Consider the following 144,179-nt stretch of genomic DNA (forward strand, 5'->3'; position numbering starts at 1 on the left):
AACCACCATGGCACATGTATACCCATGTAACAAACCTGCACATTCTACATATATATCCCAGAACTTAAAATAAAATTTTTTAAAAAAGAAATGGAATATCTGGATTATATGGCAATTCTTGCATTTTTTGAGGAATTACCACACTGTTTTCCATAGCCAGTGCACAATGGTTTTACATTCCTACCAGCAATGCGCAAGGGTTCCAATTTCTCCACATTCTTTTCAACACTTATTTTCTGTTTTTTAAAATAATAGCCATCCTGGTGGAAGTGAAGTGGTATTTTACTGTGGTTTTGATTTGCATTTCCCTGGTGAGTAGTGCTATTGAGCATCTTTTTGTGTGCTTATTGACCATTTGTGTAATTTCTTTGGCAAAATGTCTATTCACATCTTTGGGAGCAACAACATTTTAACTCATGCTTACTCTTAAGCTCTACAACTTTTCACACCAGCACCCTGTGTGTTAATGTTCATACAGACTTAGATTGCCTTTTAGAAAATTTTGGTATAATAGAGAAGTTTCTCTAGCTCCGCATCCTTGATTATTATCATCTTATTCTAGGCTAAGAACAAATGTAACAAGAAATTGTCTGTGCCCACACAAGGACTCAAGTGCAACGGAAACTTTGTGGGGCTGATTGTTCTTCAGTTCAGGGAGTTCTTCCAGACCAGGCCCACCTACAACCAGTCTCAACTTGCTGGATTCCTAGCTCCCCTGGCATCCTTATATGCTTGACCTTGAAGCTTACCTTCCACCTTTTGTTTGACCCATTAAGATTTACTAATCTGACTCCACATATTTTCCGCATTTTCACAGAAGTAGAAACTGTCAGATCCAGTTAGTGGGAAGTATTCTTGGGCTCTAAATATCACACTGCAACCAGGAGTTGTTGAACTCCCGTGTCCAGCATGGGGCCCTGGAAGGCTACTTGCACAGTTAAAGTGTGATTAAAATGGTTGGAGTGGTGGGTGCTGGATGGGATAGATTACTTAGACAGGGTCGCTGTAGACTTTTCTGTGGACTCTTATTTCATTTGGGAAGAAAGATTGCGCAGAAATGTCGCATCTACTCAGACTACTCAACTACCCAGCATTTGTGGCTCAATGTTCTTTCTCTTGCCATATCTGTTCTTATTACAGCATTATGCTCAAATATTAAAGGTATTTCCAAAGCATCTCCAAATTTCTTTTAATAAATTACTCGATTTTCTAAGTGCTTTTGTAACGTTGTGCTATTTTTAGCAAATATATCCTCTTGGGTTTTTTCATACATGTTGACAATATGCTTAAAAGAAAGATAAAAATTCCTTGCTTAATGAGCATTACATTTGTTTTTCCAGGATTGCCTCTTGGAAGAATTTTTACCCATATTTGCAATTTTCTTCAATAATAGAGAAACAGTACTTGAACTCAGTTCATCTTAATATGGGTACACTTTCTAAAAAAAAATATTGATGGTGCCCAGCATAAGCCATTGGATGTTTCCTTTCACTTTGTGAAAGCTTGTATGGCAGTCATTTAGCTTTTCTGGCTAATAGACCCAGCTGGGGTCCCTGCCTGCAAAGCCAGCATCAACTCCCAGACATGAGAAAGAGCCAGCTTTCTTGTGATTCCACTCCCAGCTTTTAGGCCACCCAGGTGATGACCTGAGGCAGAATTGAGGTGTTTCCACTAAACCTAGCCTTAACTGGAGATTTATGAGCTAAATAGTGATTGTTGTTGTTTTAAGCCACTAAATTCTGGGTACTTGGCTACACTATAATAAACAACCAATGAAGTGGCACATATGACTTCCGCTCGCTGTTCATTGCCTGTGACTAGTCACATTGTCCTGCCTAATTGCAGGAGTCTGACAAGTACATATTTCTTAGTGCTTAGGGAGGAGAGGACAACCTGACTTTGGTGAGCATTAGTAATGTGTGCAACAATGACTTTGTTTTCAATTGTTTAGAACATGTTTTTCTGATTATAAAGACAATACGTGGTCACAATGGAAAATTTGGAAAATATAAAATGGTGTAAAGAACAAAGTGTAAATCACCCAAATGCCGCCACTATCTAGAATTGATGATCACTGCTTCCTGTCATTTTCCTCTGTTTACATTTAAAAAACAAAATTGGAATCATTCACTTTTAAATTTTGACTTTTTTACATTAAAAGCACTTCCATGTTCCTGACATTAAACATTTATTTTGTGGTAAAATATGTATAATATAGCCAGGTGCAGTGGTGCATGCCTGTAGTCTCAGTTATTCAGGAGGCTGAGATGAGACAATCACTTGAGCCCAAGAGTTCAAGGCCAGCCTGGGCAACATAGTGAGGCCAATTTGTTTCTCTTTCTTTCTCTCTCTCTTTTTTTTTTTTTCTGAGACAGGGTCTTATCTGTCACCCAGGCTGGAGTGCAGTGGCACAATTATAGCTCGTTGCAACCTTAGGCTCCTGGGCTCAAGTGATCCTTCCTCTTCTGCCTCCCCAGTAACTGGAATCACAGGTACACACCACCACACCTGGCTAATTTTTAAAAATTTTTAGTAGAGACGAAGTTTTGCTGTGTTGCCCAGGCTGGCCATCTCTTTAAAAATAAATAAATAAATAAATTTAAATGTACAACATAAGATTCACCATTTTAAAGTGTACAATTCAAAGCCATCTAACACACTCATAATGTTATACAACCATCATCACTATCTACTTCCAAAACATTTTCATCACCCCTAAAGGAAATTCTGTGCCCATAAAACCTTATTCCCCAGTTTCCCCCCTTTTCTCTAGCAACCACAAAACTGATTTATGTCTCTATGGATTTGCCTGTGGGAGACATTTCCTATGAATGAATCACACAATGCATGGCCTTTTCGTGACTGGATTATTTCACTTAGCATAATGTTTTCAAGGGTTATCTATGTTGTAGCCTATATCAGTACTTCATGCCATTTTAAGGCTGAATAATATTCCATTGTATGGTTGTACTACATTTTGTTTATCCATTCATTATTTGATGGACATTTGGTTTGTTTCTACCTTTTGACTATTGGGGATACTGCTGCTGTGAACATTTATGTGTAAGTTATTGCCTGAACATCTGTTTTCAATTTTTTTAGGTATATGGCTAGGAGCAGAATTGCTGAATCATCTGGTAATTCTATGTTTAACTTTGAACATCTGCTTTCAATTCTTTTAGGTATATGGTTAGGAGCAAAACTGCTGAATCATCTGGTAATTCTATGTTTAACTTATTGAAGAACTGCCAAATTGTTTCTACAGTGACTCCATCATTTTACATTTCCACTAGCAATGTGTGAGTGTTCCAATTTCTCCACCTCCTTTCCAACACTTGTTATTGTCTATTTTTTTGAATATAGTTATCTTGGTAGAGATGAAATGATAACTCTTTGTGGTTTTATTTTGCATTTTCCTAACCACTAATGACATTGAATGTCTTTCCACGTGTTCGTTGGCCATTTGTATATCTTCTTTAGAGAAATGTCTATTCAAGTCTTTTACCTTTTTAAAAATTGGGTGGTTTTGTTGTTGTTGTTGAGTTATATAAATTATTTACATATTCTGGATATTAAACCCTTATCAGATATATGATTTATGAATATTTTCTCCTGTTCTATGGGTTGTCTTTTCACTCTCTTGACAGTGTTCTTTGATACACAAAAGTTTTTAATTTTATGAAGCTCAACTTATCTATTTTTTCTTTTGTTGCTTATCAGTTGGTCTCATATCTAATAAATCATTGCCAAATCTAAGGTATGGAGATGTGCAACTAAGTTTTCTTCTAAGAGTTTTATAGTTTTAACTGTTATATTTAGCTCTTTGATCCGTTTGCAGTTGATTTTTGTATATGGCATGAGGTGAGCCCAAATCCATTCCTTTGCATGTGGCAATCCCGTTGTCCCTGCATCATTTGTTGAATAATGTTAAGTGCTTTTTGAAAACACGTTTTGGGTGACTGCATATGTTACATAGTGCATCACCATTTGCTTACTTATTCCTCCTTTGTCTTGTGATGTTCTAGAAATGCAGATAATTTACTCCTTGACCACATCTTTCTTTAGAGAACGTGTTCAGCTCACAGCTTCAGAAAAGACAACCCCTAGAGACATCATAAATATTGATCTTGGATATGGTAGACACTTGGCCAAAGTTGGGCCCGTCAGATCTTTACTCTGGGAATTTAGCACTGTGATACTGATACTATGTCATCTAGATGTGTGGGAAATAAGTTTAAAGGTAACATAAAGTCTGGGTTCCATAATTTTTTTGACTTTATGAACCATCTGCTTTATAAAGTCTGGTTATCATAATAACTGAGGTTACTATGATAATTCCTGTGTTAAGAGGACAGAAGAAACAGCTATGAAACAGAAAAAAAAAAAAAAAGGATGTAGACACATTTAAAATAGAAACTACAAAAAATGGAGAGATTCACAGTTTGGTAAATTTCTAATTCTCATGAATCCCATAAGAATCTCTGCTTCCTTTACTTTCCCTGGTTTTCTGGAGTTAGTTTGGGTGAATGTCTTTTCCTTTGCAAAAAACTTTACCTGACTTAGGTAGACCTTATACTCGTTACGAATCTTGGTTGCAAGAGACAGAAAACCCAACTTAACTGGCTTAAGCCAAAGGACTCACACTGGCTCATATACCCGAAAGTCCAGGGTATAGCTTGATGTAGGGACTAAAAAATGTCATTTAGACATGGTTCTCTACATCCCCCGGTTCTACCTCCTGTGGTGTTCGCTTAATTCTCAACCTTAGGAACTCTCATCTTCAATCATTCTGGCTATGAACAGTGTAAAAAGCAAGAACCCTTTCCTATAACTCCTGAACAACTCTTGGGTTCATTCTGATTGTGACCACATTGCATGAGTCATGGCCCATCCTTGAACTAACTCCAGGGATCTTGTGCCAAGTCTGAGTCATATGTTCACTCCTGGGTAGGGAAAAACCTCATTGGAACCACATTGACTGAAAATGAGGAGGGAGGTTTTCATAAAGGAAATTCTGGATTCTGTTACAAAATAGAATGGATGCTGAGTAGACAAAGAAACAATAGACGCCAACACAGGCACTTAGATACATTCTAATTTTTTATTACTGCCGGTAATACTTATGTGCAGCCTTGTCCATAAATATTTGTTCACATCTCTCATCATGTCTTTAGGATATTGTTTAGCTCTGTTGTTGCATTACAAATCACCCCAAACTTAGTGGCTTAAAACAAAGACAATGATTTATTTCTCACTATTCTGTGGGCTGGCTGGGCTCAGCTGGGAAGTTCTGCTCCTTGTGGTTTAGTTGAGGTTGCTCATGGAGCTGCATTCAGCTGGATGAGTGGCTGGGGCTGCCCCATCCGGGACAGTCTCTTCTCCTCCTGGGCCTCTCTCCATGTGGCCTCTCATCATTCCACAGCATAGCCTGAGCTTATTTATAGCATGGTGACTGGCTTCCAGGGTGTAGAGAATGGAAATTCCCAGACAGTCCTCTTAAGGTCTAGGCCTGGAAGTCCCAATGCATTACTTCTACTTCACCCTGTAAGTCAAAGCATGTCACAGGGCCATCCCAGATTCAAGGAGAAGGATATAAATATACTCCTAGAAATAGAAATGCTGGGTGAAAGATCATGCATATTTTAAGGTTCATGATACCCATTGTGAGATTTGTTCCCCAGACAGGTTCTACCGATATCCAACACCCACCCCACCAGCACTGTATAAGATCATGTGTTTCACCACACAAATGCAAATGCTTAGTAATTTCATAGGTTTAACAATAACAATGTGATTGTTGTCTTATTCATATTCGAGGGGTTAAACTTTTTCATATGCTTCTTAGCCATTAAAATAATTTTAATGTCTACGTTATTAGATTATGACACAGCATACCAATGTGTGCCATCATCTAGTTTAATAAAAAGCATCTTACTGTGAAACATTCTGTGGGTTCCTCCCTAATTCCATTCCCTTCTCTCCCTCTCGAAGGTAACCATTATTATAAATTTTTGTTTATACTCCCATGCCCTTATTTTATTTTATCTTTTAAAACAGCTTTTTCTGCAATATAATTCACATATTGTACAATAGACCCATTTAAAGTGTACAATTAATGTTTTTCTTACATGAACAGAGTTGTACAACCATCACCACAATAAATTTTAGAACATTTTCATTATCCCCTAAAGAAACCCTGTACTCCTTAGCAGTTATATTCATTCTCCCCTTTCTCCTAACTCCCACCCTAGGCAATCACTAATCAATTTTATTTCTATTTAGATTTCCTATTTGGGGTATTTCATAGAAATAAAATTATAGAATATGTGGTCTTTTGTGTCTGACTCCTTCACTTAACATGTTTTCAAGGGTCATCTATGTTGCAGACTATATCAATATGTCAATCTTTTTTATTGCTGAGTAATATCCATTGTATGAATACATCACGTTTTATTTGTTCATTTGTCTGCTGATGGACATTTAGGTTGTTTATGTTTTTGACAATTATGAATAATGCTGTTATGAACATTCATGTACAAATTTGTGTAGTCTCATATTTTCAGTTCTTTTGGAGTATTTCAATACCTTGGAGTGTAATTGCTGGTTCATTTAAGCTCTGTATTTAAGCTTATGAGTAACTGTCTTTCAGAGTGTTTTACACTTTGCCAGACTGTCTTCCAAAGTGATGACAGAATTTTACATTTCCAATAGAAGTATGAGGGTTCTACTTTCTCCACATCCTTACCAACCCTTGGTATTATCTGTCTTTTTGATTATAGTCATCCTAGTGGGTATGTAATGGTGACTCATTGTGGTTTTGATTTACATTTCCCTAATGACTGATGATACTGAACATCTTTTCCTGTGCTTAATTTCTCTTCTTTTGTGATAGTTTAATCATGTGTTTGTTTTTGTAAATAATATGTTAATTAGTTCTACATGTTTTAGTATAATTTTTAAATTGATATATAATAGTTGTACATATTTTGGAGGTACATGTGATATTTTGATACCTGTAGGCAATGTGTAGTGATCAATACATGTTTTGAAATTTATATTAATGGAATTCTTTATGCAAGTATAACGTATACAGTTGTACATCCGTCTGTAAGACACTTATTTCACTAAATTTAACACTTCTGGGGTTCATCCATATTGAGGCATGTGACTGTAGTTTATTTCACTTATGTATATATTCCATTATGTGAACACAGCAAAATTTATTTATTCATTCTTTCATTAATGAACATTTAGATTAGTTCCAATTTTTCATTATTGTACATGAGGCTGCTGTGAATATTTTTGTATACAGACACACAGGTGCAATAAGTACTTTATATCCCTGCTTTTCATATTGAAAGATTTGCTTGAACCAAAATTGATTTTAATGTATAGTGTAACCTTAAAGTAACCTAAGGATGTAATTGAATTGTTTGTAACTCAAAGGATAAATGCTTGAGGGGGTGGATACTCCATTTTCCATGATGTGCTTATTTGACATTGCATGCCTATGTCAAAGCATTTCATGTACCCCATAAATATACATACTTACTATGTACCCACAAAATTTTTTTAAGTAATAAAATAAAAGCCTATTACAATTTTTGTTAAATTAATTTGACTCCATAGATTAACTACAGAAGAATTGACATCTCTATAAAATTGAATTTTCTGAAAAATCAACATAGCATATTAACTACTCCTTTATTTTTGTCTTTTTGAATACATTTCACAGATGTATCATTCTCCCCATTCAGCTTTGCACATCTTTAGTAGATTATCTCATTTTTTTTTCTTATAGACAGAGTCTCACTATGTTGCCCAGGCTGGCCTTGAACTCCTGGGCTCAAGTGGTTGCTCCACCTCTGCCTCCTGAGTAGCTGAAACTACAGGTACATGCCACTGTGTCCAACTAACACCGCATGTGTTTTATGCTATTATAGGTTATGTTTCTTTAAAATTATATATGTTTCTGATTGTACTAATGTATATAAATATGTTTTACTTTTATATATTGCATTTTTATCTGTCAAAATTGTTCAGCTCTTTAATTGGCTTGTATTTTTGTGTAGATTCTCTGGGATTGATTATGTAGACATCACATTAACTGTGAATAATGACTATTTTGTCTTATGGTATCCTATCTATATTCTTCAATTTTCTTCTATTGTATTGGTTAAGACCTCCAGTACAAGATTAAATACAAAAGTTGATGGTAAGTGCCCTGTTTTTTTTCTCTCTTGAATTCAAAGGGAATTTTTTCAACATTTCACCATTTAAGTATAACCTAACATTTGCAGTAGGTTTTTAGTATATGCCACTTAGCAGAAAAGGAAATGTCTTTGTATTAATAGTTAATAAACATCCTGATAAGAATGTTTATCAGGAACTTATGTTGAATTTTATACAACATGTTTTTCTGTAGCTTTAAAGATGATCATATTACATTTATTCTTTAAATTAAGAGTGTAGTGAATTGTAATAATTGGTTTCTATTGTTAAGCCAACCTCTCATTCCTGAAATGAAACTAATTTGGCCATATGTTTTCATCTTTTCTTAATCTGTTAGTAAATTTAGTTTGCTAACATTTTGTTTAGGATTTTTGTATCTGTGTTTATGATTTAAATTGGGTTTTAATTTTTGTTTCTCACATTATCTTGGTCAGTTTTTACTGTGAAATTATGCTAGCCTCATCAAATGAGCTGGGAAATGCTCTCTCTTTTTTATACTCCAGGATATCTTGCATAGGTTTAAGATGTTTGTTCTTAAATGTTTGCTGGAAAAACCCACATAGGCCTGATGTGTTTTGTGGGAAGATTTTTTGGGGTAAATTTTTAGAGACAGAGTCTTGCTATGTTGCCCAGGCTGGAATGCAGTGGCTATGTGCAGACACAGTCATAGCACAATACAGCCTCAAACTCCTAGTCTCAAGGGAATCTCCTGCCTCAGCCTCCCAAGTGACTGAGGCTACAGGAGTATACCATCACACCCAGCCTATGGGAAGATTTAAAAGTTTCTATTCAATTTACTTCATACTTTTAAGACTATTGAAGTTCTCTGGTTTTTTCTTTTGAGTCAGTTTTGTTGATTTATATTTTTCTAGGAATCTGCATGTTTCATTTAAGTTTTCAAGTGTATTGATACTCTTCATAATATTCTCTAATTTTCTTTTGGTATCAGAAGTATCTGAAGTTACAGCTTCATTTTTATTCCTTAGATTTCTTTTACATCTTCTCTTTTTTCTTCCTCAATCAATCTAGCCAGTTTTGTTTTTGTTGATTCTTTTAATTATATTTTCATTTTATATTGACCATGAGTGATATAAGTACTGTGAAAATGAAGATACAGAATATTTTTATTGCTGTAAAATGGCTTTATGCTGTCTTTTGTGGTCAAATCCTACCGCATCTCTAACTCCTGGTATTACTACTGAGCTATTTTCTCTCCCTATAGTTTTGCCTGTTTCAAAATGCTATTTATTTTTTATTATTTATTTATTTATTAACTTTTTCTGAGTACATAATATGTGTATTTACGGGGTATATGAGATATTTTGATACAGGCATGCAGTGCCTAATAATCACACCACGGAAAATGGGGTATCCATCCCCTCAAACATTATCCATTGTGTTACAAACAATCCAGTTGTACTCTTTTAGTTATTTTTTAATGTACAATAAAATTTTTATGGACTAGGGTCACCCTGATGGGCTATCAAATACTAGGCCTTATTCATTCATTTAAACTATTTTTTTCTTACCCATTAACCATCCCCAACTCCTTCCCACCCTCCAACTATCCTTCCCAGCCTCTGATAACTATTCTTCTAATCTCTGTCTCCATGGGTTCAATTGTTTTAATTTTTAGCTCCCACAAATAAATGAGAACAGGTGTTATTTGTCTTTCTGTGCCTGGCTTATTTCACTTAACATAATGACTTCCAGCTCTATCCGTGTTGTTGCAAATGACTGAATCTCATTCTTTTTTATGGCTGAATAGTACTCCATTGTGTATAAGTATCACATTTTCTTTATCCATTAATCTGTTGATGGATACTTAGGATGCTTCTAAATCTTGGCTATTGTGAACAGTGCTGCAACAAATATGGGAACTCAGGTATCTCTTTGAAATACTGATTTTCTTTCTTTTGAGTGTATACTCAGTGGAATGCTGGATCATATGGTAGCTCTGTTTTTAGTTTTTTGAGGAACCTCCAAATAGTTCTCCATAGTGATTGTACTAATTTACATTCCTACAAAGCTGTACAAGGGTTCCCTTTTATCCACATCCTTGCCAGCATTTGCTATTGCCTGTCTTTTGAATATAAGCCATTTAATCTGGGATGAGATGATATCTCATTGTGGTTTTGATTTGCACTTCTCTGATGATCAATGATGGTGAGCACTTTTTATATGTCTATTGCCATCTGTATGCGTTCTTGTGAGACATGTATATTTAAATCTTTTGCCTATTTTTTTTTTTGGATTACTAGATTTTTTCCTGTAGAGTTACTTGAACTCCTTTTATGTTCTGGTTATTTATCCCTTGTCAGTTGATGTATTAGTCTGTTCTTTAACTGCTATAAAGAAATACCTGAGACTGGGCTATTTAAAAGAAAAGAGATTAAATTGGCTCATGATTCTGCAGGCTGCCCAGGAAACATGGCTGCAGAGGCCTCAGGGAACTTACAATCATGGCAGAAGGTGAAGGGGAAGCAGACACATCTTCACATGGTCATAGCTGAAGGAAGAGAGAGTGGGGAGGTGCTACACACTTTTAAGAAATCCAATCTTGTGAGAATTCCATGATGAGAACAGCACCAAAGCAGGATATCTACTCCTGTGATCCAATAACCTCCCACTAGGCCCCACCTCCAGCACTGCGCATTACAATTCAACATGAGATTTGGGTGGGGACATAAATCCAAACCACATCAGATGGGTAGTTTGCAAATGTTTTTTCCCATTGTGTGGGTTGTCTCTTCAGTTTGTTGATTGTATCCTTTGCTATATAGGAGTTGTTTTTTAACTTGATGTGATCCCATTTGTCCATTTTTGCTTTGGTTGCCTGCTCAAGAAATTTTGGGGTACTGCTCAAGAAATCTTTGTGCAGACTGATGTCCTGGAGAGTTTATCTAACATTTTCTTGTAGTGGTTTCATTGTTTGAGGTCTTAGATTTAATTCCTTAATCCATTTTGATTTGATGTTTCTATATGATAAGAGATAGGAGTCTAGTTTCATTCTGCCTATGGGTATCCAGTTTTCTCTGGATTTATTTATTGAAAAGATCATTTATTGAAGAGACTGTCTTTTTCCCATTGCATGTACATGGTACCCGACATGGTTTGGATCTATGTTCCTGCCCAAATCTCATGTCAAATTGTAATCCCCAGTGTTAGAGGTGGGACCTAGCATAGTAGGAGGTGATTGGATCATGGAGGCCAAGTTCTCATGAATGATTTAGCACCATCTCTCTTGGTACTGTATAGTGAGTGAGCTCTCACAAGATCTGGTTGTTTAAAAGTGTGTGGCACCTTCCCTCTCTCTCTCAGTCCTGTTCCTGCCATGTAAGATGCCTGCTCCCACTTTGCCCTCCACCATGAGTAGAAGTTTCCTAAGGCTTCCCCAGAAGTAGATGCTGCCGTGCTTATCATACAACCTGAAGAACTGTAAGCTAATTAAACCTCTCTTCTTTATAAGATACCCAGTCTCAGGTATTTTCTTATAGCGGTGCAAGAATAAGCTAATATAATACCTTCATCGAAAATGAGTTCATTGTAGGTGTGTGGATTTGTTTTTGGGTTCTCTCTTCTGCTCCATTGGTCTGTGTGTTTGTTTTTATTCCAGTACCATGCTGTTTGGCTATTATAGCTCTGTAGTGCAATTTGAAGTCACGTAATATGATTTTTCCAGTTTTGTTCTTTTTGCTTATGATTTTTCCAGTTTTGTTCAGATAGCTTTGGCTATTCTGGGTCTTTCGTTGTTCCATATAAATTTTAGGATAGTTTTTTCTATTTCTGTGAAGAGTAACATTGGTATTTTGATAGGAATTGCATTGAATCTATAGATTGCTTTGGGTAGTATAGACATTTTAACAATATTGATTCTTCCAACGCATGAACATGAAATATCTTTTCATTTTCTTTCGTGTTCTCTTCAATTTCTTTCATTGGTGTTTTATAGTTTTCATTATAGAGATCTTTCACTTCTTTGGTTAATTTCTAGGTATTTAATTTTATTTGTGGCCATTGTAAATGGAATTACTTTTTAAATATCTTTTTCAGATTGTTCACTGTGGGTATATAGAAATGCTACTGATTTTTTAATGTAGATTTTGTATCCTGCAACTTTACTGAATTTATCAGTTCTGATAATTTTTTGGTGGAGTCTTTAGCTTTCTCCAAATATAAGATTATATCATCTGCAAACAAGAATAATTTGACTTCTTGCTTTTGAATTTGGATGCCTTTTATATCTTTCTCTTGTCTGATTGCTGTAGATATGACTTCCAGTACTATGTTGAATAACAATGGTGAAAGTGGGCATCTTTATCTTTGTTGTGTTCCAGATTTTAGAGGAAAGACTTTCAGTATTTCCCCATACAGTATGATACTAGCTGTGGCTCTATTAAATACGGCTTTTAATCTGTTGAGGCATGTTCCTTCTATACAAACTTTTTGAAGGTTTTTATCATGGAGGGATGTTGAACTTTATCAAATGCTTCTTCAGGATCAGTTGAAATAATCATATGGTTTTTGTCCTTCGTTCTATCGATATGATGTATCACATTGATTGATATGCATATGTTGCATCCCAGGGGTATATCCCACTTGGTCATGATGAATGATCTTTTTAAGTGTTGTTGAATTCAGTTTGCTAGTATTTTGTTGAGGATTTTTGCATCAATGTTCATCAGGGATATTGGCCTGTAGTTTTGTTTTTTTTTTTTTTTTGGTGTGTCTTTGTCTAGTTTTGGTATCAGAGTAATACTGGCCTCATAGAATGAGTTTGGAAGTATTCTTTCCTCTTCTATTTTTCAGAATAGTTTGAGTAGGATTGGTATTTTTTTCTTCTTTAGATGTTTGGCAGAATTCAGCAGTGAAGCCATTGGATCCTGAGATTTTCTTTACTGGGAGACTTTTTATTATGGCTTCAATCTCATTACTTGTTTTTGGTCTGGTTAGGGTTTAGATTTATTCATGGTTCAATATTGGTAGGCTGTATGTGTCTAGAAATTTGTCAATTTCTTCTAGCTTTTCCAATTTATTGGCATATAGTTGCTCATAGTAGCCTCTAATGACCCTTGGCATTTCTGTGGTGTCAGTTGTAAAGTCTCCCCTTTCATCTCAGATTTTACTTACTTGGATCTTCTCTGTTTTTTTTCTTAGTCTAGCTAAAGGTTTTTCTGTTTAATTTTTCAAAAACAAAAACCCAACTTTTTGTGTCATTGATCTGTTGTAATTTTTAAAATTTCAATTTTATTTATATCTGCTCTGATCTTTGTTATTTATTTTTTTCTACTAATTTTGGTTTGGTTTGCTCTTACTTTTCTTGTGCTTTAAGATGCATTGTTAGATTATTTCTTTGAAGTTTTTCTTCTTTTTTGATGTAGGCATTTATAGCTATAAACTTCCCTCTTAGTGCTGCTGCTCTTGCTGTGTCCCATAGTTTTTGGCATGTTGTGTTTCCATTTTCACTTGTTTCAAGAAATTTTTCAATATCTATCTTAATTTCTTCATTGAACCACTGGTCTTTCAGGAGCATATTGCTTAATTCCCATGTATTTGTATGGTTTCCAAAATTCCTCTGTTATTGATTTCCAGTTTCATCCCATTGTTGTAGACAAGATGCTTGATATTATTTCAATTTTTGGAATATTTTAAGACTTGTTTAGTGGCCAGACATATGGTCTGTCCTTGAGAATGATCTGTGTGCTGAGGCAAAGAATGTGTATACTGCATCCATTGGATGAAATGCCCTGTAAATAGCTATCAGATCTATCTGCTCTATAGTGCAGATTAAGTTTGAAGTTTCTTTGCTGATTTTCTGTCTAGAAGATTTGCCCAATGCTGAATGTGGGATGTTGAAGTCAAGCTATTATTTTACTGGGGCCTATTCATCTCTTTAGCTCTAATAATATATGTTTTATATATCTGGGTGCTCCACTGTTAGGTGCATATACATTTACAATGGTTCTATCCTCTTGCTGAATTGACCCCTTTATCATCATATAATGAACTTCTTTGTCTCTTCTTATCGTTTTTGTCTTGAAATCTATTTTGTCTGATATATGTGTAGTGACTCCTGCTCTTTTTTGGTTTCAATTGGCATGGAATATATTTTTTATCCATTTATTTTCAGTCTATGTGTGTCGTTATAGGTGAAGTGTGTTTCTTGCAGGAAACAGATCTTTGAGTCTTCTTTTTTATTTTTTTTTATTTTTTATTTTTATTTTTTTTTTGAGGCGGAGTCTCGCTCTGTCGCCGGGACTGGAGTGCAGTGGCCAGATCTCAGCTCACTGCAAGCTCCGCCTCCTGGGTTTCCGCCATTCTCCTGCCTCAGCCTCCCAAGTAGCTGGGACTACAGGCGCCCGCCACCTCGCCCGGCTAGTTTTTGTATTTTTAGTAGAGACGGGGTTTCACCGTATTAGCCAGGATGGTCTCGATCTCCTGACCTCGTGATCCGCCCGTCTCGGCCTCCCAAAGTGCTGGGATTACAGGCTTGAGCCACCGCGCCCGGCCGAGTCTTCTTTTTTAAATCCATTCAGACACTCTGTCTTTTGGTTGGAATGTTTAGTCCATTTACATTCAATGTTGTTATTGATAAATAAGGACTTACTCATGCCACTTTGTTATTGGTTTTGTGGTTTTCTCTTCCTTCTTTCTTTTCTTTCTGTCTTCATTTTAGTGAAGGCAATTTTCTCTGGCGATATGATTTAGTTTCTTGCTTTTAATTTTTTGTATATCCATTGTATTTTATTTTTGGTTTGAGGTTACCATGACGCTTGCAAATACTATTTTATAACCTATTATTTTAAGGTGACAACAACTTAACACTGTCAGCATAAACAAACAAACAAGCAAGCAAAAGGAAAACTAATAAAGACTCGATGCCTTAAATTAATACTATGGTCTTTTAACTTTTTGTTGTTACTGTTTATACGTTATCCCTAAGCATTTTTTGTCTGGGAAAATATTTACTTCTCCTTCATGTTTGAAGGTTAATTTTGCCACATATACTATCCTAGAGTAAAATATATATATTTTTTTGTCCTTCAGTACTTTAAATATGTCATGACACTCTCTTCTGGCCTGTAAGGTTTCCACACAAAGTCTGCTGCCAGGTGTATTGGAGCTCCATTGTATGTTATTTGTTTCTTTTCTCTTGCTGCTTTTAGGATCCTCTCTTTACCCTTGACCTTCGGAAGTCTGATTTTTAAATACCTTCAGGTAGTTTTTGGGTTAAGTCTGCTCAGTGTTCAATAACCTTCTTGTCTTTGGATATTGATATTTTACTCTAGTTTTCAGAAGTTCTCTGTTATTATTCATTTGAACAAACTTTCTACCCCACCCCTATCTCTTTATCTTCTCTTTAAGGCCAATAATTCCTAGATTTGCCCTTTGAGGCTATTTTCTGGATCCTGTAGGCATACTTTATTGTTTTTCATTCTTTTTTGTCTCCTCTGACTGTGTATTTTCAAATAGCTTGTCTTTAAGCTCACTAATTCGTTCTTCTGTTTGATCAATTCTTCTTTTAAAAGACTCTGTCTCATTCTTCAGTATGCCAATTGCATTTTTGTCAGCTCCAGAATTTCTGATTGATTTTTAAAAATTATTTCAATCTCTTTGCTAAATTTATATGATAGGATTCTGAATTACTTTGTTGTATTATCTTGAATTTCTTTTAGTGTCCTTAAAACAACTATTTTGAATTCTCTGTCTGAAAGGTTGCATATCTCTGTCTCTCCAGGATTGGTCCCTGGTGCCTTACTTAGTTTGTTTGGTGAGGTCATGTTTTCCTGGATAGTCTTGATGCTTATAGATGTTTGTCTGTGTCTGGGTATTGAAAAGTTAGGTATTTATTTAGGTCTTTGCAGTTGGATTTATTCGTACCCACCTTCCTTGGAAGGCTTTCCAGGTATTTGAAAGGACTTTGGTGTTGTGATCTAAGCTATAACTGCCTTAGGAAGAACCTCAAGACCAGTAACACTGTGGTTTTTGCAGATTCGCAGTGGTACTGCCTTTATGGTCTTGGGCAAGATCCTGAAGAATTCCCTGGATTACTAGACAGAGACTCTTGTTCTCTTCACTTACTTTCTACCAAACAAATCAATTCTTTCCCTCTGTTACAAGCCACCTGGAGCCGGGAGTGGAGTGACACAAACACGTCTATAGCCACCACCCCTAGGACTGCACTGGGTTTCTCCCAAAGCCTGTTGCAACCACTCCCTGACTACTGCCTATGTTTGCTCAATGCCCTGAGGCTCTACAACCATCAAGTGGCAAACCCAGCCAGGCTTATGTCCTTCCCCAGGGCCTGGGCAGGTGCAGAGGTGCCAGCTGGGAGCCAGGGACTAGAACCAAAAACCTTAGATGTGTACCTGATGTTCTATTGTACCACAGCTGAGCTGACTGTTAAACCATACGACGCAGTCCTTCCCACTCTTCCCTTCTCTTTTCAATGGCACAGAAGCCTCCCCTTGTGGCCGCCACCACCTCAGGCCCACTAGGAGTACTACCAGACTATTGCTGATGTTCCCTTAAGGCTAAGGACTCTTCAGTTAGCTTGTGGTGAATGCTGCCTGACCTGAGACTCACCCTTCAGAGGAATGGGCTCCCGTATGGCCCAGGGCAGGTCCAGAAATGCTGTACCACAGCCAAGTCTTACAATTGTGGACTCCAAGAGCCCACCTTTTGCTCTACCCACCTCTGGCCAAGGCGCTACCTAAGGTGCAAGACAAAGTCCTTTAACTTTTTTCTCCACTTTTCTCAAGCAGAAAGGGTCTCACCCCACAGCCACCACAGCTGGAAATTTCCTGTGTCTCACCTGAAGCTAGCAAGTCTCAGACTCTCATTCAAAGCCCTTGACATAGTACTTGGGTATTGCTGCTGGGTATTCAGGGGCCAAGGGCTCTTCAGTTAGCAGGTGATGAATTTTGTCATGACTGCGTCTTTCCATTCAAGGCAGTGGATAGCCTTGTGGCCCAGAGTGTGTCTAGAAATGTTGTCTGGGAGCTGGGGCCTGGAAAGGGGATTTCATGACTCAGATTGATACCCTATCCTGCTGTGGCTCAGCTGGTATCCAAGATGCAAGACAAAGTCCTCCCCACTCTTCCATCTCCTCCTCAAGTGGAAGGAAGAGGTCTCTTTTGAAGCCAGGAGCTATGCAGCCTGGCATTAGGGGAGGGTTAATGCCAGCACTCCCTCAGTTGCCCTGGCTGGTGTCTTAGTAGGTCATGTGGCCCCCTAGTCCACCGTCTCTGGACCCAGTTCAGCACTAGGGCTCACCTAGGTATTACAGTCCTTATGGCTTAGACTGCCTTTCAGGTTTATTTGGAGCGCTAGAGCAGTTTAGCCTGTGGCGGTGAAGCTTATGGGAACTAGTTGCAGCTGCTGGGATTGGTGATTCCCCCTGGCTAGGGCTGATTTAAATGCTCCCTCTATGCGCAGGTGTCAGCTGAGTTTGGTCCAGTTTTGCTTTCTGCTGTAACAAGGGCAGCACTGAGTTCGTTGCCTCAAAACTGCTGGCTCGCCTTCTCCCCAGGACACAGAAACACTCTCAGCACTACGCTACTGCTGCTGGGTGATGGGGAAGAGGTGGTGTTGGTGATTCAAGGGTGTTTTTCCTACCTCTTCAGTGCCTCTTTCAGCGCTATGAAGTAAAACCAGGTACTGTGAGTGCTCACCTGATTTTTGGTTCTTATGAAGGTGCTTTGCTGTGTATAGATAATTGTTACATTGGTGGTGTTGTGGGGAAGACAATAGGTGGAGACTTCTATTCTGCCATCTTGCTCCACTCCTCTCACCAGAATGCTGTTAAATTTAAATCATACAGTATATAACCTTTTGAGTTTGGCTTTTTTCATTAACAAATCTTAGCCTTAATTTTACTCCATTTTAATTCTTCTTGACTTATGAAATCATACTTGTATTTAGAAACAAATCATTACAGAAGAAATATAAGAATAATTGGTAATTCACTAGTGTGCATTCTGAAGTACAATTTTTAAAATATTTCACTACATTTCTACCTAATTTTTGATCCACTTTTTTCTTTTCTTTCCTTTTTTTTTTTTTTTTGAGATGGAGTCTGTCTCTGTTGCCTAGGCTGGAGTGCAGTGGTGCCATCTCACCTCACTGCAACCTCCACCTCCTGGGTTCAAGCAATTCTCCTGCCTCAGCCTCCTGAGTAGCTGGGATTACAGGCACCTGCTACCACATCCAGCTAATTTTTGTATTTTAGTAGAGACAGGGTTTGACCATGTTGGCCAGGTGGGTCTTGAACTCCCAACCTCAGGTCATCCACCCACCTCGGTCTCCCAAAGTACTGGGATTACAGGCCTGAGTCACTGTGCCTGGCCTTGATCCATTTTTTAAGTTACTTGTATAAATTATCAAATTTTGGCCGGGCGTGGTGGCTCAAGCCTGTAATCCCAGCACTTTGGGAGGCCGAGACAGATGGATCACGAGGTCAGGAGATGGAGACTATCCTGGCTAACACGGTGAAACCCTGTCTCTACTAAAAAATACAAAAAACTAGCCAGGTGAGGTGGCGGGTGCCTGTAGTCCCAGCTACTCGGGAGGCTGAGGCAGGAGAATGGCGTAAACCCGGGAGGCGGAGCTTGTAGTGAGCTGAGATCCGGCCACTGCACTCCAGCCTGGGCAACAGAGCGAGACTCCGTCTCAAAAAAATGAAAATAAAAAAATAAAATAAAATTTCAAATTTTAATTTTGAAATCATAAAATCAGTATGTGCTCATGTTGACAATTTAATTTGAAGAATTTTGAGGAACTAAATTCCTTCGTTTTACTCTCCAGACTTTGTGGCTACTGTCAGTTTCTTGAGTATGTCTGAGGACATTTTATATGCATATGTAAGGGCATACTTCAGTGATATTGTGGGTTTGGTTCCAGACTACTGCAGTAAAGTGAGTATCACAATAAAATGACTCACGCAAAATTTTTTTCCAGTGAATATAAAAATTATGTTTATACTGCAGTAGCACTACATCTTAAAAAATGTATTTACCTTAATTTAAAAAATATTTTATTGCCAAAAACTGCTAATAATTATCTGAGCCTTCAGCTAGTTGCTGCAATCTCTTTGCTAGTGGAGGATCTTGTCTTGATGTTGATGGCTGCTGACTGGTCAGGCTGGTGAAGCTGAAGGTTAAGTTGGTTGTGGCAATTTCACAAAATAACACATCTTAAAATGAAGCTTGCCACATTGATTGACTCTTCCTTTCATGAAAAATTTCTCTGTAGAATGCGATGCTATTGAGAGGTGACAACGTGCTAGCAGCCCTTGCTCCCTTGGCGCCTCCTCGGCCTCGGCGTCTGCTCTGGCAGTGCTGGAGGAGCCCTTCAGCCCGCCGCTGCGCTGTGGGGGCCCCGCTGTGGGGCTGGCCGAGGCCTGATCTGGCTCCCTCTGCAAGCGGGGAGGTGTGGAGGAAGAGGCGCGGGCGAGCTGGGGCTGCGTGCAAGGGCTCCGGGACCTGCACCGGTTCCCGGTGGGTGCGGGCTCGGTGGGCCTGCTGGGCTTGATGGGGGAATGAGCTCCCTGTGGGCTGCCCAAGTGCTGGGCTAGATGCTGCAAAGTCCCTTGGAGAGTGCCATTGAGAGGTGAAGCTGGCTGGGCTCCTGGGTCGGGTGGGGACCTGGAGAACTTTTCCGTCTAGCTAAAGGTTTGTAAATGCACCAATCAGCACTCTGTGTCTAGCTAATGGGGTAGGAGACTTGGAGAACTTTTGAGTGTAGCTAAAGGATTGTAAACACACCAATCAGTGCTCTGTGTCTAGCTAAAGCTTTGTAAACGCACCAATCAGCTCTCTGTAAAATGAACCAATCAGCAGGATGTGGGTGGGGCCAGATAAGGGAATAAAAGCAGGCCACCCGTGGCAGCAGCCAACCGGCTCAGGTCACCTTCTGCGGTATGGAGACTTTGTTGTTTTGCTTTTTGCAATAAATCTTGCTGCTGCTCACTCTTTGGGTCTGTACTACATGTATGAGCTGTAACACTCACTGTGAAGGTCTGCAGCTTCACTCCTGAAGCCAGCAAGACCACGAGCCCACCAGGAGGAATGAAAAACTCTGGACAGGCCACCTTTAAGAGCTGTAACACTCACTGTGGAGGTCTGCAGCTTCACTCCTGAAGTCAGTGAGACCACGAACATCTGAAGGAACAAACTGTGGACGCACCATCTTTAAGAACCGTAACACTCACTGGGAGGGTCTGCGGCTTCATTCTTGAAGTCAGCAAGACCAAGAACCCACCAATTCCAGACACACTATTTGATAGGACTCTACTTAGAGTAGATCTTCTTTCAAAATTGAAGCCAATCCTTTCAAACCATGCTGCTGCTTTTTTAACTAAGTTAATGTAATATTCTAATTCCTTTGTTGTCATATCAACAATGTTTACAGCATCTTCACCAGGAGTAGAATAAATACTTTCTTCGCTCATCCATCAGAAGCAACTCCTCATCCATTCAAGTTGCATCAAGTTGCATCATGAGAATGCAGCAATTCAATCACATCTTTAGGTTCCACTTCTAATTCTAGTTCTTTTGCTTTTTTTTTTTTTTTAACCATATCTGCAGTTACTTCTTTTCCTGACATCTTGAATCCCTCAAAACATCCTTGAGGGTTGGGATCAACTTCCTCCAAACTTCCGTTACTGTTGATATTTTGACCTTTTCACACAGATGAATGTTCTTAATGGCATCTAGAATGGTGAATTCTTTCCAGAATGTTTGCAATTCATTTTACTCAGTTACATCAGATAAATCACTATCTGTGGCAGCTATAGTCTTTTGAAATGTATTTCTTAAGTAATAAGATTTAAAAGTCAAAATTACTCCTTGATAAATGGGCTACAGAATGGACGTTGTGTTAGCAGGCAGGAAAACAACATTAATATTCTTGTACATCTCCATTAAAACTCTTGGGTAACCAGGTACATTGTCAGTAAACAATATTTTGTAAGGAATCTTTTTTTCTAAGCTGTAGGTCTCAATAGTGGGCTTAAAATATTCAATCATGTGCAAAGATATGTGCTGTCATCCAGCCTTTTTTGTCCATTTACAGAGCACAGGCAGAGTATATTTAGCATGATTCTTAAGGGCCATAGGATTTTCAAAATGGCAAATGAGCATTGGCTTCTACTTAAAATCACCAGCTGCCTTAGCCACTACCAAGAGAGTCAGCCTGACCTTTGAAGTTTTGAAGCCTGGCATTGACTTCTCCTCTTGAGCTATGAAACTCCTAGATGCCATCTTCTTCCAAAAGAAGGTTGTTTCATCTACACTGAAAATCTGTTGTTTAGTGTAGCCACCTTCATCAATGATTTCAGCTTGATCTTCTGAATAGCTTACAGCAGCTTCTACATCAGGACTTGCTGCTTCACCTCACACTTTAATGTTTTGGAGATAGCTACTTTCCTTAAACCTCATGACCTGATTTCTGCAGCTTCTCTAACTTTTCTTCTGCAGCTTTCCCACCTCTCTCAGCCTGCATAGAATTTAAGAGAATTTAGGGCCTTGCTTTGGATTAAGTTTTGGCTTAAGGGAATGTTGTGATTGGTTTGATCTTCTATATAAACCACGCAAACTTTCTCCAAATCAGCCGTACGGGTATTTCAGAAAGGCCTTATTCATGTGTTCACTGGAGTAGCACTTTTAATTTACTTCAAGAACTTTTCTTTTGCATTCATAACTTAGCTAACAGTTTGGCACCAGAGGCCTGGCTTTTGGCCTGTCTCAGCTTTTAATATGCCTTCCTCACTAAGCTTCATCATTTCTAGTTTTTTATTTCAAGTGAGAGACTTGTGACTCTTCCTTTCACTTGAGCACTTAGAGGCCATTGCAGGGTTATTAACTGGGCTAATTTCAATGTTGTGTCTCAGGGAATAGAGAGGCCTAAGGAGGGAGAACGAGAGCAAGACACACACAGGAGAAATGGCCCGTGGGTGTGTGGCAGACCAGGTCTTCATTAGCAACCAGAACAGTCAGTTTTGACTAATCCTTTACTATAATTCTGATGAATGTATAAGTTAAACATTAGGAATTAAGGAAACTGCTGTCTTAGTACAAAGGCTGAAATGTAAAAACAAACCCATCAAGACCCCACCTGGGCTTTCTCAGACCTTAAAGCCTGACAAAATGATGAAGGCATTCTTCTTTTGTTTTTGTTTTTGAGATAGAGTTTCGCTCTTGTTGTCCAGGCTGGAGTGCAATGGTGTGATCTCTGCTCACTGCAAACTATGTCTCCTGGGTTCGAGCGATTCTCCAGTCTTAGCTTCCTGAGTAGCTTGGATTACAGGCATGTGCCACCGTGCCCAGCTAATTTTGTATTTTTAGTAGAAACAGGGTTTCTCCATGTTGATCAGGCTGGTCTCGAACTCCTGACCTCAGGTGACCCACCCGCCTTGGCCTCCCAAAGTGTGGGATGACAGGCGTGAGCCACCACTTCTGGCTGATGAAAGCATTCTTACACACCCCTTGTACCAGGGCCCACTTAAGATTAAGTAATTTTTCCAGGGTTCTAAAGAAACTTTCCAGGCCCTAGAACATAGTTCAAGATTAGATTGAATGAAACACTCTTGCTGGTAGGTGCAAACCCACACATAGACATATAACTTGAATGTATATAAGCACTAAAAGAAAAACTTCTAACTTTGAGTAGATCTGATGAACTTCCCTGACCTTCTCCCTGTGGCTGCTTACAGAAATAAATGCTCTTCTTTCCCGGGTCATCTGCATCTCATTAATTGGACCATAAGACCAACCAGTCAGATCTCAGTTTTATCTAGGTACAAAATCTGGCAGCTCCACTGGGACAGAGTGTCCTCAGTAACTAGAGGCTTGTGACCTGATGGTCTTTGGGAGACTCCCAGCAGCCGCTAGGTACAGTTTGTCCTGAGGACACTTCTGAGGACTTTCCCCAGGCACAAGGACCACCCATCCCCTTGCTACTGTGGTAGAAGAGGGGCTAGGACCCTAAAGGGGTGAGTAAAACTGGATCATAAGCAGGGAGTCTATTGTCTTCCTTATCAGGGCTTGCAAAGCCATTCACTTGGTACCGTTAAGGAGACAATAGGGCTAATTTGTACATCTACTTTGCGTTTGTTTGAAATATATTTACATTTGGCTGTGAGAATCTGTTTTTGTGTGTCTGGTATCTGTTAAGTTTTGAGCACTCAGGATGGGAAACACTGTCTCTGTTCCTGCCCATGGCCCCCTAGGGAGAATTCTGGCAGATTGGAAACAAGATGGTTATCCACCCATGACTACAAATAAATTAATCTTTTACTGTAACATAGCTTGGCCAATGTATGTTTTGGAGTCTGAAGAAAGGTGGCCAGTTTGTGGGATCTCAAACTTTCACACCATCTCTCAGTTAGAACTAGTCTGTCAAAGGTCGGGAAAATGAGGGGAAATGCCATATGTCCTGGCATTCATATTACTGTATGATTAGGACGTTAAGAAAGAAGGGAATCAGTTAATGGTACAATACACTGCTAAGGTGTGTTCTGACTCCCAAGGGGAGGAAGAAAGGACTCAGAAACCCAACAGCTAATAAATGCTCTTAACCCCATAGTAGCTACTGCCCCAGTGCTAGGGCAAGTAAAAGAAGAGTTACTGCCCCCCAGAATATAGGGAAGCCGCAGAGTTAGTGTCTCCGTCTGGAACTAGGCAAAGTACTAATGTGGGGGAGTCACCGACCCTGGAGCAGGGCAATTTCCACTATGACAATACCCAGTAGGGGTTAATCAGCAAGGAGCTCTGGCCGGATATCATTGGGCCTACAATCCTTTTTCCACATTCAACTTGTTAAATTGGAAAAAATCGAATCCTTCATATAGAGAGGACCCCCAGAAAATGACGCAATTATTTACCACTCTATTTGCTACTCACTGTATCACATGGGCAGGTGTGCAAGCCCTCCTGAATATTATGCTCACTGCAGATGAGTGCCAGCTAGTTTCAGACAAAGCAAAGGAGGAAGTGCAACACCTTCCTGATGAGGACCTAGATGATACTCCAGATTCTGATAGGGCAATCCTCTCTATGGACCCAAATTGGGACTCTAATGAGGCCAATGGGGCTGGCATGGTTCACTTGGAACACTACAGGAGATGCATAATAAAAGTCATGAAATCGGCTTGCCATGGTGGCTCATGCCTGTAATCCCAGCACTTTGGGAGGCCAAGGCGGGTGGATCACCTGAGGTCAGGATTTTGAGATCAGCCTAACCAACATGGAGAAACCTTGTCTCTACTAAAAATACAAAATTAGCTGGGTGTGGTGGTGCATGCCTGTAATCCCAGCTATTCAGGAGGCTGAGGCAGGAGAATCACTTGAACCTGGAAGGCGGAGGTTGCAGTGAACCGAGATCGTGCCGTCGCACTCCAGCCTGGGCAACAAGAGTGAAACTCCGTCTCAAACAAACAAACAAAAAGGCATGATATCAGGGATGCCTAAACCTAAGAGCTTAAACAATGTACAGCAGCTCCAACAAAAACCTAACGAGGATCCCTCTGAGTTCATGCAGCATATTTGTCAGATGTTCAGAAAATACACAGACCCCTACAAGATCCTGAAAACATCAATATGGTTAATATGACTTTTCTAGGACAAAGTGCCCCTGATATCAGGAAAAAGTTCCAAAAGATAGAAGGGGCCATTAGGATGAATGCCTCCCAATTGATTGATGTTGCTTTAAAGGTTTACGATAGCAGAGAAACCAGGAATTTAAAAACCTGTGATAGGCAACACAGGTTCTAGCCATAGCAGGAAGAAATCCAAAAGGAAATCCAAAAGGAAAGGGACTCCAAAAATGGAGAGGAAAAAATAGAAAGGATCAATGTGCTTGCTGCTGGGAAATGGGACATTGGAACAAGGTTGTCCAAAATTAAGCCAGAGTGAACCAAAATCACTGATGGCAGTTAAGCCTGGAAATGAATTCGAGGAAGATTGAAGGTGCCCAAGGCCCCCAGCAGCTCCAACCCTATCTGATATTAAAATCTCCCCACAGGAGCCTGGGGTAAAACTGACAGTACAGAAACAAAAAGTGAATTTCTTAATCAACATTGGCACTCCTTATTCAGCGGTTAACACCCCAATAACTGGACTTTCTAATACTTCTGTTAATGTGGTTGGGATAAACAGAGAACTAAGATCGGAACGGTGCCTGTGTCCCCTCTCTTGTAAAGTGGGCAATGAATTAATACTCATAAATTCCCTTATGTGCCAGAGTTCCCAGTCCCTTTACTTGGCAGAGACCTGCTATGTAAGCTGCAAGCTCAGATTGTCCATAATCCCGACAAACACAAGATGTGTCTCCCAAGTGCCTCTAGAACATGGGTTTCAGCTGCAGGCACTCCTAACAGACTCAGAGGCTTCCAACTCTAAAACAGGGACTATTTCACAGGAAATCCTCGACAAGGTAAGCTCAGAGATTTGGGCTTCACATCAGTGCGGACCCAGCGAAAATTAAACTTAAAGAAGGAGCCTAGCCAGTCCAGAAGAAACAATACACCTTAAAAAGAGAAGCATTAGAAGGCCTTCAACCAGTCCTGGTCCAGTTCTTGTAGTATGGCCTAATATCACCCCATCAGTCTCCTTACAACACTCCAATTTTGCTGGTGAAAAAGCCTCACTCACACAAATTTTGACTTGTATAAGATTTAGGTACAATTCATGACATTGTAGAAGACGTACATCTCACTGTAGCTAACTCATGTACTGTGTTTATTTCTCTTCCTGGAGATCATGAATGGTTTACAGTATTAGATTTAAAGGATGCTTTCTTTTGCATACTTGCACACATAGAAAGTCAATTGCTGCATGTCTTGGAATGGACAGATCCTGAAGCCACAACGCAGTTTCAGTATTATTGGATTGTGTTCCCACATGGGTTTAAAAACTCTCCGACTATATTCAGAGAAGGCTTGGCTCAAGACTCAAGAAGTTTACAACTGGAAAACGGGGGTGTTGTTACAATTCCTGGATGATTTACTAATATCTAGCCCCTGCGAATGGGGATGTCAAAATAATACCACTAAAACGCCAAATCACTTAGCCACCTGTGGGTACAAAGTTTCAAGTTAAAAGGCTCAAATATGCAGAAAAACTGTGGGGTACTAAGGGTTTCTCTTGCAGAAGGGAACCAGAGCCTTGATGGTGGAAAGGTGAAGTGCACTATCACCACACCCTCTGTCAGAAGACAGCTGAGAGGATTTCTGGGTATGGCAGGGCTTTGTCACATTTGGATTCCTAACTATGGACTGCAAGCAAAGCCACTATATGAACTGTTGAAAGGGGCTGACAAGGATCCCTTCAACTGGGAAGTGAAACACCAGCACGCATTCAAATAACTGAATGTAAGTTAATTCCCGTCCCAGTCTTGGGGCTTCCAAATCCTCACAAGTTCTTTCAACTGTACGATCATGAGAGACTGGGTCTGGCACTCGGGGTCCTCACCCAAAAGTTAGGAAAAATATTACAGCCAGTAGCTTACTTTTCTAAGCAGCTGGTGACTGTGGCCAAAGGCTGGCCCCCGCTTGTTTAAGGGTATTCTCTGCCACCTGCCTGCTGTTAAAGGAAGCTGAGAAGCTAACTTTGGGACAGCCTGTCACAGTCTATGTGCCTCGCCAAGTGCTGGTGCTACTGGAACAAAAGGAAGACTATTGGCTGACAGCAGTAGGTTAGGCAAATGCCAGGCCATTTTTAGATGACCCCACAGTGAAATTACAAACCACCAGAGCCCTGAACCCAGCTACTTTACTTCCTCCTACCAAAGAACCAAAATAACCTATGCATAATTGTTTAGAAGTTATTGATCAAGTATTTTCCAGCCGTCCTTGATTGAAAGAATATAGCCCCACTACATGTAGATTGGACATTGTTCACAGATTGGAGCAGCCTGGTAACCAACGGAAGAAAGAATGCTGTATATGCTGTGGCGACCTCTTGAGAGGTAGTAGAGGCAAGGACTTGACGTAGGAACCTCTACACAGAAGGCAGAGCAAATTGCCCTTACGAGAGCCCTGCAGTTGTCCCAAGGTAGAAACACCACGTCTACGCTAACTCTAAATATGCATTCATGATAGTCCATGCTTACAGGGCCATTTGGAAGAAGAGGAGACTACTGAAGTCTGTCAATACTGAAATTAAATATGCCACACAAGTACCAGAATTACTAGAAGCAATAAAGGCTCCACAGGTGGTTGCCATAATGCATTCTCTTGGCCGTCAACACAGCGATTCCAAAATAGCAAAGGGAATGCCTTTGCAGACCACACTGCCTGGCACTTAGCCAGCACCAGCATTGAATTCCAGACACCTCTAATTCCTCAAATAGATTTAACAGCCTTTAGGTCCCAATATAATCCTCGGATGAGAAAAGTGCCGAAAGCAAGGGATTCGCTTTAAATAAGGAAGGATGGAAAGTAAATAACAAGGGCCTAATTTGGATACCCGCTCATCTTGTCCATCCAATATTAAAGTATATCCATGACAGCACACACTGTGGGCGAGACTGTTCGTTAGCCTTCATACAGCGGCATTAGAGAGGGAAAGGGCTAAAAGCTAATTTGGAAAATCCAGTCCAGCGCTGTTATCTGTGTGCTAGAAATGAACCTAACAATCACAGTTGAGGACAACCCAGACATCAAGACAGAGGAAAATACCCCACTGGAAAATCGGCAAATAGACTTTCCTCAAATGCCACCCTCCCGTGGAGGACACAAATACCTCTTAGTTCTAGTAGACACCTTCTCCAGCTGGGTAGAGGCACACAGAATGAGCAACTGAAGTAATCGAAGTTTTCTTAAAGGAAATCATACCTCAGTACGGGCTTCTGGACATAATTCAGGGGCCCTCATTCACATCTGACATAACTTAGTAAGTAAATAAGTCACTTGGAATATAATGGAAACTACATTCAGTGTGGAGACCTCAATCTTCCAGACAGACTGAAAGAATGAATCTAACACTGAAAACAATCATTGCCAAACTGTGCTGGGAAACCCAGTTAAAGTGAATTCAGGTACTGGGCATTGCACTACTCTGGTTAAGGGTAACCCCCAGAAGCAGGATTAAGTCTCTACAAAATTATATTTGGGAGGTCCTTTGCTGCTGATCCATCTCGGGTTACCGAGGCACCCCTTAACAGGGCATTAACTATTAAAAACTGTATTACTCACTTGGAACAAACTCTTAATGTTTTGCATAAATTTGCTTTCGACAGGAGCGGTGTGAACTCTGCAGAGCTGTGCCCCACATTCCAGCCTGGTGATCAAGTGCTGTTAAAAGAATGGAAAGAAACAGACTCTGCTCCCCAGCTGCAGGAGAAATACAAAGGGCCCTACGACGAGCTGCTAAGCACCAGTTCGGCACTGAAACTGGTGGATGTCAAGCCATGGATCCACTACACATGGGTGAAAAAGTTCCTGCAAGAAGAAATATCCACGACAGAGGACACCAAGGCTGCCGAGTGGGAGATGGAATCCCTGGAAGGCCTAAGATTTCTGTTCAACAAATGACAAGATTTTCCCTTATCATATTTTTCCTTTCTGCTCCTTTTGTTGTTAATGCCTCTACCTCTAACGTTTTCCTACAGTGGGCACATAGTTATGCAGATGCCTTACAACAAGGAGACCCTTACTGGGTCTTTGGTTCGTTACCCATTGCTAACACCACGGAGCTGCCTTGGTGGGTCTCCCCACTACAAGGGAAAGACTGGATTTTTTAATAAAGCTTTTTAGGGAATATTAAACAATGGACAGGGGTACAGATGACTGGGGTAACTAGACAAAACATCTCAGAGTGGCCTATAAATAAAACTTTAAATGAGCTGGGGCATGATAAACCATTCTCAGTAAATGAGACAAGGGATAAAGTAACAGCCTTTGCCACCCCCTTGTTGGATACCAGGGTGTTGGTCCAGACTTTCAGACCTCAGAACACTCGATATAGAAATGGGTTTCTCCAGATATGGTTTGGGTACATTTGGCTGACAGCCACTAAGGGACACTTAAGCCAGATAGCTCCCTTATGCTGGGAGCAAAGAAATCACTCCCTTGATAACTGGCCAAACACAACTCGTGTTATGGGATGGATTCCACCTGGAGAGTGCCGACACACTATAGTGTTACAGCAAAGGGACCTGTTTGCCACAGACTGGTCTCGGCAACCTGGCTTGAACTGGTATGCTCCCAACGGAACCCAGTGGCTCTGTGGCCCAAACCTATGGCCTTCGCTTCCCTCAGGTTGGTTAGGACGCTGCACTCTAGGTATTCCCTGGGCACAAGGACGCTGGGTAAAAACCATGGAAGTCTATCGTTATCTTCCACACATGGTTGACCGATGGACTAGGGCCACTGTTCCCAGGAATGATCACCTACCCACAATCTTTATGCCCTCAGTAGGTTTAGGAACTGTAGTACAGCACATAGAGGCTCTAGCCAATTTTACCCAACGGGCCCTAAATGACAGCCTCCAAAGTATTTCTCTCATGAATGCTGAAGTGTATTATATGCACAAGGCCGTCTTATAAAACAGAATGGCCCTAGATATTTTAACTGCAGCTGAAGGAGGAACCTGTGCCCTCATCAAAACAGAATGTTGTGTGTATATTCCCAGTAACTCTGGAAACATTTCCTTGACCTTAGAGGATATGCGTCGGCAAATCCAAGCCATCTCCAGCTCTGCACTGTCGCTCCATGACTGGATAGCATCTCAGTTTAGTGGAAGACTTTCCTGGTGGCAGAAAATCCTCATTGTCCTTGCCACCCTCTGGGGCATAGGCATAGCACTGTGTTGCGGATTATATTTTTGTCGCATGTTTTCCCAACACATTCCCCAAACTCATTTGATTATCTTTCAACAGGAACTGCCCTTGAGCCCCCCAAGTCAGGAGCATTACCAGTGCCAAAGAGACATCTTCCACTCTAACGCCCCCTGACGACTACCCTATTCAGCAGGAAGTAGCCAGACAGACTACGTCGCCCATTTCCCTTTAGTCTGCTATGTTATAGTTTACACTTTTGTACTAATCTTTAATGAATCAATGCTTTAAAAAGTAACTGACATGATAGGAATCATGCACAAATTGTGGGGACTGTGGCAGGCCAGGTCTCCATTAGCAACCAGAACAGTCAGTTTCCACTAACCCTATACTATAATTCTGATGAATGTGTAAATTAAACATTAGTAGTTGGAGAAACTGGTGCCTTAATACAAGGGCTGAAATGTGAAGACAAACCCATTAAGACCCCACCTGGATTTTCTCAGACCTTAAACCCTGATAAAATAATGAAGGCAGTTTTACACATACCTTGTACAAGGGCCCACTTAGGTAATTTTTCCAAGGCTCTAAAGAAACTGTCCAGACCCCAGACCCAGTTAAAGATTAGATTGAGTGAAACACTCCTAACGGCAGGTGCACATCCACATGTAGGTATATAGCTTGAATGTATATAAGGCCTGAAGAAAAACTCGTAATTTTGAGGGGTCTGGTGAATGTCCCTGACCTTCTCCCTGTAGCCAGTTACAGAAGTAAACCCTCTTCTTTCCCAGTCTGTCCACATCTCGTTAATTAGACCATGAGACAAAGCAGCCGGACCCATTTTGTCCAGGCACAGGTGGAGGAGTCGGAACACACGCATTTATTGATTAAGTTCACCGTCCTGTATAGATGTGATTTGTGGTGTACCAAAACAATTACAACATAACATGAAAGATCACTGATTACAGATCATCATAATAGGTGTAACAATAATGAAAGCTTGGAATATTGCAGGAAGCACCAAAACGTGACAGAGACAGGAAGTAAGCACATGCTGTTAGAAAAATGGTGCCGAATACAGGGTTCCCACAAACCTCCCATTTTTTAAAAAAAAATGCAGTGTCTGTGAAGTGCAATATAGCACAGTGCAATAAAAAAGGCACGTCTGCATATATCCTCTTCTTCACATGTGACATGATAATATACAAACTTCACTGTCCCTTTTTTACTTACTGGCAGAGACTGCTGGTTATTACCAGTATCTATTCTCTACTTCTTCCTTTATAATAAAGCCTCAGACTTATAGCAGATTATATGGCTGCCCAGAATAAGGAATATATTTCATAGTCTGTGTTGCAGGAACACATGGCCCTGTGACTAAATTCTGGCCAATGAGATGTAAACACCAGTACAATGTGGCTGCTTGTACACATTCTTTTCCTCTTCTTTTTTTGTCATCCTCATGCCTGGGAGGCAGATATTATTTCTGAAGTTCTATTCCCTATCTTTGACTATGAAGACAAGAGCCACATCACAGGGAAGATAGAGCACTGACCTGGGTGGGTCTCAGGCCCTCAAGAGCTTCATGGAGCAGAGCTGCTACACTAACTCCCTACATCCACAGTTATAAACAAGACAGACATGACTTATCATCGAATAAAATCACGGAATCAAAATTTTTAAGTGTTGATCTTGTAATTTGTTTCATTTTCTTTTTCATAGTGTGCACCATTGTGTTTGAGAGTGCTAGTTTCCATATATCTTAAGGTGTTTTCACATCACATGAAGAATAGCTAGAGAGAGAGTTGGTTTATTATACTAAATTTGTAAATTTAGTACAAAGGAAAGAGTGTACTATTACTGGGACTGGAAGGTTCCCCCAAGACACAGCAACGGGTTTGTTGGTTGTCAGGTAGAGACCCGTAGTTTAGCTTTTATGAGGGAAATACTCTTCGAGACCATCTGCTAACACCTCTCCTCCAATTTACAGATGAAGACACCATCTCCCACAGAGTTTCAGGTAGCCTGCCTTAAAAGGCAGAACCTGTTTCACAGTCTAGCTGCGGCTTCATTCCATGATTGGGTCAAATCATGTCTTCTTTAGCCTCAGTTTCTTTACCTGTGATAGGAGATACATGAGAATCTTGCTGAGATGTTATAAATATTAAATAGGCATTTCTATATCCCTACACAATCCCTAGCACAGAGGTGCTCAAAAATAGCCCTTTCCTCCCTTGACTGCTGTTTGCCCCAAGATTTTGTGGCACCCAAACTTCTACATGCCTCCTCCTTCAGCTGTTATGTCCTCCTAAATGGTCTCAAAGGATTGTTTGCTGAGGCATTTGGTTCTTCAGCTGTACTTCTAGACACAGGATCAAATTCCTCCCATGTAAATCTGCAGCATGAATTCTTAAGATCTTCACAACTATGATAAACTCATGATTAAGGTCTAGCTTTGGCAACAACGGTGGTAAAGCTGATTTCATTAGCAGGTGTTTGAAGCCCAGTGCTTGGATGAGTGTTCTTCGTTAATCCCTGATTTCAAAGAAAGAAATGATCTTTGCCTATTTACTTTGCCCGAGTGGTTTGCTCGGGTCAGCAGAATCCTATTAATTATTAAATTGGACAAATGTTAGCTCTCTCTAAAGCTTCTTGCTGTGCTGAAACTTCATGTCTTCGAGTGTTAGTTTAGATAGTTTCTGAATTGGATTGGAGGCATTATATAGGCTTAGGCTATATGGTTGTATATGCTCTCTTAAACTCTATGTATTATGGTTTATTACCTCCATAAATTTTCCTAACATCAGCTTTGCCTTAACTATCTTCGTTGGCCATTTGCATCTTACTAATGACTACTTTCTTTGTTTCTAAATAGTGAATCCATTTAGGGCAGGCCTCAAATTGTGAGCGTTGTCCTCTGCAATACTTAAAACAAGTACTTTGCATATAGTAGGTGCTGAATGAATAAGTGATTGGATAAAGAAACGAATTAACAACACATGGACACAGGGAGGGGAACAACACACACTGGGGCCTGTCAGGGGAGGGGAGTGGAAGGGAGGAGAGCATTAGGGAAAAGAGCTAATTCATGCTGGGCTTAATACCTAGGCGATGGGTGATAGGTGCAGCAAACCACCATGGCACTCGTTTACCTATGTTACAAACCCGCACATCCTACACATGTACCCCAGAATTTAAAAAATAAAATAGAATATAAGCACATAAATATTGAAAAAAGGAACACTGAAAATAAATATCCATTAAATCTTAAAAAGAAACAAATGAACAAGCAAATAGGTTTTTCTCAGGTTTTGTTTCATATATTAAATATATTCAGCCATGTCATAAAAGAAATTTGTCGGTTTAAGAGATCATAATCCCATCATGAAAGACCTTTCTTTAAACTCTATTTTTAAGAACTGAGTTCAATATTAATTAAGAATAAGCTTAGCAGAGACTGAGAGGAAGCTTAAAATAAGTGACTTGAACAAAAGTGTAATTCAGTATAATTTTTTCTCCTATTGAGGAAGCCCAGAGGTCTATCTCCAGGACTGATATGGCCCCATGATGACAGGCACTCAGGTTTCTTTCAACTTCTAGCACTGCTATCCTTGGAAAGTGGCTGCTACCTCATGGTCTAAGGTGGCTGCTGAAACTCCTGCCATTATGTCAGAATTCTCACTTGGTGAAAAAATGAAGAATACACTCTCTTCTTTAAAAATACTTCCTAGAAGTTGCTTCCACTGTTTCTGCTTGCACTTCATTGGCCAGAACTCATTCACACGGGAGTTCAGGAAATGTAGTTTTCAGCTTGGGCGCCATGTGCCTTCCTAGAATCAGGGGTTCTATTGCCAAAGGAGGAAGGATAGAATCTATTGGGGGATGAAGAAGAGTCTCAGGCAGTTTCCCATTGCTGTTTGGATAAAGTATGAACTCACTGTTATGCTCCACAAGGCTCTGATGATTTACTCACTGCTTGGTCCCTGGGCTCATCTCTGGTTTCTCATTGATACTGTTTTATCTCTGTTTTTCTACTTTCATTTTCTCTAAAGTGTGGGCTCTAACCCACCTCAATGGCTTTGCACATGCTGTCACTGCTGAGATTTAAGAATCCTAGATTAAGCTCTCTGTCCACATAATATTTTTTCATAACATCTCATACTTTCTCTTTGTAGCACCTACCACAATTACCACTATAACTTATTTATGTAATGATTTACTTTATATCTGATTAATCTATATGTTGTATAAGTGCAGGGACTTGGTTTTGTTCATGCCTATATTTCCAGTGTCAAACATAGTATTTGGAACAAATTAGATACTTAATAACGTAAATGAATGAACTTTCTAATAGAACTCTCTCATTTTACAAATGAGGTAATAGTTTAACTAGAGTGCTCAAAGAATATGGATTCTAGCTTCCTGAATTAGTTACAATGAAGGTTTGAACTGGTATTAAAAGTCTTACTGAAACATTCCAGTCTAATTATTTCCTGCCTTAGTAAGGACAATGCATCAAGTAATACTTACTCTTCTTAGATGGTCAAAGGAAGGCTAATGTGCCTGAGGGTCAGTATTATAACTATTGATCAGCACTGACCAAAACCACAAATGCGGAACAAGAAAGCAATCATGTGGAAACTGTGGGACTCTGGGATCAGCCTAGAAAGTTCCCTTAAACAAATGTGCTCAACATTAGCTGATTTTCTTTTCAATTGCCTCTTTCTCGTAAGAGTAGTGTGCTAAAACATTAGAGTGATTGTGTTTCCCAGTTGACAGAGGATTAATTTTATGTAGGAATTGTCACCCTTGTGTTTTGAAAGAAAAAAGTAACTTCTTAAAAAGTGTCAGTCACACATTGGGGCTGTGCAATAACAATCATGTCTGGGTTCAACAGTTCTTTTTTTAAAAACAGCTGGGGGAAAACAGTGTTATTTCTTGTCCTGATATTTAAATATCAGCTGCCAGAATCAACAGGAAGGAGGGAGGCCAAGAAGAAGGAGGACAATCTTTGGAATACCCTGAATGCCAATGATGGCCCAGAAGCTTACAGCATGTCGTGCTTTGGAGATTTTAGTTTTCTGAAAAGCTGTCTCAGTTTTCCTGGGATATGGGACTTCGATGGATTTAGGAAACAGAATCTTAAGATATGTCAGACTTCTCAAATCACAATACTTTTTTGGCATTTGCCCAACATTTTAATTTAATAAGAGTGTCTTGCATCTTTTAAAAGTTTGTATTTTTAATCTTTTTTTTTTTTTTTGAGATGGAGTCTCGCTCTGTCGCCCAGGCTGGAGTGCAGTGGCTGGATCTCAGCTCACTGCAAGCTCCGCCTCCCGGGTTCACGCTATTCTCCTGCCTCAGCCTCCGGAGTAGCTGGGACTACAGGCGCCCGCCACCTCGCCCAGCTAGTTTTTTTGTATTTTTTAGTAGAGACGGGGTTTCACCGTGTTAGCCAGGATGGTCTCAATCTCCTGACCTCGTGATCCGCCCGTCTCGGCCTCCCAAAGTGCTGGGATTACAGGCTTGAGCCACCGCGCCCGGCCTGTATTTTTAATCTTTAAAAAACTTATCTGTAATTTAAAATGAACACTTTTCTTTCCAAGTATTTGAAATAACATTTACATGATAATGAATTTCCTTCGGTTTGGAAGCTCCTTCCCTTTCCCCTGTGCCCTCCACCTTTGTCAAGGTTGGCACCTCTTGCCTTTGAAATATAGGAAAATGAACACATCGTGGAAGCTAAAAGTAGGAGATGAAAGGGTGTAGAGGCAAAATGTCTGATGGTGACAATCTTTAATTTCAACTGAAGCCAATTCTATTCCCAAACTGTTCCCAAAATAATTTGTCTTCTAGAGAAATGTAGTCATCAAAGTCTAAACACAAACTGGGAGTAAAGGCTAAAATTTTATTCATTTAAAAATGTTACTTCACAGTGTATTTTAGCAACTAACACTTCAGATTAAATTGGTATATAGTTTAAAATATGCACCTATCTCTTCTTGTTAAGAAAATGCCTATGCACCTATTCTTAGTAGCTTTAAGGGAGGTTTGAATCAATGGGAACGACTAGGCTTTCTGGCAAGGCAGCTGTCATTCAATGAATGTTCTAGTTACTCGGTATTCAGTATGATGTGATCAACTAGAAATGAAATCAGTCAAGTAGGGCTTTATATCTGGAGGCAGGGGACAGCAGTGAGGAGAAGTGGTTCCCAGGGGGATGATGATATGGACAGGAGGCAGGAGAGTGGGGTCCCTGGTGAGAGCTCCACCCTTATGCCTGGACCTGTGACCCTAAAGGAGAACAGGCATTCCTGTTTTTGCACCCACATGGTGCCTTTTTGCCTGCCACACTCCCCTTTCCTGTGTCCATATAAACCTCAAACCCCAGGTTGCACAAGCAGAAGGGTGGCAGAGTGGAAGAGCAGCAGAGTGGTGCAGCAGAGAAGGAGAGAAGAGAGGAAGCGTCTGAGGGTTGAGAGGAGTCTGGCTGACAACGGTCGGAGATATCAACCGCAAGATGGCCGAACTCCAGGGGAAGATCATCTTCCCACTCCACCCCCTTTCCAGCTACCCATCCTGCTGAGAGTCACCTTCAACACTTGATAAAATCCTCATATTCTCCATCCTTCAAGTCCATGTGACCTGATTCTTCCTGGACATTGGACAAGAATTTGAGACGTACTGGGTGCAGGAACCCAGAAAGGCCGTCACACTGAGCTGTTTAATACTTAAGCCATCCCCAGACAGCGAGCTAAAAGAGCATTGTAACACCCCTAGACACTGCCATGGGGCTGGAGCCCAAAAGCACTTGCCCTGGCTCCTGCACCTGCTTACCTGCATACTCCAATCCCATAAGGGGTTTGAGCACATGGTAGCAAATGTGCCACACCCCTGTCACAAGTCCCACGAAGGGGTCCAGAAAACTCTCCTGTCTCAATGATAGGATGCAGATAGTGTCTACCGTGTTTCTGCCCAGTGGGGAAATCTATTTTCAGCTTAGATCTCAATGAGGAAGTGACACTCCTGTCACATAGATGGTAAACAGACTCTCCCTTTGCTCTGGCTAAGTGACAGATGCCACCTAAATGTAGGCAGAGTGCACAGAGAAGAAGAGAGAGAGCCTGGCACAGGACAGCCATTTCTGAGAGAACAGGTAGAGAGCCAGCATTTTTGATAGGCAGAGCTTATGGAGGGAATCAAAACCTTAACAATGCTGCAATGAAGTCTCAATTCTGCTTCACACATAGAAACACAGAAGCAATCAGGGCATGTACTGAGAGGGTGGAGTGGAACAGAGCATGGAGCATACAAAATGAAACCAGCACACCTTGAAAAATAAAGAAGGGGTATCTCCTGTAGTGCCACTCAAGGTGTGGATTGGTGTGGGGTCACAGATTGCTAGTTACTAGTCTGCAATAAGAGAAATACAGAAATTTAGAGAAAGCATTTAGAAAACATTAAAGGAATCTGACACTGTTGCAGCACCTAAGCATGGTCCCGAATTCTTATAATTTATCTTGCAGAGCTATCTGTTTGGGTTGAAGGTAAAAAGAAAACGTAAGGGACATATATCTAATATTATTCAAGCCATACAGAAAGTCATGAGTCTGTTGAACAAGGTGCTTGGCAGAATGGGTATTTCAAAACAACTCCAACCATGTATTTCCTCTGCTCTCACACCACAACAATCAACACAGAAGACTTTTGTGACTAAATGTGGGGATTTTGGCCCACATATCAAGCAGCAGACAACAACTGGGTGTCTCCAATTCAATTCCCACATAATCTACCTGGAGACAGTGTCAGATCCCACAGGGTTGTGGCTCATTCTCGCTCCTGCAAGATGGCTTTAAGTCGGGATTCCCATGACCCTCTCTCTGGGTTTGATTAATTTGCTTGAGCAGCTCACAGAACTCAGGGAAACATTTACTTACATTTACTGATTTAATATAAAGGATATTACAACGAATACAATGAAGAGACACATAAGGTGAGGTACAGGTAAAGGAGCGCAGAGCTTTCATGCCCTCCCAGGGCATGCCACCCTCCAGGAGGAACCTCCACACGTTTGGCTATCTGGAAGCTGCCTTCAATTCTTGTTTTTTTAGGTTTTTATGGAAGCTTCATGATGTTAACATTCCTTCTCCCAGGGTATGGGGCAGGACCCTTTCTGGAATGAGGGTCTTATGATTTACACTCAGAAAGATCAAGGAAGATTAGAGTCCTCCTTAGGGGAAGGTGAAAAACGGTCAGAGATATTCTGTTTCCTCAGGCCTAACATACCCAATATCATAACAAAAGACTATAACAAAGGTTATGGGAGTTATAAGCCAGGAACCCTGGATGAAAAAGTATATGTAAAACACCACAGTGGGTAGTCAGGAGTTAAACTAAGAGAAGGCATTGAGAGGTGACACTCACTCTCAGAGCCTCCTCGGCCTCCGGCCTTGGCGTCCACTCTGGTGGCGCTTGAGGAGCCCTTCAGCCCGCCACAGCACCCTGGGAGCCCCTCTCTGGGCTGGCTGAGGCTGGAGCCTCCTCCCTCTGCTTGCAGGAAGGTGTGGAGGGAGAGGCGCCAGTGGGAACCCAGGCTGCGCTCGTGGGCCAGTGTGAGTTCCGGTGGCGCGGGCTCGGCGGGCCTGCACACAGAGCGGCCAGCCGGCGCCGCCAGCCCAGGGCAGTAAGGGGCTTAGCACCCAGGCCAGCAGCTGCGGAGGTTGCACTGGGTCCCCCAGCAGTGCCAGCCCACCTGCGCCGCACTCAAAATCTGGCCAGGCCTTAGCTGCCTCCAAACAGGGGAGGGCTCAGGACCTGCAGCCTGCCATGTCTGAGCTCCCCCACTGTGGTGGGCTCCTGGGCGGCCTGAGCCTTCCCCATGGGTGCCGCCCCCTTCTCTGTGGCACCCGGTCCCTTGGACAGCTCAAGGGCTGAGGAGTGCCGGCGTGGCTAGGGACTGGCGGTCAGCTCCGCCTGCAGCCCTGGTGCAGCATCCACTGGGTGAAGCCAGCTGGGCTCTTGAACTGGATGGGGACTTGGAGAACTTTTATATCTAGCTGGAGGATCCTATGTGCACCAATCAGCACTCTGTGTCTAGCTCAAGGATTGTAAATGCACCAATCAGCACCCTGTGTCTAGCTCAGGGTTTGTAAATACACCAATCAGCACTCTGTGTCTAGCTCCGGGTTTGTAAATACGCCAATTGGTACTCTGTATCCAGCTAACTAGCACTGTGACTCTGTCTAGCTCAAGGATTGTAAATGCACCAATCAGTACTCTGTCAAAATGGACCAATCAGCTCTCTGTAAAATAGACCAATCAGCTCTCTGTAAAATAGACCAATCAGCAGGATGTGGGTGGGGTCACATAAGGGAATAAAAGCAGGCTGCCAGAACTAGCCAACTGCAACTTTTCGCTCTTTGCGGTAAATCTTGCTGGTGCTCAGTCTTTGGGTCTACGCTGCCTTTATGAGCTGTAAGACTCACTGCAAAGGTCTGCACCTTCACTCCTGAAGCTGGTAGGACCACGAACCCACCGAGGAGAAGGAACAACTCCAGATTCGCTGTCTTTTTAAGAGGTGTAACAGTCGCCACGAAGGTCTGCAAGTTCACTCCTGACAGCGAGACCACAAATCCACCAGAAGGAAGAAGCTCTATACACATCTGAACGTCTGAAGGAACAAACTCTGGGCACACCATGTTTAAGAACTGTAACACTTACCGCGAGGGTCCTTGGCTTTATTCTTGAAGTGAGTGAGACCAAGAATCGACCAATTCCGGACACAGCGTGACACCAAGGGATAGTAGGGTAGAAGAAATAGTGGACTTCTCCCTCTCAACCGGATGTAAACCACTATCTAGTCCTTCCCAGAAAATGTTTGCCCTGTTCTAGGCTGTTGTTAATCCTATTATTTTGCAGTTTGTCTCACTTTACACACAGTCACAGTGTCCTCTCACATACAGCCTCTCTAGACCTTTAGACTTCACAGTGACCCATAAAAGTAGGCAGTTTTCCCCGTTTTATGGATGAGAAAACCAAGATATAGAAAGGTTAAGTGAGTTGTCCAAGATTATGCAACTAAGTGGCAGAGATGAGACTCCAGTTCACATCTTCCGACTTCAAGTCTAGTGTTTTCCAATCTAGCCTCCACTTCTCAGGCTCCGACATGAAAGATATACACCTAAAATTACCCACTCCTTACAGAAAGCCATGCAACTATTGAGGGATGTTCTTGCTTGAATGGATGGGCATTTAGAAGTTAAAGTAAGGACAGGCATGATGTCTTTCAGAGCATTGAGGAGACCTGGAAAGGTCTAACGGTGATAAATAAACTGAGGCTCAGGTACTGGAAGACTTTTTTAACACTGCAATGTCTCTATTGCAACTATTCCATTCTGCCATTGTAGTGTCAAAAAAACCCTCCTATAATATGTAACAAATGCCTTAATCAAACTTTCATTTATAAAACCAGGAAGTGGACTGGATTTGGCCCAGGCAGTACAGTTGGTCAACCTCTGAACTAGAAGCCTTAGAGACTTGAATTGTAATCCTAGCTCTGTTTTAATCTTGGTAGGTGACCTTTTGTAAGTTATTTCCAGTACTTGAGTCTCAGTTCCTCTATCACTGTTAGAGCTTTCCAGGTCTCGTCAATACTCTGAAAGACAGAAGAGTGAAGCAGAAGACAATCTTGCAAAAGCAAAAGGATTTTAATGAACAACATTTTGATTAAAAACAAACATTATAGCAACACATAGGATAACAAGAATTCATTGAGGTGTAAGTACATGGGTATGGGTAGGATAAAGTTCAAAAATCTACCAGGAATTGTGTAGCCTCCATAGTTCCCAAGTGGATCAGACAGAGTGAAGGTGACACAGGATTGACTTAAACCTCCTTTGTTATCAGGAAATATCCCTCAGCCCCAAATTAGAGAGTGTCCTGGAACTCAGGGGCCTGATGGTCTCTGTCTCCAAACCACATGAGCAGGGCTTAAGGTCTATGTGGAAGGGAGCCTATAGTGGAAGTTGTCGGGGTCCTGCTAGTAAGCCCTCAGTACTCACTTTGAATATAGGTGGATAGCTTCATGCCCCTAGCTCTCACAACTCTCCTTTTTTGGCCACAGGTACTTTTTTGCCTGCACGTGGGCAGATCAGACATGCTAGCAGTTGACCTTCTCATGAAGTTAACCCTCACCTAGGGAGAGATGGGCACTGGTGGATAAATACTCCAGCTCCCTTGCTTTTTGGATGAGCCAACTTTGAGATGTCTTCTACACTATTTCCCAGATATTCACACAAGGATTGAGTATAGTTTCCCAAGCAGTAAACTCATTAATGCATCTTTCATTGGCTCCTGTCTCTTGCCTGTCTTCCTTTTTCCCTCTTTTACCAGCACTTCCTGGGATCAACTCTCCAATAGGTTACTTGCACATGCCTGTGTTTTGGGTTCTGTTTCATGGAGAATTAAAAAAAAAAGACAAAGCCCTTTAGGTAGGTTATCATTAAGAGATAACCAAAAGCTTTAAAAAAAATAGATTTCCTTCAGTTTGAGGACTGTAAGAAAGTCACCCAGGTGCCAGAATAACAAGTCCATGCTTGTATGGTAGGCTTGCCAGCCTTCAAGATCCAAGAGGAATTATTATCCACCCATCGATTATTTATTATCTATTCATCATTTATCCACTGAGCTAGCCAGCCAACCGGTTATTTTCTCTATCTACCTATTTATCAAACAAATACTGAGTTGCTGCTCTCTTTCAGATACTATGTTAATCACTGGGGACATGAAGATATTTGATCTTCACTCTTTAGAAGTTAAAAGTCAGTCCAATTGAACAAATAATTAAAAGTTACTGCAGTAAATGGATCAATCGTGATATAATGCACAATTTGGAGAGCATAGAGCAAGAGTTGTGACTTTACGCTGGTTGTCTTTACCCTTATTTTCCAATAATGTATAATTTGTTCCACAAACATGGTCCCAGGAATTGGAGTTACCACTTCCCTATGACTAAGTCCTTGACTGAGGTGTTACCTGCTCCCCACATGGACTCTCTTGTTTCTCACTTCCTCTCATTGTTATCAGGAACTTATTCCCTGAGCTCTAAACATCACACTGTAAAAATATATGAAATAGAATACATATTGGTATAGATGTGTTTAGAAAATATGGTCTGCCATATCCTTCTAGTGCTTTAGTGCGCAGGGGCTCTCATTCTATTCCCTGCTTCAAGGGAAGTCCCATGGCCTGCTGTGTTAGTCAATTTTCTATTATGATAGCTGAATACCACAGACTGGGTAATTTATAGAGAAAAGAAAGTTTTTTTCAACTCATAGTTCTAGAGCTGTTAAGTTCAAGAGTGTGGCACTGGCATCTGGTGAGGGTCATCCCATGGCAGAAGGGTGGAAAATAGAAGTTAGTGAATGAGACAGAGAGAGCAAATGGGGACCTAACTTTCTCTTTTATGAGGAGCTCATTCCTGTGATAACTATCCCACCCTCCAATAATGATATTAGTCCACCTCTTAAAGGCTCTGTCTCTTAATACTGTTATAATGGGAGTTAAATTTTAACATGAGTTTTGGTTGGAACATTCAGACCCTAGCATTCTATCTCTGGTCCCCTAAAACTCATGTCCTTCTCACATGCAAAATACATCCACTCCATCCCAACAGCCCCCAAATTGTTAACTTATTCCAGCATCAGCTCAAAAGTCCAAGCTCCAGAGTCTCATTAAATCAAATATAGATGAGACTCTGACGTAGTTTGGCTCTGTGTCCCCACCCATATCTCATCTCTAGTTGCAATCCCCATGTGTCAAGAGAGGAACCAGGTGGAGGTAAGTGGATCATGGGGTTGATTTCCCCCATGCTGTTCTCATGACAGTGAGTGAGTTCTTACAAGAGCTGATGGTTTTAAAGTGTGGCACCTCCTCATTCTTGCATTCACTCCCTCTTGCAGCCTTGGGACAAGGTGTTTGCTTCCCCTTTGCCTTCTTCCATGATTGTAAGTTTCTTGAGGCTTCCCCAACCATGCAGAACTGTGAGCCAATTACACATCTTGCCTTTATAAATTACCCAGTCTTAGGTATTTATTTACAGCAGTGTGAAACAGACTAATACAGACTCAAAGCATGATTTACCCCAAGGTAAATTCTGCCAGCTATTGAGCCTATGAAATCCCAACAATGTATCTACTTCCAAAATACAATGGTGGGACAGACATAGGATAGACCTTCCCATTCCAAAAGGAAGAAATAGGCAAAAAGAAAAGCATAACAGGCCCTAAGTAAGTGTAAAACCCAAAAGGGCAGACATTAATTTTTAAAGCTGGAGAATATGATCACATGAGGCAAGAAAAAAAAAAAGCTGGAGTCCTTTGACTCCATGTCCTACTTCCTGGGCACACTGGAGGGGTTGAAGTCTTGTGCCTGCAACTATCCCAGGCTGGCATTGCATGCAAGTAGTTCTACAGTTCTGGGGTCTTTGGGGTGGCCCTAACCATATGCTTTCACTGAGTATTGCCCTAGTAAGGGCTTTCTGTTGTGACTCTCCACTCCCACACTCGACTGTGGCAGGTGTCTGCCTAGGTTTTCACATGTGGTTTGCAGCATCCTTTGCCATCCAGATAGAGGAAGCCATGCCTTCACAGCTCTTGCATTCTGCACACTTGCAGAATTAGCACCATGTGAACACTACCAAGATTTACCATGTGTGTCTTTCAGAGCAGAGAGTTGAGCCATATTTGAGCCCATTTGAGCCACAGCTGGGGCAGACAAAGGGTGCTACACCAGAGTGCAGGGGGCTGAGTAGCAAGGTGGCCCTGGACAGTGAGCCTGCAGAGGGTACCCTGTTCCCATTCCCCAAAACCGTTCTGCCCCACTAGAGCTTTGGGCCCGTGATGCGAAAGAAAGGCAGCCTTGAAGATCTCTGAAATGCCTTCAGAGTCTTTCTCCCATTGTCTTGATGAATAGCATCTGCCTTCCTTCTATCCATGCTAATCTCTGTAGCAAACAGTCATTTGGCCATACCCATGCATACTTTTCTGTTCCTTACATAGCCATGCTGTGAATTTTCCAAATCTTTTCACTCTGCTTCCCTTTTAGTCATAAATTCTGTCTTTAAATTATTTCTCTCTTCTAGCATCTTACTATAAGCAGTTAAAAGTAGCCAGGCAGCAGCAGCAGCCTAAATGCTTTGCAATTCAGATATTTCTTCTGCCATATATCTTAGTTCATCACTCTTAAATTCCAAACCTTCCACAAAGCAATTTTGGGCTTGGATAGAGTTCTGCCAAGTTCTTTAATACTTTACGACAAGAATGACCTTTGCTCTAATTTTTAATATCCTGTTCTTCAGTTCCATCTGAGACTTTGTCAGTTACTTTTACTGTCCATATTTCTATCAACATTTTGGTCATGACCACTTAAGTCATCTCTAAGAAGATTCAGACTTTCCCTAGTCGTCTTCTGATCCCTCTTTACAATCACTCTTAATGCTCCATTCACAGCGATATAGGTTTTTCTAGCCTGCCTCCCAAATTCTTACAGCCTCTGCCCATTACCTAGTTCCGAAGCTGCTTCCACGTTTTTGGGTATTGTTATAGCAATGGTCTCACTTCTATGTATCAATTTTCTGTCTTAGTCTGTTTTCTGCTGCTATCACATAGATGGTATTTTGTTTCATTTTATTTTATTTGTTTTCAGACAGGGTCTTACTCTGTCGCCCAGGCTGGAGTGCGATGGCTTGCTCTTGTCTCCCTGCAACCTCTGCCTCCTGGATTCAAGTGACTCTTATGCCTCAGTCTCTTAAGTAGCTGAGATTACAGGCACGTGCCACCATGCCTGCTAATTTTTGTATTTTTAGTACAGATAGGGTTGGGTCAGGCTAGTCTAGCACTTCTAGCCTCAAGTGATCTGCCCACCTTGGCATCCCAAAGTGCTGGGATTACAGGCATGCGCCACTGCACCCAGCCAATTTATTTTTTAAAACGAAGTTTATTCAGCTCACGGTTTTGGAGACTAGGAAGTTCCAAGGACACAGTGCTGGCGGGTCATCCCATAGTGGAAGGGTAGAAAACAAAAGTGAGTGCTTGAGACAGAGCAAATGGGGGCCAAACCCATTCTTTTATCAGGATCCCACTCTCATGGTAGCTAACCCACTTCTGTGATCAGAGTAGTGATCTATTCATGAGCGTAGAACCCTCATGACCTAGTCATCTCTTAAAAGCCCCACCTTTTTTTTTTTTTTTTTTTTTTGGGACAGAGTCTCTCTCTATCGCCCAGGCTGGAGTGCAGTGACCGGATCCCAGCTCACTGCAAGCTCCGCCTCCCGAGTTTACGCCGTTCTCCTACCTCAGCCTCCCGAGTAGCTGGGACTACAGGCGCCTGCAACCTCACCCGGCTAGTTTTTTGTATTTTTTTTAGTAGAGACGGGGTTTCACCGTGTTAGCCAGGATGGTCTCGATCTCCTGACCTCGTGATCCGCCCATCTCGGCCTCCCAAAGTGCTGGGATTACCGGCTTGAGCCACCGCGCCCGGCAAAAGCCCCACCTTTTAAAACTGTTACAATGACAATTAAATTTTAACATGAGTTTTAGTGGAGACATTCACAGCACCTGAACAACATGGACATAGCTCTGTAGGAGTTTATATTTATTCGTAATAATTAAAATCTGTTTCCCTGGTACTCCTATGCCTTGGCCTTAATTCTCTGCACGTGGGACTAAGACCCAATCTGTTACTTATAGTGTGCTTAAAGAAGTCAATCCAGGCTGGGTGCCGTGGCTCACCCCTGTAGTCCCAGCACTTGGGAGGCCGGGGCAGGTGGATCACCTGAGGTCAGGAGTTTGAGACCAACCTGGCCAACATGGCAAAACCCTGTCTCTACTAAAAATACAAAAATTAGCCGGTCATGGTGGTACACACCTGTAGTCCCCACTACTCTACTTGGGAGGCTGGGATGGGAGAATTGCTTGAACCCGGAGGTAGAGGTTGCACTAAGCCGAGATTATGCCACTACATTCCAGCCTGGCTGACAGAGTAAGACTCTGTCCCAATAAAAAAATAAATAAGACTATCCAGTCATCCAGTAGTTTTTGGTTCTTTAGACTAAAGCTATTCCAGGTTTCAGATTCTCATTCTATCTTGTACATTCTTCTCTGAGCAGGCTTCAGTTGTTTTTAATTCCTTTGAAGAATGAGATCTTTAAATGAATACATACTCCAAATACGGCTCCTCCATTTGAGCTCAGAAGACAATGAGCACCCCTCTTGGTCTAGTTCTAGACATGCTTTAATCATCCCAAGGCTAGTTTGGCTTTTATTTTTGGTCATCACGTGGTACTCTTGACTCACGCGCAACTGTCAGCAACTAAAACTCCCAAATCCTTTCCTATGTGTTGCTACTAATCCATGTTCCTCATTATGTACTTCAGATTTTTTTTTTCCTTTTTAGACTAAAGTTCAAAATTTGTAATTTTGTCTGTTTAAGTTTATCTCATTAAATTTATCCCATCAGTTCAGCCAGTTAAAATCTTCGTGGATTTATGAGCATTCTCTGGTTTAGCATTCCATTTAAAGCTGCATATAGCCTAAAAACTCTGTTATGCCATCAGGGTTCATACCCAACTCATTGATAAAAATATTAAATAAATATATGAGTTTTCACCTGATGTGCACATGAACAATCAAACATGGATAAGCAGATAAAATCATCCCTGCTTTTGAAGCGAGGGAACAAGGATTCAGAGAGGTTTGCTCAATGTCACATTATTAATAGGTGTGGCAAAGAAGGAATCTGAACTTACATTTTCTGTTTTTCTGTTACACTGAGATATTCATCCATCCCTGGACACGTGGATAAGGAGGGGTCAGTAGAAGGGGAAGTGAAATGCAAGCTTTGTGAGAATGATTAAAATGTTAGATTCTAATAGTAACTGTGGGGAAAATAGCATGGTACATTAGTTCCTTAGTTTCCATTTTCTACTATGGTGCATTTTCTCCTCATTACTTTTAAGTACCTATATCAATCTCAGAAAGCTGTTTTCTAAGCTGTCTTCTTGAACCACACACCTACACAAACACACATCTTCTACAAGACACCAGAAAACAATAATGGGAAGAGCCTCTGATATGGTTTGGCTCTGTGTCCCCACCCAAATCTCACTTGAATTGTAATCCCCACATGTGGAGGGAGTGACCTGATGAGAGGTGATTAGATCATAGGGGCAGTTTCCCCCATGCTGTTCTCATGATAGTGAGGGAGTGGTCACGAGAGCTGATGGGTTAAAAGTGTTTGGCAGTTCTCCTTCACTCTCTCTCTCTCCTGATGCTGCATAAGACGTACCTTGCTTCCCCTTTGCCTTCTGCCATGATTGAAGGTTCCTGGGGCCTCCCCAGCTATGTGAAACTGTGAGTCAATTAAACCTCTTTTCTTCATAAATTACCCAGTCTCAGGTAGCATCTTTATAGCAGTGTGAAAACAGAATAATACAGCGTCCATGTCTGTCAAAGTCAAGGTGAATCTAGAATGGGGCTGAGTAAATAGCATGACCAACTGATACAGTTTGCCTGGAATGGTCCTGGTTTTAGCCCTGAAAGTCATGGGAAAGCCCGAGGATTAGTCATCCTGTCAGTGGGATAGCATAGTACTCTGTTCTCTAGTCTCCTTTTTAATGCTGTAGTGGTTTATGATGGTCGCAAATTCTTTGATATTCCTCCATTGACAAGTGGGATCCAGATCCCCTCCTCTTGAGTATGGGCAACTCTGTGAGTGTATAGAGTACAGGGGAAGTGATACTGTGGCAGTATCTTGGCTCAGACTTTAAGGCACTGTCATAGTCTCCTTCCCATGTCTTGGAATACTTTCACTTGGAACCCTGAACCACCATGTAAGAAGTCCAATTACTCTGAGACTGCAGTGCTGAAGTAGTCATACATGGGTACTCCTGTTCACAGTCCCAGCTGGGCACAGCTTTGCATGCATCACTGTGGCACCAGACGTAGAGTGAAACTGTCTTGGATATTCCAGATCAGAATCACATGAATACCACTAGAGAGGTCACCAAGTGATCTCAGTTGAGGTCATATGAAATAAGGGAATTGCCCAGCTGAGTCTTAGTCAAATTTTTGGCCACAAAATTGTCTTATATGGTATAATAAAATGGCTGGTTTTTTTTAAGCCATCAGGTTTGGGAATGGTTTGTTATGCCACAGGAGATATCTGAGGCAAATGCTAAAACTGGCCTAAATAAACCACACCTAATTTTTCTACTTGCTGTTATAAGCAATAGCCTGTCTTCAAATAATGTTCTGCATAAGATCTATGCCATCTTTGACTAACTTCAGCAAGTCTCTTCTAAATGGGCAAATAGTATAAGGTGAGATGAGATGCTGGCTTTGACTGCCTACATCCATTCTTCCTGTGTCTTTAGCACACCACTTTGGCACACTTCCTTCCATTGTGAATTGGCTCATCTCTGTGCCATGTGCTTCAAGGTCTACTTCTTGGTGAGATTCACATCTTTCATTCCAGTGTTTAACGGTATTTTGGCAATAACAAAGGACACCCCGTAGGCTGCCGTCTCCACCAGTGAAATCTCATACATCCTCACGTTCATCTAGAGAAGAAACACTTGACTGCTTCTTTCCAATTTGGCCCCATGACTGGAAATATGATTGATGAATCTGAAGATTTCTGGAGAACAAGGGCTGTATTTTAAATGTCCTTGAGTCCTGGTAGCTTCTCTTTGGATGAATGAATATATTCTCACCATTGTGGCAGTATTAGGCAGCTTTGCTTCTGCTACTTCCCTTGCCTGATCTTTTCACTTTTAGTGTCTTTTTGTTTCTAGGAAAGGTAGTGTTGGGGTTCAGAAAATGATACCCCAAAGTATGTGCCTTGGCATGCTGAGTACTTTGAACTAAAGGAGATTGGAAGGCCTCAGAAGCAAAGTCTCTCTATGACCTTCTGCTCTCCTTGTCTCCTGCCCCTTTTTCTCCTCCAAAGCAAGTGATAGCGAGTCAAAACTTAGACATATCACTCTTTTTCTCTCTCTTGTCCTTTGAGGACCCTTATTCCAGAGGGTCCTTCCCCATACCTGGGAGGAAGAAAAGCTACACAGAGAGATCAAGAAGAATGTAAACAGACAGGACTTGCTAGGTCCCTGCCAACCTGACAGTCTATTACTATTAGGTAACATCCTTTTTATCCAATCACATTTTATATGGTTGTCCATTCTTCATAAAACCTAACCATAAAAACAGACAGTTTTCCGTGTCTTTGGGTCTTCATTTCTGGAGTCTCCTGTATCGTGTACAATTTTGAGTAAATAAATTTGCTACACTTTTCTCTTATTAACCTGTTTTTTGTTACAGGAGTGTGGGCCATGATCCTTGTGATGGGTGAGGAAAGGTATCACCCCTTTTCATCTTTACAGTAGGTCTGAAGAAAGAGCAGAGTCTACTGTTGTTAGCAGAGGATTTTAAAGTAAAAAGGGGGTGAAAGGATTTTACATCATTTTGAGACTCCTCAGTTCTCACTGAATAATTTGCTTCTGATTCTCTTCCTACTTAAAACTTTTGAATGTTCATGGATTGTGGTGAAGGAGAAGGTGACACAAATGCTCATTTGTTATGCATCGAGGTGGCAGGAGGAAATGTCAGGAATCGGGTTCACAGAGGCAGCTGATGGGTGTCAGCTCTGTGGGAGCATTCTACCTAAAGAATCTCAGAATGTTGGCGCTGTAAGGGACTGGTGGGGAAAAGGAGTATAAGAACATGGTGATGCTGATGGTTGATGAAATTAGGATAAGTACTCTACATCCCAGTCAAATGCCCTTGAACCATACCATCTCATAACAATGTGACTTTCTCGGTCAGGATGGTGGACCACAGGCATTTGTCTTCCCATTCTCTCTCTGAATTCTATTAAAATTATGACACAGAAGTTCCAGAGGAAATAAGCCCCCAAGAGTGTGGAGCGTGGGAATGAGTTATTAATGAATGTCTGGATGGCAGACAGTGAATGGGAGCACACTGACAGGTAAACAGATGCAGGAACCCACCACTGCCAGAATGAGGGCTGCAGCTCAGCCTGGAGCTCATCTGCCCCAGGGTCCCAGTAATATTGGAAGCAGGGAGTCACCAGGTAGAAAGAGTTAGTGTGGGAGGTGGGATGGTCAACTGTGGAAAAAATGTGAATTGGAAGATTGCCTGTGGCAAAGCTATGCAAGTTTCCCTGCCCCTGTGACTCACATGCATAAATGCTCCCCTCGCCCACCCATGGAGCTGCAGGAGAACTAGCAGTTAGGGGTTCATCTCCAGGACAAATGTGGGAGCACTGTCAGCTAAAGATATTACAAGAACTGCTTGGGGAGAGAGCAGGAGCTTCCAAAATGGGGGGCTGACGTCTCACTGAAAAGCCCTTCTGATTCTCAGAGGGGGTTTTCATGATCTCATACCCTAAAATGAAGCTGCCATCAGATGACTATATGCTCTCACATTTACCATGAAGCCTCTTAGAAAAGGACCCACACAACTGAGGAAGGAGTCACCAGCCATTTGCATTAGCCTGCATGAGCCTTTATATTTTAAGATGAATGGGTGACCAAAAACTCTTAGCCCTTTGCAAGCAACCATTTGCATAAGAAAGAGAAACAAAGAGGAAAAGATAGAAAAACTGAGTATGGAGAAGTGAACATTTAAAAGCAATCCCTATTTCAGCCAGTGAGAATATTTACAAAGCCGGGCGCGGTGGCTCAAGCCTGTAATCCCAGCACTTTGGGAGGCCGAGACGGGCGAATCACGAGGTCAGGAGTTTGAGACCATCCTGGCTAACACGGTGAAACCCCGTCTCTACTAAAAAATACAAAAAGCTAGCTGGGCGAGGTGGCGGGCGCCTGTAGTCCCAGCTATTTGGGAGGCTGAGGCAGGAGAATGGCGTAAACCCGGGAGGCGGAGCTTGCAGTGAGCTGAGATCCGGCCACTGCACTCCAGGCCGGGCGACAGAGCGAGACTCCGTCTCAAAAAAAAAAAAGAGAATATTTACAAAAAGGGAAAACAATCAGGAAGTGAGAGTTCTTGGATATTAAAAATACTTGCTATACATCAAAATAAATAATGGTAGTAATGAAGTATAACTCACTGAATAAAATAAGAGTCTGTGAGTCTGCATGAACTTTAAAGAGGTGGACAAGTAGAGAGATACGGAGAGAGACAGAGAAATAGGGAGAGAGGCACAGAAATAGAGAGAGAGTTACAGAGAGGAGGAAAAGAACTTCCTAACAGTGGAATGACAATGAATAACTATAGAATAAATGATGGAATTAGAAAATCCTTATTCTGCAAACACTGTAGTATTAATTCATTCAGGCAAGAATCATTTATGGATATTAAAACTCATGTGTAAAAGTGTGATAAGAAACAAGATTTTTATCACCCCACAAATTACTTACAAAATTACAAAAGGGAAATAGTAATTCAACAATGACAAAAGCTGGTAGTTACCACTTGAACTAAGTGATCAAAGTCAACATCACAATAATGAGTCAACATCATGTGCCTCTTGCTATGCTGTACCAGGAAAGACACGGTATCACCCTGTGACATTCCTGTGACAAATGCACAGTCTGAATCTAAGCACAAGGAAACATCAGACAAATCCATATTGAAGGACCCTTTGCAAAATAAATGGCTTGTGCTTCCCCACAATTTCAACATCATGAAAGACAAAGAAAAGGTGAGGAACCATACTAGATTGAAGAAGACTGAAGAGATAACCAGAACTAAATGTAAAGCACGATTCTGGATTGAACCTTAGACCAGAAAAAGAAACTGTAAAAGGTATTATTGAGATAATTGGAAAAACTTGAATAAATCTGCAGATTAAACAATAGTGTATCAATTTAAGTTTTTCTGTTGTCGAAAATTCACATTGGAGTATTTTAGGGGGAAAGGGATTCAATATTTGCAATTTATCCTCAAATGTTCAGAGTAAGAGAGAAATAAAGCAAATGTGACAAAATGTCAACAGTTAACAAACCTGGGTAAAAGGTAAAAGATAATGCTTTATACTATTCTGGCTACTTTTCTGTAATTTTAAAATGGTTTCCAAATAAAAAATTTTGCAATAAAGTCAAAAGGCAAGTAAAAACTGAGAATAAATATTTGCAACATGTATAACAGATAAAAGAGAATTCCTGTCTATCAATCTATGTACATAAATATGCATAAAGAACTCTTAAAAATGAAGGAAAAAGAAAGTAGAAATCTAACTAAAAAATAAGATAAATGACATGTGCAGACAGTTCACAGAAAAAGGTTTACCAAAGGCCCTTACATTTAAAGAAATGCTTGACTTTACTCATCCTAAAAGAAATGTAAACTAACCATACTGGTGTGCCATTTTACCTGTTAGATTAGTGAAAATTAAGAATTTTAACACGGCCTGTTGTCAAAACTGCTGGGGAATCAGGCACCAAAATATATCATTTTGGGGACTGCAAAGTGGTGGGATCCCTATGGAGGGGAATTTGTCAGTATCTGTTCCTACCCATTTAGCCTTTGATCCAACAATTCTGCTTTAGGCATTTATCCTGAGAATATATTTCTAAAAATATGAAACAACATTTTATAAGATTATTAATTATAGCACTAATTACAGTGTTAAAAATATTGGAAACAACCTAAATATCCATTGTATTATTTTTCCAGGCTGCTGTAACAAAATTCCACAGACTGGGTGGTTTTAGCAGATGTTTATTTTCTCACAGTTCTGGAAGCTGGGGAGTCCAAATCAAGGTGTCAAGAGGGTTGGTTTCTCCTGAGACCTCTCTCCCTTTCTTACAGATGGCCTCCTTCTTGCTGTGTCCTCACATGGCCTTTCCTCTGGTTTCTCTTCCTCTTTTCATAAGGAAATCAGTCTATTGGATTAGGGCTTCACCCTTACGTCCTCATTTAACCTTAATTACCTCTGTAAAGGTTCTGCCTCCAAATATAGTCACATTCTTGGGTAAAGGGGGCTAGGGGACTTCAGTATATGAATTGGGGGAGGGACATAATTCAGTTCATAACACCATCCATATGAAAGTGATTTGACTAGAACATAAGATATTCACACAGCAGAATACCCTGCAGCTATTAAAAAAAAAGATATGAAGAAATGCTCTTTGAATTGATATGGGACAATTTTCAAGATGTATTCTTAGATGATTAAAAAAAGCCAAGAGGTGAAATATTCTATATGTTATCTAAAAGAGGTGTGTGTGTGTGTATGTATGTATATGTATATAGATATATATGTATATGAATATAGACATACACGCACATATGCTGTACTGAGAATAAGCTTATATGTCTATGTATATATGAGTACTGGGAATACTCAGAGGTTATATACATACAGTATGTGTGTATAATCTCTGAGTATTCCCAGAGGATTGGCTATTTGTAGCAATCAAATTGGGTTACTGACTGCTAATAGCAGCAGTCTTTCAACATGTAGTTCTTTCCAATTAATGAATCAATTAATTACTTTCTATAGCTTAACTGAACTTAGAACTGTGAACTGTGGGTCTTAACACTTCATTTTAATTAACCAAGATTGTATTGATCTAATATTACTCCTAATTTGTTGTCATTGCCACATATACTTTTTTAAAGGACTTGGGGATGAAAGATAGTATTTTTAGGACTTAGGAATGTCTTGGTTTGCAAGTAACAGAAAACTTCACACTTCACTAGAAGTTGCTTAGACAAATGGAGGTTTATTTTTCTCTGTAACAAATGTGTCATGCATCAGCAGTCCAGGTGAATGCTTAATGTAGACAGACTCTGTCTTTCCACTCAGCCATTCTTAGCATGTGAGCCTGTTGCCTCATGATCACAAGATATCTGCTGCAGTTCTAGGTATCATATCTGTATTTCTCACACACACACACACACACACACACACACACACCCCAGTGGAACAGGGACATCTTACTCTGTCCCTTTTATCAGGAAAATCAGGAAAGCAAAAACCTTCCTAGAATCCCCCAGTGAGCTTTATCTTACACTTCTTTGGCCAGAACTAGTCATGTGGCAACTCTTAGCAGCAAAGAAGGAGTAATAGTGGAAACAATGTTGTCACAGTTGACATAAACCAATCAAGATTCATCACCTGTGGCTCAGCACATTGCACGCAGCTTCTAGAGAAGGAAAAAGTGAGAGACCGTTCTTTTCTCAGTGCAAATCTATCTTTATTTATCTCTGCCTGTCACCTTACTGTTTTCTGTCTTTTTACTTTTTTAGCTAGCTAGTGAGCCACTTTTAATTCCTCTTACATCTGTCTTCCCAGTATGCATTTTTAGGGACCCTCTTTCCAGCCAGTCCTGCAATAACTCTGCCTCCTCACTCAAATCTACAAATCTACATCTATGGCATATTCTTATCTCATAGATAACCCTTTCTAGTTTCTGTAGTAATGGGGAGAATTCAAACATAACCAATAAAACATCAAAATGATTTTTTGAAATCCCACAAGTTTTCATTGGACAAAACAGTGTTGTCGGAGCTGGCACTAAAATGGAAAGATAGATTGGTGATTGTTGTCTAAGTATGGATTCCCCAAGAAGCCCTGGGACCAGAAATTGAGTGCAAGTAGTTTATCTGGGAGATAATCCCAAAGGGCACTGGTGTGAGGAAGTGGGACAGGAAAAGAAAAGCTTCAATGAAAGGTACAAGTTGAAGCCAGTTATCACTGAGGACAGCCTTAGAAGTCAATATAGACCATGCCCCCAGAGTCATCCCACCTGAGGGCAGAAGGTAGGGTGATATTTATCCTTCAACTCTCAGTTGCTGTTGGACTGTGGCATGGGGATAGGCATTAATGCACTGGGACTTGTGTCTTGGTATGTGTGGACAGAGTGGGCTCCAACCACCCAAGTAAGCCCATAGGTAGCTGGAAGTCAGGCAGTTGTACACTACAATGGTAAGGCTAAGGTCATTGATGGCAGCAGTTGTAGGTATACATACATGTACATATGCAGCTCTTGTATAAGCTGCTGTAGGTGTACTGTTTTATGATTGTTAAATCACTGGAAATGACCGTAAAACACGACTAGCTACTAAGAGGAGCAGGAAAGCAGAACTTAAATAATATGGAAAGAGAATCATTGAGCATTGGCTATTTTGTTGGGATGTTCAGTATTTGAATACCCCAAGAGTAGAGAAGGACATTGTGCACTACCCTCCCCATTCCCCTCCCCCAGTTAGAGTGCCACTTCTCTGGGAGCACCTGGCACAAAGATCCACTCCTGGACTCAGGCGAGAACTATAAATCCTGCTAAAAAGCATTAGTGTTTAACCTGCACTAAATAAACATATCTTTGTTTCTGGTAGTGATACAGAAGACAATTGCTGTAGTCCTAAAAGGAAAAAGCTTTGTATCTCAATATTGCTGACTTGCTGAAGCCACAAAGAGAGGCAAGGTGCCTCTGGAATCCTGGGCTTGTGTGTGCCTAAATTTGTCTACCCCAGTGCATATTCTGTGTATTAGTTCGTTCTCATGCTGCTAATGAAGACATACCTGAGACTGGGTAGTTTACAAAGGAAAGAAGTTTAATTGACTCACATAGTTCTGCAAGGCTAGGGAGGCCTCAGGAAACTTACAATCATGGTAGAAGACATTTCTTCACAGAGTGGCAGGAGAGAAAATGAGTGCCCAGCAAAGGGTGGAGCCCCTTATAAAACCATCAGATCTCATGAGAATCTGCTATCATGAGAACAGGATGGGGGAAACCACACCCATGATTCAATTATCCAAACCTTGTCCCTCCTATGACACATAGGGATTATGGGAGCTACAATTCAAGATGAGATTTGGGTGGGAACACAGCCAAACCATATCATTCTGTTTAATGGCTCCTAACCTTTACTCAAATGGGAAGCAGAACTCAAGGGAACAGGCTTCAATGTGGGGTTTTTATAGTTCTTGAATAGATTTCTTTGTGCTAAAAAGGATCATTTTTCATCTTTCAACCCACTCCTAGCAAAAGCCTCTACTTGAGCTGCCTCTAGATGACTTCCCAGTGCTGGTCTGCTCCCTCCATCCCCTGCAAATCCCTCTGGTGTATTCCAGGCTCAATGTATCCCTTGAGCCTCCATGCTTTTGCCTCTTTGTGTTCCCAGTGAAGTACTTTCCACCTCCCCACCTGGTGGATTCTAATAGTCTTTTAAGGCTTATCTCAAACATCATTTCTTTTCTCTACCTTCTTTCTCTCACTTTTCCTTTCCTGACTCCAGTGTCTCAAAGTTTAAGTCCCCTCAAAAGCAAAATTTGTGACAAGGCCTTGGACACAGTTTGTTTAACTGGCACAAGTAAGGGAGTAGAGAATGTAAGATGGGAAAGGAGAAAAACCAATGGAGTGTGCATGAGTCAATCAGTTATTGCTGTGGGCAACTGGGACTCAGTCCTGCTCAGACCCCTGAGGGTACTGCACAGAATATGCCTTGGAATTGTCCCACTGTGGAACAGGGAAGCTGGGTATTTATTTGCCAATTCTATCCCTCATTGGTTAAGAAATGCTTCTGGGGTTGGTAAATCCCCAGCACTTCCAGGCTGCCATAAGCACAGCTGAGCAAGACCCACACTTGTGCCACAGAAAGCTCTTCCTCAGACATGGAAGCAGAAAGGCTCAGGCTTGAAGAGGGAAGCTGTCAGCATGCATAGAAAATTCACATTGCAGCTTCAGGGAAACTCAAGTGGGACTGATGGGATATGAGACTGGTAGGATGTGGAGTGTTTGCTACCCACACCATCCTGTAGTTAATTCCTCCCTTACAGGTACCCATGTGACACTTTACAAATTCCTTCATAATAACCCTGATTAGTCTATACTTGTTTGTTTGTGAAGCATGTTTTAAGCACATCATATGTTTCTGTTTTGTGTTCAATCCTCACAACAACTCAAGAGGCAGGTACTATAATTATCCTCATCTAATAATAATAAAACTGAGTCACAGGGATTAACTAATTTTTTGTTTATGTGCTTATTTCTGCTTCCAGACTATGAGCACCTGAAAGGCATGGTCTTTGTGTTTTTGTTGTTTGTATCCTCCCATCCAACACACTGACTGGCATTTCAGGAGTATTTGGTATATATTACTTGAGTCAGGTTATTCAGAAGACTCAAAGTCACAATGGAACATGGAAAGAAGTGCATGGCTTTAATCAATGTCATTTTTAGAACTGCTCTTCAATAATTAATTAATTGGATGGCAAACAGGTTTTCTACTAACATTTCTAGAAGTGGGCATCAAAGATTTGTCGAGAAAATGAAGTTATTTTAATTGTTAATTTTCAAAAGCAGAGAGGGCAATATTTTAAAACTTTAGCCTATTCTGTTTTATTAATCTTGAAATGTTTTATTTTATCTCATTTGTGGATTTATCTTGTGGCCAATACTCAAAGCATTGCTAAAAGTGGACATTGCTCAGTCAAGATACGCAAATATGTGCTGCTGTAACAAACAACCCTAATATCTCAGTGATTTCAAAGAACAAAGATTGGCTTACACTCACACTTCATGTCTGCTTTGTGTTAGCTGTGGGCTCTGATCTGTGTCATCTTAACTCTGGGACCCGGGTGGATGGAACATCCACTGTCAGGAACATTGGCGGTTGCCAAGGCAGAGGGAAAGAACACTATGGAGGATATCATTCTGGCAATGAATTTCTCAACCTGGAGATGACAGACATCAGTTCTGATCACAATTCACTTGCTAGAACTAATCACATGGCACCACTACACCATAAGGAAGACTAGAAGTGCAATCCTGCTGTATGTCCTGAAGGAGAGGAGTCTGGACATTGATAACAATATTAACAATTATCATAAGCACTAATTTTCATCATTATTCAGCCTGACACTGATTGGATAGTCTCCAGCACCTTTTCCCTGCTATCCAACTTCCTCATAGCAACTACTATAATATTTCTCAAATATATTATGTCATAAAAAATAAACAAAACCCCTTGATATATCTTCATTGCTACCAGGGTAAAATCTGCCTTGTCCTTGACAAGACCCCCATGACCTGGCCGCTGCTGACTGCACTGCCCTGCTCACGTGTCCATTTATTTGTATATGCTGTTCTTCTTCCCTTCTTCCCAGCTCTGCTTTGCTGAGTGTCAGGAGATTAATTTTGAGCCTTGCCTAATGAGATAATGGGTTGGATTGGCAGATCTTACTACAACTTTGTCTATAAAAGATACACTTGAAATTTTCTTAAATTCTAGGAAGTATAGGCATTCTTTCTTTTCTCCTTTCCTTCCTTTTTTTCTTTCTACAAATATTTATTTGAGTATCTACCAGGTGTCCTGATGGGTCGTGGGAATATAAAGTTCATCCAGACATGGTCCCTGCCTTCATATGGCTTATAGTTTGGTGGGGGGAGACATATTAATCACACTGCATAAGTTTGAATTTGATTCAAATACAAATTGAAATAAATAAACTAAAATGAAGATGAGTTACACAAGATAGAAAGTTACTTCTCTCTCATGTCACTGTAGGTAAACCAGTGTTGATACTGTGCCCCACGGTGTTAGTGACCCGGGTTCCTTCTGTCTTGCTGTTTCTTATCCCCAGCATGTGACTTCCACTTCATGGTCCAAGATAATGGCTTAGTCTCCAGCCATCATGTCTGTATTCCAGCCAGAGGAAGGAGAAAGGTATAATGAAAGGCATGTCCTGGAAAATGAACACATCACCTCCACTTACAAATCTTTGACCATAATTTAATCACACCTCCACACTTAGCTGTAATAAGGGCTTGTAAGTTACGTGCCCTGTTAAAAACTGGGGTTTCTGTTACCAAGAAAGAAAGTGAAAGCAGACAGAGGGACCAGGCTTGGTCTAGAAGATTAGTTTAAAGAGAAACTTAAAAAGAATTGAGATCTGAAAAATAGGTAGGCTTTAACTAGGGGAAGGGTGACCAGTAAGAATAAACATCATGTGCAAAGGACCTGTGACAAGGGGGAGCCAGCCTGTTGGAAGGACTAGAAACAAACAAGCAAACAAAAATCCACAGTGTCTGAAGTACAGAAGAGGAAGGAATGTGAAGCAACCTGAAGGAATGTGAATGACCCTTAACTGTGTTGTCAGAGGACAATGGTGCAGAGCCCTGGAGAACTTATTAGGGATTTTGATCTTCACTCTAAAAACAATGGTATGTCATTAAAGGTCTTTAGGAGGACAGTATGATCAAATTTACATTGTAACTTGTAGGAAACAAACTAGAGAGGACAAGAGTGGATGTTAAAAGAGCAGTGACCTCCAGATGAGAGATGAATGTAACTTGATCTAACATAATGCTAGGAAAGAAAATAAAAATGGGAGGAGTCAAGAACTATTTTTAGAAGGCAAACTCAACAGGACTTAGGTCTGAGTTAGTATGGGAAGGGAGTGAGGAAGAGAAGAAGGAAGGGATAAGAATGGAGCAAGAAATAAGAAATGAATTTAAAAATATTATTTCTTAAATATGAAAACAAAAATTGGCATTCAGGCAATGCAAGGGGATCTCAGGATACTTGTGCAACATAGCACACATAATATACTATAATGTAAAATCACTTGAGACATGATGCTCATATAGGTCAATTATAAGTTGTCTCTCTTAAGATTTATTTTAAGAAGTACATCTAGTCTTCATGATTTGCATTAAAATTGTTTATTTAAAATTGTAAGTTGTCTCTCTTAAGATTTATTTGAAGAAGTATATCCAGTCTTCATGATTTGCATTAAAATAAAAATCCATTTTGCTTTTGGTTTAATATTTGCTATCAGTTTCACATTGTAGGAATTAAAAAACATCTACTCTATTCTAGAGGCAGTACTGACCCTCCAAAACGTGTAATGGGGTCTCTACAGGTTTTGAAGTGATGAAATCTCCATTTCCTCTGCAGCCCTCTCAAGTTCCTCTTGAAGAGGAAGTGAAAGTTAACTCCCAGTTCTTCCTGGTCACAGGAAGACAGCTGACTGGAAAGAATATATATAAATGGATTATATTCAAGAGTGCCTTAGAAAAAGGAAATATTGGTCATTCAACCTACAAAATTTATTTGGCACTATCCTGTGTCAGGCCCTAGGCATAAATGGAATGGTCAGACTGGACAAACTGAGTCTGTCAGAAGGCATCAGGAAGAATAAAATCATGATGCAAACTATCTTCTTTCCTTTGTCTTGAGATTAACCAGTAGTTTCCATAACTCGGTGTGCACCTGATTTTTTTTGTTACAATTACAAAAAGAATTAACTTTAATTTTTACACTTTGATGCAATGCTAAGGGACTGTTTGGACCACAATTTAGTCTCTGCTTCGAGTATATTGAAAATAGCCCAAAGTAGCTGTCAAGGCATAAACAACTCAGGAGGAAGCATTGCTGTGGTTTTACTGAACAGATGGTCTGATGACGTCAGTGTCTCCAAATTACCTGCAGCCAAAGCAGATGGAAAAATTAACATCGAAGCCCAAGCTTGATGGCAGACAGGGAGTCACAGAGAACTTCAGGGGAGAAAGTCATATGGGATGATTTCTTTGCTTTGTTTTCAAGCTCTACTAGGAATCTTCTCCTCTTCCCAAATTCCTTGAATAAAGTCACAAGAATTATTACAGTTGGTCCCACAAACAACCACCATGAAGCCAGGGCTGGTGGACATGGCATTCCGTAATGCCTCTGCCACTGAGAAATAAAATTGATTCTAAAAAGAGATTATTAATTGTGTAAAAGTGTTGATGTAGCTGAAAAGAAACATCTCAGCGCTATAATTGAATATGACAGTTCTTGGAAAATCATCATAATGGCTGCATATTTAGCTCTGGACACATTGTATTTTGCGAGATTTACATTCCATCTTTCTCCAAAAGGCTGCATTACAATTAACATTTTCACCTAGGACTGACTGCCCAGCCCTTTATCTCTGTTGATCTTATTTCCTTGTTTAGTATTGTGTTTTCATCTTTTCCTGCATGCCAGTGTCTGGGTCTTTACTTCCTTTATGCAAAGTTGTCAGCTGCATTAAAGTGATGCATTCCAGCCTTAACTATAGATCAGCCAATCCGTGCTGGATTATCTTGAGTTCCAAATCTAAAATCTGAGTGCGAATCATAGAGCTTTCTGTTTACAAATGAAGAAGTAGGCATTCGAGTTTCCATAGTTGTCTGTGAGCACAGAGTGGGGAAGTGGCTGAAGGCAGAACAAGAATGCACGGGTCTACTTTCTCAAGCCTCATGACCTCTATAGCTCTACAAACCCCAGGTGTCCTTAACTCTTCTCTCTCAAGGGATACAGACTCTGATATAACAGGATTATATGCTTCCAACTCAAAGGGAATGCAGTAGGAGCAGAAAAGCAAATTTTAGGTGTGTTTTTGTAGAACTATTGTCTACTTTTCATGACAGCCTAGCATGGTGCAAGGTCGTCTTGGTTTCAGTTCCAGGAAAAAATACCCAGAAAGAAGAATCTGAGTACAAGAAATTTTGGGGAGATATGGTCCCAGAAAGCAAATGTGGGGAAGAGAGGAAGCAAGACAAGGAAAGGAAAAAATAAGCCTCAGAGTCATCCCAACCAAGAGGTGAGGGAGATGGGGTATGTATCCTCCAACTCTCATCTGTCATTATAGGAGAGCTGTTTCCAGGGGCATTAACTCCCTTTGCTTCTGAGACTACTGGTCTGCCTCACTGGGCTGACAGAAAGCCCTCAAGTGGAGCATGGCCGATGCTTGCAACAGAAGGCAGTGGAACGATGAGTGCCATGTGGGGTGTGGGCAGAGCATGGGCAGCAGTTGCTATAGTCAGATTTGGGTTCACATCTGCATCCATTGACTTGCTGGATGGTCTCAGACAAGGTACTTTCCTTCTCTAATTCTAAATTTTTTCATCTGTAAAATGGGGAGAACAGTACCATCATGTAATATTATAAGCAGTAAATGGAATGATAATCCAGTAAAGTGCTTAGCACCATCCTTAACACAGAGGAGGCCCTTGATATGTGGCATTATTATCATTGTTTGTTTTCTTGGCTGCATCAAGTGCCTGGGGAAAAAATGAAATTTAGAATCACATCAGGTGCTATAGCAGGTAGAGCACTTAGGTCGACTTCCAGATTTCACAGCAGAGGAAGCTTGAGGATGAGGGAAGTGGCTGTCTGTCCCAAGAAGAAAAATCTTCTAATAGAGTGTGGCAGAGCCAAACCTGTTCACTAGAGCATCTGGTTCCATGTGCAGTGCTCTTTCCAGCACCCTGAACTGCCTCCTTTAGAATTATTTGTAGAATATAGATCTAGGAGGAAGAGTGAATGATCATTCTGTCTTGGATGGCAAAAATGTTTTCCTCACAACTTTGATAAGTTGGTAGTGGCAGCCTTCTTGTCTATGTTGAGAAAGATTCTGATGACATGGTACATGAGGTAAATGTGTGTGACTGATTACCAACGTCTGCCATTGACCTGGGAGCACACACTGGCTGGGTATACACTGATCCTGTTGGGATTGAAGTTATTAAGAAAGTTGACTGCTGGACTTGAATTTATCACCAAGGGAACAAGATAACCATTTTGTTTGTTCATTTTGTTGCAATGATAGTGCTTATTGATCATAGAAAAGTTTTAAAGATAGAAGCAAGTGTGATGGTTAATACCAAGTGTCAACTTGATTGGATTGAAGGATGCAAAGTATTAATCCTGGGTGTGTCTGTGAGGGTGTTGCCAAAGGGGAGATTAACATTTGAGTCAGTGGACTGGGAGAGGCAGACCCACCCTTAATCTGAAGGGCACCATCTAATCAGCTTCCAGCAAAAAACAGGCAGGAAAACATGAAAACGTTAGACTGGCCTAGCCTCTCAGCCTACGTCTTTCTCCTGTGCTGGATGCTTCCTGCCCTTGAATTTCAGAATCCAAGTTCTTCAATTTTGGAGCTCGGACTGACTCTTCTTGCTCCTCAGCCTGCAGATGGCCTATTGTGGGACCTTGTGATCATGTGAGTTAATACGTAATAAACTCCATATATATTCCATTAATTCTGTCCTTCTAGAGAACCCTGATTACTACAATGAGAAAGTAAAAATTACCTCTAAGATACAGCAAAGAGGAGAATTGATCTCTGGGACTGATTCAGAGTAAGGAAGAAGGCTAAAAAACAGAAATTAATAATTGAAGGCCTTTATAAGGAGCCATCGGCTCCTCCACATCTGGATGCAGAGCAAAAGGCAGCCAGGCGTTTAGTCACAGGACCAAGGAAAAAAGAATGAAAGAAATTTTAAAAAGCTAAATCTCTTCAAGTTGACTTATAAATTCAATGATACCAAGCAAAACATCAACAGGGTCTTTCACAGAACTAGAAGCTGACTCTAAAATGTATCTGGAAGAGTGAGGGGACAGAGTGAAAGCATTTCTAAAGAAGACTGGGGAGAGGCTTACCTTATGGATAACCCAAGTTATTATGAAGCAACTAGAAAGAAGACAGTGCTGAACTGGCACAGCAGTAGATAAAGTGACTAGTGGAGCACAAGGCTGTGTTCCCAAACAGACCCATGAATACATGGAACTCTGATAGATGGTAGGGGCAGCTTGGCAGTTGGGAGAGGAGGAACTATATGTTAAGTGCAGCTAAAAATGTGCTTATCCATATGGATAGAAATGAAACTGGACTCCTACCTCACACCATACCCTGGAATCGCTCCTGACAAATGAAAGTCTTTAACAATCAAAGCAAAACTTTAAAACTATTAGGAGAAAGTATAGATTAATATTTTTTGACCTTGGGGGAAGGAAAGGATTTCTTATTTAAGACATGAAGAGTGCAGCTGCAAGAAAATCTCAGTCAGGCCAATGCAGAGCCCCAGAATAGAAATGTCCCAAACCTGGTACCTTCACCACGTTCAGTCATTGCCTGGGGCAGCCTGAAGACACTGTGGCCACCAAGAGGACACAAGTGATTTCCAGGGGTGTGGCAGATGAAGGCCATCAGCTAACTGCCCTCATCCCAATAGGTTCTCTCTTGCGGGAAATCTGAGTGGCTCATCCCCATGGCTGCCACACGCCAGGATTGAGGTAATCTGGCTGTAGGATTGAGATAACCATAAGTAAAACAACTCCAAAGCCCCACATTTGGATTAATTACTTCAGGGACGAAAGATCATGACATGCGGGTTCTTGTTAGCTTCTCTTTTGGAAAATGGCTCTTTCTGAATCTGTCCCTAGATTTGAGTGTCTATCTTACATTGGACACAAGCTCTTTGTTCGCTGACTTACGGCATGATTCTCCAGCAGTCATTGGCTGTGTGACAACGCTATTTTTACTTTATGCAAAGACTGAAAGATTTGTGAAGTGGAAGTGGAAGATTGGGAAGGCACAGTCCAAGAAGGTGTGCATGAGGTGAGGTGAGGGAATTGTGGTGGATTATGTCATGGACACAAAGTATCCCATAGTGGTATGCATAGACCTTTGCAATGTGACTGTGATGCTCCTCTATCCAAAGGTGAAGTCTATACCCTCTTCAGACTGAGCTGGCCCTGTGACTTGCTTTGACCAATAGAATGTGGTGGAAGTTATGTTGTGCATATTCTAGAGCCTAGACTTCAAGAGTTTGTGCAGCTTCTTCCTGTTCTCATTTGGAATCCTGCCCTGTGGCCACTATATGATGATGAAGCCCAGATGAAAGACCACACAGAGAGAGAGGTCCAGAGCCTAGTTAACCTTCCATAGTGAGCCCAGGTAAGACCAGCAGAGAAACCAGTCAGTCACAACTCACAATTGTAAGAAATGATGCGTTCTTACTGTTTTGAGCCACTAAGTTTTGGAGTGGCTTCTTAACGACATAATAGACAACTGAAACAGATATAATCAAGATCTTGAATGGACTCTGAATATAGAAAAGTGGGGTAATCATGAGCAGGTGGAGACTTAGGTATTTATCTTTCGAACATTCAGTGGGCATCTAGTATACACCAGGCACTTTCGTATGTATCTCATTTAGTCTGTCTAACAGCCTTGTGAGATAGGTGCCACCACATAGGTGTGGATATTGAGGCACAGAGGGCTGAAATAACTAGCCCAAGGTCATGTGGCTGGAAAGTGGCAGGTCTGGGACTTGAGTTTATGTCTTTCTGGTTCCAAAGTCCCTGTTCATGACCACATCTCTACACTGCCACCGGCACTTAAAATGAACCCATTGAAGAATACTAAAAAATAAACAGAAATAGGGAAAGAACACTGAAGCTTTATAACTCTTGCTTTCTGTGTTTATTTCTGTGTTATTGTAAGTTATTCTTCTTTATGCTCCAAACTGATAAATGGTTCAATAACAGGTTTAAGGTGGGTTGTGAGGGAAGGAGATGCAGGAAGGTTGAGCTGGTACAGACTGAATAAGAAATTCATCTCTTTGCCCCCAACACATTCTAGCTGAAGCTCATTTTATTGTCGTCTAAGCTCTGTCTAAATTGTTCAATTTATGTGACAAAGTCTTGATGGTATCTCTTTAAGGCTGTCAGAGAAGCCAATGCAATGTCAATTCAGAAGTGAAGTCATCGTTACAAAAGTGCCTTTAGTGGAAAATGACAATGTGGGAAGTCTTACCTGTTCATTTGGAACCCTATTATCTGCATTCCTATGCAGACTTCTGTTTCAGGAATTCCTTCTTTGAATTATTAATGTAAAAAAATGGATGTTCTGAGATTGACCAGGGTTGCAAGAAATATAAGGACAGGAAAATTCAAACATACTTGTGAAAAATAAATTGACTTACATTTATTAATAATTCATATCAAGGCAGATTCCTTCTAAAGCAATCATTGACATTCATTCATTCATTCATTCATTCAACATAAATTATGTGAAGGACTTACTAAGTGCCAGGCATTGTGCTAAGCACTAGAGATAGGAAGACAAATGTTATCTGTTTCTAGCACTCAAGTGCTGTGTAGTTTAGTTAGAATATAAAATTGAACAAAAGCCCAACACATGAATTTTCTTGTCATTTTCCCTAAATTTGAGGGAAAAAAATCAATGATCTAAAAAAAAAATAAGTTGCTTTGCACTGATTTTCTAATTAATGTGATAGAACTGCAAAAATTCAGCCACTCACACCAATCTCCAATAAAACCAAAGACTATGTAGTTACATACCACATGTTTATTTCATTTCTAGTAAATGCTAACTATTCTCCCAAATTTGTCATCTAGAACTTGGTAGAAATTTCTTTCTGCATGGAACCGTAAAGGAGATTAATGTCATAGATGACTATAGAAGAAAATAACTCAGAAATTCCTGTAAGGCAAATGAGCTTCATTCCACGTTTTCTTTTGTGCCTCTTGGATTGCACATTAACACTCTAGCTTAGAAATGTATCGATATTTGAAGACCAGCATTTTAAAAATGAGAACCATGTTAGAAAATTGGCTCCAGAGGCGAGTTCTACAGTCATGGGCAGGGAATGTTCTGGCCTCTGCTGAGTGGGTTTACATGTGTTCCTTATCTTCTTTGTGCCTTGCCTTCCTCCCTATAAAATTAAGGTCGGTGTGGATGAACTAATATCCGGGATCTTCCCCAGAGTAAAACTGTTATGGTTAAAGCACCCTTATTTGTTTTCTTTAGATACCTATGGCATCTTCTTAAGAAATCAGAGACCGAATTCCTCAGGATAAGCTTTATTTCACTTTGCAATCTTCATCTTTACCTGTAATTTTAAAGTTTTTTAAAGGTGAATTTTCTGTATTGTTTTCCAGGATAAGGAATATGGTGTGTGTGTGTGTGTGTGTGTGTGTGTGTGTGTGTGTGTGTTGTTATAGTTTAAGATACAAGAGAAGATGGGCACAGTTCACCATGATGAGACTGACACTTCTTAGGATCTGGGAATTTTGAGAAACTGCTGGCTTCAGTGTTAGCCATCTGCTGGACTTATATAATCCACCCAGCAATAAAACACTAGGCTCTCCCATATGCTCTTCTCTGCCCCTGGGTGAAGGAGTAAACAAGGTGGGAGTTCACATATCTGTGTCCCAGCCCGGATTTGGCACCTGCTAGCTATGTGACAAAGAGCAGCTTTCTTAATCTGAGCCTCAATTTCTTCATCTGTAAAATGAACTGTGCTTATTTATGTTTACCTAGAATGTCTGGGATCTGTTTAGGTACATTTAACACTATCTTAAGAGTTTAGGTAAATTTTTAAAAAAATAACACAATTAATACTAAAATAATTTCAGCATGTAGTAGGTCTATGTTCAGTTGCACTTCAGTGGTTAAAAAAGAAGTTGCTTTTCCAAACATGGTTGACCTAGTGCTTTGCCTGTGATATCCCTGAAGTTGCCTATCGTGATCCATGCTGCCCCAGCTGAATGCCAGCCTGTCCCCTTCAATATCACCACTTTCATATTTGTAGCTTCAGGGACCACACCTTTGCCACACCCTAGAATAGAACTCTTCTATTATTACAACAGAGGAAGAGATGAGATAGTCTAGATGGCTCTTCCTTAGAAATTCATCCTCCAAAGCAGGCCTTTGTATAATTTCTAGGGTAAGGAGTTTTGCTGATGGTATGAGACATGAAGAACATGTACTCCAAGGCGGAGTCTCCCATCCTAGACGCTGCTGACATTTCAGGCTCACTAACTCTTTGTTACGAAGGGCTGTCCTGCGCCTTGTCGGATATTTGCAGCATCACTGGCCTCTTCCCATTACATGCCAGTAACACTCCCTTCCCCAACTGTGACAACAAAAACATTTCTAGATTTTGCCAAACGTCCTCCAGAGGGCAGAATCACCCCTGATCGAGAACCTCTCCATGAAGGGCAATGCCTTTTTGATGTATAAACTTCCCCATTATCAAAAGCAGACCTTGAGACCAGGAATTGGATGCAAGTAGTTTATCTGGGAGATGATCTTAGGAAGCATTGTGAAGGAGCAGGGAAAGGAGTAGGAGAAAGGAAACCCAGTAATGGATGAGCTTATGCGCAATTTACTGCTGTGGGCCTCAGGAGGTCACTTTCACTGGGGACTCCTGGGACTATGCAGAACGCACCTAGGAATTGCCTCCCAGAGAGGTGTTTATTCTTCAATCCATGGGGCAGCATGACCACCCCTATCCCTATTCACCCCACCCCCAGCCTTTTTCTTTTTGGTTCAGATCCTTTTTAGTCTTACAACAGCAAAGCATGTTTTGTTTTTCTTTGCTTTAAATGCCTGATTAATAAAAATATTCATTGTAAACAATTCTATTTTTTGAATTCTCAGATCCTCTAACTGAGGCTAAACAATATCCCAGATCTCCCCAGCACTAACATTCAAGGACTGTCTAGTGATTTGAGGCCAACCCTGAGAAATAAATGGAAAGAACATAGTCTGATGGCAGAGGTATAGGGTGGGTGGAGAGGCACTCATCCTTTATCTTGCAAATTGAATACAGAAATAATTGCAAAAGAACAGGTAAGACTTCCCACATTGTCATTTTCCACTAAAGGCACTTTTGTGACGATGACTTCACTTCTGAATTGACATTGCATTGGCTCTTCTGACAGCCTTAAAGAGATACCATCAAGACTTTGTCACATAAATTGAACAATTTAGACAGAGCTTAGACGACAATAAAATGAGCTTCAGCTGGAATGTGTTGAGGGCAAAGAGATGAATTTCTTATTCAGTCTGTACCAGCTCAACCTTCTTGCATCTCCTTCCCTCATAACCCACCTTAAACCTGTTATTGAACCATTTATCAATTTGGAGCATAAAGAAGAAATCCAATTTTAGCAAAGAAAGCTAGAAATAGCTGCCAATCATCTCAGCAAATGGTAGACTGGTGAGTCTCCTTCTTTATTTATTTACTTATTTTGATTTTAAAATGAAAATTGTTTTCTTAACATTAAAATTATCTAAGAGAATACCTTGTGAATCAAAAGATGATATTGTTTTCTGGCAATGAAAGCTTTAATAGACAACCGCTGACTTGGCCATAGTTCCTGCTTTCCCTCTAAGGCGTTCAAAGCACTTTCAGTCATGCAATATCACCTTATTTCATTTTGTAAAACTGAGACAAAAAAAGAGAGAGGATGAATACACATGAATCTTTATTTGTCCAATTAAAGGGCAAAATATTAAATATTATGGTAAAAAAATAAAATATCAAGATACAAAAAATAAGTGGGTTGGCCAATGTAACCCGGAGAGTCTAAGTACTATGGCAGAAGCCTCCTGAATCTTACACTGCGTACATTCCATCGATGTGACCCATGACCCTGGCAGGGTTTTCTCTTTAAGTAACCTGCATGTCAGAAAACATGTGCAGGATTCGGAACAGAAAGCTCCACCAAGCAGTTTGAAAAGTGTAACTCTAAGGCCAGATCCAAGGTCTTTGGCATGATTCTTATCCTGCTCAGAACAAAGTGCAAAGATTTCACACCAGCTGAGACTTTTTAACATTAAGAAAGAGAAAACAATCATCCCCTTCCCTGCCGGGCATGGCAGTGCAAAGACCAGCAAAGTTTACCTTTCTTGAAAACCCATGATCTGCTTTTCAAAGGGATGATGAAAGCACCAGGAATAGACAATGGTGCTGAAACACTGGCTGACTTTTGAATATTCATGACTATTCTGATGCAAATGAATATCTCAAATTGAGCTGTTTTTGCCGAGGTGCTGTTGGAAATGTATACGCTTATGAAATTGCTTTCCTAGTTCTGCGTATCTCCAAGAATGCTTCCTTTGCTTATTTATAATTCTCCTAGAAGGATTCCCAGGTGTCAGCCTTGAACTGGAGTTTTAGCTGGTTTCTTTTCACCAAAAACTAGGGCTACAGTTTAGCTTAACCCAATAGGAAAGCCTTACTTTGTTTTATAGTAGCCGACATCTGATAGGCCCTCCCTGTTCTGCCAGTGGCCCGAAGCTTATCACACATCAAATTGTTTTTCCTTTGAGGTAACCTCAAACCAAAGCTCACTGTTGCCTGAAGAACAGAGAGAGTGAGAACGTTGAGCCAGTGCTTGGGAGTGCTCAGATGGTCAGGAAGCCAGGAGGCCTGTTTGGATTTTGCTGACTCTATGCACTAGCAGGGTGTCACCGTGGTGGGCATTGGGTGTGGCATGTGGCTTCGCCGGACCAAAAGACTTTGAAGAAGACACATAGACTTCATGGGCTGATGGAGACTTTAGAGACCTCCAAGGCGCAGTGAGTGTTTCAGTTGTTCCTGGGAAGCTGTGGGACCTCCTTTCCTCTTCAGCTTGGATTCAGAAACAGTGACTGCCGGCCAGGCTCAGGACAAAAATGGGAGGCAGGAAGGGGTGGTCACTCCTAGAGAAAAAACATGTGAAGTCAAGGACAGTTTCTGAAAGAAGACAGTTGCTGAGCTCTGTCCAAGGCCAATAAAGGAAGCTGCTGGGACCCTCCTATGTCTCTCGGTAGGTGGGGTGAGCTTCTCTGCCTCAGATACCTTCTGGGATATGGCAGGGAAGCCTCCTTCCAGGGCAATCGGGTTCCACAAGAGGAGAGGATGCTCTCTTCCGGGTCTTTAATCTGCCTGGGCTCGAGCCCTGGGACTGTCACCAGGACACCTCCTGAAAGGCCGTGCACGCGGCCTCTGACTCCATCCTTGTGTAGTCATTGGAAGTTTACTTTCTTGCCTCCCAGACTTCCTCTCTCCAACCCAGACTTCACCCACAAATACTCCCTGTGCCCATGGAGAGGACTCTCCTCTCCACACCTGACTCATGGTTATTCAGTGAGTACTTAACTATGTTCCAGGCCCTGTGCAAGACTGGGGACACAAAGTGAATTTAACGCAATCTTATTCTGTTCAGTGCTTCTTGGTCTATGAATCCAAACTTCTTTTCCACCCCCAATCTGTCTCTCTGTTCCATGATTATTCCCTTGCCATATCTTTGCCTGGGTGTTTTCTTTACCTAGAGTGCCCTCTCCTCTCAGCTCCAATTTTGCAAAGCCTACGCCCACTTCTGAGGCATGCAAGAGTTGTCTTCTCCATTCAGCCTCCTCTGTTTTTCTCCTTTTCTCCCAACTTCTGTGTCATATCTGTTCTGTGTAATTTAGCACATAATTTTAAATGGTCTTACTTTGTCTAGTGACTATTTTGAGTGTGTAAACTAGTCTGGTCTCCTTAACAAATACATAAATTCTTCAAGGGTTGGAGCCCTATTTTACAGTTATTCTGAATCTCTTCTCAACTTTCCATTCCGACTCTAGCACTCAGCAAAAAGCTCGATGCATGGTAAATGTCCAATGACTACTGTTGGTTATTGTCAGAGTGACTCTAATGAGGACAGTGCACTGCTCCTGACAGTCTGTCAGCAGGAATGGAGGTGGGTAGGTGGTGGGAGGGTGAGGAACCTGTCTGTAGCCCAAGTTTCTGGTCATATAGAGCAGCTCTGTCTCTGAAGTAGCCCCTGAATATAATATAAGCAATGATATCAGCAATTCATAACTAAAAGGCAGAGAAACACTTATACAAAGAGTAGATCTCATTAATTTTCTTTCAGATCATGGGAAGTTTCTACTCCACAAAAAGTTCTAAGAGTCATCAAACATGACCTTCATGTGACCTTTGGCAGATTACTTACCTTTCTGAGCTTCCTCATATTTCATTATCTACAAAATGGGAATAACAGCACCTAACTGACAGGGTTATTGAGGGGATTAAATTAGGTCATGCATGTAAACCATTTAGCCCAAGGTCTGGAAAAGAGTAGCCACTAAATTATTAATTGCTATTGTACTTGTTATCATTGTTATTGTTGTCGTGTTAAACCAATATTTTCCGAAGTCTGATAAGGGGATTATTAAGTGGTAGATAAGATTGTTTTAGCTGGTGCATTGATTGACTTTAAAACATTTTTAATGTATGCTAGGAAAAATATTTAATCACATTTGCAATTTCATGGGTAGTATTTCTATTTAATTATTTACTGCTGCATAACAAACAATCTGCAAACTTACTGGCTTTAAACAATTATTTATTTATTTAATTTGTGATCTGGGCTAGGCTCAGTCAGGTAGTTCTGCTGTTCTTCACTCCCACATCTGGCCCCTGAGCATAGATGGCTGAAACGGTTGGGGCTAGCTGGGACTCTCTCCTTCAGTGCTATCTCTCCAGCAAGGCACCTGAACTTTTTTACATGGTGGCTCAGGGGTCCAAGAACAAGTGTTCCCAGAGGACAACTCCCATCATGCAAGTGCTTTTCAAGTCTCTACTTGCGTCTTACTGCAGATGTCCCATTGGCCAAAACAAGTCACATGCTCAGCTCAGAGTCAGCATCCAGGGATCGCACAAGGCTGTGAATAGTAGGTGATGTGGTTCATTGGGGGCCACCAATATAGCAGTTTACCACAGCCATAATTTACCCAGGGTTGCACAGCTATTAAGTATCGAGGCACTCTGCTTCAGAATCTGTGGTCTTAATCAACACTCAGCTATCCTCAAGTAGTGTTTCAATGATCTATTCTCAAACTAGGGACTTAAAGCAGCACATATTGTATTATGCTCATTGATTTTGTAGGCTATGAATTCAGATAGCTCCCAGCAAAGATGGCTCATCTGTACTTCACAGTGTCTAGAACCTCAGCTGGGATGGCTTAAATTTCTGAGAGCTGGCTGAGATGGTTCAACCAGAGTCATATGTATGGAGTCTCAGTTCTCACTGCCTGATGGCTTCCTCAGTTCTCCTCCATGTGACCTTCCCACATAAGCCCTAGTACCTGGGCTTTTTCACAGCATGGTGGTCTTGAGTATTCAGATTTCTTACGTAGTGGCTGGCTTCTCTTTAGAGAACAAGGTGAAAGCTGTCAAGCCTCTTAAAGAGGTCATATTCTATTGGTCAAAAAATGTCACAAGGCCAACCCAGAATCACAGAAAGGAGAAATGGACTCTACCTCTTGATGACAGAAGTAGCATGAATGTTCACAGAGGGAAGGAATTGATGGTGGCCATATTTGGAGACTTTGTACCACAGTATGCTTAAGGACTAAAATCCTTAATACTAATTTAAGGCTTTTTTAAAATAGAGTTTAGTTTTTAAAGAATTATTAGATTCTCAGAAAATATCGAGAGAAAGGTACAAGGATTTCCCATATATTCTCTGTCCCCACACATGCATAGCCATTATCAGCATCCTGAACAGGTGGTACATTTATTACAGTTGATTAACCTACACTGACACATCATTATCATTCAAAGACCAGAGTTACATTAGGATTCACTGTTGGTGTGCATTTGTTTAAAACATTAGACAAATGTAAAATGACATGTATCCACCTTTACAGTATCATACAGAGTAGTTTCACGGTCCTAAAAATCCTCTGTGCTCCTCCTGTTCATTCCTTTCTCCCTACTAACCCCTGGAAACCACTGATCTTTTCACTGTCTCCATAGTTTTGCGTTCTCCAGATTGTCATGTAGTTGGAATCATACAGTATGCAACCTTTTGTCTTCTTTCACCTGGTAATATGCCTTTAAGTTTCCTCCATGTCTTTTCATGGCCTGCTAGGTCATTTCTTTTTAGCGCTGAATAATATTCCATTGTCTGGATGCACAGTTTATCCATTCACCTAAAGACAGCTTGATTGCTTCTAAGTTTTGGCAATTGTGAATAAAGCTGCTATAAACATTTGTGTGCAGGTTTTTGTGTAGATATAAATTTCAACTCTTTTGGGTAAATATCCAAGAAGCACAATTGGTTGACTTGAATTTAAGGTTTTAAAGTTAGTCAGGCTGAAGCAAAAATAAGTTAGTAATGTGAGACTGAGCCACTTGAAAATTTCTACAAAGCTGTTGGAAATTTCTGGTTTTGTAGATCGGGTTCCAATATTGGTAGGTTTATATGGTTCAACCTGAAAGTACAGGGGTCCTAGGATACTGCAAAGATCTCAGTAGTGACATGCAAATAACTAAAGTTTGGGAAACATCTCTTAATTGAAGTATTTTACCTCCTAGTGACTTTTATTCCCTCACATGTCTTTGACTAAAACTTGGAAGATGCCTATTTGGACAATGTGTTTTGTTGTTGGTGATGGTGGTGGTGGTGGTGGTTTAGAAAAGGGGTGATGTAGACTACAACATGTCAGGTGCCTATTGAACACACACATTCATCAAAATGTCCTTGGCCCAAGGGACCACAAACTTCCCTGGGTTTGCTACAAGCCAGACACCTGAGACAGCTGGCAGACTCTTTGAACTTCCTGGGGAAAATGTCTTTGATTCTTTTTGGTTCCCAATTTTCTACATCTTCAGATATGTCAACAGAAACTCCATCAGCTTGGTGAGACATTAAAACCATTTTCTGGCATAAGTTGGTGCAAGACATTGGAAAATGAATCATTTGAACATTTGGTTATAAGGGGTGTGCATCTGAGGAGATTATTCTCCAAAATAGACTGCCCAACAGTTGAAGAGACTTCTTAGACTTGGCTCTGACGATGAGTCAGAACCTCAGAGATTGTGAGGGTAGGATTTAGACACTTTACAGAATCTTACGCTGTAGTTAGTCTCTACTAGGTTAAAAAAAATTTTCCCTCATCACCACCCTCGTTGTTTTTCAGCCTGGCAGTCCATCGTCATGGAAAGAAAGATTGTAACCAAATACGCTATGGATCTTCAATTAAAATATTCCAATATTGTTTGAAGGTTTGGAATTGGTAAAATAATTTTAGGGTTGCTTTCTTTCATCTCAACTCTTTCTGAGTGAAATTTGTAGGAGAAAATTTTTATTCAAAAATAGTATCCAGAATATTTCAATGTTCCAAATAAAGTCAGCACCAAGTCCACAGCCCCCTCCAAAAAGAAAACAAAAACAAAACCCCAAAATACTCCAAACAGTTTTTTCTAATGGAATTTCCTGAAGAAATACTTCAAAAGGTCTAACTACCTCCAAGACAGCTTAAGTCACACTCTTCCCTTAAGTCTCAGTAATGTACTTGCCTCGTGTTCTCAGTGGCTTCTCAAGTTATTTTGGCTGCTCAGCTCTGACAGTTAAATAAAAACTTGATGATAGAAGAGGTTTCGTTATGTGTGTGAACGTATTTTCTTCAGCTAATCAGTGAACGGCAGACTAGAAGTCATTCAGAGGCTGGAACAATAACATCAAAGCTAATTCAGTCCCTCACAGGTCAAGACTGTGACCATGGCTATAACCTTTGTCAGATAAACAAATGCATAGCACTTCTGTGAGCATCTTTCCTGTTCAGAAAATCACACCTTAAAATAAGTGGGCATTGGTTTCTCTTGCTCCCATCTGTGTTTATCTTAAGTTCTTTCACTGGGGATAAAGCAGAGATGGTGTTGTTCCTGCCTGGCTAGTAACTCTTCCACACTTTTCTCTCCTATAGCATTTCAATAGCACATGTCAGGATCACACTTGTTATTACATTCTTATTACTCATCACTGATAAGTTTAATTTTATTTTTATTTTTATTTATTTATTTTTGAGATAAAAGCTCACTCTGTCACCCAGGCTGGAGTGCAGTGGCACAATCTCAGCTCACTGCAACCTCTGTCTCCTGGGTTCAAATGATATTCCTGCCTCAGCCTCCCAAGTAGCTGGGACTACAGGCGAGTGCCACTACATCTGGCTAATTTTTGTATTTTTTAGTAGAGACAGGATTTCTCCATGTTGGCCAGGCTGGTCTCGATCTCCTGGCCTCAAGTGATCCGCCTGCCTTGGCCTCCCAAAGTGCTGGGATTACAGGCGTGAGCCATCACGCCTGGCTGATATGCTGAATTTTCATATCACATTATTTTTCTCTTATATGAACACCCCCAAATATCAGAGTCTTTGTTTAAGGATCTTTATCTTTTCAGAAAGATAAACTGATTTTCCAGTTAAATTCTAGAACCAGTTATTCTTAATTTTTCTCATTTTTGATGCAAGTTATATAGAGATGACAGATTTTATTATTATTGCCCTGGACTGCCAAAATGGTCTTAAATTTAATAATTCCTTCATCCAGAAGTTGTTTAAATATATATTTATTTAGCAAACAAAGCAAGAGTATGCAGAATAACAATAAAGCTTCCTCAGGAATTATACAGGACTAATTTTTTTCCAGTGAATGCCAACTAGAACTAAAATCGCCTAGTGAACCATGTTCTGCCTGTGTCATCATCTTAATTGCCAAATCTTGAAAACCTAGCAAAGAAAAATGATGTCTGTAATTTCTAATTATAAACATGTAAGGTGGGGTGACCTTGAATGCTAAATTTCCAATTAAGAGATGCAAATAAACAGTCACATCATGTTTCGCAATACCAGCCATCTGTTCCCAGAGACTCTAGGTTCTCCCTCACTGTAAGAAATAGTTAAGTAAAAGAGAGAGTGAGATATCTTCTTTTATAGCCAGTATAGATTAGAAATCATCCCACACATATTTTAATGAATATAATCTTATTACTCTAAGAATATTTTATTGCTTTTTTAAAATGATGGCCAAAAGATCCTTGTTTAATATTTAGAAATGTGTGAAGTAAAAAGTGAGAGAGTACCCTGTAATTTCTCTATCCCCATCCCTACTTCAGCTATAACCACTTTAGACTCTTCAGCAAATTTATTTTTTATCCTTTTGCTCACTTGAAAAAATGAGTTCTGCCTTCTTCCTTATTGATTTCCAAGAGCTCTTTATATGTGATATTTAACTACATGAAATTTGTAGGTGTGAGTGAGACTAAATGCTGTGAATAATAAACAAATCTTGTGTAAATAGGAATAGAATAAACTCTTTTTTTTTTTTTTTTTTTTTGAGACGGAGTCTCGCGCTGTCACCCAGGCTGGAGTGCTGTGGCCGGATCTCAGCTCACTGCAAGCTCCGCCTCCCGGGTTCACGCCATTCTCCTGCCTCAGCCTCCCGAGTAGCTGGGACTACAGGCGCCGCCACCTCGCCCGGCTAGTTTTTTGTAGTTTTTAGTAGAGACGGGGTTTCACCGTGTTAGTCAGGATGGTCTCGATCTCCTGACCTCGTGATCCGCCCGTCTCGGCCTCCCAAAGTGCTAGGATTACAGGCTTGAGCCACCGCGCCCGGCCAGAATAAACTCTTTACTAAGCAAAACGTTTTGTGGAAGATGCTTTATGTGTTTTACTTTTGTATAGACGTTTACCCTCATTGTTAGGGAATGCCCCTTCCAAAGACTGGACACAGTGATTACATTTTGTTAACATCTTGGCTTGGCTGTTTTGGGGATAATAAGATTTCGAATTGGAATCTGTTCCCCAGCAGTTATTGCCTGCATGGTTATACTTTACAAAATGCATGCTCCACCATCAAGGAGTTGGAGGATAAGTCCCATCTTTTATATGTAGGCTACACATAGGGACTGCCTTCCAAAGAGTACAGTATGGACAGGGAGATAATGTAAATTTTCAGTGGAGAAACATGTCCAGGATGACCGCCACTGTGTAATCAAGGTTAATATTAGTAGTGGTAAGTCATGCTCACAGTATACAGCCTAGATATGATGTGATCAGAATGGTACTTTACTTCTGTGGTCTCTCTCTCCAAAACTGATAACCACAGTCTAACCATGAGAAAAACACACTGAACAAACCCACACTGGGAGACATTGTACAAAATATCTGATTAGTACTCCTCAAAACTGTTAAAACAGGTCATCACAAACAAGGAAAATCCAGGAAACTGTCACAGCCTAGAGGAGTCTAGGGAAACATGACTACTAAGTATATATAGTACAGTATCCTGGATGAGATTGTGGGGAAGAAAAGGGGCATTGCTAAAGTTGAAGGAAATAAAAATAATGTGTGGAGTTTCATTAACAATAATTCATCATTATTGGCTTATTAGTTGTAACAAAATATAATAAAATATAAGATGCTAATAACAGAGACATCTGGGTGTGGTAACTCTGTACTATCCCCGCAAATTTTCTTTAAATCTTAAACTATTCTAAAATAAGTGTGCTACAAAAAAGAACGGCAAATATTTGAACTGACTCATTTCCCCAGTGAAGCTATAAACCTGATTTAGACTGGTTGTAACTATGACACCCTCCAAGGCTGACCCTGAACTTTATTAATTTAAGAGCAGCAGCAATGAAACAAAATCGAACTTGGGAATGATTTTCTAGGGAAGCTGAAGTTAAGCTTAGTAGTCAGTGTGGCTGTATGGCCAGACCAGTGAAAATACTGAGCTGGTAGAGACCATAAAGGTGACTCCACTGAACCATTTCATTTTGCAGACGAAGCAATTGAGGCCCAGAAAGAAGGCGGCATTCACCTAGGGTTTTGTGAACACTGACATTGAACCCATATTTTCTGCCTCCTAATTCAGGGTTCATTCTCCTCCCTCATACTTCTTCCTGAACCCTTCTGCTCAACACAAAAGCTTGCTTTTGCTTTCCTCCTATTTTATCCAAAGAGTGATGGGGGTGCCACATATCATAAACATTGTATTAAAAAAAGAGAGAAAAATAAATGAAATTTGGGATTAAGTTGAGATGGGTCTGAATACCAGCACTTTTTTGGTCTCTGAGCCTATTTTCCTCACCTACAAAAATGACTCCAATAATCCCTGCCTCTCAGGATTCAGTGACATTCTGTACATAAAACCTAGTACAGAGCCTGGCCACCCAGGACCCTCAATAATTGATGGTTTCCATAAAAATACATCTTTGTATACCAATGGCAGTGACAAGAGGCCATGGGCCCTTAAATAGCACATATGAATTATGTACTAACTATATTCATCAAAGCTTTTCCTAACCAGGGATCTTCCATAAAGCCAGCTACTTCTGCAGGCCTTCCTCCTCACCACAGTGTTCTCTGTTAGAATCAAGGCTAGTGAGTGGGGAGATTTACATGGCAAATTAGTGCATGAGTTTCAAGAGATAGCCTCCTCCTGCATGGGGGCTAGGAGACAGCAGTTTGACTAAATGCATCATTGTTAGGATATATTTTTTAAATCACAGGTTGGAAGCAACATAATTTGAAGCCTTGGAATGTTCAGCTTGGTCTCTAAATATTACTTTGATATTGAATTGTCTCTTTTCCTCACAGCTGATAAAAAACTGAGACTTGTGTTTCAGATGGCAATTAATAAGGATAATCTCCATTCTTCATTTGTATTTTAAAGCAAACAGCAGCGTGTGCATTCTATGAGTGATCTTGCGGCCTGCCTTTGATGGCCAGCCCCAAACAGTCTTACTTATCACAGAGGCAGGCAAAGAAATGTGGCAAGACAAACCACTGTTGCATAGTTTGTCAAAGCTTAAAATATTTTTAAAAAGTAATGGATTAGCAGCTTTCATTATGGAGTTCTTTAAGAGAACATTTCCAACATTGCAGAAAGGTCTTATGAGCTGTTCCAGAGGATAGTTTCCTCAGGCTCTTCTGTTCTTTAGATCCCTGAAAATCTTGTCTAGACTGAATATCTATTAGTCAGGATAGGCTAAGTTTTGCTGCAATAACAACTTCCAAACCTTGGTGGCTTCAAACAACAAAGGTCTATTTCTCAGTCATATTACATGTCCAATGCAGGACCTAGGTTGAGAAAGAACCCACCATCTGGAAAATTGTCAATCACTCTAGCAGAGGAAAAGAAAGTTCTGTGGGTCTTGAATCATCAATTGATGCCCCAGATTAAATGGCATGTCATTTTCATTCACAACTCATTGGCCAGAGCAAGTCATATAATCCCACCTAACCACTAGGGGAACCAAGAATTTCAGAGAGGAAACCTGGATATTAGTGAGCTGGTCTGTTGATATCAGTTGACATGATCACTTATTCATTTTTGCTCATGAATTTATTCAACAGATGTTTGAATATCTTCAGGTAAGTCCTGGGCATATAGCGATGAGCAAGAAGGCATGATTCTTGTTCTTAGGGAGCTTACTTACTATTTGCCAGTAAATGACCATTAAAAGAACAATGACAGTGAAAAGATATAAGTGTTCTGATAAGGAAAGAACAAGATGCTTCAACATTAGAAAGCAAACAGTTTTCATGGGTGTCAGGGAGATAACCAGAACCAGAGTATTTGTTTGAGTTAAAGAATCCAGAATCAGCACTGGGATAGGAAAGCAGGGGCTTTTGTTTATTCCTTCAATCTCTCCATGTGCAGATTTGCTCCATTCCTGAATGAAGCCTGAGAGGTGTTTAGCTAGCCCCTCCATGCCAAGTGGTCATTTTGACTGCAAATGCCTTGGGCAGGTTCCTGGAGGTTACATGGACACTTGCCTATGTGGGCACACTAGCCCACACTCACAAGATTCTCCATGGTACCCAGGGCTGGTGTTCCTGACACAGAGGCCTAGCTGGGCAGCAGGTGTGCAGGCCCATCTGGATTTTCACACTGAAGCAGCCAAGAGCCCAGGGTCACTTCAGTGAGTCTCCATGGCATTGTGGATGGAGGCAGCAGGGAGGTGCCTCCAGATCCTGCCTGGATCGCTCTTGCTCCCTTCCAAGTTCCCTGGTACCTTGCCCTTATCTTCTGACCTGCCCATCTGCAGAAGAGGACATGTGGCTGAGTGTCACAGTTCAGTTCCTGTTATCTGGTTTAGGGGGTGTCTACCAAGTACAAATTCATTAAATCCCCATCTCCAATGATGTGATTCTTTTTCCTTATCCTTCCCTTTAAATTCATTCATTCATTTATTCATTCAAAATAGACATGCTGTGAGACAGCATGACAGTTACAAGCATGGACTCTGAGATCAGACTTCCTGAGTTTGCATCATAGCTCTGCCACTTGTAGCATGTGACCCTGAGCAAGTTACTTAACCCTTCTGTGCCTCATCTACAAAGTGGGAATAATAATTTACCTACCTCAGATGCTTGCTGTGAGGATTGCATTTGTTAATAGAAGTAAAGTGCTTTGAAAGGTACCTGGCACATAGTAAGCACTCAAATTAGCTGTTATTATTGTCAGTATTGTCATTATTATTGTTCCTAAGTACCTGCTGAAGAGCTCAGCAGCACACTTTTTAATTAGGGCTGAGGAAGATACAAAGTCAGTGAAGCAGCTGTGTAGCGTGGTGGCTAAGGTACAAGCTCTGCAGTCAGCCAGACCTGGATTCAAGTCTGGGCTCTACCATTTACTAACTGTGTGACTTTGGGTAAATTATGAAGCTTGTTCATATGTAAAATGTGGATATTCTCATGGTTTTCATGGGAATTGGCTGAGATGATGCATGTACCTCAGCACTTAGCACCTACTGAACACTCAATACAGTCTGGCTGTAGAAGTAGCACTAGGGGGCAAAGAAGACAGTGGATGCTAGACAAGGAAAGAAGCACATAAGAGATGGCTGTTCTTGAGATGCAGAGGACAGTGAGGTGGAACCATGCAGGGCAGAAGTATGGGCTCCAAAAAGGAAGCAGGGATTTCTGAGGGGGTGATCATAGAAGGTTTTTTGTATGAGATATCATGGAACCTGGGCCTTGAAGGGTGGGTAGGGATTGGTCAGGTAGGAAAGGAGGGAGGAAGCAATCCACCTATAGGAAGAGGCAGGCCTTGAAGCCCGAGCTAATGTGATCTCATCTTATTGGGTAAACAATGGGGAGCCATTGAAGGATTTTGAGTTGAAGAGTGACTTGGTCACTGAGATCAAAGAAGGAAGTGGGGGAGTAACTTCACAGAGCAATGGGGCAACGGGGCCAATTGACATGCATTCAAATAGAGCAGACACAAATCATAACAGTGGCATTTAGAGCACACTGTGGGCCTGGCACTATCCTAAGCCTTTAATTGCATTAACTTGTTAAATCTTCATAGCAATTCCACTGAACGAGTATTCTTACTATTTCCAAGTTACAGATGACACAGAGTGGTTAAGTGACTTGCTTAAAATCACACAATGCGAAAGTCTAGGTCCAGGATTCAAACTTAGATAGCCTGGCCCTGAGCCCGTGAGATGCCTGCAGTTTTGTGGGCACCAGAAAAGGACAGAGCGAAAGGGAATATACAGATGTTGGGAGATGTTGCTTCTCCAAGGAGGACTGATGGGAAGAGTGATTTAAAATTCATCTTGGGATATAGGAGAACCCTGTTTCTCTGAAACGTTGAAGAAAGAGGAACTATGAGTAGTAGAAGGCAGTGTAGGATGAGGGCAGTTGAGGGACCTCCTGGGAAGTAGCTTAGATGTTCTAACTCGAGGAAGAGTTGAGAGGGAGGTGGCAGAAGGGTGGTGCTTAATGGGGGTTTATTTAAAAAAGGGAGCTTTTGAAGCAGAGCCCCTGACCATATAACCTAACAAAAGGTTTGTAGTGCCAGACTAGGCACTTTCTGGGAAGGCAGTGCAGCCAGAACTGAACTGGCTGCCCAATTCCAAGCTCTGTCATTTTCTAGCTGTGTGACTTTGGGCGTGTCACTTAACTTCTCCATGTCTCAGTTTCCTCATTTGGAAAATGAAGCTACTTACCTCATAGAGTTGTTGAGAGGATTGGATCTGCTAGTTAATGGAGATCACTTAGGGCTTAGGATAGTTAGCCCTGTGCAAGTGGTAGCTATAATTATGGTTATTGTTATTTTTTTCTACAATGCTAGAAATATTTTTAATAGCTTTACTGAAGTATAAGTGGTATACAAAGAACTACAGATATGTGATATGCACAATTGATGAGTTTGGACATATGCAAAAACCCGTGATGCCACCACTGTGATCAAAATAATAGTCACATCCATCACCTCCCAAAGTCCCCTTGCGTCCATTTGTTTTTGGTGTGTCTGTGTGTGTGTGTGTGTGTGTGTGTGTGTCTGTGTGAAGAACATTTAACATGAGATCTTCTCTCTTATCAAAATTTGAAGTGTCTCATACTGTATTGTAAATTATAGGCACTATGTTGTGCAATAGATCCCTAGAACTTAATCATTGAGCAGAACTAAAATTTTACACCCATTGAACAACAACTCTCCACTTCCCCCATCCTCAACCCCTGGAAACCACTATTGTATTCTTTGCTTCTGTGAGTTTATTATAGATAGCTAATACAAGTGGAATCACTGGCAGAAATTCTGACAGCTCAGGGCAGAAAGGGAATTGTTGTAGCTGATGGCCCAGGCCTCTCAAGGCGAAACCCACAGCCTGGTGGCTGGAGTACAAGAGCTTCCATGATGCTTCAGGTTGCAGGTCTGCAACGACTACCTTTGGTCAATGCACTTTCTTCTTTTTCTGGTGACAAAGTCCAGAATCACCAAGGAAGCCTTTTGATTCTAATTCCTGTCGTGAGAACTGATGTGTTCAGTAGCATGCTTACGAATAAGATACCAAGCTGAGGGGAAACACGGAGGCTTATGAAAAAATGCCAGATACACTAACAAAGGAACTTGGGTAATCTGTGCTTCAAACCACAGATGCTACCACCCCCTCATCAAGGTTTCAGTTGGTTTAAAAGCCTTCTCCTCAATTTCCTGTTTCAGGGCAGATCTTCTATCTTATTTGCCTTTACCATCTGCCATCTCCCCGCCCTCACTCCAGGGGCATTAGAGATTCTGATCACTAACAAAACTGAAGGTGTTGGGACAGGTGACTTACAAGGTTTACAGACAGCAAGACTTCTGTGAGAGATGGAAGTCAAAAGGATTCCATTTTAATTTGAGAGCATACTGTGTTACATCTGTAGGATGTGACACACTCAATCGATAACTACTCACTGTATCAGCAATATTTTGTACTCAATCTGCCAGCATCTCAGATGAGATTAATTTCAGAGGTACTGTCTTTTGATGCTTTGGAGCCACATTGGCAACCCCAGTTCACCTATTGACTTGGGTCGTTGGAATTGGCAAGAATCGGGCAGGTGGAGAAAATGTACCTCTCAATTCTCCACTAGATACTCCCATGCAAACACATCTCCACAGGCTTATTCCACTAATTAAAAGTTATTTGGATTTACAAATACCTGTACACCTTATGGAATTCTCACCATTTGTCTTTCATTACCCAGTTGAATCAGAGTCTCTAGGGGCCACCTGAATTTCCTGAAGCCAGGGGGAGAGGTGAGAAAAGAGGTGAGGAGGTTTCCAGAAGCATTTGATCTTCTTTGAAAATTTGCCCAGGATCTTTTGGCCTTCCATGCTGAATGCCACTGAAAGATGACCACAAAGAAAATGTCATAAAGAAGTTACAGAATGAGTGCTTACATGCAGAAGAGAGCATCTGAATTTCTTTAAAATTCAGTCACTCAGAGGACCATCATTTATTTAATAAGCATTTATATTCAATGCTCTCAGCCTTGTCTGCACATTGGAATCACCTGCCAATATTTTAAAAACTCTGATGTCCAGGATATACCTCAGACCAGTTAAACCAGAATCTCTGGAAGTGGGACCCAAGCATCCATATTTTTGGAAAGCTCCCCGCTAGGGGATTCCAAGGTACAGCTGACATACATGGTGCTGAGTCCTTTTTTGCATGTATTAATCCATTTAATTCTCACAGCAATCTTATAAGAGAGGTGCTGACATTGTTCCCATTTTACAGATGAGGAGACAGAGGCACAGCAAAGTCTCATGCTTTGCCCAAGAACACATGGCTGATAAATTTCAGAGTGTGGATTTGAACCCAGGCCATCTGGCTCCAGAGTTCATGCTCTTAGCCAACAGGTTCATTTCCTCTCATTACATGAGAAACACAAGTTCCTGGCAAAGCCTCTTACTGTAAAGTAGCCGTGGAGCCAGGGATGGAGGCCCTGTATCTGTTTTCCGGGAAGCCCAGCAAAAGATCTTACCAAGCAATGCCACATTTATAATTAGTGGTTTTAAAAAATTTCTACCAGAAAGTGCAAACTTTCCCATTCCTCCCACAGACTGAGGGTAAAATTTCCAACTTTTCCTTTCCTTTCCCATATCCACCCAAAAAAAGGTCAAGAGCTGGGATCCAGCCGGAATTAAGTGGAGCATGGGTGTAGTTCGTCAGCTGGGTCTTCTATTTGTGGTTAAGGTCCAGCCCAGCAGGTTGAAGCCTTACTGACATGTGTGTGGGAATGAGAGGCTCGTCATATGCTTGTCTTAAATTAATCTGCTGCTTCATTAGATGGACCAAAGAGCTGAGGAAAGAGGATGGGGCTGCAAGGGGAATGGTATCTGGTCCCAGTTCCTCCCTCAAACCAGCCCTGGGACCTTAGTGAGTAACTTCACTTCCCTCTGGGTTTGGCCACCTCTTCTGTAAAATTAAGAGAGTTGGATTCCGTTCGAAGTCACATCTCAGTTCAGCCAAGAGACATGCTTTTCTTGGCCCCACAGTGCTTTCAAATGTTTTGAATTAGTTGCCAACATTAAACAATTGGAATCATTGACATAAAAATCTAGATTTCCAGCTTCTTTTGAAAAATTGGAAGAGATGTTCTTGCCACATTGGGTCCTATAGGGCAACCATGGACTGGAGTTAAGAGCCATCCATTCTCTTTAGATGGACATACTCTCGCCAGGTTTCCATTCCTCACCTAGCCAATGTCATTGTTTACTTACCTGCCTGGCCCCTATAGACTATAGGGAAACCTGATCATAGTCCCTTCCAGAAGTCGAAATACCTTTATCTGTGGGATGAAGTCTTATAGATTCGGGCTTAGTCAAAATTTTCATATAAAGATAAGGATGATCAAAGGAAAACTAATAAATGGTAATGTTCTCTCTTAGATACTTGCCTATGCTTTATCTTTAACCTCAAAACATATAATTCATAATGTTTGGCATACTTTCTGTGTATTTTTATATTCTGGCTTACTTTTGGAAGGCGTAAGCAGAGACAAAACAAAAGTCATAAAAGGTTATAAAGAAATTGCGTGGTCAAGAAGAGAGAGGACACCAGGATAATGTGTTCACAGAAGGACAGTCTGAAATTACAGAGGAACTACCCGTTCTTTAAAACAAAATAACCTGAAATAAATTCCAAGAAAATATGCCAGGTGAGTGCTAAATCTGATGTTTATACACAGTTCACATTAAATGAAATTCTATTCTCTGATAGGATGTGAAGTTTTTAGGGAGCTAGGCTATTTATTTAGAAGCTTTCGTTTGACCAAAAGTCACTAGAAATCACACATAAATTTAATTTTGTTGACTCTTAAAGCTCTTCAGATGGACAATAATAAAAATACAGCTAGATGCAAATAAATTGCTGTAATGTAGCCTGACCACTCACAACTTTGTTTTATGTATTTTGTTTATTTTTATTGAATATTTGTGAAAACAAAAGTAATATATACATATATAAAATAGAGTGGAAAGGCGAGAAATGAGAAGTAAATGTCTCTTCTCCTTTATCTTTTATTATTTATTGTAGTAAAATACATATAAAATTTACCATCTGGACCATTTTTAAGTGTACCGTTCAGTAGAGTTAAGTATATTCACATTGTCATGTTTTCTCTCTTATCTTAACCCTTAATATTAACCCCAGTTATATTTTTCTATATTATTTCAGAAAAATACATGCACATTTTAATTATTTGTACAAATAAATTTCCTTGAATCTTCCAAAGCTTTGACATCACCATAGACCAATCTTGCTTGTTCTTTGCAATGACTACAGAATACTCCATTTTTATAAATAGACCACTATTTACTTAACCAATTCTTTATTAATGGATACTTAGGCCATCTTGAGATCTTGGCTACTACTGAAAAGAAAAAAAAAAATCCTATAGTAAACGTATTTGGTCCGTACATCTTGACCTATGTACAAGTATGTCTTGTGGATAAATTCTCAGCAGCCCATAAACTGAAATATTTGTTTGGTTGAAACTTTTCTATCCGAACATGGATATAGTTGCATAACACTTTTTAGATTGGGTAGAATACTCATCATAAACTATAACGACATAGGTGATAAATTTCAATGGTAGCTTGGACCCTGGGATTAGATGACCTGCCTGCAAATCTAGGCTTTCACAGACTAGCTGTGGGGCCTTGGAAAACTCGCTTATAACATCACTTGCTTCAACTTCCTCATCTGAAAAATGGGGTTAATAATACTACCTGCCTCTGAGGGTTGATGGAAGAATTGCTGAATGAACAATACCTGGTACATAGTAAGCATTATATGCATTAGCTATTATTTTAGGTCTCTTAATCATAAAATTTGAGCTTGATATTTTAGACATGATAGCTCATCAGACATTTTCAATTAAAAGTTTTCAGGATCCCAGCATTTTATTCTATAATTCTATTCCCAAGGCATCTGTAAAATAGATAAAACCTCACAACATGCAAAAACTAAAAGGCCTTACCTGTACTCAATCAATTCTTGTTTTCTTATGTTTCTTTAGGAGTACTTTGGATTTCTCTTTCTTTTTTCTTATATTTGGCACAGAAATTGCACTTAATTTTCCTGAACTTACTCTGGGTCAAATGAAAACCCAGGATGACTTTTTGTGAGAACAATTCTTTACCACACCCTAAATGTCTGATAATCTCCTCCATACTTTGCATAATAATTTTGACTTTGTTTTGTTACTTATAATGACTCATTTCTTTTCATGAGGATACAGCCAAAAGAATACCTATGATGTCCTTCTCCTCAGTTTCCCTGAGTTGGGTGGGTGACAGAAGAAGCCTGCAGATTTACCAATAGCTCATCTGCTGGGTGCCACTGGCTACCTGCCTGGATTCTGAAGGTCTTACTTTGTGTCACGGAGCCCAAACCACTCACTCTTTGTTCCAGACTAGTTCTTCCTTGCTTATTTTTAGCTTTACAGAAAGCCTCTCCTGTCCCTCTCTATAGCTCTGATTAATGGTCAGTCTTTTGTTAGAGTGACAAGGATGATTCAGGTGAAACAACAGAAACACTGGCCAAGAAGAGGTTGGTTGGCAGGAAAGATGGTGGGATGGCATGTGGACAGGTCTTGTGCAGATGGATTCTGTCCAGTGTAGTGGCCGTAGCTGGGTGCTGTGGTGTGCACCTGTAATTCCAGCTACTTGGGAGACTGAGGTAGGAGGATCCCTTCAGTTCAGGAGTTCAAGGCCAACCTGGGCAATATAGTGAGACGCTATCTCAAAAAAAAAAAAAAAAAAAAAAATTCAAAGGCCTCTTAGCTCCCGCCGTTACTTTGTGGCCACAAGGGGTCCCTCTGCCCTAGATTGTCAGGTGATGGCAAAACATACAGTCTTTTTAAGGTCAAAGAAACAATAAGGGATTTTGTAGACTTCCATTTTAAAGCCTCAGATGCAAGCTGACTTGCTGTGAATAATTACAGTTGGAAAGAAGTTTTGTTGCTGTCCTTTGTTGTTTGTTAGTAACAATGCTTTGAACTGATTTCTGAAAAGGTACATATCCTAGGGCAGTGGCCGTAATGCCCTGAACTGCTCTGACTGAGCTCTGGCCTCAACTCCAGGCAGAGCTGAAGGATTCATGCTGAAAGCTAACAAAGAACCTAAATATTTTTTGAGCACTGATTATGTGCCAGACTTTGTTCTAGAGCCTGAGAAGACAGTGAAGAGAGTGGAGAAAGCACCAATGTTCGGGGCGCTTACTTAGTGGTAAGAGCAGTTATAGACAGATAAATAGCCAATAGAATTGGTAATGGTAAAGACTAAGAAAAATAAAGTGGGATAAGAAAGGTCAAGAATGACAGCAGTAAGAAAATGAAGTAAAAGACATCATATTGAAAAGAAAGATTTGAGATGACATAATTTTGTATGTAGAAAATTCTAAAGAATCCACTAACACACCATTTGAACAAATAAGTTGTTCAACAAGTTTGCAAGATACAAGATCAATATACAAAACTCAGTATATTTTTATATACTTGCAAGAAAATAATTATATCTATAATAGCATCAAATAGAATAAAATACTTAGGAATAAATTTAACAAAAGAATTACAAAACATGTACTCCAAAAACTGCATAATATTGTTGAAAGAAATTAACAAAGGGCTAGATAAATAAAAAGATGTTCCATGTTCATGAATCAGAAGATTCATTGTCAAGATGGCAACACTCCCTAAACCGATCTACAGACTCAACCTCTATCAGAATCCCAATTGGCTCCCTTGTCACCATTTACAAGACAATCCTAAAATGTATATGGAATTGCAAGGGACCCCCAAATAAATAAAATAATCTTGAAAAACATGAACAAAGTTGACTTTCTGATTTGATTTGATTTGATTTTGAGATGGAGTCCCTCTCTGTCTCCCAGGCTGGGGTGCAATGGTGCGATCTTGGCTCACTGCAACCTCCACCTCCCGGGATCAAGCGATTTTCCTGCCTTAACCTCCCAAGTAGCTGGGATTACAGGCATGTGCCACCATACCCAGTTAATTTTTATATTTTTAGTAGAGACAGAGTTTCACCATGTTGGCCAGGCTGGTCTTGAACTCCTGACCTCAAGTGATCCACCTGCCTTGGCCTCCCAAAGTGCTGGGATTACAGGTATGAGCCATCATGCCTAGCCCACACTTTCTGATTTTAAAACTTACTACCAAGCAACAGTAATCAAGATAGTATGATACTGGCATAGTATAAACTTACAGGTCACCTGGATAGCCATTGCAAGTGAATGGATTTGGATCTTTACCTCTCACTACATATGAAAATTGACTCAGAATGGATCAAAGGCTTACATGTGAGAGCCAAAACATAAAACTTTTAGAAGAAAACCCAGGGGTAAATCTTCTTGACCTTGAATTTGGCAATGGATTCCTTGATATAACATTAAAAGCACAAGCAGCAAAAGAAAATACGCTTAAAATGTACTTCACTAAAGTGAAAAACTTGTGGCCCTTCAAGAACCTCAAGAGAGTGAAAAGACACCCCCAAAGAATGGAGGGAAATATTTACAAATCATATATCTGATAAGGAACTTAAATCTAGAATACGTAAAGAACTCTCGCAACTGACTAAGAAAAATCCAATTAAAAATGAGCAACAGATCTGAATAGGCATTTCTTCAAGAAAGATGTACAAGGAAGCACACGAAAAGAGGTTCAGTATCATTAGCCATCAGGGAAATGCAAATTGAAATCACAATGATATGCCGCTTCACTCCCACCAGGATATTTATAATTTAAAAGTCAGATAACAAGGGTTGACTAGGATGTGAAAAAGCTGGGAAAAATGTTAAACAGATATTAGTAATCAGACATTACTAGTGTGAATACAAACTGGTGAAGCCACTTTGGAAAACAGTTTGGCAGTTCCTCAAGTGATTAAACCTAGTTACATTTGGCACAGCAGTTCTCCTAGGTATATATCCAAGAGAAATGAAAACATGTCCACACAAAAACTTGTACATAAATATTTATAGCAATATTATCCATAATAGCCAAAAGAGGGAAACAACCCAAATGTCCATCAATTGATGAATACACAAAATGTGATATATCCACACCATGGAATATCATTCATGCATGAAAAAGAATGAAGTACTGATACACACTACTATGTGGATGAACCTTGAAAACACTATGCTAAGTGAAAGGAACCAGTCACAAAAGGCCATATATTATATGATTTCATGTATATGAGACATACAGAATAAACAAATATATGGAGACATACATAGAGACATAGTGTAGATCAGTGGTCGCTTAGGCCTGAGCTTAAGGCTGGAGTGAATTTGAGAGTAATAGCTATAGGGAACAGGGTTTCTTTCTGAGAGGACAAAAATGTTCTATAATTGATTGTGGTGATGTCTGCACAACTGTGAATATAATAAAATACCATTGAACTGTGTACTTTTAAAATGGGTGATTTTTATGGTAGATGAATTATATAAATATAAAGCTATTATAAACAGAGAGAGAGAGAGAGAAAAGGAAGAAATAAAGAAAAAAGGGAGGGAAAGAGGGAGGAAACATGTCAGAATCAGAATTTGAGGGAAGTACCAGCAGCTTGAAAGAAAAAACTAAGGGAGTGACAAGGGTAGAGAAGAGGGGACTCTTTCAAAGGGAGAATAAGCATCTTAAAAACCTCTTTAATAGGGCGACATTTATTTCGGTTGAGACTTTCAGGAAGGGAAGAAATGAACCATATGGATATCTGGAGAAAAAGAGGTCTGGGCGAGCGATTAGCAAGTACAAAGGCCCCTTGGCAGGCATGTGAGTGGTGCATTTGAAGAGCAGCATGGAGATGTAGGTGGCAGAGGCAGAATGAGTGAGCGAGGCAGGGAGCATGATGAGGTCTAAGGAGCAGTGGGGGCCGGATAATGTGGGGCTGGCAGAGCCCCACTGCGATGACTTTGGATTTTTACTGAGTAAAACAGAGAGTAATTGCAGGGATTTGAGCAGCTAACATGCCCCGATTTCCCGTTTACAAAGATAATTTTCACTGCAGTGTGGCGAATAGGCTGTAAGGGATGGAGTGTGAGGGAAGTGGCAAAGCCAGCGAGGATGCCATTGGCACAGTTCAGGTGAGATGGCTTTCTGTTTCTATGCTGTGCTTTAGTTTCTCTCTTATAATTAAGGAGACAATAGAAACAGAAATTTAGTGGGAACAGAACCTACAGTCTGAAAATAGCACACACCACTTAAAAGCAAAATTTCCTGGAAGAGTGTGGACAAATGGCCATCATCCACAGTGCATAAAAAAGTTTGCTTCCAATTTAACACTCTGCATGATGTCAATTAATGGCATAAGTATGTGTTTGATGTCTTTCTCCCCCGTTAGGCTGAAAGCTTCACAATGGTCAGAACCACGTCCATTGTGTTCTGGGACATTGTGCTAAGTCCCTGGTGACTAGGAGAGGGTCTGACACAAAATACATACTCAAAACACAACAACAACAGCAAAACAAAAACAAAAACAAAAAACAAATCTCATTGAATGAATCAATAAATGAGCAGTTGTCAATCATCTTGTCCCTAGTTATTTCAGTGTGTTCTAAAGGCAGTAGGTGACCACCAAGCATCTGTGTCCTCCTCTATATTTCCCAGCCTTCCTTGCAGTTAGTTGTGGCCATGTGACTGTTGATGGCCAGCAAAAGGTGAGCAGAAACAACAAGTACTAAGATGGTAGCCGGAGTGTATTCCACATCATTCTATTCTCTTAGGAGACGGTCTTGCAGGCTACGGATTCTAGATAGCAGAGCCACAAGATGGAGTAGGACAACCTGACCTATGTAAGATTTAACAAGCATTAGAAACAAACTTTTTTTCAGTTTGTCCAATTAGATTTTTCTTTTGTGGCAGTAAATATTATTGCTTTAACATATTGTTCCCCCCTCCTTTTCCCGAGTACAACCTTTGTAGTATACGCCAAACTGCTGGATTATTTTGGATAATGACAGTCGGAAATTGCCTGCTGCCTCTCAAGTTTAATTTTCCTTGCCACTGTCTCCTTCTTACAGGGCAAGATGTTAATGCTTTTCAAATATTCTCATCACATTTGGAATCACAATAGTAGCAGAGTGGCATATTTCATAATTTCTGTAAGGCACTCAGTGGAGCTGGACCCAAGGCCCTGGTGATAATAATGGAGGCCACCTAGTCGAGTTCTAATAAATAGGGATGGACATCCTCATCATTTTTCCAGCAATTGGAGGTGAAAGTGTGAAGTCCTCATTCAGCTGGGAAAAGAGGTTGGCAGATGTTTGGGAGAGATGAACTCTGGCTGAGCTCCATTGTAAATGTTCTTGGCTTGATTTGTTCTCTTCATCTCTTTATTCTGCCCACTCAACTCCTTTCTCAGTTTCTTGTTACCCAGAAAGTAGTCTGTGGGATCTAGTGATTAGGATAACTAACGTTTTGTGTTTTATTTTTAACACTAACCCAGCAAATCCACTCTTTTTACCTATTATATCTGGAATAAAAGAACACAATTAGAAGTTCAATAAAAATAGTTTATTTTAGTAAGAGAAGGGACAGCCAGACAGGATAGAATTCACCCCCGAGAGTATTTAGAGTTCTACGTTAATCTTTTCATCTACTAGTTGCCATGTACTGACCCAAGTACTGTAAACAGCTTTTCAATAGTAATAGCAGTTACCATTTTTTAAAACTCTCATACCTCCTCCTCCGCACAGAGGAGTTCACTCAAATAGTTCCTAAGGGACAAGTGGTTTCTGGAAGCAGCTGAAAGTGGAAGTAGTGCTGGTAGCCTCAGGACTACCCCAAGGCACAGAGAGGGTAACCCAGGCTGCTGTGGCACTCCATGCTGCAGCACTCCGCTGGCTGCTGGCTTTTTTATATCCCTGCAGGATACTCTGAACCACTGAAGGAGCCTATGCAAGTGAAGCATACCCTGAAGCTTAAGCTTAAGCTTATTAGTTTCCAGGTAAATTCACCACTGCTCTCAACACACAAGGATCCGTTGATCCTATAAGGCAGGGACAAAATTGTTCAACTGAAGACTTCGACCCACAGGAGCAAAATATTTGTTCCTGTAATCCTTCCATGGCCCAGACAGTTCATATTATTACCGACACTTACAGGTCAGGAAACTAAGGATCATAGAGAGAGGCATCTTTTCCCAAAACCCACAGCCAGACAGTGGGTAGGAGTGCCGAGATTCCCACCAGCCTCGCCCTTTGCACACGCTGAGGCTCGCAGTCCCTAGATCAATTGTTGGTCTTTCTGGCCAGGAGAGGATGTGAGAGAGCAGAGGAGAAGCTTTGACAAGGGAGGTGGTAGAGAACCTTGGAAGTTCCTGCTCACAGCCTTCCTCCTGCCCTGACTTCCCGTCAGCTAAAGAGTGTCTCCCCTTCTCCACATGCATATTTGTTTGTGCTTTATGAATTTTTTCCTTCTGATGAGGTCCTTTGTGAAAAGTTTACTTCCTTTGCTCCTGTAAAATTGGTAAGGATGACATGCCCCAACTGCAAACCCAACAATCACCCACACTCCTGGGGCTCCCCTGGGTCCTTCAGCCAATGTGATTTGGCCCAATGCCTCCCACCCCCTCACTCAGCAATGGGTTTAGGCCCTGTACCCTACATCCCTGTCATGATCTTATTCACTCATTCATTCATTTATTCAAAAATATTTACTGGCTGTCAACTTTGTGCCTAGCACTATAATAAGAATAGCTGGGAACACCATGACACTTCTTCAATGTGGAAATATTTCACCCTCCTCTGTGATCATCAGGTTTGTATGCGTATGTTTGCTTGTTTGTTTTAGAGACAGGGTGTCTCTACGTTGCCAGGCTGGAGTGCTGTTGCTATTCACAGGTGCAATCGTAACACGCTACAGCTCCAAACTCCTGGGCTCAAGCAATCCTCCTGCATCAGCCTCCCAAGTAGCTGGACCTACAGATGCATACCACGTCACCCGGCTCTGTGATGGTTTGTTTTATGTGTTAACTTAGGCCCAGTCCCCAGTTACTCAATCAAATATTAATCTAGGTGCCCCAACAAAGGATTTTACGGATGGTAGTTGAAGTCCAAAATCAGTTGACTGTAAGTAAGGAAATTTTCCTCAATAACCTGAGTGGCCTGATTCAATCAGTTGAAAAGCTTTAAGAGCAAAGCTGAGGTTTCTTTGAAGGAGAAAAAATTCTGCCTAAAGCTATAGCTCCAGCTCCTGCCCAAGAGTTCAGCCTGCCAGTCCTCCTGGACCTGTGGATTTTAGACTTGCCTACCCAGCCTCCAGAATCACATAAAGCAGTTCTTTGCTATAAATGTCTTGATATATGTCTCCTATTGGTTCTGTTTCTCTGGGTAATCCCCACCAATACACCTTGCTTGACACCTATGAAGTTATCCATTTCGATCATACTCACTTTGTCAGTCTTTGGCTTGCAGAGAAAGATAAGCAAAATGTTAAAGTTGGCAGAGTAACTTGGTTACCTTCGATGGTGATCTCACCTCAGTAAAATCTGAGGCAGGTCACCATTTTAGGTGACTTCAAAGTTTCTGGGATAGGATGGAAAATGGGACGGGAGCTCAGAATGGGGAAATCAAATGCCATGCCATTGCTGGCCCTGGTTTGATTAGCCACCAAGAGGCCACCGGGCCTCACAAGGCTGTTCCAGGGAAGTCCTCTCCCATCAACAAAGCAAAAGTATGTGACACAAAGTGTGGATTACTCCCTGAAAGGCCCATCTTAGTTGCTTTTAAGTAACAAAGGTGTCTCTACTTAAGACTTTAGTTGGTGCCTGGCTCATGCATTGTTAATGTCTTTGAGGAAAACAACTGAGGAATAGTATTGTCAAAATCTGTCATGGGCTCTAAAAACTCGGATTTCTATCTCCTGATGTATAAAATTTGAGGAGTGGACTTCCCAAGTTTCTTTCCAGTGCCAACATACTTATGTTTCTCTTTGATAAACCTGTCAGTTTTTATTACCAATTAGAATAGTCTACAAAGTAAAAAATGTTTGGCAATGGATTTGGGTGGGCACTCCTCAGAGAACCTGAATTGTGGAAAATCAGCCTTATCAGGAGGCCTATCCCAGAGTGGGACAGCCAGCCACAGTCCCCTAGAAAGTTACAAGCCTATCTTCTGAGAGACATTTGCACAGTTACGGGAATTCTTCTGAAACGGAGAACTCTGCCAGTTGCTGTTTATCACAGTTTCTCAGTTTGCTTTTCAAGTACGAGATTGTGAGAGAATTACCTTCATTGCTAAGACAATATTTGTTTCCTTAGATTCTCAGTGAGTGAACAATGACCCAAGACCTGGGGCCAATATGTATAGGACTTTGTAGAAAAGAAAGATTTTGTGAGGGAAAGGAAAAGGGGGTCCTCTAAATTTGGATTGACATTAGTTTGATGAGTAATGGAAAACAACCAAAACCAAACTAATTCTTTGTCAAATCCCACCACAGAGGCACATTTCAAAAAAAGACATCAATGCTCCTGAAATCGGGGAAAGGGCCACCACAGGAATTTCAAATTTCCATCACCACAAACATCCTCCAGCGGGCAGCACCAAAGCCAGATCACATGATCTCCAATCCATCTGTAGGCTGAAAAAATAACTTGTTTCAGTTATTTCAAAAATTTAACAGACTTTATATGACTTGTTCCCAAATCTACATAGATGGTGTGATAAGGAACCAAATATAAATTATATTTAAAATCCCTACTGATCCTTAGTAGCTTTCAGTCTTTTGACCACTCAGGTCACTGAAAGTCTAACTGCTTGTACACCAAGAACCGTTTTTGACTTTGAAAGAAGGTCCTCTGAGCACAAAGTGAAACTGCCTTTGTAAAAATTATAACTGAGGAGATTATGACAGTGAAAGAGATCAGACCTAACCGACTCCATCTTGCTTCTAACCTTTAAACTGTCCTTGTTCATTCCTGGGCATAGGGAAAACTAACCTTAGAACGAAATTTAGTTGTTTATAGTTTAACTCTGAAACAAACTTAATAATAGCCCTTTGCCTGGAACCAGTCTGCCTTTGTAGGACTAACAGATTAGCTACAAGATGAGAAATTATGGTTTAGGGACGATGCAAACTCTGACTGCAAGAGTCTGAACCTCCTCAAATTGTTCCTGGGAATACCATCACTATTGTAAAAGTTAAGATTAGTGCCCGAGATATTTTGCAGACTCTGTACTTCATGCACCAGCTGATACCACCCAGACCTATAATCTGGCTCAATCAGTTCTTTGATCCCACCCAGGAACTGAAGACAGCAGGAAATGCTCACTTCAACCCCCTATGATTCCATCTCCAACCCGACCAGTCAGCACTCCCCACTTCCTGAGCCCCTGCCCCCCAAATCATCCTTCAAAACTCTGATCCCCAGATGCTCCGAGAGACTGATTTGAATAATAATAAAACTTCAGTCTCCTGCACAGCGAGCCATGCGTGAATTACTCTTTCTCCATTGCAGTTTCCCTGTCTTGATAAATCGGCTCTCTCTAGGCAAGGTGAACAGTTGGGCAGTTAAAAAAAAGTTGGATCCATTGTATTACAGATGAGGAAGAAGAAGAAGCTATGCACTATCAGGCTTGCCCTGCTGGCCGGCCCTTGGCTTCGTGGAGTCCCGCCAAGCCCACAGTTGCTGGTTCTGTCCACACACTCTCCCACCCCAGTTGTCAGACATGAAAGACATCCCCAGCTGTCTAGGGCGAGAGGGGACACAGAGAGGAGGCTGCAAGGCCTGCCTGTGTTTGTGCCTTAACCTTTAAAAGCAGGGCCTTGCAAAAGGACAAGGGCAGTTTAATTTAAATCTTTCTGGAGCTTAAACTCAGCTCTTTTCTTTTGTTTTTTGGATTCCACCTTGTTGCTCTTTCCTTTCTTGCTGGGTTGTGTTTGCGTTTTCTCCTGAATGTGTGGTTTCCATCTCATCCAGCAGATCTAAGGTAATTTCAGTTTTGTTTCTAAAAATGTCATTGTCTGCTTCTTTCCCACCCTCTGTCTTTTGTCTTTGGACTATGTGAATATTTAGCCGCATAACACACAGAGATTCTCTTCCCAGTGCTTTATTTTAGGACTACCCGGATCAGATGTAGTCAATAAAACACTCATCTTTCAGTTTTTAGCTCTAATATGATGTCTAATAAATAGGTTAGGTGACATTACATGAAGCAGAATTGTGGGCTACTGCATTTTTTTTGCCTGAATATTTTTTGGTACAGGAAAAGTAAGACACTAGATTTTGGATATGCTTTCCTATTTTCTTAAACAAACTCTAACAGTTGTTATCTGTCTAACCCAGGGGACTTCAAATGTTGATACTTTGTGGCTTCAATATGACTACGTACATAATCTGGAAATAGTCTAGCCTTCATTTCATAAAAGCACACATTGTTTTTTTTTGCTGTAGCATCTCAATATTGGAATAATCTCTTGTTCTTAGACTTTATGTCTTTCCATTCTTAAGTCATCCTGAAACTAGCTCAAGACATTGAGCTGGCTATGTTGTTTTTCAGATGGATTTCCTGAATTGCTAGCATCAAGTACTTTGCTCTCTTTTCATGACACCCCACTTCTATTTATAGCTAACAGATGATCAGAAGCCAGGGTCAAGGACAGTTGTTGTTTGGTTAAGCCCAGCTGTTGAACGCTGATTGGTAACTGGCAAGGTGTGGCAATTGCCATCTGGCCATGCCAGGGTCCTGATAGCACTGCCAGCATTTGTTTAATTCAGGCAAAGCAGCTAACTTCAGCTTGCTCTGCCGAAGCAAACCTGTTTTGGACATCTCAACCAGTAAAAGTGGTTCCCAACTTAAATCCAACTTGAAAATTTAAAGCAGCACTATATGAGTCATTGGGGTCTATCATGACACACTTTATATACCCTTTGGTTAGGATTCAGAGACAGAAGCATGTAGTCTCAATTCCTTTCTGACAAACAGCATTGAATATTTTTGCAGAACATAAACTAGAAAACCAATTTCTGTAGCTCAGAAAGATGCGTATTTTTATGGCTTTCCATACTGGAAGGGAGAGATGCATTAAATCAATCAAATGAATTAACGTGGCATCGCGGAGCAACATCCTCCAGAAATTAGATCAACCCCTAGAAGAGATCAAGTCATTGTTAAATGGTGGAGTGTCGTTTCTGTTAGTGAGTGACTTGCCACTTGTGAGGGTTGATGGACTGGTGGGAAAAATGCCTGCTCTCTTGGTTTAAACTTTACTGGGATTAGTATTCAGAACTCTTGGCAAGATTTATGCAGATCCTTCTTTGTACTTGCAAATTACTTTCACAATAATTTCAATCATTATTAATCAGCAGGCATTGTGTGAATGACAGATGCTATATAATCTCTACAAAACAGTCCTCAGGATCTGATATTCCATAGTCATTTTCCCCATGCAAGGACCAACAAAGCCCAGCATCTTTGCTATCTTTCTGAGTGAGGTTGGAATGTTTTCCCTTTTTTAGGAGAGGAAATTGAGTCACAGTAAGAATAAATGCCTCTCTGGGAGCCAGGATGACACTTGACCTCAGTTTCTCTCTTAGAAGTAAAGGACCCAGGCAAGTGTTCACAAGGAAATGCATTTCCTTCCTGGAGACAGTGATTTTACTTTGAGGATAAAAATCAGTAAGATGTCTCCCTCATAAAAATCTTATTGAGGCTCTCAGAATATAAACTTTGATATTCTCATGTTCAGAGACCCTGTTTTTAGGGACCTTGTGTGGTTTGGTGGCCAAGAGCATCCACTTTGGGGCCTACGAGGTCCAAGGTTGAATCCTAGCTCTGCTACTCACTTTGTGACCAGATGCTAGCTGGGAGAGGTGGGTGTCCCTCTGAGCCCTGAGTTTCTGTTCCCATGGCCTGGGCTCAGAGGTTCGCTTAGGGCAGAGCACAGGTCAGATGGGCTGTGGGTTACATCTGCAACCTGGGCTCTGGTTGTTCCCACCCCTTTCTTTCTCACCCATCCTGGACAGAATCTGTGGTTAAAAACCACTGTGTGGACACATAGAGTGAATCTTTGTCAAATATAATATTTAGTAGCTGTATAATTAAATTTAAAGGCATCTCTGACAAAATCCCAAATAGTCTTACCACTAGCCTTTCCAGTTGTGTGTAGGAAGTGATTGTGTTTTTGACTAGTTTTGATATGAGAAATATCACACATAAAAGAAAATCCCAACCATTAGGGTATTTGACTGATAAAATATCATACTGTAAGGATCATGAAGAGATAATTCAATACAGATGGTTAATGAAGATATTTTTACTTTATTGGTAATTTCAAGAAATACAAATTCAAAGAACTACAAAATCAAATTTTCACCGGTTATGTTTGTAGATTTAAAAAGAAAATTGACTACTGGTGAGGATGCAGAAAGATGGGCAATCCCATTCGTGGTTGGCCAGAAATCTGATACAATTTTTATTATACATTGACAAATAACTAGGAAGTTATCCTCCAGAATATACAGAACGAAATAGTACCGGAACAAAAATAGTACCAAATTTTCTTCCAGTTATTAATACTGAGTGCTATTAACACTGGGAAGTTATTTGTCAATATATAACAAAAACCTTTAAAATGTTTATATCCTTCAATGGTGTCATCTATTTTAAAGAAATAATAATTTTATAAAGGAAACAAAAAGTTATACTCAAATGTATCCATTGCAGTGCTACAATTTTTAATAGTGAGAATTGGAAACAAGCTCAGAATAATAAAAGGGTGGCTGGTTAAATATGCTACTTAGAATGAAATATTATGCTGGCATTAAAATGAGATTTTAGTAATAATCTATGGTCATAGCTACCATTTATGAAGGGTTTACTATATGCCAGGTCCCAAGCTAAGCACTTCGAATATATATTATTTTATTTGAATCTTATTACAACAGATTAGTTACCTCCCAACTTCCAACAATTTTATTTATCACCTCATTTAAACTCATTGACAAATTAGAAAATGGGGAAAAAAGTGTTAACATGAGTGAATTCTCTTGATATTCCTTTAAGCAAAAAAAAGAAGAAAGTATACAAAGTTGCATGCACAGTAGTCCCCTCTTATCTGCAGGGGATGCCTTCCAAGACCCCCCCACTGGATGCCTGAAACCTCAAATAGTACTGAATCCTATATATTCTCTGTTTTTTCAAACTGACAACCACAACAACTACTAAGTGATATACATCATGGATACTCTGGACAAAAGGATAGTTCACATCTCAGGAGGACCTAGTGGGACAGCATGGGAGTTCATCAAGTTCCTTAGAATAATGCACGATTTTAAACTCATGACTTGTTTATTTTTAGAATTTTTCATTTACTATTTTCAGACTGCAGTTGACTGTGAATAACTGAAACCTTGGAAAGTGAAGTGCAGGTGAGACAGGACTACCGTAGTTTCAGCTCAACTATAGAAGTACAATAAACCCACTCATAATCTTATAAGTAGGGATAAAACTCCAAACTGCATAAAGTGTAGGTTTGTATTATTACCAAGTTCCTGAAGTATCAGTGGGGGCTGGAAGGTAGAGGACAGCCCCACCGCTAGTCATGTTTCGTCCAAATGCATTATTCTACAGCTGTGGATACATGAAGTTTAGTGAGAAATTTACCGAGATGTTGAGTGATTTTTTTCTCTGTATTGTAGCATTATGGGTAATTTATGCTTTTCTGGCTTTTCCAAATTTTTAAAGCATTCATTAAAAATGCTTTGAAAAGTTTAGAAAACTTAAAGCAATTTGTTTTACTAATTTTTTTAAAATAAGGGGGCAATGGCATCTCTATTCTTTACAGTCCTTTTAGATCTGACAGCTCAGTAATTTAGATAGGAGAGGGAAAAGGCAAAGCCCAGTGGTCAGAGGGAGATAGGAGGCGTGTCCCTTTCCAGCTAGTGAGGGGGCACGTGACGCCTGTGGCAGCATCTGTGGTCACATATGTTACAAGTGAAAAAAATATCACAATGCGGTTGGTAAAGCCTTGGGCATTACCCAACCTCATGTAGCTACCAAAATGCTTATTAAAAAACTATTTACAAAAGAAAGAAAGATACTATTAAGGGGTAAAACTAGTTTTCTGTATTCTCTACGAATAGAGATGCTCCCCCGAGTCAGCATGAGAGGCTAATTAGGGAACAGCGCTCTTTGACAAGAAACAAGAAGCAGGCTGATCTCCTTCTGCTGTCTGCAGCATCTTTGAGAACTGAACTGAAGTTAATTTTGAGGCCGGCCCAGCATTTGTTAAATCTGAGGTTCTGCAGCTGCCCCCGCTGCAAGGCGTGCTCCCAGCTCCTGCAGAAACCCAAGCAACCAGGGGAAAGTGCCGGAGGTGGTGAGCAGAAGCAGGGAGAGGGGCGATCCCCCTGCAGGATGGGATGCCAGGCCCGGGGCCGGGCCTGACAGGAAGTGCCCAGCTTTTGTTGAGGTGGCTGTGCCAAGCAGCAGAGGGCCCGCCCTTGTTTGCTGGGGTTTTCCTACTGGGTTCCGTAATGAGGTGGTTTAAAAGCAGAAGAATCAGAGAACCCTAAACCCTGGCTCAGGCCTGAAGGCTGAAGTTAGGTGCATTTTGAGAAATCGTTCATGTATGCAAGGGGCAGCTGGAGCAACTGGGAGACAGAAATGCCAAGAATTAGGTTCCAGATGGGCTCCTAGAAACATAATGTTAACTTTCCAGAGTGCTTTCACCTTTCTTCAGAGCCACTCGTTCATTCCTTCAACTGATGTTTACTCAGTATTGTTATAGGCAGTGGAGAAGCCAAGAGAAATAAGACACCTTTGCTGCCCATCCAGGTAGGAGACAGAGAACCAACAAACACATTTCAGTGTGGTGAGTGCTGTGGTGGGCCCAAGACCAGGGCACAGTGGGCACTCCCTGGAGAAGAACCTCACCGAAGCCAGGGGTTCAAAGAAGTGATAATATCTGAGCTACGTCTTACTTTGATGCGTCTCAGACTGTAATGGATGCAAAAAGCACTTGCAGATCTTGTTAAAATGCAGGTTCTGATTCAGCAGGGTTGGGGTGGAGTCTGAGATTCTGCATTTTTAACAAGCTCCCAAGTAATGCCAATGCTGCTGGTCCAAGGTCCACACTTCAAGTAGCAAAGTCCTAAATGGTGTCTAAGAAGGAGTTAGCCAGGTGGAGAAGTCGGAAAGGATATTCCTAAGAGAAGGCACATCCCATGCACTCCACTTAGGAAGCAGGAAGGGTTGCCCCTTGAGGGAAGCTGGGGTTTTGCTGGATAGGCTTGAAATTGCCCTGGGCTTGCCTCTTTATTCTATTAGGGGATTAATTCATTTAAAGTTTGAATCATTCATTCGAGCCTTTAAGGCTCTGCCCTAAATCTGGTATTCTGAGAAATATATTCCTAACACTCACCTGACATGTGTCCTTATTGGTGCCCAAAGATCTTTTTTCCTTAGTGATCTTTTCCTATCATGTAGATGATAAGATCCTCGGAGCAAACCTAGTGGTGATGATCAGTCAACATGATTGAGTTCTCAGGGTCCTAGGCTATAGCTGCACAAGGGAACTCATTGCCTGTTCACACCGTAGCTAGCACCGTGCCTGCTACACACAAGAAGCTAGTGCTCATTACGTACTGAGTTTAAAATGAATGAATGAATTAATATAAATACCTCAGGCGGGGTTCAGTAAGAAAATAGCAGAGTGGTTGAGAGTACAAGCACTGGAGTTACAATGCCTGGCTGCAATCCTGGCTCTGCAAGTGCTAGCTTCATTAACCTGGGCACATCCTATAAACCCTTTGTGCCTCAATTCCTCATCTGCAAAATGAGATTGATAGTAAAAGCTACCTCAAAGGATTGTTGAATGCAATAAATAGCATAATACATATTGATTGCTTCCAACAATTATAAACATTCAATAATTGTTCTCTGTTATTTTTGTTAAGGGCTGAAGTTGACATTAGCCAACCTGTCCACATATTGACTGGGATAGCTTGGTGAGGATAGGAATGTTTGTCTGAGGCAGGGATTATGGGTGAACTTATGAATCTTTGCCATGGCTGCCCTTCATTAACACATATTATGTATTATTTTTCATAAAATACTTATTTGAAGCTAAAATAGGAAATCACATACATAAAGATAAAAACAGAGGTCTTGGCAGGATTCTTCAAATGGGACCCTCAAGTATGAGCTGGTTTCATGAGACCACCTCTAGTTATTAGGGAGTGCTGTGTGGGAGAATTTTATTCTGTCTGCCTGTGTAATCACCTGAGCTGGGCTTTTGGAATTTTAGATGATGTAATAAAAATAGGAATGTTTGGTCAACAGGCAGCCAGTAGATATACACCTGGCTGAAATTGTATGTCGTATGGATGAGAAGGCCATGGAAACTTGTGACTTCACAGCTCAATACTTTTGTGGATTATTTACAGTTTAGAGTGGCTGTTGAAAGACTCTAGGATTGATACTGTCTTATCTTCTTTTCTTTTTTAATTCATAAATACTTAGACCTGCACTGTCCAGTACAATTGTCACTAGCCACATGTGGCTATTTAAATTAATGACAATTAAATAAAATTAAAAATTCAGTTGCACTAGACACAATTCAAGTGCCCAATGGCCACATGTGGCCAGGTGTCACTAAACTAGACAGCACAGGTAGAAATATAGGACATTCCATTGGACATTACTGTCAGAGTGTGAGCTGTAGACTTTAAGAGTTGCAGGTTGTAATTGAGTTACCCAGAGATGGCAAAATCCCAGAACTCATGCAATAAGGATATTGCAGAATCAAATACGAAAATTAGGAAATGTAAAGGGCAAGTTTGTGTTACCTTTAGACAATGAAGTTCGACTCTACAGAGTTTTGTTCAATAGCTATTAAATAACCAGGCACTTTATGTAAACTAAACAAAGGGCTCTGGGAAAGAAAGCAAAGCCTGTCAGAGGCAATCACGGGCCCTAAACTGCTTGCTGGTGAGTTGGATAGATACTAAGTGCATAGAACATAGTCCAAGGAGGTATGTGAGGAAAAGCTGATGAAATACTGAGACTGGAGTGAGTTCAATACAGGAGATGATGCTTAACTTTAACATGATAGGAGGCACAAGTGGGACTGAGTCAAGGAGACAGTAATGGGTACAGCATGCTGGGGAAACAGAGAATGGGTAACTCCAGATGAATTAAAAATATTAATAGGACTTGAATGTCAATCTAAGATGATTAGATATCACTCTACACAAGGTGGGAGCCATAGAAGGATTGGGAGCACAGGAGTGCCATCATGCAGGTAGTATTTCACCAAGGTGAGTCTGGCAGGGCTAAAGAGTTGGACTGGAAGAACCAGTCATCTTTGCTGGGATACCAGCCCAGAGGTTGTAGAGCAAATCCAGGCAAGAGGTAAGAAAGGCCTGACCAAGGTCAGTGGAAGGGGAAATGAAAAGGGAAGAAATAAAAAGGAAAATTCAAAAGGTTTTGACTGATTGGAAAGATAACTGGCAGAAATGGAGCCAAAATGGCTTACCTATTTTGGATGTTTAGGGTTCAAGAAATACCTGATGGTTTGGAACTTGACAGGCTGCTTCTCAATGTAATTTCACTGAGTCCTATTATACCTTCTTAGACTGCTATCTAATGTTGTTGTGTGCATTTGGTGTCTACCTAACTCCAGAGTAAGCAATTTGGGGCCAGTGATTATGTTTGCCAGGCTTTGCTTTCTGCCCCGGAGCTCATAGTTTAGTGCCATGCGTGGAAAAAGTGCCCAGTTATTGAACAGCTGTTCTACAATTAACTATAGTCAAACCCTATTGTCTAAACTTATCCTTTAAATATACTGGGATAAAGAGAAGGAATTACTCATTTTAAAATAAAAATTCTGATAAAATATTCCATTATTTTGGTAAATAGAGATGATTGTCTATGAAATGCCAGTTTTCTGAAAAATGGGGGTACAAATACCTACCTCACAGAGTGCTGAGAATTACATGAGATGCATGCAAACTAGCACGTGGCGAGCCATCAGTAAGTGTTGGTTGATTCTAACCTAATGAACTGAATTCTGCATGGGATCGAAAGATCCACCTGTAATTTTATACCTATTATCTCCCTACTCACTCATCTGTTGGGTGCCATAAAATGAGGGATGTTCTGGGGTTCTTCCAGATCACTCCAGGCAGAATTGTTAAACACCTTGTTTTCTCAGTGCTGCAGAAGCCAGGGAGGGGGCCCCAGAGATAATTGCTCACTCTGGTGTCTGGCTTTCCCTTCGCTTGTTCCTGCTTTTGTTACTCTTCTGGAGTGGGATGGTTGTCAGTGGAGCACCACAGGATAAGAAACATAACAGTAATAAAGAAAACTTTCCAGGAGGAAAGGATGCAGTTTTTGTATGTGATGCGGCTGGTTTTCATAAGCATCAGAAAAACAGTGTCATTGCCCTCAAGTTCAATGTCAACTTCTGCCAGAACCTACCCCAGGTAGGGCCATGGCACTGTGAGAAGGGCCACAGCTTCTTCCAATCACTGGAAGTTGGGTGCCTTCCAACTATTCTCCCTTACCTTATATATTGAGGTCAGACAAAGCTATTTCATAAACTATCTTCAGCTTGTCGAGAACTCTCAGGGGCTCCCTTTTGTCTAAACAGGAGGCCTGAACTCCACAGCTTTGTTTCTCTCCAAAAACCTCATCCACCATGTAGACTCAATCTTACTTTCTCATTTTCCAAGTCCATCCCTATCTTCAATAAGGAAGAAGTGCACTATTTCATGTACCGAAAGATCCAATACCCACTTCCCTTCTGGCTTTGGCCACAGCCCTCACCCCGGATGACTTCTCTTTTGCCTTCTGCTTTGCTGCATTTCACTCATCCTTCTACAGAGCTAAGACCCACTTCTTTCAAGATGCCTTTTGAAATTATTCCAGCCAGTAAGCATGTCACCTTTTTCTGGATTCCTACTGTACTTATTTACAGTGACAAAAATTTACTACTCTCTAATTGTCTCTTCTTACTGCTGTTTTTTCCAACTAGATTGAAGTCAGGGTTTATGTCTTGCCCTTCGATTCACATTATCAAAATTGAAGGTGAGGGCCCTGTGGCATTTAAAAAATCTTAATTCTCTTTCAGGGCTTTCAAAGCGACCTCTCAGAGACTTGGCCACGGGGCAGAGGCTTCCATCTTTTCTCTCCTTCCTCCACCTATTCCCGATCTTGGCTTCTCTCAAGTCCTGATTTTCGATGCTTTACATATTGAGTAAACTTTTGTCTGAAGAAAGGCTTCCTTAGCTCCCACCCATTGGAAACTTGAGAGTTTTTTGACTAGTTATGGTGGTGAGGAGTATTCTAGATTGACCCATTCTGCCTTATGTGTATCTAAAAGCTGAACTACTTCTGGGAAGTAAAGTAGAGAATGGGGCTCAGCCCTTGGGAGATGTAACCTCACACATAGAAAAAGTAATTTGTTGCTTGTAGTAAAGTTGGAAAGCACAAAAAAGTATAAAGAAAATAAAAATAATCTCGAATCTTCCTACCCAAAAGGAACACTTAATCTTGGTGTACTTTTTGGTTTTTCAGTCACACACATTTCACATCAATATAATTTGTCCCAGTTGGGATCATCCCACATATTGAATTTGGTGTCCTCCTCTTTTCACATACAATTATACCATGATCACTAAAATTCCTCTTAAACATATTTGTGATGGCTCATTGTTGCAGATTGGTTCACCAGGAGGCAGACTCTGAGATGCAGACTAGCATGGAGGATGTTTATGAGGGACCACCCTTGAAATCAACATCTGCCAAAAGGAAGAGAGGAAGAAGGGTTAGATGGAGGGAGAGGCTGAACTGTGATGTAGGCCTTACCCAACCGCACAGGGGAAATCTGGAATTGGGATGGCCCTCTCAGCTGTCCTAGATTGGAGCAAAGGGGCCAGACCTTTATATCTCCAGATGGACTTCTCATTGGTTTCAGGCTGCCCCAAAAGAACACATGCTCTTGGGTGAGGCAGTCGCCAAAGAGAGTTCACAGCTGAAGTCCATTTGGGGCAGCAGTCCCATCATCTGGGAGAATAGTCCCTTCATTCCTGAAGGGGGATCAGAGCAGCATGTCACAGCCTCCACCACACTCATAACACTACCCGTAACATAACACTCATAATGCTGTGCACCGTAGTGCATAGTGTAGTTTACTGTGCTTTCCATAATGGCTGAAATTGAGGACTTATTATACAGCAGCGTTGTGCTGGGTGATCTCACTTAAACCCCAGAACTGCCCATTGAGATGATTGTTAATGGTATCCCCTTTGACTGATGTGGAAATAAGACCAGACACTAAGTGGGCCCCTCAGCTAATAAGTGCGGGAAGCCAGGACTCGAACCCTAAGCCCTAGCTTTATTTGTTTTAGTAAGTACCTAAAAGAATGTTTCTAGGTAAGAATTTCAGTTTCTATGCAAAAACGTTACTGCATATTAAATGAAAAGATGCATACTGTACTGCATTTCCCTTTCATCTTCAGAACAGACTAGAAAGATGATTTTCAGAAATGGTAAAAATGATGATTGCTAGTCCAAGGTGAATTAGAAAACTTAAATAACTACATGAGGGCATACTTTCAAAAGTTGTGAATAAATGACAATAAGAACGGTAAGGGTTTACTTACATCACCTTTGATTTAAACTGATTTATTCAAAACACAAAGCAGCAACTGCATGTCAATGTGAAACCTCAAGCTCAGCCTGCCCTTTTTTTTTTCTACTTTGTGCGTAAATTATTATTTCTACTACATGTAAGCAGGAAGGGTAATGCTAGGGCTTCTATGTGGCTGTCCAAGAGCCATTTATGCGCATCGCAATTAGTGTCATTTTTGAAAAGCTATTTCAATTAAGGGATGATAAAAATTACCATTTTATTCTTCATATTATTGTAGAATTTAGGATTTTTTGGGATTTAGGATTTATTGTAGGATTTAGGATTTTTTACTTTCCATTCTTACCTTCATACAACCATTTTATTAATTTTTTCAACCAGACTACCTAGATTTTTAAATATTTTTTAAAGAAAATCTTCCAAAATAGAGGTTTTACCAATTTTTTGCATTGCTCTGTTTGCCATACTATAATCCACACGTGCTGCTGATGAGTCAAAATCAATACTCTTTCAGGGTAATTGCATTTATTTATTTATTTATCCCACTTATGCATCAGCACAAAAATTAAAATTCAGGGTCAGTTATTGCTGGGGAGTGTTCTCCGCAATGTAATTTGGTTGCTAGGCAACCTGTGGGCGGGCGTTAGCAAGAGGAAGAGAAAGCTCCTCCGCCAGCAATTCAATAGCAGTATTGGCTTTCATTTCAAACGTGCTAAATAATAGGGCCCTGCAATTTGCCTCCGTCAGCCCAAGTTGCTTACTTTTCTTCTTGAATGGAAAATTAATCTGGTTTAGTGCCGGGTAACATTTGCAACAATACTTCCTCTGCCAGGCATTAAAAAAGTTTCCCACTTTGGGAAATAAGAAAGTTCTGTGTCTTTCTTCATGTTTTATCAGGTTTTCTTTCCCCCCTTTCTTTTCCTTTTCCCTCTCTCTCTCTTTGTTAAGAAAATGCATCTGTTAACAGTCTTTTAGCCCAAGATCAAGGCAAGAGGTAGCAGAGCTCAGGAAAAAGAGATCAGGACAGCCCTTTATTTCTGAGGTGTAGATAGGGTTGGGTATAAGGAGTCCTCCTAGGGTCTGAGGAGATAGAATTGACCTAGGCATAGAGAGTGCTTGGGGAACTTGGCCAGAGGTCAAAGCGTACCACATTTCTTTTTTTTTTTTTTTTTTTTTTTTTTTTGAGACGGAGTCTCGCTCTGCCGCCCAGGCTGGAGTGCAGTGGCCGGGTCTCAGCTCACTGCAAGCTCCGCCTCCTGGGTTTACGCCATTCTCCTGCCTCAGCCTCCCAAGCAGCTGGGACTACAGGCGCCCGCCATGTCGCCCGGCTAGTTTTTTGTATTTTTTAGTAGAGACGGGGTTTCACCATGTTAGCCAGGATGGTCTCGATCTCCTGACCTCGTGATCCGCCCGTCTCGGCCTCCCAAAGTGCTGGGATTACAGGCTTGAGCCACCGCGCCCGGCCGCGTACCACATTTCTATGTCAGCTCAGGTCCAGCATATCCTCTACTTGACCCCCGTCCACACATAAAGCAGAACATAACACCTTGCACAGAGTAAGTGCTCAAGAAACATGTGTTGTCAACACACAAATCCTAATGGAATGAGCCTGGATACAGGAAGTTCTATCAGAACAGCTGCAGTCAGTCATGGCATTGTTGGGGAGCATGTTTTAGGCCTTATGTAATTTCCTGTCTCGGGATGAAAAAAAAATGGACTAACAGCCAAGGCTGACAAGCTGTTCCTGGTTGAATGTGAACCAGGCTCCAGTTCTGCATCACCAAAAACCCTCCTATGCTTTACCCCTTTTGAGTAAATTAATTTTCATCTGCCTGCTCTGAGTTTGCAAGAGCTATTGAGAATGGGTCAGGGTTACCTTCAGAACAGATTTAACAGGATCCCTATGCCTTCGCAAGATTTAAAAACCTGGTCCAGGCTAGGGATATGAAGACACTATCTTGAGGTTCTTTGGAAATGTGTCTTCTCTCCTTTCTTCCTTTCTGTTGCTGTAGGTAATTTAGAGCCTTATTGTCTTAGGGCTAGCTCAATCCAGCCTGCTAACTAGGCTTCCTCCTGGGACACTCCTCTTCCAGTCTACCCACTGTGTCCTCACAACCTTCTTCCTTCCATATGAGGTCGTTGGTAGAATCTTCTCCAATCATTTGTCTTTTCTCTTGATACTACGTGCATCCACTGTTGTTTCATAGGATCATATCAGTTCTTTTCAAAACCACAGACAGCAGAACTCCCAGGTCAGTGTGCCTTAAAATGGAAGCCAAGTCACCTTGGTGGTCTTCAGAGATTTTCTCCAGGGGCTGGGAGCTCTCAAAGTTTGAGTCACTGTGCCCTTGTAGTTTTTCACTTGAGCAGCTCACCCTCTATAGTGCTTGTATTATTGAATTTTTGAACTCAAGCTTGTGGGTTTACACTGATCTTATAATGGGCAGTCAGAGGGGAGAGGCACAAATAGGAGAAAGAGAGAAGAAGAAATCAGAGGTAGATTTTTAGAAGTTAGGCATGCAAGGAAAGAGAACAAACGGAACCATAAGCAGAATAAAGAGGAAACAAGATGGAAGAAGCCAGTTAGGGCCACTGTAAGGACTTAGTGATCTTAGAGCAAAAACCACGCTTTCAGATGATTAAAGAGAAATAGATGGCAGAATAAGAGAATCAGGAATGCTGAGAAGAGGCGAAGGCCCTGAGCATACGGATTTGGATAAGCCTTTTGGGGAGAGGGGAGTGCATATTAGAATTAGCAGGCATTGACTGGGGCAAGACAGATCACAGCAACTGGAATCTCTCTTCCTCTCATCCTTTCTTCCACTTCTGATATTTTCCATTCTTTTTTCTTCTCTTTGGGGTATCTTACATTTCTTTTCTCTTCTGTGAATGAATCAATTCATCAATCATCCTCCCTTCTCTCTTAAACGTTTTTTTGTGAACTGTAGGTCTTGACCTATTAACAGGTGATGAAATCAGTTTTGAAGCATTTTCTAAACATTGAAATAGAATAGAATAGTAGGCTAGGTGTGGTGGCTCACGCCTGTAATCCCAGCACTTTGGGAGGCTGAGGTGGGCGGATCACCTGAGGTCAGGAGTTCGAGACCAGCCTGGCCAACATGGTAAAACCCTGTCTCTATTAAAATACAAAAATTAGCCAGGTGTGGTGGTGTGCACCTCTAATCCCAGCTACTCAGGAGGCTGAGGCAGGAGAATCACTTGAACCCAGGAGGTGGAGGTTGCAGTGAGTCGAGATGGCACCACTGTACTCCAGCCTGGGTGGCAGAATAAGACTCCCTCTTAAGAAAAAAAAAAAAGAAATAGAACAGAATATAGAGAATAAAAGACAATAAAATAGAAAATATTTGTGTGCAACTTAGGGTCAGGGTAAATTTGTTTCAGTTACGTGTGTGTAAAATTATTTCAATCAGTCAAGAAAAGTTTGAAGGCAATGATATAATTTACAACTGAGGAGATTTCTTTATTTTTTGGTGTCATTAGTAATGTTTTCGATGAGAACTTTTAAGAGGGTCATGTTGATAACGTTTTAATATTTCTTTCTCTCAACTTCTGCCCCAAACAAAAATAATCTTGAATTTTTAAATTACTTTTCCCTGAATTTTTTTTTCTTGTGTATTAGCACCCCTGGAAAGAAAATATGTTTTGTAGCTGAAAAACGTCCTAACACTCAGAATTTACACAGAATATGGACTTCAGTTAAACCTGTAGGCAATCTCCATTTGCTGGATACAAATTAACTGCAATGGGTGGGTTGTTGGCTCAGAGAAGGTGAGTTTTATTAACACTCTTGGATGCAGTTATGGCAGGCAACAGAATGTTGAGACATGCAATCAGTTAATTTTTTGTAAAATATGGCAGGCATGGCCTGGAACTAGGAGAGATAAGTGGAGAGTAACCAACGCTACCTTCAAGAAACTTTCCTCCTTGACCACAAATCTATATTTTACTTCTAGTTTACTTGATATGTTCCTTTTCACTAAACATTTTAATAACATACACCTGTATAGTAATTTCACCATCATTTAAAATTTTTTCTGTTTTGTAAATTATAAAAGTGATATATATATATATATATATTTGTTATATATAACAAATGTTGTATATATTTATATATGTAAATATATATAAAAAATATATATTTGTTGAATCAAAGTCAAACAATACAGATATGTAAAGGAAAAACTCAAAAAATCCTCTTCTCACTACATCACCACTCCCCCACCACACACACATGCATAGCCCCCTGTTTCATGTCTCACTTCAATATCCTTTTGGCCTGTATCCCTCTAGATAGAGACAAATGCTATGAACATTTTAATGTGCACACAAGTCACCTGGGATCTCATTAAATACGGGTTCTAACTCAGCAGGTCTGGGGTGGGCCCTGACACCCTACATTTCTAACGAGCTCTCAGGTGATGCTGATGCTACTGGTCCAGGGATCACGCTTTGAGTAACAAGGGGCTAGACTGTTACACTGTCCTATACATTAACTAATCACCACATGTGACTATTTAAATTTAAATTTCAGTTACTTAAAAAGGAGAGAAAGTATTCTTTTACAAGCTGCCTCTTCTTTTTCTTGTTAAGTCATATATATTACCTTCTAATCTCCCCCAAATGATTTTTAAATTTTATTTTTATTATATGTTTACATACAGTATTTAAAAAAATATTGAGATCACACATGATTTTTGGTGCATATCTAATGACATATTTATAGCGAGGGAAGGATGATTATCTTCTTATCATGTATTCAATTATTCATTCATTCAATGACAGTTGTTGAGTATCTACTATGATCATCTAGACAAAACACAGACCTTGACATCAAATTATTTTCAATGATAAATTGAGAGCTCAAAATTTGTAGCCTATCTCTGTATCAGTAAAACTACCCACAAACTATCTTTTACCCATAACTGGCTATCCTCTGTTTAAGAAACTGACACACTCATAGAATAAGATCCCGTAGTCTTACAAGGATGGATATGATTTAAACCCAAGTGATCTTAACTGGATGAATTCCTGAACCCTGATTTGTGCCCAGGCCAAAAAAAGTCTTCATTCACTTTAATCAGTTGCTTTTATGGAAAGAATATTCTTGTTGCTTTTGACTTATAGAGTAATGCAGGTTTTCTTTTTAGAAAGCACTTAAGAATTTTTAAAATTTGTTATTAATCAACTTATTGAGGCATAATTTACTTACAATAAAATGCACAGATTAAAGGTATATCATATGATGAACTTTAACAAATATATACCCTTGTGTATATTCTGCACTATCCTGATGTTGAATATTTCTGTCACCCAGTATAGTTCCCTTCTGCCTCTTTGCACTCAAGCACAACTTCCACTCCTACTCCCCCTCCCTGCCCTAGGAAACCACTGTTCTGATTTCTATCATTATAGTTAAGTTTTGCAGGTTTTAGAACTTTTCATAAATGGAATCATATTACAGTGTGTACTCTTTTTTTGTCATTCAGCATAATGGTTCTGAGAGTCATCGTGTTGTTGTGGTGTTGGTACTTTGCTCCTTTTTATTACTGAGTGGTATTTCATGATATGAAGGTATTACAGTTTGTTTATTACTCAACTGTGATGAACATTTGGCTTGCTTCCAGTGTGAGGCTATTCTGGATAAAACTGCTATATACATCAAGGTGCATTACTTTTTGTAGATATGTGTTTTATATCTCTTAAACATCTAGAAGTAGCTGAGTCATAGAGTAGATAAACATCTACCTTTAGAAGAAGTTACCAAATTACTTTCCAAAGTGGTTGTACCACTTTACATACCCATTGGTAATGTACCAGTGTTCATTTCTCTACATGCTTGTCAACATTTGGTGTCGTCAGTCATTTTAATTTTTACCAGTTCTAGTAAGTTTCTCATTGTGGTTGCAATTTTCATTCCCTTGATAACCAATAATGTTGAGTGTCTTTTATTTTTGAGCTCTTTAGCATTTGTATAATTTCTTTCTGAAATGGCTATTCCAGTGTTTTGCTCATTGGTTTGTTTCTTATTAATGGATTGTAAGAGTTCTTTTTATATTCTGGATACAAGGCCAGGGTGAGATATGTGTATTGCTAATGCTTTCTCTCAGCAACTGGTTTATCATTGCATTTTCTTAATGGTGACTTTTGAGAAGCAGAATCTTCCTAATTTTGATGGAATATAATTATCTCTTTTTTCTTTTATGGCTAAAACTTCTTATTTCTTAAGAAATCTTTGCCTACCCCAAATTGCAAAGATATTTTCCTGGAGTTCTTCTGGATGTTTTATAGTTTTAGCTTTTACATTTAGGACTATGATCCACTTTGAGTTAATTTTAGTGGATGGTGTGAGATAAGGGTTGAGATTCAGTTCGTTCCACATAGATATCTAGTTGTTCCAGCATCATTTGTTTAAAAGACTATCCTTATCCTTTTCCATTTAAAAAATCAATTGATTGTATATGTGTGGCATGATAGGTATAGTTAAGCACTGGTATATTTAAGCACTAGTATATTTTTATATTTTTTTTCAATCTTAAAATCTTGAATGTATTCAAGCCTGGGGTGATGACTGGAACTGACCTAGACGAGAACAGTCAAGCAGTGTGCACTGCAGGACAGTTCCTACCAAGCTCCTCATTTTCTGATGCTTCTCAATGCTTCCACATGGAGAGTCTACAACAGGCAAAACCCTGAGTTCAGTCTGAGAGTGGCCTCTTAAAACTCTGTAGTCCCATTCCCTCACCCATCACCTCATACTACCCCTCCTTCAAGTCCTGAGAGTACTAGAGGAGAGGACCTCTCAGGCTTTGAGGCAGAACCCAGCACATCGGTGGCAATGGTCTGATTGGAGCCTTCCTCATGGACCTGGAGACTTCTCTCTGAACCACCAACTGGCCCTTTCTGTTGAGCTTAAGGGGACCACAGGTTATAGGAGACAGTTGGGGTACATTTAAATCCTGCTCTATAGTAAGTCCTACTTGATGAGGTTGTAAATTGTGGTTCATTGCTTCAGTTGCTTTGTTTGTGTTAAAATACTCACTAATTTCATTCAGCAAGGAAGAATGATCTAAAGAAAGAAACTGAAACTTGGAGTTAGATTCCAAGACTTGGATTGGACTTCCAGTTCTCTTACTTTCCTAGTGTGTACTCATCATAAATAATAGGAATGCTGTTAGTGACACACAGGATTGTTGTGAACATCAAATAAGAGCACTCTGCAAACTGTGTATTCAAATGGCATTTTAAGCATCTTTCCTTCAGTAGCCCCAAAAGTTGCTATATTCCAATCTGAGTCATTACTTAAATAGGCTTTGTTGAAATAAAGTGCATAATGACTTTGAGTGGATCCACTCTCTTTAAAAACTCAGCGAACATTTGCTTCCTGAGTGATTCCCCTGAAACCTTGAAATACATGAGAAATGATTCTACAGAGGATAACTGCTGCAAGCCTAGGTCATAGTCAACTTGTCATTTGTTAAGGATTAATGCTTTTGCTGAAAAAGTATTAAAAATATTGGCAAGACCATGGGCTGGACATAGAGTGCTTTCTTTATGGCATATAAACAAAAACAAAACTTTTCCCCAAAAGGCTACATAATACCTTACTTCATGTATTATAAAATATGTATCACTATATTTTCCCCTGATATTAATTAATTTCAGTAAATATTTTGTTGGTAAACATTTTTCCCTAACTATAATAGTGATGCAAACTCATTATAGAAAACTAGGAAACTATAGACATGTATAAAGTTGAAATTGAAAATTGCCTAGCATCTTCACACTGAGAGGTAACCATTACTAACATTTTAATGAGTATTTTTGTAGCCATTTGTACTCACATATATATGCATTTTTAGAAAATTCATATTTTTGATATAGTTTTGCACATTGCTTTTTTCTCATTATAAGCAGATTTCAATGTCAATTAATATGTTCAGAAAAATAATTTTGAAAGCTGCCAAATATTTTATCTATACTTAGAATTTCTAAAAATTATTTAAATATTGTTTTTTCTAATTATTGTTAAATTTATCAAAATTACATTTTATCTACTTAAATTTGTAACTGTTGAATTTCAGTTGCTGAAAGAATTCTGTTTACAATAAGAAAAATAAAATATGTCCACTCAAATACACACACTAATTTTAAAAGTAGATCGTGCATTCTTAGCAGGGACAATATCAACTAAAAGGAAGTAAAAAATTGGTTTTGAGTAAAAAGATCTTTCTTTTTTTCATGGATAAAGTATAGATATAATGTACATAGAGCATATAAACAGATATGCAGTGTATCAGTAGTATTAAAATTTCATGGAGGAGAGAGATGATTAGGAAAACAAAGTCTAAAAAGATTTCTTAGGATGTGATAATGAAAGACAGACTGAGAAACACTGAGATAATCTTGTAGAATTAAAATCCTGTAGGGCAATGCAATTGCTTTACACTTATGCTCATTTCAAGGAAATAAGTTTCCTCTCTAACATACAGAAACTTCTGATGTTCTATCTGGTATCAGGTGGTCATTTCTTTTTGAGTACAGGATGCAGAAAGAAGAAAATATTCAAGTTAAATTAGGTTGAAATTTCACATGTTGTAATTCCATTTAAATAATAGCACTACATTTTAACACTATTCATTGTCAAATGGAAAACTTACTTTCTTACCTTAAAACCCAGAATCCATCATTTGCCTCTTAAAACAAAGTATTGTGGTTATTTTATTTGTATTTTGACAAACGTCAGTGGTTTTCCAAGAGTATCAATTGTAGTTTTATATGCAAATCTAATCATTGAAAAGACACAATCACCGCAAGAACAAAAATGGCAGCAATGACTTAGGGTGTCTTTTCATAATAGCTTTATTGAGACATAATTCACATCTATAAAATTCCACCTTTTAGAATGAACTGTTCAGTGGTTTTTAGTATATTTACATAGTTGTATAATCATCAGCACTATCTAATTTCAGAACCTTTTCATCACCCTAAAAAGAAAGCCCACATCTATTCACAGTCACTCCCCATTTCCCTTTCCCCACAGCCCTTGAAACCATTAATCTACTTCCTATCTCTATCAATTTGCCTATTCTGGACCATTCATAGATTTGGAATCATACAAAATATGACCCTTTGTGACTGGCTTCTTTCACTTAGCACAATGCTTTCAAAGTTCATGCATGTTGTAGCATCTACCAGTACTTCATGCTTTTTTTTGCTCTGAGTAATATTCCACTGTATAGTTATACTACGTTTTGTTTATCCATTCCTTTGTTGGACATTTGGGCTGTTTCTACTTTTTGGCTGTTATAAATAATGCTGCCATGAACATTTATGTATTAAGTTTTGTGTGAACATATGTTTTCAAGTTTCCAGGTATATACCTAGAAGTGAATTGTCAGGTCATATGGTAATTATGTTTATTTTGAGAAACTATGAAACTGTTTTCCGAAGCAGCTGTAACATCTTACAATCCCATCGGCAATGTGTGAGGGTTCCAATTTCTTCACATCTTTATCAACATTTATTATTGTCTTTTTAATTTTAATTATCTTTGTGGGGCTGAAGTGGTTTTAATTTGCATTTCCCCAATGAGCAATAATATTGACTGTCTTTTCATGTGCTTATTGGCATTTCAGATGTCTTCTTTGGAAAAATGTCTATTCAAATCCTTTTCCCATTTTTAAATTGGGTAATTTGTCTTTTTATTGTTGAGTTATAAGAGTTCTTTATATATTCTGGATATAAGTCCCTTATAAGCTATATGATTTGGAAATATTTTCTCTCATTCCTTGGATTATCTTTTTACTTTTTTGATGATGTCCTTTGAAACACAAAAGTTTTAAATTTTGATAATGTCAAATTTATCTATATTTTCTATTGTCACTTGTGCTTTTGGTGTTATACTTAAGAGAACATTTATTTAATCTAATATCACAAAAATTTACTTCTGTTTTATTTTAGTAGTTTTATAGTTTTGCTTTTACATGTAGGTCTTTGATCCATTTTAGGTGACATTTTGTGAAATATGGCATAAATAAGGTGAGAGTCCAACATCACTGTTTTTCATGTGGATATCCAATTATTGCAGTGCCATTTGCTGAATAACTTAGGTTTTGAATCAAGATATGATAATGGTCGATTAACAGGTTAAGATCCTTGTCTGAAACAACCTTTCTTTTTTTCATTTCTATCACCCTTTTTTCTTCCTTTCCTTATGTGTAAAATGCCATTTATTGTAATAATATTTGGAAGTCATATCTTTTACTGAAGACTATTATTACCAAATATGGGAAAGTGAAGTGTTCTGGCTGGTTATTTCCTCACCTACAAAATTCAGGGCTTGGACCTAGATTTTTGAGCTCACTGATACCCTGATTAATATGAATTTAGCATACATCTCATCCACATATTGTCACTTTAAAAATAATTAACATGTTATAAAATCCTATAGCATTAAAATTGCTATCAAGTAATATAATGTTTCTTCAAAAGGACTAAATTTAAACTTGAAAAAAAATAATCCTATTTTTCCTGGTGATGGTGAGGGAGGGTTTTTAAGGGAGAGACAGTGAAACCTATCAGGTGCAACAGAGAATAATCTCCAATAAAGGAGCTCTGGATTTAGCAGCAAGGACATCACTGGTGACCTTTGAGGGAAATCTCAATAATTGGTGGGTGAAATGAGTAATTTTATGTGTCAACCTGGCTAGACTGTAGTTCCCAGTAGTGCCCACCTAATCTAATTGTTGCTCTGAAGGTATTTCATAAATGTACAATCAGTTGACTTTAAGTAAAGGAAAATGTTTTTGATAATCTGGGTGGTCCTCATCCAATCTTAAGAGCAAAGCTGAGGTTTCTCTGAAGAAGAAGAAATCCAGGCTGTTGGTCTGCCCTACAGATTTCAAGCTTGTCAGATTGTACAACTGCATAAGCTAATTTCTTGAAATCTCTCTCTTTGTATGCAAATACATATATATGAATGTACATACACACATAAATGCTATTATATAATATAATATACCTAATATGTAAACATAATTATATGTAATATATAATTATATATTATGATATATTCCATACACACATATATACACACTGATTTTATATATCTATAAAATATATCTGATTTTATATATTTATCTATAGATATTATATATCTCTATCTCTATCTATCTATCTATCTATCGAGACAGAGAGAGAGAGAAATGTTTGCCAGGAAAATAAAGAGGAGACCAGAGGGCAGCAAGTAAAGCATTTTGGGTATTTGGGAGAGTGAAGGGGTTTCAGCTAGTTGAATGTAACAAAGTATTGTATTTAGACACTCCACAATAGAACTCTTTGGTTACATTTAATGAAGATTTTTTTTAATAGAACTAACTTTTTTTACATTTATCTCCCTTCTTTTCTGTAAATATGCATGCAGTAGTTTAACTTTATGATCTCGCGGTATAATTTTAGGATCTGGACTCCCATTAAAAGTTTCTCTCTTTCACTGAGTGCCAACTACTTGGATTGCACGCTTAGTAGCAAGAAATGATCAATCAGGTTCCATAACATTTTCCTTATAAATTCCCCCTTTTTACATGTTGGCAGACATCATTTAAAAAGTCACAAAATAATCATCAGGGGGGAAATCATAAAAACAAAAACTAAAAATTGTAACTTGTATACTAGCCATGGAATCATGGCTATCATGGAATCATAATTAATCATGGAACAACATAATTAGAAGTTCATTGGATAAAGTCAAGGAAGTATGTTCTTTATAAAACATAAGGAAGTACTGATAATGCCAGAGAAGTAAGGATTTTACTTTCCTAAGTCCACAAAATGATACAGTCTTCTAATTACACATTACAAGCGTAAATTTACATTCTAAAGTGCATGCTGTAAGGGAAAAAAGAAAGGATTTGGCTTACTTTTGTGCAGAACTGGATACAGTAGTCTACAGACAAACTGGCATATGTTGACATAATTTGATTAAATACTGTCTAGCTATAATTTAAGTCCTGTTACACTCTATTGATTGCATCCTAGGGCTATGTTGGCTTTGAAAAACTTCAGCTTTGTTGATGAGCATCAGGTTTACTGGCTACTAAAAAAAATGTAGTTAATAAATCGGTGAAACTGCCTGAGTGTCTGGTGGTGGAGTTTTGTTCCAGAAGAACTCCATGAACATCTTATATAAGCATGAAATCTGAATTTTTTTGAGTCTAGTGACTTTCAACCTTTTTGATGTCTTAGATATTATTGTGTCATGCTTGGTTCTCAGCATGAGAGTAGAGTATTTGTCAGGGAAGACTATGGTAATAATGTGTATATTAGATCTCCAACTGATTTTAAAATTTGAAGAAAGCCTCTGTTAATTTGCTGGGATTATATGTTAATGGATATAATTCATAGTTATCTGGGGTCTTTACTTTTCTTGAAAATTTTACTTTTTACATTAAACATCATATAAATCACTGAGTGGGGTGTACTATCATTAGCTAAGAGGTTACTGGTTAGTTAGGTTATATCGTTAAGTGCATTCTTCTTAATAGTTTTTAGTATTTATCCTTTGGGAGGACAGAAAAACAAACTGCATATGATAGAAGCCCTTTAGAAAGGCTGATTTGTGTTGTCATAGTTTGATAAAATGGATTTTAACAGACAAATCTGTTAAAGTAATAGATTACTGAAAAGTAATATATTAGTATAAAAGCTTTTCTATGAGTAGCTATATAGAGACTTGTTGCTGCTTGATATCTTTTAATTGTGATAGTTGCTATAAATAATATGAACTAAACCACAAAATTACGCTGAAATACAATTTGTTAATTTCTCATGGGAGAAAGTGGAGATTATAAAGTTCTTGATAGAAGGGACTCTAATTTACCTATTATTTATTGTCACTGGTAGCATAGGAACTGGTACATAATAGGCATTAAACATTTTTATGAATAAATTAATAAATTGGTTTTATTAAATCATAAATTAATAATAAGTTAATAAATTAATCAATTGATTGGAGTAATTGGCTGAGGAATATTTATTCTGATCCAGCATTGGCCCTAATAATTAGTTTTTAATAAGGTGATGGGTTGATATAAACTCTGGCTTTCAACTATGAAACTGTATGCACTCTTAGCTCAGAGGCCAGATTAAAATTCAATCTGATGAAAACTGGAGACCAGTTATGAGGTAGTGAGAACTCATCTGTAGACATACTGGAGAGCTGACTGATTAAAGAGGAAAAAACTCAATAGCCTCATCCAGTCATCCTCCTATTGCAAAATAGAGGGGATTTAATGACTGTGTGTTTGGTGTTCTCTTGATGAAGAGCAGATATCCATTGTTTGACAGACTGAATATTATGCTCATTTGGTCAACCCACTCTTTTCCTAATTTTGCAAGGGGTAGATACTATTATGAATGCATTCTGGCTTATTCTTAAGATATGCTACTTTCATCAGTCTGCTAATATTCCTCTCTCCTAAGTTCAAGCCCCAGAAATGGGCAGTTCACAGTAGGTTTTATTAGATTTTACAAGAGATGTTAAACACTTAGAGAGCAAGCTTTCCAGCTTTCCATTTGGCATCCTTATTTAGGCAAATTATTATATGCAGTTGCCTAAGTGTTAGTCACAGCAGGCCTAAAACTACAAAACCTGCTTGAGATATGTTTGTCTAGAAGCTGTTCAATTTCAATTGTCAGCCTCCAACAGTAATGTTGGTAGAATAATCATGATGCATTTCTAGTATACCAAAACTAATCTGTAGTAAAATTAATCTACTTATTTTATTTGGTCCTTCCACTCAACAAGTACAAATGGCACACATGCATGGCTAAGTCCAAAAGGAGATACAAAGTACGAGAAACAGTTCCTGCCTTTCAGGAATTAAATTCTAATTGGTTGATTTCTCCTACCTATTGAGAAGCTAAGGTAGCCCCATTAATGAGAGTTTATTTTGGCAAAGACTACCAAAAGAAGTATAATTTAAGTCTTAGAATATAATTTTAAAGGGAGAATCAGGAATAAAGATATTTGCTATTTTTGCTAATTTACATTGTTATAGAGATCCAAACCAATGTAATAAGATAAGAAAAAATATTATATAATACAATTTAAAAAATAGAAATAAACATGTATCTTTGAGTATGGATAGAAAACTATCTGAGAGAATAAACTAGATGATTAAAAGTGGTTGTTTTAATAAGGGGGGCTGTGAAGTTAAAAGGAAGTTGACTTTTACTTGTTCTCTCCCTTCGCTTCAGTAAAGTCTGAATTTTATGTTCTACCACAAATATGTATAATTGATTGCATTTTTGAGTTAAAAAATCAAGGAATTAACATAAGCATGAAATGGTAAGCCAGAAAGAGAAAGTAAGTGGGTCATAAAAACTGAAGACAAGCAAGAAGCAGATTTTTTTATTTTTTTATTTTTTTTGAGACAGAGTCTCGCTCTGTTGCCCAGGCTAGAGTGCAGTGGTGCAATCTTGGCTCACTGCAAGCTCTGCCTCCTGGGTTCACACCATTCTCCTGCCTCAGCTTCCTGAGTAGCTAGGACTACAGACTCTCACCACCACACCTGGCTAATTTTTTTATTTTTTAGTAGAGATGGGGTTTCACTGTGTTAGCCAGGATGATCTCAATCTCCTGACCTCGTGATCCACCTGCCTTGGCCTCCCAAAATGCTGGGATTACAGGTGTGAGCCACCGCACCCAGCCAGAAGCAGATTTTAAGGGCTGGCGGATGGAGTCAAAGAGTAGAGAGCTGGTAGGGCGAGAGCAGAAAATTATCACTAAAATGGAAAGGGTGACTGGGGACCATCTATCTGTGACAAAACTATGACAATGAGCTTTTATGTGCATCATGAAGTGTGGTGTGCTTATGTGCTTAAATGGTCAGAATAGGGATGAAAATGGGAATGTGCATAAATTAATCTATTTCAAATGCTTAAGCATGGAAAAGTACAATCTGATTTACATTTTCCTATAACCTCTGTATTTAAAAATATTTTAAACATATAGGAAATTTGAAAAAAAGGTACAGCGAACATCTATATACTCTTCATCTAATTGCACTAAATGCAGTTGCCTAATTGTTAGTCACAGCAGTTGTTAATATTTTGTGCCCTCTATGTCTATTGATATACATTTTTCCCAAAAACATTTGAAAATAGATTGCAGACATCATGGCATTTCACCCCTAAATATTTCCTCATATATATAACACATATAACTGTCAAATAGTAATACTATCTATTGGTTTTATGCCTCTTAATGTGTTCCTGACCCTGTAATAAATACTTTGCATATATTAGCTAATTAATCTTCATAATAGTCCCTTGAGGACGATCTGATTGATGTCCATTTTATTGATGAAGACCAAGATGAGAATCAAGCTGATCCCTGACTGACTCCTAAGTCCCTGCTTAAAAAAACAAGGCAGAATATAGTTGAGGCCTTAGTGAGTGAATTGACACTAAGTTTCCATTGAACTTCAGAGCAGGGAGCAATCATGGCAGACCTCGGTGAAGCATTGTTACTGCTTCATCCTCAGATTCCACAGTGGTTTAGAAATGTTTTCCAGAAAGGGATACCTTAAGCTGAACTGACACAGATGGTTTTCTCTCTTTTACTGTTATTAGGAACTTATGGCCTGAAATCACTGACATTTAGATATCCATTTTCCCTTTTCTTTTCCAGAAGTAAAATTAACTCTATGTAAACATTTTCTTCACATCAGCTTCTCCTTATGTATAACTGCAATTACATGCTCCCAAATCAAAGCTATTACAATACATATTATATGAAATTTATGTTACTCTGATGGCATTAACTATTTTCCTGGGGAAAAGTAATAGATTACTATCAAACATTTTCTTTGAATAGCCATGTAGAGACTTTTTAAATCATAGGAGCTGTCATAGCAGGTCTCTTTCTAATGTATATAGTAATGTTATGTGTGCAAATATATCATCTGGAATGTACAATATCATAAGTGCGAAACTAAACATGGTTCATAACTCAACAAAACAAAAGTGAGACTGTGCCAAAACATCTTTGCTCTTCACATTTCCCATTGCAGAAACATTTAAAGAAAGATTATTTCTGAAAATGTTCATGAGTCAGAAGTGGGGAATGAGTAATTCTGTGCTTTGGACTTTATTAATGTTTTACTGCTGAAGAGATATCATCCAGTTTTTTCAGTAAAGTGCTAAGTGACTGCTTCATCCTCAGATTCCTCTGGATTCTTTAAAAAAACTTGAAGATAATTTGAACAACTGAGTTACTGTTATCCTCTGAATTTAGCACTGCGTTTTCTTGATATGTTCTAATTAAGTGAACAATTATTTAATCTAATTTTTTCCTGGGCGGAAATGACTACTAGGGGCTGAGGGTTACAATAACCTTAGAACATAATAGGTCAACAATGTTCTTTAGCAAGTAGAAAACAAGGTTAGGTTGACTCATTCAAAGTCAGAATATGCATAAAAATATATTAGTTTGTTGACATTTCAACTTTTTTGGTGGATTTTAAGAAATCCATCATGATGAAAAGGTCAACGAAAACTATTCATGAGGCCCATGATGGGAATGAATTTTAGGTCTTATAATTTGTACATTCTGATGGGTTTTAAAAGTCTCTAAATCTCATTCTTCTGTATATTATTTATCCCCATCCTCATATTTCCCCCATAAGTATAGCATTTTTGGCTCTTCTTATAAATGAGTCAAGGAATTTTTTCAAAGACCCACTTTGAGAGTCCTTTTTTTTTTTTTTTTTTTGAGACGGAGTCTCGCTCTGTCGCCCGGGCTGGAGTGCAGTGGCCGGATCTCAGCTCACTGCAAGCTCCGCCTCCCGGGTTTACGCCATTCTCCTGCCTCAGCCTCCCGAGTAGCTGGGACTACAGGCTCCAGCCACCTCGCCCGGCTAGTTTTTTTGTATTTTTTAGTAGAGACGGGGTTTCACCATGTTAGCCAGGATGGTCTCGATCTCCTGACCTTGTGATCCGCCCGTCTCGGCCTCCCAAAGTGCTGGGATTACAGGCTTGAGCCACCGCGCCAGGCCAAGAGTCCATATTTTAAGCCAGTAGGGCCATGCTATTTTAATTCCTAGTTAACCACTTATTACTGGGCATCAACTGTGGTTCCAGCATTGGAATTGGAAAAGAAAATAAATCATCTGTTTTTTTCCCTTTTCACTCTTAGAGCTTACAAGTGGACCTCATTTTCCCATTTGACACACCCAGGCTTTAGGACAGTGATCCTGGCTTGCTAATAGCAATGGCAAGAATGAACACAATCTTTTCAGGGAACCTTACTTTTAAGGTGCTGAAGCAGAACAAGGGTTTTCATGTTAGAGTAAGAGGCATCTCCTAAATTGCACAGTGGGGACTAGATTTTAATCTATAGCTTCATCATGCCATTTTGTTATTGGGAGGAGCTAAATAACACAAAGACCTATCCCTTTAGAGTTATGTTAAAAACAAAATGTTTTCCCTCCAAATACACAGCCTTTGAAAGCTGAAGCGGGACAGGGCTGTCATAGAACTGAAGAACCTATTCCTTCTGCTGTTGAGAGCACTATCAGCAGATGGCCCTCAGCCCTATTTAGAGTTGACCTTGGTTGGAGAGAGTCACCTCCCCCAGGTCAGGCTATCTTTCCAGGGCAAACCATAACTAATAATAGGCCAATGGAAAGGTATAAAACCTGGCACCATTGCCTGCTCCAACTTGGGACAACTCTGAAGGGCCAACTCTGAAGGAACTCTGACGGGGAGTTCAGCTCCTGAACTCCCCGAGGAGAACTCAACCCCTCCTTCTGCCCAATCCTGCTGTTTTTTTCTTCCCCCTTTATAGTTGTTTATCCCAAGAACACTCCTGGTAAACCTCCTACACATTAATTTCCATCTCAGAGTCAGTTTCCTGGAGAATCATTCTCAGACAATGACTGTGTGAATGAGAATTCGTTCAATTTTTGACAGAATTTTGTAAAACACAAAATGAAGGATCCTTAGCTATCAACAGCTTTGATACATATTTCTTCATTCAACTTCTTCACAGTGGACATTTCCATTTTATTCGAGTTTGATGTGAATAAAACCCTTTTCATGATGTGGTACTGACAACCTCCCCCACCTCCCCACCTCCAGTTTTCTTATGTTTTTCAAAATGCTGAATACTGTTTGATGTAAGATTCAAGGCTAAACTTTCAGAGTATGTGATGATTTGGGGCTTGATTTACTGCTCTTTGGCCTTTGTTTGTTTCCGTTTGATTTTGGAGGATCATTAATCTTCCTGGGAAAGCCTCCAGGGGTGGATGGTGCCCTGGCCATTCATTGATGTAAGCAGAATTATTCAGATGCTCATGTATCTTCCCCTCTTCTGACAATCTTTATCTTGTCTCCAAATGTGGCAATATTTAAAAGGAGAAAAATAACGCTAGAGGGCAAAGGCATAATTGTTTGAGGTTTACCACAAGGATGTAACTGGAGCTACCACTGGTTTGTTGGTGAGATGACAAAGGGCGCTGAGCTCTGGCTCACTGGCAGCTGTTGCCCCAAGGCTGGAGAAAGTCACTTCACAGGGCACTGGAATTGCTCATCATGCAGCGAATCTCTCACAGCCCGTGGACCCACCAGTCTGCTGATATGCCGGCTCTAGAACCTTATAGGTGCCTCTGCCCTCTCCAGGTTTCTCCCCTGTGGATGCTCTTACACCTCCACATGACCTCAGTTCTGGGAATCTGAACCAGATTAGTGGGACCCTATATACTGAGTTGTGGGGAACAGCATAGCACAATGGTTAAGTGGACATACACTAAAGCCTTGTTCCAATCTTGGCTCTGCTCCTAGCTGTGTGATCTTAGACAAGTTATGTAACCTCTTTGTACCTCAATTTTCTTGTCTGCAAAATGAAGATGATAACTGTCTAATTTACAAGGTTGTTGTCAGGATTATATAAGTTAATATATGTCTGGTACTTAGAAAAGCACCTAGTACTTATTCAGCACTGAATGTGCTTTTTGAAATATAAGTAAAAATCTGTATAAGTGATAAAATAATGCAGCAAGAGGAACATTTGATGTGGAAATATAATCATAGAACTAGCTCTATCAACAAGCCCAGAAGTCTCCACTGATAAATTCTAAATAGAAAATACAGACATAAAGTAGAATGTGGACCCCAGTACTCTGAAGCTCCTCTAGTAATTGCATTTGTAACAAAATATAAATCAGAAAAATAATTCTAGGGGAATGGTGGATGCATGGAGCATTCTAATGTTGGCAAAATGGCCACATTTATGTAGTATTAAAGTTGGACTTTAAGAGCTAAGAAATATAATGACATCCAAAGAAAATACAGTTTTTCATAGCCACCAGAAACACAAATATAGAATGATTAATTTTGGTGTATCTCAAACTTGCTTAAATCAACATATCTTCTACTCCTGTTAATGGTATGATTAAATATCATGATGCAAACCACTTACCCATGAAGCAAATGAATCCCAGCTGGTGACAATGAGCTGGACAGTCATAATAATTTGTTTAGTATACATATACCCATTATGTTTTCAGACAAAGGGAGGAAAATGAAGCACAAATGTTTCTTCTTAGCAAGGCATCATTTAAGCATAAACTAGAATATTCAAGATGTTCAGGCTTAGAAAACATAAGTATGTCTTGGGAGGGTGTATGTGTCCAGGAATTTATGCATTTCTTCTAGATTTTCTAGTTTATTTGCATAGAGGTGTTTATAATATTCTCTGATGGTAGTTTGTATTTCTGTGGGGTCGGTGGTGATATCCCCTTTATCATTTTTTTTGGTGTCTATTTGATTCTTCTCTCTTCTTTATTAGTCTTGCTAGTGGTCTATCAATTTTGCTGATCTTTTCAAAAAAAACCAGCTCCTGGATTCATTGATTTTTTGAAGGGTTTTTTGTTTCTCTATCTCCTTCGGTTCTGCTCTGATCTTAGTTATTTCTTGCCTTCTGCTAGCTTTTGAATGTGTTTCCTCTTGCTTCTCTAGTTCTTTTAATTGGGCTGTCAGGGTGTCAATTTTAGATCTTTCCTGCTTTCTCTTGTGGGCATTTAGTGCTATAAATTTCCCTCTACACACTGCTTTAAATGTGTCCCAGACGTTCTGGTATGTTGTGTCTTTGTTCTCATTGGTTTCAAAGAATATCTTTATTTCTGCCTTCATTTCGTTATGTACCCAGTAGTCATTCAGGAGCAGGTTGTTCATTTGCCATGTAGTTGAATGGTTTTGAGTGAGTTTCTTAATCCTGAGTTCTAGTTTGATTGCACTGTGGTCTGAGAGACAATTTGCTATAATTTCTGTTCTTTTACATTTGCTGAGGAGTGCTTTACTTCCAACTATGTGTTCAATTTTGGAATTAGTGCGATGTGGTGCTAAGAAGAATGTATATTCTGTTGATTTGGGGTGGAGAGTTCTGTAGATGTCTATTAGGTCTGCTTGGTGCAGAGGTGAGTTCAATTCCTGGATATCCTTGTTAACTTTGTCTTGTTGATCTGTCTAATGTTGACACTGGGGTGTTAAAGTCTCTGAAGAGTCTCTGAAATTGAGGCAATAATTAATAGCCTACCAACCAAAAAAAGTCCAGGACCAGACAGATTAACAGCCGAATTCTATCAGAGGTACAAGGAAGAGCTGGTATTATTCCTTCTGAAACTATTCCAATCAATAGAAAAAGAGGGAATCCTCCCTAACTCATTTTATGAGGCCAACATCATCCTGATACCAAAGCCTGGCAGAGACACAACAAAAAAAGAGGATTTTAGACAAATATCCTTGATGAACATCGATGCAGAAATCCTCAATAAAATATTGGCAAACCAAATCCAGCAGCACATCAAAAAGTTTATCCACCATGATCAAGTGGGCTTCATCCCTGGGATGCAAGGCTGGTTCAACATATGCAAATCAATCAACGTAGTCTATCATATAAATGGAACCAAAGACAAAAACCACATGATTATCTCAATAGATGCAGAAAAGGCCTTTGACAAAATTCCACAGTCTTTCATGCTAAAAACTCTCAATAAATTGGGTATTAGTGGGACGTATCTCAAAATAATAAGAGCCTTTTATGACAAACCCACAGCCAATATCATACTGAATGGGCAAAAACTGGAAGCATTCCCTTTGAAAACTGGCACAAGACAGGGATGCTCTCTCACCACTCTTATTCAACATAGTGTTGGAAGTTCTGGCCAGGACAACCAGGCAGGAGAAAGAAATAGAGTATTCAATTAGGAAAAAAGGAAGTCAAATTGTCCCTGTTTGCAGATGACATGATTGTATATTTAGAAAACCCCATCATCTCAGCAGAAAATCTCCTTAAGCTGATAAGCAACTTCAGCAAAGTCTCCAGATACAAAATCAATGTGCAAAAAACACAAGCATTCTTATACACCAATAACAGGCAAACAGAAGCCAAATCACGAGTGAACTCCCATTCACAATTGATTCAAAGAGAATAAAATACCTAGGAATCCAACTTACAAGGGATGTGAAGAACCTCTTCAAGGAGAACTCCAAACCACTGCTCAACGAAATAAAAGAGGACACAAACAAATGGAAGAACATTCCATGCTCATGGATAGGAAGAATCAATATCGTGAAAATGGCCATACTGCCCAAGGTAATTTATAGATTCAATGCCATCCCCATCAAGCTACCAATGAATTTCTTCAGAGAATTGGAAAAAACTACTTTAAAGTTCGTATGGAACCAAAAAAGAGCCCACATTGCCAAGTCAATCCTAAGCCAAAAGAACAAAGCTGGAGGCATCACGCTACCTGACTTCAAACTATACTACAAGGCTACAGTAACCAAAACAGCATGGTACTGGTACCAAAACAGAGATATAGACCAATGGAACAGAACAGAGCCCTAAGAAATAATACCACACATCTACAACCACCAGATACTTGACAAACCTGACCAAAACAAGAAATGGGGAAAGGATTCCCTATTTAATAAATAGTGCTGGGAAAACTGGCTAGCCATATGTAGAAAGTTGAAACTGGATCCCTTCCTTACACCTTATACAAAAATTAATTCAAGATGGAGTAAAGACTTAAACATTAGACCTAAAACCATAAAAACACTAGAAGAAAACCTAGGCAATACCATTCAGGACACAGGCATGGGCAAGGACTTCATGTCTAAAATACCAAAAGCAAAAGCAACAAAAGCCAAAGTTGACAAATGGGATCTAATTAAAGAGCTTCCACACAGCAAAAGAAACTACCATCAGAGTGAACAGGCAGCCTACAGAATGCGAGAAAAATTTTGCAATCTACTCATCTGACAAAGGGCTAATATCCAGAACCTACAAAAAACTCAAACAAATTTACAAGAAAAAAACAAACTCCATCAAAAAGTGGGTGAAGGATATGAACAGACACTTCTCAAAAGGAGACATTTATGCAGCCAACAGACACATGAAAAAATGCTCATCATCACTGGCCATCAGAGAAATGCAAATCAAAACCACAATGAGATACCATCTCACACCAGTTAGAATGGCAATCATTAAAACGTCAGGAAACAAGAGGTGCTGGAGAGGATGTGGAGAAATAGGAACACTTTTACACTGTTGGTGGGACTGTAAACTAGTTCAACCATTGCGGAAGACAGTGTGGCGATTCCTCAAGGATCTAGAACTAGAAATACCATTTGACCCAGCCATCCCATTACTGGGTATATACCCAAAGGATTATAAATCATGCTGCTATAAAGACACATGCATACGTATGTTTACTGCGGCACTATTCATAATAGCAAAGACTTGGAACCAACCCAAATGTCCATCAATGATAGACTGGATTAAGAAAATGTGGCAAATAAACACCATGAAATACTATGCAGCCATAAAAAAGGATGAGTTCATGTCCTTTGTAGGGACACGGAGGAAGCTGGACAGCATCATTCTCAGCAAACTATCGCAAGGACAAAAAAAACAAACACTGCATGTTCTCACTTCTAGGTAGGAATTGAACAATGAGAACACTTGGACACAGGAAGGAGAACATTACATACCAGGGCCTGTTGTAGGGTGGGGGGCACGGGGGAGGGATAGCATTAGGAGATATACCTAATGTAAATGACGAGTTAATGGGTGGAGCACACCAACATGGCACACGTATACATATGTAACAAACCTCCACATTGTGCACCTGTACCCTAGAACTTAAAAAGTATAATAAATACATTAATTTAAAAAAAGGAAAAAAAAGAAAACATAAGTATGGTGAGAAGTGTCAGATAATAATCATTTCCAAAAACTAATCCCAAGAAAAACGGACTTCTTGTTTTTATCTTCCCTTGCTTGGTGAAAGAGCTGCAGTTTAAATTATTTTAAAAATAGCAGGTTTGATGAATACTCCTACTGACTGTTAATCTTTGAAGAGATGCAGGTGCTGGCCACTGGTGGAATTAAAAATATGCTCAGAATTGTTTTGACATCTGTATTTATAAAACAAATGGTGGCAGTGAGTTGGGTTTCTGATAAAAGCAGCTCTTTTGTGTTATAAGTTGCACGTATATTAAATATTTGTTTACAGTCTTTGTTTTTTATGCATTCAAGTTTAAGTAAAACCAATACAAAAGAAATAGATGAATGAACATATGACTTTAAGATTAAAGTTAGTATTAAAATGTAAATAAAATGTGGAAAGTGTTCTAAAAAGAATAACGACAAGCTGGGAGACCTCTTAACATCCTTTGAAACCTTCAAATGCCCTAAACTCTAATAGTGGGAACTCAGCCATCATCATGTTAACTATATTAACCATACTCCCAGTCAGTGATAATAACTTCACTTCTACTGAAAATTAAGTGAGTTTCTAACAAATTTCCAATAAAAAATTCATTGATTTTGTTTTTCGCTTTTTATATTTTTGAACCAATATTTTATTTATTTATTTAAGATCTAAAACATTTTCTATAGCCTGTGAGAAGCCACTAGGGTTTGGGCATTGCATCTATGGTGTCTAAGGAATAAAACAGCCCAGTTATGAAGGTTTCTGGATCATGGTTTCCTCATCTGTGAAGGGAGTGTTTCTCAAACTGAAATATAAAGCAGCGACTCTCTACCGTGGGCTCTTGATGAGGGGTCAGTGGAGGTGGGAATGAGTTGAGTTGGCATTACAGCTTCTGAAGAAGTGTAAGGTAGAGAATTTGACTTTGGTGAAGTCAGTGTCTCTAGGACTCTAGTATAGCTAATGTTTTCCTGAAAAAAATTCTGGGAGGTCAACTCACACCCTTTGATGAGTCTCCTTAGGTGAGACCCTAAAATTCTCTGTGGCCACACTATCTGATATGCTAGCCACTAGCCACATGTGGCTAGTTAAATTTAATTAAAATTAAATAAAATAAAAAATTCAGCTCTTCAGTTAGACTACCTAGGCACATTTCACATGGTGATAAGCCACACCAACCAGTGTCTACAATATTAAAGAATGCAGATACAGATCATTTCCAACACTGCAGAAAGTTCTATTGGACAACACTGTTCTACAGTCTTGGTGTCTGGTTTTCTTTCAGAGGAAACCACTTGCTCTTTTAACAGATAAATAATTTTTTTTAAAGCAATTTCATTGAGGTATAATTTATACAACTTAAAATTCACCCATTCTAGGTGCATGAGTCAATTTTTAGTAAATTTAGTAGGAATCTTCTTCTGAACCACAGAACACAGAAAATGATTGTGGTGACTGTTTTCCCAATTCTCCCAAAATTAAGAAAAAAAAATGTGATAGCTAACACAATCCTAGATCCCAAGGAAATAAGTTAATATTAATATATTACATACTATGAATGGATGTCTCAGTGAATTGGGACTCAATTTCTCCTGGACTCTTAGGTGAGAAAGACAAAACACAATTTGGCAGCATTTAAACTTACATCAAATAGAGATGAGAGTAAGTACAGCTGAATTTTCCTAAGTGATAGCTGTGGTGCAATTGCACTGTATAACCAAAATTTGGTAACTGTTGTGGTCATGTTGCAATATAGCATAGCATTTCCTTTTCTTTCTTCATAAACAGAAGTATCTTTATAAAAAATGAGACTTTAAATCCATTCAAACATGGTTAATGTAAAACTACTTTGAAACATTTAATTCACGTAATAGTATTTGGTGTAATAGTATACTACTGTATGTACATACTGTAATAGTACAGTATACTATCACTTAATATAGTATGTAACAGTATCCCACATCATACCATTATGGCAATATCAGTATTGCATTCTTTAAAATTCAGGTGTTTTCTTTGTCATCTTTTCTAATTTTGTGCCTTCCAAATGCCTGATTTCTGCTTATTTATTATATATTCCTTTATTTTTTCATCTGGGTTTTACATTTTTTTAAATCAATCTATTCTGAGTTGATTTTGTTAACTTTTTTCACAGTTTTAATCAAAACTGTATTTTCTACTGGTGTGTCATTAGTATAAAGAAATACCCTTGGGGTTGGGTGTGATGGCTCACACTTGTAATCCAGCAATTTTGGGAGGCCAAGGCAGGTGGATCTTGAACCAGGAGTTCAAGACTAGCCTGGGCCACGTATCAAGAATCCATCTCTACAAAAATTTTTTGAAAAAATTAGCCAGGCATGGTGGTGTATGCCTGTACTCCCAGCTACTTGGCAGGAGGATCGCTTGAGCCCAGGAATTTGAAGTGGCAGTGAGCTATGATTGCACCGCTGCCCTCCAGCCTGAGCAACAGAGTGAGATCCTGTCACTAAAAATTAAAAAGTAAAAAAACAAACAAACAAAAATGGCATTGAATTTTGTGACTCTGTTAAACCGTCTGATATTTTTCTGAATTCCTTAATACTTTTGTGGTTTGTTGTTTATTTCTAGTTTTTAGACATAGCTGCATTAACTTGCTAAAACAGAATTTATAACAAAATTTTATTCATTGTATTTACATATCATTGTTTCCTTTTAAAGTACATTATGCTAGTATTTACATTTGGCTTTTACTGTTAACGCATTTATGCTCTATTAAGGCAGTAATCCTTATTTATTTTGCTGTATTTGTTTTGCTTATTTTTGGTGATTAATTTTATTAAATATTTTATTCTAATATACTAATGATACATTCTTGGAGTAAATTCTGCTTTTTCCATATTGGACAATTTTTTAACCTATTACATTTTGTTTGCTAAAATTTTGCTTAAGGTTTTGCACCTTTGTTTCATTAATGATTGTCTAGCCCTGACAAGCTTGAGGCTCAACAGATTTACTTTAGAAACATTGTTCCCTAAGGAAACATAACACCTTAAAAATATTTTTGGAGAGCAATTTAAGCAGCATAAAGCATTATTTATTCTTTCAAAGCTTAGAAAAATTCTCCAGTTACTGCATCAGGGTCATAATATCTAACTTTTCCTATCTATGTTTCAGGAATTGATCATGTTTTTTAATTGCATATGTTTTATTACCTGTTTGTGAGAAATCATATGAACATGATTGCTCAATTAGCTATACACTTATAGCTAAGAACAATGCTCTTTAACACCTAATAAAATCTATGCTGTTTTAATTGTCTTTTCCCTGATTTCACTAACTTGTAATTTCTTTTTCATTGGGTCAATAGTTTATCAATTTTGTCCATTTTGTCAATATGCAAACTATTGTTTTGTTGGTTTATTCCTATTGTTCCTCCTTTATATTTAAAATGTCTATTGTATTTTTATATATTCCTACTTTGTTTTGGTTCATTATATTGTTCCATTTTAGAATTCTTTAATACAGAATTAATGAATGATATTCTTATTCTTTCTTATTAATGTATATCTAAGAGATAAATTTCCTTTTTAGTACATTTTTGCTAGCATCTCAGGCTATTTAAATTTGTTGTTACTATAGCTTTACACAAATTAATATGAAATTTTTAATGTTTATCTGTGTGATTTGTTTCTGTGCAATTCCATTTTTCCTATTTAAGTATAATTATCTTGTTATGTTGTCATATGAGAATACGGTTTTGTAGGTTTCATGCTATTGTTTCTTGCATTAATTCAAGTGCATTTTTTCTCTCCCAGTATATGATTAATTTGTATAAGTAGAAAGAATCTTTACAATCCCTTGCCCTATGATTCCATAGTTTCCATATGTCTATTTTTCTACTTTATTCCTAATATTTATCTGCTATAGTTTCTCTCTCATTTGAGCACAGATTCTGCCATTATAGCTTTAGTACTGAGAGCTGCAATTACAATTCTATGAGTTTCTTTTTATACTTGGCCAGCTTCTCCCAGACATGTCTTGAACAAGGACTGGCTTCAAGGGTGACCCATGTGGTCACACAGGGTCCTGCTCTCAGAACTCGGTTTAATGCTCTATTGTTACCTTCTTGAAATTCTCAGTAATTTCTGAACAGAAGGCCCTGAATTTTCATTTTGCAAAGGGCTCCTGCAAACTACGTAGCTGGTCCTGCTCATTCCTTACATTCTGTGACTATGCTGAACTCATTTTTATCACAGGCTGACTGGGGAGGATTTGTTGGGTTTTCTGGATAAATCATTCTATCATCTAAAACGCAATCCTCTTCTAGCCAGGCAGCTTTGAGAAAGTCCCCTGGTGAGCTCTTCCCATTTCCTTATCCCCAGGGTGAAATCGCTGCTAAAAGTTCTCTTCTTGTGTCTCCTTCGCTTCATGTCAATTGTTCCTTTACTACAGTAGTCCTCCCTTACCTGAAGTTTCGCTTTTCTCAGTTTCAGTTATCCATGGTCAACTGCAATCCAAAAATATTAAACCGAAAGTTTCAGAAATAAACAATTCATACGTTTTAAATTGCACAACATTCTGAGTAGCTTGATTAAATCTCTCAACATCCCCCTCCATCCATCCCACGGGAGACATGAATCATCCCTTTGTCAAGCATATTCACACTGTATATGCTACCTTCCCATTAGTCACTTAGTAGCCTTCTCAGTTATAAGATTGAAAAAAATTGTGTTATATATAGGGTTCAGTACTATCTGCAGCTCAGGCATCCACTGAGGACTTGGAACATATTCCCTGCAAATAAGGGAGTACTACTGTTCTTCCAAGGGAGCTTAAGGTCAGGTGCTAAACCGATGAGACTCACCTCAGGCTCCACTAGGGCTTTTGCCTGGAGCAGCAGCAGCAGGAGCAAAAGTCAACTCTGCCCCAACCTCTCTCCCATAGCCAAGAATCCTCATCCCCCTCAGCCTCATAACACAGAGGACTGGGTTTGTTCCTGTGCACTGCATTTAAGGCTTACGACCTTTTCTCCCATACTCCTCTCTGCCTTAGCTTGTCTTCACTGTGGTTAGATCTTGGGCAAGTCACTTCACCTTTCTGTGCCTCCTTAGCCTTCCCATCTGTAAAATGGAGAAAATAAAATTAGCTGTTTATCAGAGTTTCTGTCAGGGCTAAGTGAGGTGAAGCATGAGAAGCTCTTGAAATAGTGCCTGGTGCATATTGAATGTTCACTGATTCTTCACTGTGATACATGGTTAACCCTCAAGGCTACCCCAAGATGGCAGTACTATTTGAACACCGATGTGTTTTTTTGTCTTTTTGTACAGGAACCTCAGGAAGGGAAGCAGAAAGGAAGGGATTCGTGGAGTACAATTCTCCAAGCCCAGGTGCCCCGAGCAAGGGAATAGCTGACCAGGATGACTGAACTGGGTCTCAATCTGCTGAAGATAATAGAGATGTAGAGGTGTTCACATAGCTACCATTCCTTCTGGACTGGACTTTCCAGGAGGGTGTCCTGGCATTTTTTTCTCCTCAGTATTCCACAGTGGTAAAGTTAATGGACTTCGGAGCCATACTTGGCCCTGAGCAAGTGATATACCTTTGATTATGCCTCAGTGCCTCATCTGTACAATGGGAATAAATATGTTCAACCTGCTCCTCTTTCTCATCTCAGCACGGCATTCCTCCTTCCCTCTCGCTCACTGAGGGAGACAATCTGGCTCAGAAGAAGGTGAGCGTGCTTTGTTACCACTGATAGACTAGATGCCCTTTGCTTCGCTTTTCTATCTTCAAACTTCTCTTTTTTAGTATAGCTGCTGCTGAAGGCTTACATTACACTCATAGGAATCTCACCTCCAAATCCTGGAAACACAATTTTGATGAAATAAGTCTGTGAAACCTAAATCTCAAAGCAGGCCCACCCCAGAGTCTCTGTGTACTCCCTCTGAAGGGCCTGTGTTCAGGGATGTGAGGCGACCTCTCTGATCCCCTGCTTCGCTCATGATGCCTGCATGTCCCATCCTGAGGGCTGGATTACTATAAATTGACTCACACAGGGAAACAAAATAAGTTTTTGTTATTTCATCTCTGCCCCGTATTCCATGCATGCCAGAAACAAGTAGGGCTCCCAAGCCAGTCACACAAGGAAAGTCCTAATTCTCCTGACACTTTCTTTCATTTTGATGCTTATGAATAATCTTATTTCCAGCCCATGAGCCCTATTACTTGCCCACCTTTCTGGATTTGGAAATGGTTTTCCCCATTACAGTTTCCGGTTGTTGAGCTACCCCAGCTCTTTGTTGATGAGATTATGATTTAGGTTTTGTATTCTCAATGTTTTACATTTCATTGTCTTCAGAATTATCAGCTTGTATTTAAAACTAAGACATTTTTATAACGTGCTGTGTGCTGAGGCGTAAGTGGGTATACAAACAATCCCCCAAGCCAACATAATACATAGGAATCAGTTGCCAATAGCACTGCAAAGAGAATGTAGTTCTAACATGGAGAATGTACTAACAAATATCCATATTCTGTGATTGAACAGACATTTTATTATATTCGAAATGGAAATAAGGGGGTCACTGGCTGGGGCTCTGGAAAGTGGGTGCATGGACATTTTTATCATAAAATATTTATTGCACCCCAAACTTTCCTTTAATGGGACCAGGGAGAAGGGAATTACAATAAATATAGATGAGGCCGATAACTTCCTATGTGTGCCAGAGATACCTTGTGGGTCTGTCTAATTGACCTTTGGGGAAATTATTTGTGAGCTCCAGTTGCTGTCTTTCCAATCAGCATTCACACTGTCCGTTAAGGTTTGCAAATGTTGGTCTGCATCCACCCCAGCAGGCAGATCAGGCGGCAGGTCAGGAGACAGGTCACCATTTTTATGCCTGTGTGGCCAAGGAGGAAAATGAAATCGCAAAGGTTTAAAGGATTTGTCTTATGCCAAGCAATGACCAACTGGCAAGGGTTCTGATTCATACTCTCAGCTAGAGTATCTCAGGTCTGGGGGCTAAGTCACATAGCCAGGCTGCTTCCTAATACCCAAAATTAGACAGAAGGTTTGAATTTCTCTACGAGTAAGAGTGAGAAGAGTAGACTGTTAGAATGAAATGTTTACTCACCACTGCAGAGAAGAGAGCTTATGAAAGACTTAAGATTTAAGCTGAGTGTTTAAAAGGAAAAGAGAGACAGAACAGAGATAGTTGAGATCATTTTTATGGCTGAAATGTCACTGTAGATTAACAAGGTCTTCTTAGAGGAACAGATGAATAAAATAACATAGAGATGGTTCAGTGTACAAAGTGTTTGTGGAAGCAATAATGCTGAGTTGCTGAGTTTGACAATGGAGAATACGATGATAAAAAAAAAAAAACCAAAACACTATTTTGGATACAACATAGAGTTAAAACTCCAGGTACCCATCATCAGAATTGGAAATTGAGGGTGATTTAAAATTTCTCCATGTACTCTAATAGCATTAATATTGTATTCTACCAGACATTTTACTTGCCTCTAACTATTACAAACGTAGCAAGTGTACAGCATCAAAGAAGTTACCATGTTAGGAAGAGGGTCATTCTATAATTCTTCAAGTGGAAAATTACCCCAAGTAGAGAACATCCTGAGATCTTTGGCTCAATGATAAAAATAAACTAGTGAACCTAATTTAAAAGGTAGAAAATTAGACCAGCTAGATGAAACATGTGAACTCAAACTGCAGGAATATAGGATTACAAAGGTATTCCATTTCAAAACAGTAAATAGGCAATTGAACACCCCCGTGAGAAACACGTGTTTGGAAGAGGGCTGAAACGTTTCATTACACCACACCACATAGTAATTCCACGAAAATGAAGAGTAAGAAAACTGAAAAAAAAATTCTAACATCTAATTTGACTTCAAAAAAAGTTTTTTAAAAATCTGTGCTTAAACACCCAGAATCAGCAGGTCAAAGGGAGCCATTCATTATGACCTTTGCCTTCAGGCTGGAACTTTTTATACCATCCCTGTAGATAATTGTCTACCTTCTTAAGGTTCTTGTGAAAAGGAAATTCCAAAGCCTTGTTGGTAATGCATATCAGTGTCTGATGTCAGAGCAGGGACAATTTCCTTTATGTGGCACCCAAAATCCCTGTGGCTACAGCTTATCCACTTCCTCTAGTTCTTGTCCTTGTCCCAGTTTAATAGGGTTCAAGATCCTCTATTTACAGGATCACACGATTTTAAAAGAACATTTAAGGCCTCTTCTTCTTCACCTTGTCTTAACTAAGGTTTAATAGTGCAAGAAACATTTGCATAGGGACTAGTGAGTAGAAGAGGAACTTGGATGTGTCTTCGCTTGGGCTACCCAGCTTCCCTGGAATGACCTTCTGACCCCTGTCCAGCAAGCCATCTCCATCACTTTCTCCAAGGCCTAGGTTCTCTCAAGTCTCATTGGCCTCCCAACCCTTCTCTTAGGTATTTCTCTGTCTCAGGGCAGACATTGAGCCAGATTATAAAATCGCAAAATGTGGCTCGCAACCTCTCCTCACTTACCCAAGCTCCCCTCTAAGGTTTTTTGGAATAAGTGTTCGGAGGTAGCCCCCCGAACCTTGTCCTGTCACCTTCTGGGTAACAAGATTAACCTGTCTTTTCTCTCTCATGTGAATGCCATATGTCTCTGCCAAAAAGAACAGGGTGACATTTAGCTCATTTTTTGCTAATGAGCGTAAGTGGGAGTTGTCTAGGGAAGCTTCCTTTTGCCAGGTAATTTGTACATTTTAACAGCAACCTTCTGGAGATTGTGTCCTCTCTTGTGTTGTGTATTGTTGATGGTTAGAATTTCCAACTAATTAAGAAAGGAGTCGGGCAGTATGCCAAGCTGAAGGGGTGATGTTTTTGGTCTAGTAAGGCTTTGTTAATCTTACCTCTCAGAGATAGGTCACAGTTTTTACTAACTCATAGCAGGGCCGGGACTGTTCCCTTTATTATTTTTAACTACTTTAAAAACTAGAACTGTAATGCATACATAATGAAAAATAAGCCTCCCTTCTCCTACCCCAAACTCCCAGTCACCGTCCCCCCACAGCATCAAATACAGTCCTTTTCACACAATACATATATAATTCATAAATACTAGCAACATGATATACTTATTTGTATTAGTTAATACGGAAAAATAGGAAGAAAAGTTGGAAGGGACAGAATAAAACATATTCAGCTGAACCAAGGAAAGAGGCCTTATGAAATAAAAAAGGGTTTTACAAGCATACGAAGGGCAAAGATGGATTTTAAAACAGGCTTATTAATTAAAATCAACAAATGTATGGAGGATATATGATATGTCAGGTCCTAGGCTGGTGTAGATAGTTTGAGGATTAATCCTATGTAGTGTCAAACTCTGATGAGCTCATTTAGTATGGAGAAAAGATTTGTAAGTTATACTCTGTTGATCTCAAGCTCATGTGGGGAAAAAGACTCATACATAAATAATTGCAATATATTATAATGAGGGCCATTGTTGAGGTATGTACTAAGTGCTTTAAGAGCCTAGAGGAGCAATTAATTTTCTGGAGTCAGAAACATCTTATCAAAGGAGGAAGCATTTGTGTTTTTTTGAAGGATGCCTCTGAGTTCTTCCGATGGAGAGAGGGAAACAGGAATTCTAAACCTAGCAAACACCATAAGCAAACACACTGAGGTTGAGACTGCATGGCCTTTTCAGAGAAGTAGATCGACATGACTAGCATTTATGGAGCATATCTAGGTAGGAGACCATGCTAGAAAGGAAGATTGGGCCAGGTTATGATGGAACTTGTGCATCTCCTAAAGGGAATCAAGTTTGTTTTAAAGTGAACTGTTGGAGACTTTGGGGTTGAGTAGTGATCCTCCAGGACAATGCTGATGGTGGTTTGAGAAATAGATTGAAGCTGGGAGGGAGTAGAGGCAGGCAGGGTTGGGAGGTTATTTCAGAAATTCAATAGACAATAGTGCAGTGAGACAGTAAAGCAGGCCATTCTGGTGGGAAAGGGTTTGAAAGATACTTCTCAGTTGATTTACAATGCCTTGATGGTTAACTGGAATAAGAGGCCCTGGGAGTGGAAGACGATGCTGAGTTCTTCATTCAGTCTACAGCATGGATAGCATATCAGGAAAACAGATGTTTAAAGGGCAGATTCAACAAATTAAAATGAAGGTATGTTGAGTTTAAAATTCCTGGGGCACAGTCAGGCCAAGAATCTCATCAGGGAAAGAGAGAGTTTCAACAATAAAAGGAGAGTTAGCAATACTAAATGTTCCGTAAATGCCAAGACAGGTAATGACTAAAAAGTAGCCATTGAGTTTGTCGATTAGGATTTTAACCATGATCTTTGGGAGGACAGTTTCCGTAGAAGGGGATGGAAGCCAGTTACAATAGGCTGGTAACAAAAAGTATAGTGAACATCAGAGAGAAAAGCATTTTTTTTTTTTTTGACAGAAATTTCAGTGTGAGGAGCAAGAAGAGTGAGAAGGTGTAGCTTGAGAAGGAAAGACAGTTGAGGAAAAATTTTTACGAAGGGATGTCTGGAATGTATTTATATGTGGAAGGAAGCAAAAAGCATAGAGAAGGGACCAAGAGAGGTGACAAAGCAAGGCAGAAGAGCTGGAAGAACTGCCTCGGTGCTTCAAGGTTTACAAAGGAAAGAGAAGCTCCCTGAGGGGTTGGTCTACTCTGCTTACCACTTGCCTCTTTAACTCAGAGACTTACTTTCCCCTGGAATCTCACACTGCTGCAGCCATCACACTGGCTGTGGGGGTGGGAGAACGAGTTCCTCTGTCTTTCAGAGGCCGTCACTTTATCCATGATGGTACATGATGGTACAGCTGAGAGGAGCTATTAATACCTAACCCCTCTTTATTAACAACTTGGGGGAATTAGACCATAAAAGCACATTTAAACACAAAGTCCCTATCCTCAAAGCCCACAGGCTCAGCTTCATGGGGTTTCTGATGAAGGCAACTTCTTCCCCTCCTGGCTCCTGGAGGTCCTAGTCTTCTCCTCAGTCCCTTGGAGCACCCATGAAGACTCGAGGCACCAGATCCGAGAGAAAGTGGTCTAAGGCTGTTTTCCAAATCCCTGACTCCTTCCTGCCCTTGTATGATTGAAGCTGGGATTGGCCACTCACTCAGGGTAGACCCCATTCCAGCTTCTGCCCACTAGAGGGTAACAAAACCCCTTGTTCCCAAAAGATAAATCACATCAGAGCAGAAGAGTCCAATAATCATAGAAAACATACATAGATGGTTTCTGATTTAGGGTTAACCTTAGACAGCAGGGGGTGGTGGGTGAAGTAAGGATAAGTGGAATGGAAAAAAGTTAAAGCAGTTTATTTTTTGCTGCATTTTGTGAAGTGGAATCCTAGGACAACTGATGAGATTGAGAGCCAGCGGATTAGTTGGGATTTGAAGAGTAACAGTTTGGAGAATAAAGATTTATGCCAATTAGTAAAGGGTAAAATATTGTTCAATATACCAGAGGCTCTGCTGAAGACAGAAATCATACAGATGTAACACAGCCTAGCTATATGATTTTTTTTCCAAAGCAGAGTGGCAGCTGGGGGCATGCATGGAGAAAGCCATAGTTAGATTTATTCAAAGCTGTATATTGTCAAGGTGGGCACAGCAGAAGGACAAGAATGTGAGGGATCTATGATGCTAGTGAGAATGTGGTTTAATTGAAGGTCTTGGTCATAAGGCCCAGGCTAGGTCGGGGGAAAAAGTATAAAAAGGGGTGCTGATAGACTAAGGGATTGGGAAGGTGTGGAGAAAGTACAGGTCTTGCTAAGACTGACAGGTGGGTTTGAGGGAAGCAAGAGAATGGGACTGATAAAAGGGCAGAGTTTCTGGCTAGACAATAAGTCCCTGAATTTCAGATTTCAGAGATGAAATATTCCTGGGGTTGGGATTTGGGAGTGGGTAGATGAAGGGAAGTAGTTTGGGAGCAACACATCACATATTGGGATGTGTAAAATGATGTGGTCATCAGATATTCTGACTTCTTAAAACTCATGAAAATAAACCTGTCAATAAAAAACAGATTGACAAGACCCAAACAAATGCAGAATTTGGAAGGCATTTGCTAAGCTTTGCTTATCATGCCATTTGGAGGTGGGACAGGAAAAAAAATAGGTCTCTCTATAGACTTTATAAAGAACAATATGTGAAGACCTCAAATTGTGGATGTCCTTCCCTTAAGAGAATGAACTAACTAACTAAATAACATGTTTTATGTTCCAGATATCTGGCTTCTCTAGAAAAATAAGATGGTCTTGGCAGCACTTAGCCAAGATTCCCTCAAGGTAGCAATAAGATTCCTCACCAGAGTACCTGAATCTAACATTCCATGTTGCCATACTACACCTGGCTGGGTGTCAGTTGCTATTTATCAGTACGTTCACACATCTTTTTTAGAGTTAAGAGGAAAGTGAAATATTTCTTGTATCAAGGCCCTATCAAAATTAGAAAGCCAGAAGTGAATCAGGAAGAGTATTACTCTGATACGCAAAGTATATCATTGCTGAAAAAACATGAATTATGATGCTATTATGAAACAAATCCCTCCAACTTCATTTATTACATTACCTACCTGACCCCCATACACATTTGAGTTTGCAATGACTTCTGTAATAAAATAATGGTAGACATACAATCAAATACATGAGAGAGAATTTATAAAACCAGTGTAATAAGTAACAGTTATTTTTGAGGGACTCATTCATATAGTCTCTCATATTGTATCCTTTTGCTGATAGAATGATCTTTTCAAATTCCCATTGATTAACAGATGCCCTCAAAATGCTACCAATAGCCACTGAAAAAACTTAATGAACTCGCAAAGTAGTTTCTCAGTGGCTGAAAAGCATAGCTGTAATTCCCTGAGTGCCTAACTTCTTGGCAGCCATATACACTTGTGGAAGATGGATCCAAGGAAAATGGGTGAAGGATCTTTAGTGTCAGAAGAGAGGAAAATATGGAAATGAAAACTTTTGGCAGTCCTAACTTGCCACATTACTGCTCAGGAAAAAAGGC

This window comes from Trachypithecus francoisi, unplaced genomic scaffold (assembly GCF_009764315.1).
Source record: "Trachypithecus francoisi isolate TF-2019V2 unplaced genomic scaffold, Tfra_2.0 Contig00224, whole genome shotgun sequence".
NCBI classification, from domain to species: Eukaryota; Metazoa; Chordata; class Mammalia; order Primates; family Cercopithecidae; genus Trachypithecus; species Trachypithecus francoisi.